Raw genomic sequence first — 144179 nt, 5'->3', positions numbered from 1 at the left:
TAGGAGACAGTTTCTCTGTTCCAATAGACCATTTTTCTCTTTCTACTATTCCACCACCTTTTCTAAAAACTATTACCTTTGTCTTATTTGTATTAATTGCCAATCCCCATTTCGTACAATACTGTTCTAAGATATCAATCTTTTTTCTGTAGGTTAAAACGCTGTCTCCAAATATAGCGACATCATCCGCAAACAGGAGAATTGACAGTACATTTATATTCTCATCTATAAAAGCTCCACTATAATCGCTATTTATGATGTCGTTAACTAATTCATCAATGTACATAATAAATAGGACTGGAGATAAGTCACTGCGTTAAATGTTTCAGACATACTGTACTTCGTACACCTAACAGCTGCTTTTGCATGACTATACATTGAACGTAAAACAGTGCTAATTTTACCATGTAGGCAATTGTTGAGAAGTATATATAGGAGCTTGTTTCTGTCGACGGTATCGAAAGCTTTTTTAAAATCAACAGGTTTTATAAAGAAATTTAGTCCTTTCTTAATGGTTAGTTTTATTTTAATGTCATACTTTCTAAATTTCATGTTCTTTTGAGACTACGGCGCTCGGCTGTATGTCATATCATTTACCATTTCTACGATATATTTTTAGTAATGTTATAAAACTTCAATTTATCATATTGCACATTAACATTTGTAAAATGCAAAACTTTATGGAAACATATACCTTTAGGATATAATAAAACCAGATGATGAATGTAATTAATCCTGCACTGAATTGCAAAACATGATGTAGAACGTTTTCTTAACAATAATAAGATAATTAGATAGAGTGTAAAATATCATTGCAACAAATCTTCATGTCTCGGTACAAGGGTCCTAGAGTGTCCTAGTATGCAAACGGCAAAAAAATAATTGTGCATAGCATAAATTGGCATAAAATAGAAGATATATATTATATATATATGTTTATCTTACCTCACACATTAATGTCGCTTTCTGATTGGCTGAACGCTCTTCTATTATTTCAATGTACCCCGCTTACAAAGTGTAACATTTCAATGTACCCCGCTGTCTGTGGCAACTCATTTGGTACTTCGTGGTAGTAATTCTTTATCTCGAATAACATTGAACCACGTTAGATGAACGGAAATTACCAATGTTTTGCGAATGCAAATCGATGGAAGGGAGATAACTCTAAATCTGTGTTTCGTGTCAGCAAAATCTAGCGAAGGCTACAAACTCATTTGTACCCGTGCTTTAAACAATTCAAAATTAACATTAAGGTTGTTCGGTAAGGTAAATACGTTGTTCAGTGGCCCATGGGTTGATGTACCCTCGGTGTTTGTTAATGTTTGTTTATTGAAAATTGATTCATCAAATAATACAGTTAATTATTTATTCCAGTTGTAAATATTAAATCTTCAGGTAATGTTTAAATCCTCAGAAAATTGGAGGATAACAAAAGATAATGAAATTATCGGAAACTTGTGGTTTGTGAAAAGGTGACTTTGGATAAAATCTTCATTGTTTTTTTATTAATTATTTTCAAATTAAGTTAAAGAGACTGTGCCAGAACCTTGAAGGTCATGTAGAAATCCTCATGAAACTCATTTGCATGTTTGCTTAACAGTATCTGACAATAAATAGCTAATTGTTTTGATTTGATTTGGTTTTCAATTTAAAAAACCTTTAGCTTTAACTGACAGTAAAGGAAGGGTTCCTGCGAAGACGTGGCCTGGGGAGACATCATGCAGTCTATTGGAAATGAGGTTTCAACATTTCTTCGATTCTATGCACTATTCAATGAACCTGACACAAAATTCACCACCTTTAAAGTCCATAAAATGATCACACCGTACATAAAACTTGCAATATGTTTGTATATCAGAAAGTGAAAACGTTGATTAAACACTAAGAGGAGTGTACGTAATGCCACAATAGAGTCTTCGAGATAAGAAACAATAAAGCTATATATTATATAGTTACCAAATGACACCAGTGTCCTTCAGCAAGAGTGTCCCAATAGATCCGAGAGCAACACAGAATCAGAAGGGCATAAGACTGCTATAATTTCTTGCAGCTATTTGATACATCTATAGGCAGTTACTTCCTTCTTGCTTACTTACTTCTGCTGGATCCACCAGTCTGACCAGGTCGACTTTCCGCATTCTATAGAACACATGATTTAATAATATAACCAAGATAATCTCAAATATACGTCAAGGTATGGCAGGACAGCGTTCTCATGATCACAGACATATCACTGTATTACTAATTACGACATTGATTGCATTTAACCATAGGCATAAGAACATGCAGCTCGATGGCATCTGTAATTGTTGCGAATGTATAGTCTGTTAACATGTACGTTTAGATGACCATAGTCATAACGCGGAAGGAGTCCTTCAGCTGGAGCATCAAAGGTGTCCTTAAGCAGGAGCGTCACAGGAGTTCTTGAGCAGGATAGTCGCAGGAATGTCTCAGGAGTTCTTCAGCAAAACCGTCGCAGGAGTCCTTCAGCAGGAGCGTCGCAGGAGTTCTTCAGCAGGAGTGTCGCAGTAGTGAGTGTGTATGTTTTACGCCGATTTGAGCAAGATTCCAGCAATATCACGGCGGGTGACACCAGAAATGGGCTTCACAGATTGTATCCATGTGGGGAGTCGTACCCGGGTCTTAGCGTGACGAGCGGACACTTTAACCATTAGGCTACCCCACCGCCCAATAATACGATTTAGTGGCTGCATAAAAATCGCACGAGGATTGAATATTGTTTTATGCCACAATAAATATTGTCGGAGCTGTATATAATGACGTTGAAATAATAAAATCTAGACCAGGTATTATTCTTAATTATGAAGAACATTTGTCCACACAATCTACACACGTTTCATTGAAATAAGTTCATGTTGAAATAACAATTGTGATTAGTTTTCCCTGTGTCGGGTGTTGGAGCTCGTCTGTGCTACCTCGCAATATCACTGAAATACAAAACACACAATGATAACCGCACCTAAAGAACGAACTTGAATCAAACAGAGGCCAAGAACGACCTAAAATGTGTTAATCAAGATCTCATCAGTCGTCTGGAAGGTGTCGTCATTTCTCTGTAGTACTGATTTTATTTCTATGTTGACAAGTCAGCGTTTGTGTCATCCAATATGTAGACACTTTCATTATGAACGCAGCCAGTTTGTCGTATCTAACCACACGAATAGCCCACACATAGAACATTCCAACACGTCTGTAGAAAGAACGTATCCGGCGACAGACGAACAACCGTATATTAATTTCTCACACACTCTTTCAGTCAGGACGAATTCAATAACAAGGTTGCTTGTGTAAAGAAGATATTACTAACGCTAGCCAAGGCTTGATAATATGTTTCGCTAATCTACATCAATTGTCTCGTTGTCCTCAGAATCATGATTCTCAAGATTGAAGTTCAAGCCCTCACGTGACTAAAATAAATAGGGTAATTTGCGTTAATTATACACAGCAGTATACATTCTGGCACAACACGACACACTTGAATATATCATTCAAAAAGTATATTACATGTTACATATTCAAAAGTTCATGAAATAAATATTTAAAATTTCTTTGATCTGTTTACGTATTTTAATATAAACTATAAGAGTTTCAATAACATGTATGCAATAGTATGCAATAACGTCCCTTGAGTAGAAACCGTTATATATGGATATAATGGCAACAGTATTAAAGTTAAAGAACAACAATAAACTACGCCTTTGTTCATAAATGATATCAACATTGGGATTTCTGTCAACAAGGCAATATTACATATTAACGACAAACCAAGCACAGGTTGTTTTGTAATGGCATTTCGATATGAATCGGTTGCAAAATGTTATCAATTCACCTTCAAAGTAACCTATGAAATGATTTATTCATACGGTTTCAGAGTTAGCGCTTTCAGCAAATGGAACAGCAAGGGTTAACTGGAATCTGGTTTTAGCTCCACCAATAGAGAAGCAGTGTCAGTATCTGCAAGGTTGTCTAAATTAGAAAACATATTAGCTGTATATATTTTATATTTATTCTAAGCCTCAAGGGAATATCAAGAAACGATTGCACTGTCGTAATGAGGCAAAAGTTAAAATGTCTGTCGTGTAGAAATTAAAGTTTGTCGTAAGTTAAGGTTTGTCGCAATGAAATGCCAGGACACTCAGAACCATACACGGAAACACCAAGGCCGGCAGTGGCTTCTGTTGAATCAAAGTTCATTTGTAATTCCATAGAGTCTAGATCATTACATCTTTGTCAGTCTTTTTTTAAATAATTTACATACACATGAAACTAAGGTAAGACAACTATTTCGCAACTGAGTATATTTCTTATAACCAAAACGTCATGGTTTTCACTTAATGAAGGTCACAGTCTCTACATACAGAATCTGTCTGAGGTATATTTAACAGTGACCTTTCACGAATATTAACTCGAAAGGTGTGAAGATATTAATTAGACATTTACACACAGCTCTTACTAATCTTTCGTCTCTTAGTACAGATATATATAATTCGGATTCGGAATAATACAAACAGAAGTCACAACCAGTAGAGTCACATTGTGGTGTATACACTCATACTGCTGGTAACATATCGTACACATGGTTCCTACATAACATATGACTGAAGATTTCCCTACTCGTAAATATTATCGTTCCCCGAAAGTCTGTCGTTTGTTAACGATGTCATGTTGAGGTGAAAGGAGAAGGGCCAAGAACCAATCTGATGAATATGGGCCTAAACTGCTTCTTACCAAACCAAATTTTGGTAATTCAGTAGTATCTTCAGTAACACCAGGGTCAGCGATCCATAACTACTACTACTGAATGTACGTTTGCCTCCTACACATCCCTTCTACTAAGGGAAAACAAGCCCTGGATCACACAAGAAATGAAATCTTTATTAAACGACAATACATAAAGAAAGATACAATAAAACTCAAATGCATACAGAAGGACTTCAATCTTAAAGCTCGTGAGTGTAAACTAGCGTACAAAGAGAAGGATGAGAGACAGTTTCAGCAAAGCAATCTGCAACAAGCCTGGCAAGGCGTGAACACGATGATTGGCATGAGCAGGCGACGACAGACAACCAACGCCAGGGATAATAAGACCTTTGCTTAGGACCTCAACACTTTCTACAGCCGCTTTGATTGTCACGACTTTACCAATGAGAGAGCTCAAGTTAGTGAAGCCGTACAGGATAGTGAAAGTCGTATCCATATATCAGAAACTGACGTCATTCAAAGCTTCTCCAGAATTAACATCAGAAAAGCAAAAGGACCTGACAACCTTGACGGCATTGTGTTGAAGGAGGGCAGACTTCAACTGTGTACAGTTTTCACTAGATTGTTTCAATTCTCAGTGAATTCACACGTTATTCCTTCGGTCTGGAAAACATCAGAAAGTGTACCAGTTCCTAAAAAGACACAAGCTAAAGAACTCAACGACTAAAGGCCAGTTGCTTTCACATCTATTGCAATGAAGTCGCTGGAACGCATCTTGTTGAGACATCTCCGACAGGAAGTTGCCGACATACTGGACCCGCTTGAGTTCGCCTACAGGTCAAGGAGAGGAGTTGTTGATGCCACACTGTCACTCTTTAATAATGTCTATAAACATCTAGAGACACCTAAGTCACACATCAGGATCCTCTTCGTTGACTTTTCATCTGCGTTCAACACCATCCAGCCACATATCATGATACAGAAACTGTTAGACATGGGCGTTAACTCATACCTCATCAAGTGGATCGAAAACTTTCTTGTGGACAGACAGCAGTACGTGAAAGTTAACGGGACTGTATCGAGTAAACGGACCACCAACACTGGTACACCACAAGGCTGTGTAATATTTCCTGTTTGTTTTGCCCTCTACACTAATGATTGTGAAAGCTCGAATTCAACCCGTTCAACTGTAAAGTTCGCAGATTATTCAGCAATTGTCGGCAAACTGAACGACACTGATTCTGAAGAACTGTATAAAGAGGACATTAATCATTTTACGAGTTGGTGTGCAGGAAACTACTTACTCTTAAATGTCACAAAAACAAAGGAACTGATGATTGACTTTCGGAGTAAACCCACAGAAATGTTTCCAGTGATAATCAACGGTGAATGTGTTAAGACAGTGTCGGAGTATAAGTATCTGGGAACCTTCATTGACTCTAAGCTGAACTGGAACTCTAACACTGAAGCCCTATACAAAAAGTGTCAACAACGTCTTCATCTCATGCGTAAACTGAATGTTAACCCGTCTGTGATGTCATCTTTTTACGTAGCATTTATTAAGAGTATTTTAACATTTTCCTTCCATTGTTGGGACGGGTCTCTGTCACTTCATCTCAAATCTAAAATAGACAAAATTGTTAACACTGCAAGTGAAATTACTGGAGTCAGATTTGAATGTTTATCATCAATATATGAGCGACAAATCGTGAATCAAGCTGTCAAAATTATATCTGACCGTACCCACTACTTAAATTCGGAATACAATCTCCTCCCTTCAGGCCGCCGCTACAAAGTTCCAATTGTGAAAACTAAGAGCGCCCGTACATCCTTTATTCCAAGCACCACATCTCTTTTAAACAAATGTGAAGATACCTAGATCAAAGAACTTATGTAAATATGCTAGGTATCCCACTAATGTGTCAGTAGCTCTGCTGACGTAACACAAATTCCTGAAAAGGCATTAAAGTATTATTCTATTCTATTCTATTCTAATTGCAGGGACTCGGTTTGGACTTTAACACTCTAATTCAAAGTTAATTATCGTCGTACCGACCGGCGACGTGTTATTCAATGTCTGTCTGACAGTCACATTGAAGCCTGAGACCAGTGTGCAGACTATTAGCATGTGCAATGGCCGCAGGAGAACCCAGACTTTCAATAAACGTTCCTGATTTGTGTGTTCGTGGTTGGACACGTGCCAATAACCTTACAGTCACCGTCAGTGTCTGCCAGTATGTTGGTGGTTCAGTGAAGGTTCAGGTTTGGATCTCTATGCTGTTTCTGCGCACGTCATCCATGGACTGGCGACACAACAGTGGTGACGTCCACAAATTGGTACCTGTGACGCTACACTTGTTACGAATCGCTGGCTTGTCCATGTTTGGTTGTCATTTCTGACAATGCCCGTGCCCGCCTTAACCCCCTGGATGCCACAGGGACATATATGTCCTTCCCCTTCAACCCTCAATTTGAAGTCGAATAAAAATCAAAATATCCCACGCACACAAATACACTTCACAGTTTCGAATTCTGCGGGAAATTTCCTGTTTCTTGATACCATCCACTATTATTTTAGACAAAGCTCAAGTGCTGAAAATGACCTTTCAAAATAGGCTTCATCGAAAATGGCGACATTTTTGACACAGTGTGAAATCGCGATTCACAGCGTTATTTGCTGTATGTTTTGAAATGTGAAAATCGGATAATTCCTGGGAGTACTGAATTTCAAAACTAACCTATTCATGATCACTGATATCAGTTTTACATGAAACCGCTAATTATAATTCTGAAACGTTGCCTATGAATCTAGAATCGGTTGGGATGTTTTCGAAAATGCACTTACACGAACGCCGTAGAGCGCTTTCCGCCATATTGGATAGTGTTTACAAAATCACGTTTCGCGAAGGCCGGTATTGAGACGCCTATTACATCACGTATATTTCATATTCAGCTTCGAAAAATGCATCACTGAATTCCCCATACATTTTAGAATCAAATTGCAACTGGTCTGTGTCACCAATACCAACTGTCTAGATAAAATGAGACGAAACATATTGGGTGTGAAAACGAACGCTGTGCTCGAAAGACTACGCTGGTTCGAAACGTAAACAAAGACAAATTCCGATTTTACACTGCGTAGCATTTTCTGAAATTTTCCAACATTCATCCGTCTATTCATAGCTTGCAATAGCTCAATACCTTTTGAATATGCATGGAAAGAGTATCGTAGTAAGAAATAGGAAATTATAAATAGATACAATGCAATGATTTGATAATTCATAAGAAATTGTCAAAGTTTCCGTGCAGCGTGACGCCATGACTGGCGCAAAATCACGCAGAACGACAACTGTAATATATCAGCATTTCTGGCTTCTTCTCTTACTTACAGTGAAAACGATAGAAACATATAACAATACACAGTTAGTCAGAATCATTCTGATTACTTACATCTCATATTTATGTACAAACGATCCCTGAATCAATGGAAGAGTCCTCGCAAAATCCTATCTATCCTTGTCAGCAAAGCCGCCATTTTGTAAGAAATAGGTCATCGGTTATGATGTCATACGTCAACATTGTTGTACATATTAGGCAATTTCTTTGAGGTGAAGGTCGGTTGAACAAGAGTAAACACAATCGCCCAATCCTTCCGATTACACTGTCAGTATTATAATGTATATTTTGCGGATAGTTCAGATACTTTTTCATGAAACTGACCTCAGTATCTACATTTAGCCTCGTCAAATATCATATCATACTTGCATATAGGGTTTACGGTGTTTTATTCTTTGAAAGGTTTTGATTGTTTGAATAATATGTACATAAGAAATTGACACATTTAGTGCAGTACACCATATTCTAAACCTTTACACAAGTGTTAGAAGATCAAACGTAGCCATAACTGCAATATTACTTTAGTTCCTATGATGTACAATATTCAATGCATTTGAACTAATATTGCAGTTTCACATGAACAGGTTAATGAATGGCGATTTGATTAAACCTTATAAGTAAAACTGATAATATTTAATGAAAATGATTTATGTATGTTATGAAATGTATATGCACACACATTTAAAGGAAATGTCTTGTTCATTGCACATTTTTGTGTCGTTTTATAGAGAAAACAATGATGTAAATTGATTGGCAAGGTGCGCGTTTGTCGGAAACGTTTTATGATTCACTATCATTGTTTTCGATAATATAATCAATTCATATTCGATTTAAAAATATTGTGATGACAGGATATCAAACTCTAACTATATTTATACGAAAATTGTTTAAAAATGTAAAAAGCATGTCATGTCTTAATTTGGACAAATCTTACATCCATATTCTAATATATAGTACGTACTAGTTCCATATATAAAAAAGCTATCTTTTTTGCATCTTCCATTGCATACGTATGAAGAGAAATAGCTGCATAATCATAAATAAAGTAAGTTCCTATCCTAAACAAAATATTCAGGTGTTGTGAATTGTTATTTTTCATTTACGTTAAATTGATGCCAAACAGGTGCACGTGTTGCTCATGATAAGATACACAGTCAAACTGTCTAATTGTTGATATATTCAGGACACTATTTAAAATGGAAAAAACAGTCATTTTATGTTTTGTCTAAAGAGTGTTAATTCTGAAAAAGAAGCCGAGACCTTTCACACAATTAATGGAAATTAGGTGAGATATATACTAATCAGAATACCAATGTCGTCACTTTCCGACGTCGCAAAATGCATAAAACAAGCAATGACGTCAACTTAAATGTTGTATTATTTTCAGCAATTTCATTACATTTGAAGATATGGCTGGTATTCTGGTAATAACGATGCACAATAAGTCAAAATACATCTACACACACAGGAGAATATGGGAATCTAAGAACTAACTTATATATCGGATAGGGCCATCCAAATCCTTTATTACGTGCTTTCACATGTAGTACGTTGTCATCTTTTCTTATAAATTGTGAAACTACCAAAGCGTATCCGCTCACATTGGGGAACTTTGAATTGGAATAGTTTGGTTCACCGTGAACAATAAATAACGAAAATATAGCGTCAGTATCCACAACAAATTCTCTCCATGTGAACTGAGTTACATTGACCTAGTGTTAAGCATAACTGAGTTATGCCCCCTTACCCTTATACGTGTATGGCCTCTCTGTCGTTGTCTGACGTCATAGAAGAAAATCCATTTTTGACATTTGTTGCGAGTCATTTTTAATGTTGAGCGTATAATGTTATGCATAAGCACATAAATCCAATTCATATACACTTATGTCGTTCAGATATCAGGCTGTATTTTCTTCGCTCACTCTTTCCTTAAAGATGCCCAAATAAAAAAATCGTAGCACAGTGCTTTTATCGGTGAGCGATAAAAAGCGGAGAAATTTACTGTTTTTTAACGCATAACAAAATTTTTGACAACATTTAGCAAGGTCTATTTCTTAAACCGCAGAGGTAGTTGCACTTATATTTATACCAACGGATAGCAAATTTAATATTCTACATTTCTGTGTAATTTTATAGCCGTACGTAGATCCAGCACCAAGCAAGCGCAATTCTCGCACAACGTTCACTTTTCAAAGGGTATGAAAATGTGCGCCTGAAAAAAACTCGGCAGCCAGGGGGTAAGGTGCCACTACGTACTTGCAGGAGCACATTAACGCTACAGTACCAGGGGCAGTACTGAGTACCGGAATTACAACACTGTAGTACCAGGAGCGGTACTGAGTACCTAAATTACACTATCCGGAGGCACAACTTGTCAACTCCAGATAAACTATGTGAGTGAGTGAGTTAAAGGTCACATGCAACGTAAAACGCAACTTTGCAGATTCTGATACCTTTCGGTATGGACTTACCGAAACAAATCGTCAAAAATGCAAATTCAACTTATAAAGTTGAAAAATAACGCGGTGAAAAAAACCGCGCGAAATCGGAGTTCAAACGTTTCACTAATTTTCCCCCGACTTTTCGGGGGAAAACGGGTTTCAACAGCTGGGCTGCGCTCATAGCACGTGCGCAGTGAAATAGGTTCGAGCAGCTTGGAAGCGGGTTGTCCGGTGAATACTCGGTGAAGGCTTTGGTGTGAGCTATTTTTCTAATGTTTTGTTGATATCTCACAGGCGCGAGCTTTTTATATGTTATGACAGTAAATTAACTGTTTATATAATTTCACCACACGTTCTTCCTACTGAGTCACTTTCTCAGTTCGATACTTAAAAGCAATGTCATTATTTAGCGTTGACAGAATTTCTAACTGTGATATAGATATATCGTTGTCACAGACAAAACTCAATGTCTTGTTTTATTGACACCTGTGTGTCTGCCTGCCTGTCTGCTAATGACAATATTTAATACACAGCTGCTATCACTGACCACATGCAATTTGAACTTAACACCAATCAGGCTATACACCATAAACAAAATGCATTGATTTATGGCCCGAGTTCGGTCTCTGTCACATTATGGAATTACACAGACAGGCAGGTGTGATAGTTGAACACTTGACATGTTATGATGTATGTTGATTGCAAAATGTTATACACAAAAAATGAGCATGTATTTACAAAACCCAACATCTCTACATATACACACACAATAAGCCGTGAGGGCATACGCAAATGTACCAGCCGTTACACTTGAGTGCACACCCACCCGCTCTGACTGGGTTCGGTATCCCGGCTGCTTCGTTTCTTGGGAAGTAAACCGAAGTACACAATATTGCACTTTTGATTTGCGATTGTACGCTTATAATTTTGTTTATATTTTTTTTCATAACCAGCAATGTATATTATATGTCACGAATAAGTGATAATTGTGTTTTAATTATGTTTGATTTTTTTGGTTGCATGTGACCTTTAATATTTAACGTCACATCGGCAATATTACAGCCATTTTGAGATGACAAAAAGCTATGTACTAAGAATAACCATTTATCATCCAAAACTGTTTTCCACAGGAGATATCGCTTGTGTGAGATCATATGATATCTCCTAGGAGCTATCGTTTTGACAGTAGATTTTGTACAATGCCCCAACAATGCTATGACGTCATCAACTTGATGACGTCACAATGCTATGACATCGCTGCACTGCAGATCTAATGGTAGTACAGAGTTGAGAGATGTGCATTTTTCATTGAAAACTAATGAAGAATGATTTTGATGATAAATAGAATCTCACCCTCGTGTCTACTGATATCAATTATATCAACACTCGTTGATAAAGGTAAAAATATCCTCGGCAAGCCTCGGATATTTGTAACTTTATCAACTCGTATTGATATAATTGATATCAGTAGACACTTGGGTGAGATTCTCTATATGTATACTTATTTAAAAAACCTGTCAGCGATGGACAGTATAACGACCAGAATATCACAAATCGAATAAAACTAGTTTGAGTTCAGTGTAAAATGTTAAACCATTTCAAAACAACACAATATAAAATCGGGCTATAGATCGCCAACAACTGAAGGTAGATCACCATACTAGGGACCATGGGGACTTACAGTACATTTGCGTCCTGCATGGGCCCTAGCTGAATTTACACCATCCCCTAGCCGCTGGCGATGTAAGGGAAATTTAGAGATAAACTATGTCTTCCTGCTTGAATAACACCGGGCATGATACAAATATAGAACACACTTGTAAACGTTTTCGAGTGTGTCTCCAAATATAAAAAAACTCGTCTGTTGTATAAAGATTCCTAGGGACACAAAGCACTCCATCAACTAAACATCAAAATATATAAACCAAACCCCAAACACCCGTGTGAGTATCATGATCTCTCCAAACACAAACCTATATTTGAATATTGAAATTGTGAATCTCGACTTTAGGGTAACAGTAAGAAAAATAATTATTCCTGTTAAGTAAGGTATGATGGATAGATGAAGGTAGGGAATAATGCTTACAAATATGATTTTTCATGCCTGGCCACACGAGTCTGGTGGGCTGGAAATGAAATTCAAATACATGAACTTTATTTTCATGTTTCAGTTTCCTATTAAGTTAATAATCGTCTTCCTTGACATTTTTTGTGGACTTTAATATTGAATCATGTAGCTATCTACCATTAGTAACAACATTTGAAACATGAGATTCCTCAAGATTACACTGATATATAATACTGTATGATTAGAAATAGAACCAACTCCAGACAATATATGTAGCGTTTTGACAGTGGCTTCCAATCATCAGTTTGAGCCAAAGACTATACGAGTTTTGAAACGAGAACTTTCTTTCTCCAAAGGTCACGACATACTGTTAGTGTATCTTTAGATGTATCTGCGCATGTCCTTATTTGTTTAATTCAAAGTAAGAGGATAAGTTTGAAATGGAAACTTATTTTTCTTGCTGTTTGTTAGGATCATCGCAAAACATAAACATCGTTGACAAATAAGATTGTCTATCTGTTCTTTACATGCAATAGTATAGCAAGATCAATTTGAGTTTCATTGTGACTTGCTCTACTGTTCCATGTGTGATCATGTGAGTATGTTAGTCTTCAAAGTGACAAACACCTAAGGGATAATAGCATGCTTTAAACTGGTAGAACTCAGTAAGGTCGTCAAAACTGTCAACGTGTCTCAGTCTGTTTCCCTTTACTTGTTTTGGGGAGTATATTTGGAACATCTGCTTATGCACGAATGACATCATATGCACACATGTTAGATTCCAGATATTTGTGCAGGTCAAAACGGTTTTGACTAGCACGAGATTTGAAGTCAGTCTACCCAGTAAATGTACCCTGGCAGATTTGCAAAGCTTTGCTAGCCTGGGCCCCGTTTCACGAAGCTCTCGTAAGCCTAAGTTCTCGTAACTTTTCTCGTAGCGTCGTACTTCCTATGTTACAGTATAGGAGGTACGAATGCTACGAGGGAAATTAAGAGATCTTAGGCTTACGAGAGCTTTGTGAAACGGGGCCCTGGTGTATATTCCAGTCGATCCCTTGTGATTGTTTCATTTTCACATTTGATGTGATATAAAGAGCCAGGAAAACTTTCTTGTGATCCTCTCGGTTGAAACAGGGGATTTCATTGCATACTTTCATTGTTCAACGTAGCATTTGATCTCTTATGTTGTATCAAATCTGATAAGTTCCAATAAAGCATTTTGGCCATGACAGTATTGCTGGATTTGTAGCTAGTGTAATATGGCGATGATTCCCAGTTGATAAGGGAAGGCTAACCAGACATCGGTTCGTGCAAAGTTAAAGTTTGAAATCAGTGAATAACCACACAAATATAATAATAATGAAAATGATAATGACTTTACATAACACCTACTTCCAAAAAGTATTTGCTCAACGACGCTGAAGAAGAAAGTCTGAAAAGCCTATGGGGGATATTGTGAACAGATGGGTTTTAGGGCTTTTTTGAAATAGTCTGTACAATAGATTTCTCTGATAGTGACAGGGAAGCTGTTCCAGAGTAGTGCGGCTGCAGCTGAGAAGGCTCTGTCACCCATAGTGGTGTTGGTGGTTGGCTGGGAGAGAAGAAAGGAGTTGCAGGAACGGAGTGATCTGCTGAGAGTGTGGAGAGTTACAAGATTCTTCAGATATTTGGGAAAGTCATTATCATAAATGCAGCTGTGTGTGAAGAGGAGAAGCTTGAAATTGGTTATGAAGGATATGGGGAGCCAGTGAAGTTGTGAATGTGAGTGGAACACGGGCAACGACCCGGGCAACGACCCGGGCAACGACTCGGGCAGCAGAGTTTTGAATTCTTTGAAGGTTGGAAAGTAGATGTCCAGGAATGTTAAAGTAGAGAGAATTGCAGTAGTCGAGTTTGGAGATTTCAAGACTTGTCATGAGTAGCTGAGCGCTGTTATGGTCCAAAAGGGGACTAATGTTGAAGATATGGAAGTAGCAGGATTTAGAAAGGGCACTGATTTGTTGTTGAGGTGACAAAGTTTCCTCGAAGACGACACCTACATTTGCTGCTGACGGTGCAGGTGTGATAACGTCGTCGACGATTGTAAGACAGAGAATCTGTGGCAGAGTCAGTTACAATGTATGTTGAAACACATTAGATTAGGCATATTATCATAAACAAAATACACAATAATACATTGGGTGAAATATATGACTGCATCAATAATTCTTAGGCGTTTGTACCTATCTTGGTGCACTCGCAAATGTGAAAGTCGAATGTCTTAAACGAAGCACGTGATCCTTTCTTGAATGCAGAAAGCACTGTTGCAGGGAAAATATTCGATGTGTCCGATAGGGGCACATAGAGACACAATTCATGGCCTCGAATCGCCCTGCTCTTGCTCTAATACACATTTAACCGGACTTGACAAAAACTGTTCAAACAGTGTATTCTGTTCCCGTTACGTCACACGAACGCAAGTACGTCTCATTTACTTTGCATTTGAATTTCCAGCCGTTAACAGTCAACAGAAATATACTTACCACTGCACCAGTGCTGAAAGGTGTTGTCTAAGCTCATATACACTGTACAAATTAGGAATCAGAAAGGTTTGCACGCTGCCATGACAGTGTAGTAGCTGGAATGGCAATGCCTCCGTCCAAAGACATCGTACATAGCAGATGTTACGTGGTATACAACTTGTGTAACCAGCTGAGAGTCACCTCCCCTACTCTTAGAGTGTGACGTAACCAGTTGTTGTGTATTGTATGTCCGCCATTAAACGAAGTCAAGTAAACTGTGCCGTCAGTGATATTTTGACAACTAATACTACATGTATTGAAGTAGGTGTCTGTAAGACACGTAACATGGTGGCAGCGGGTTCTGAACTCACACTTTGCTCGTCATGTCATTCCATCCACAGTCATAAGCGATGGTGGACCCCAATATACCGGCAATAAGTTCCAGAACTTATTTGTTCAAATCTGATATTTGTGCTCGATTCTGCGACAAACAACATCAGGAACTGAATGACATCACACTTTGCTCGTCAGGAACTGGCATTCCATCCACAGTCATAAGCGATGGTGGACCCCTGATATACCGGCAATAGAAACTGTTTGCTCGAACTTTCCACAGTCATAAGCGTATGGTTTCAAACATTCCAGAACTTTAGCAAACGTCCAGCCCTGGTAGCAGCAAAGCTAACGGTGCAGCAGAGGCAGCCGTTAAGATAGCCAAAAGAATGATGAAGAAATGCAATGCAGCAAATGAAGATCCATACCTAGGTCTTCTCAACATCCGAAACACCCCAACCGAAGGTCTTCAAACGAGCCCAGCACAACGTTTGATGGGACGCAGCACTAGAACACAAGTACCCAGTACCCTCGAACCATTACGACCATCAAAGTTCAACCATGAAAAAGAAGATCTTGAAGACAGAAGAATGTGCATCCTTGATAGACACGATACGTCTAATCCTGGCCAAACCCTCAAACCACTGTCAACAGGTGATACAGTCCGCATGCAGCCCATACAAAGTGGGAAGACAGAATGGTCTGAAGCTACAGTCACCGGGAAGCTGAAAAGTAGAACTTACACGGTGCAGACAAATGATGGGTACAAATACCGACGCAGTCGTCAACAACTCCGTCTCATGAAGAAGTCCCGACGTCCAGAACCAACCAACATCGAGATGCCAGTCTCTGACCCTCCACAGCCTGCAGTAGCAACCCAGCAGAACAACGTTCCGAGAACTCCGTCGACAACGTCTACACCTGAAACACTCCCTAAGCAACAACCTCCTGATGCTGACCACCCGCCAGCATACCACACCAGATCCGGGAGAGCAGTGAAATCCATCCGCAGACTTGACTTATAGACTCATAAATGAATATCAAGTTCAAGCAGTAAATTCCGTCCAAGACTTGACTTTTAAATCACTGAATAGTCTTTTTTTTAATTTTTTATCTTAGATTCAATGATAAATCCCTTATGTGACACATATTGGTCTTCAGCCAAATGAACTCTAATTCTCATCCAGCCAAAGTAATGACACTTCTATTCTTTCCTTTAAAGAAAGGGGGATGTTACGTGGTATACAACTTGTGTAACCAGCTGAGAGTCACCTCCCCCTACTCTTAGAGTGTGACGTCACCAGTTGTTGTGTATTGTATGTCCGCCATTAAACGAAGTCAAGTAAACTGTGCCGTCAGTGATATTTTGACAACTAATACTACATGTATTGTAGTAGGTGTCTGTAAGACACGTAACAGCAGATGTCCCACACAACAAGGTAACTGTTCACAGGTGTGATAATTTAATACCACACATCAGCCGTTGAAGCTCATATTTCATTGGTAACGTTGAATAAGATAAAGGGTTGACGTATGTACTGGTGAGGTAAGCAAAGAAGTTCGCATGACCAGTCGCCTTAAGGTACGACAAAGACATTTTATACAGAAAATCCGAGATGGTCTCCATTGTGTCATGTCGACCGCTAGTCTTTCCGTAGTTTTACGATGACTCATTTGGAATTTCAAACCATTATTGATCAGGAAATACCGAGTATTAATGCATTTCAGTGGGATAGTCTAGATATCCAGTGTTAATCTACGTGCAACTGAGGTCCAAGAGAAAACAAACGTCTTGAATGTAATAATTTGCTGTGTCAACCTCCAACAGCAATAGATATCAGCTCGACGTCTTGTTGAAACTGAATGTTCCTAAGGTTGCAGACGAAGCGTCAGTTGACTGGCAAAGAAATTCAGCCTCCCCCCCCTTTGAAATACCGAGATCACAAACTTTGTCATGAACAACATTTACTATACATGTTCTCAGTGTGTTCTACAGGAGCTTTCCTATTGCTGTGGAGGCCTCTGAGGTTTCTTTTATCTCGTCTTTCTAGGCTCGCCTATTCCGTCTCAGTTTACAAGTACGCACACGTTAGCAGTACACTGCTTGGTTTCCATCAGTTTTAGTTTACAAAAGTTAGCCTTGTACACGTGGTTGAAATGGTTTTCACGTTTGTTAGTGCTGACTAGGATCTGTTGATGTGAAAGTACAGTATTATTATCATTATTCGAAAGCTATAGAATCGTGAATCCCTGCAATTTGAGCAGTGTATCATTGTAAACAACAGTTCAGCAAAGTCGTCAACTATGTACACGGCTGATCAGGGACCTGTTATGATTTCCTAAAGACAAAAATTATTAGCCCGCACGTGTATGGTCAATACTCGATTGTACATAGATTGGAGGGTGTATTTGTGGATTTTAGTGATTTCTCTTTTGTACCTTCTCTTATTGTTTGGATCTCTTATCGTACATTCTCCCGTATATATTATTTTATGTTCTGTTCCAACACAATGTTGACTTCCTTAAACCTCCGTCACGATGATGATTGATGTCGGACTGCACATTACGGTCAACAATAGCGACTTTTGGCATTCTGATTCCTCGCTGCTCTGTGATAGTTCTGCTGTAATTTGTGCTGAAGTGTGACAGAACCCTTCATGCCTTCTACGTATATTTGAAAACCAACGCAAGAAATGGCATGAGTAATGAGAGTAATACCATACAGTTATTGTCAGTTTTGGAAAATATGCCAAAAGGTTTTCACTATTGTACCTTCAAATATTCCACTCCTGAACGCACAGGAACAAACCGTTATTCTAAATGACAATGATGGTACCTCTGATCGACCAGCACACATGCAGCATTCATGCTACGGATTCAAGGCTAATATATATTGACAGTGCTTTTTATTGCTTATATTATGAACAAACAAATAACATCGGACAACTAATGCAGAATTGTATTGTTATTGTGATAGAAATGTATGTCTGTTACAAAGATATAAGCAAATTCAGCTAATTACCAAATCATCCAAAACATTTAATTTTGGACAGTGTTAAATGTGAACAACAGTTTAACACCAACGAGAATGCCAAGCTATTTCCCGAAATATTTTCACATTTTACAAAGTTTATGTCCTTACTTCTTGCCATCCTGCTTGTTTATGTGAGAATAGTTTCTGGCGGTCGTGTTGAAGCACAAAACTAAAGTTGTTTTCAAGAAGTGAATAAGATGTTTTGGACAGTGACAATATACTGGCATATTGTGAGCGGGATGATCACGCAAGATTTCAGCTGGTCAATGGTGATGTATTTTGGCCATGGCCATCATTGCGTGTTTTTGAGTTTCCTGTCTGCATTTCATTACAAACGTTGTGAAGTTGTAAACTGTGTACGTGTGATTAGTGTTGACATCTGTGAAAAGACCTTCTCTTGCCAGAGTGTATCTCCCCGGCAGTCAGTGCGAATGTATTATATTCAGCTGTTCCCCCGGCAACCTTCTACATGTAGCAAGCCATGCATGTGCCGTGCAGAAGCTGACAGCTTCAACATTTCATTTTCACGCGAACGCTTCCGGCGCCTGATGTGTTTTGCTGTAAAATTCATTTAAATCCTTCATTTCGCAAATGAAACATTCTGCTTCTGTTTTGCTCCGACTTTTTAAGAGAGTTGTCAATAAAATCTTAGTGTGAGGAGTTTGTCAATACGAATTGACAGCATCTGCGCAGCAAACTACACGGCGTCCGCAGATAGGAACTACCCCAAACCCACTGATGACGCATGTATAAGCGTCATATGTATATATTATCATTTATCGCTCATTCTTTATATACATCGATTATTAGACGTGCACATGCTTTTTCGACAACTATTACGTAACTAATGACTTCGGAAAGCAAGGTCTTTGATCTACAAATTTGAAATATATTTTTATATTGACATAGGAACAATTTGAATTTTTGGAAAATATTTAACACAAACCAATCCCTGCGGAATCCCAACATGTGGAGGAATTGTTCACGACGACAAAACGCTGACGTTCGTAGTGAATGGCTAAAATGCATCCTACATGCACGTGCATCATGAAATTTGCTGTAGGCTTTACAAAACCACATCAATACATCAAGGGTACTCCACATGCATTGCGTTAAGCCACTATAGACGACAAAAGATTGCCCAAACTGGCAGCGGCTCAACGACACAACGCCATCGTCCGTTTACAAGGACGGGCATTGCAGCATGAGGTCGCAAGACACTTCGGCGTGTCCAGACAGCCAATTTTAAACCTATGGACCCGATACAACACTACGGGGAGTGTTAATGACAGACCCAAGACAGGTCGTCCAAGAGTTATCAAAGCCTCCCAGGATCGCTACATCCGGTTGAGACATCGTCATTAACGCATCACGACCCCGCAACATCCACAACAACCAAAATCCCTGGACTGGGTCCAATCTCCGACAAGACAATACGCAATCGGCTACGGGAAGCCGGATGTTTTGCAAGAAGACCAGTTCGACGTAACGTCTTGACACAAAGTCACCGGATTGAACGTCTACAATGGTGCAGACAACGAGTGTGATGGCCGCGGGCAAGATGGAGGACAATTTTGTTCTCAGATGAATCTCGGTTTCCTATCAGACGTGCTGTTGGACGTTCACGTGTATACAGACGTCGGGACGAACGTTACAACGATAACTGTTTACAGCAGGTGGATAGATTGGTTGTGGAAGTGTCATGGTGTGAGCAGGTATCCATCATAATGGCCGGAAAGCTCCTAAGGGCGTGGCAGGTGTACTGAATGGGGTTCGCTGTAGACACCAGATTTTTCAGCGTCACGTCGTTCCCTTCATCAACGTCAACGGTGGATCTTTCCAGCATGACAATGCTCTACCTCACGCTGCACGTGTTTGCCAGGACTTCCTCCAGCAAAAAAACGTTCAGGTGTTACCATGGCCTTCTCGATTTGTTCCCATTGAACATCTATGGGATACTCTTGTTCGACGCCACCTCAGACACTACAAGAACTGCACGCAGCGCTTCAGCAATAGTATCAAAACATTTCTCAAGACAGCATTCTTTCCTTCTTCTTTGGACCGCCGCTGCCAAGCCGTTATCGATGCTAATGGTGGTCACACCAGATACGGGCATTTTACTCTGACCAAGAGGCTTTAATAGCCCTCTGTGGGTTTACCAAACACTTTCTCGAAAATCATGTTTTGGAAGTTTGTAAAATGATGATTTTACTGTAACTGAGCAATGATGTCATGTTTTAAGCAGTTATATGCACTCACTATATAAACTCCAAAACAGCATGTCAAGTTTTTGAAGAGTATATGTATCATAAAATATCCTAAATTTATAAAACGGTATGGACAAGCATGCTTCTGAGAAAGCACTGCTCAACGTATGTTCATACAGATCAACGCCACGTGGTATAAACACAACTCCCACATTTTACTCGCAACTATTTTGTATTGCCTTCGAAATCTCGGATAAGGCCAGAACATTCACTTAAGATACTTTCGACCCTCTTCAACAATTCCTCCAAAGCGATCGTAGCGCTACGACTGTCGTAAAGGTTGTCTATGTTAAAGCGTGGGAGATACGATCACCTTAGCGCTACGATCGTTTTGTGGAACGGGGCCCAGTGTCGCAGCCCATAAAACATTCGTAGCGCTACGACATTCTTAAGCATATAGAGAGTTGCGACAGGTCGTAACGTTGCGAACGCTTTGTGGATCGGAACCCTGAACGTTTTGAAATGACAATGACCAGACAACTATTGAGGAATTTAACTGTTGTTAATAAATACATTAGTTCAGCATGTGTTTGAACACTCACATGTGCGCGTCTACAAGCATGTTTCCCAATTGTCACACTAAACTACACGCGGAGAAAATGTTGTATTAAACCTTTTCCAGAAAACGTCAAAACGTTCACAAAGATTTGCAGCACAGCATAACGACATGTTAAAATGCTGCTTAATATTTTATCTGAGGAACCAATTCTCGCAGCTGTCAGTCTTTCCGCCATTTAAAAGAAACGATCAAAGGTTGTGTTGGCAACATTTTTAATATAGTAGCTGCATATATGCCAGTTTTTAATTCATATACGACAAGCGATCAAATACAGTGACAGCCATTATTCTCCATGCAAAATGTCAGGATCTGGAAATAGTTTGCTTTCAACGTGAGTTTTTATTCTAAATGTCTTCTGTACAAAAATCTATATTTCCAATGTTGATTCGCGGAGCTCTTTTAAGCCACTTAACTAAGCTAATTAGTGTAGCCACGGAGTGAAAATCGAAAATAAAGAAACGTTGAAAATGTGAACTTTTTTCAGACCAGCTAATCCTAAGAATACAGCTCCAAGATTTGGAACCTCGAAGGAAGCAGGAAACAATCGAACATCCTATATATTTATCTATGTGATAGATAATCAATTTGCTAAACATCTGAAACATCCGTGTACAAACTGAATCAGGTTGTTTCTCGGACACGTGCTTGTTGCACTGACCTTTGTAACTAACGTAATCTTAAGGGAACTTCAAATTCTGGAGTATGCAAAAATGGAGTAAATGGAGGTTGTAGAGCCCAAATGGTCACATAATTCGAGTAATAGGCTGAATAAGACAGTTACACTACAAAATAATTTAACACTCTTGCATCAGAAAAAACACTATTCAAATCAGGAACAACGATCATTTATATTCCCCTTTTCAGCTTATTTAGTTTGATTTTCAAGCTCAACAATTAAGATGTTCAGAGATCCTCAGTGATAGTCGAAGAAGCAGATGGCGTATGGTTCCTGTTTTCGTAAATATAATCTGTGCGTGAATGAAATTATATGTTTACTTAATTTGGTGATGTGAAATTTTGCAAAATTTTCCCGTATTGTGTACATGCTGTTTTTCTTCACGTGACAAGAAACAGCTTTTGTAGGAGGCATGTGCTTATACAGAGAGACTTCTTATGGATTATGAGCTGTATTGTTCTGTCCTAGATTGCGATGGCACATTGGGTTCATGCAACCTGATAAAAGTACTGTCACCGTGAACCCATGGACAGCGAATGGTAACGAGCGTGAAGCAATTTCAACCTGTTCATGATAAGTAAATAGTCACTGTGATATGTATAACTACTGAGCCATATGCTACACAGGTAACCCGTGAAGATCAGGGCTAGAATTAGTCAAGCAACCCATGCTTGTGGTAAGAGGCAACACACGTTCATGTGGTCATGCTCGCTTATATTTGATTGACACATGCTATCGTATCACAATTACGTAAATCGAAGCTCATGCTGTTGATCACTGGATTATTGGGCCAAGACTCGATTATTTACCTACGGTCGCCATATAGTTGGACTACTGCTGAGTATGACGTTGAACAACAAAGACAGGTAAAACTTCAAAACTCCTGTTATTTGAGGAAGTTTGTTGAAGAAATATTTTAACATATTCACAACCTGTAAACCATTCTGTGGGAGAGGTCATCTTAGTTTCCAGAACAGGATTAAAAATTACATCCAAGCGATGCAACATGAAAGGCTGCCACGAATGCAAACATACACCCATGGAAAACATATCGCATGCATGATGTTCACCCCCTAATGTCCTCCTATATTCATATTATAGTTTTGTTTGTCTGCACTATTACTGCAATGAGTACTACGATCAAAAGCGAGCATCACGTGCAATACGAGTACCCATCATTAAGCAAATAACAAGTTCCAGTTAACTGTTCTCACAGCTCGGTAATTTGGAAAATCAATTTATTTCGTTGGTGATAACAAGAGGCTTCCTCAGTTTCCAACTGCTTAAAAATGGCACGTTACTGGTATGCGGAATGCTGGTATGTCACTGTGGGCTATTGCAAGAGGTGTTTGTTGTCATCCATTGCATATCAGTCGATTGGCCAGAAGACATCAGCACACTAACTACGTTAAGGACGTCGGCGTTCATGTCGACCACGAGTGCCCATGTCAAGTGTTGTATTAAAAGCAGAGCGGCTTCCACATCGTCGTTTGTCCAACAGAACGGTCCGAAGACGTCTGACATCAGACGATTATGGAGCCTGAAGACGTTTCAAACGTCCGTTTTTATCCCCAGAACACTAGCTTGGTGTCAAGCTCGATGACTGGAATTTGAAGTTATGGGGAAAGGGGCATTTCTTTTGTTCATTACTGATGGCCGAGCTCGCAGAAACACTGCGTATGCACAACGGAATATCCTGGAGCAAGTACCATTTGGCAGGAGCTCACTGATGGTGTGAGGGTGTCACTCACATCACTGTGAGCGTGACCTTGTCACGATCAGACAAATACTGACAAATCAGACAAATACTGACAAATCAGACAAATACTGAACAGTACAAAATCATGATGAATTTGAACAAGCTCACCATCAAGAATGGAACGCAATAACACCAACGTCAAAATGCAACGTCTGATACAGTCAATGAGGAGAAGGGTCAGGGATGTTATGGCGGAAGTTGAGGCAATAGTTACAAGCACTCCAAAATGGGTTACTTTTTGCCACGTTTGCTTCTAGGAACTAACTACTGTGTTTCGCTCTTTTTGCCTTTAGATTTGATATGTAGTTATTCATATAATATGTGAGATTGCTGTTGGGATAGGTTCATTTGCTACGGTTTATAGTAACATAATGACAGTATGAAAAGGTGGGTTGTTGCGAAGATGAAGTGTATATATTGTTGAAGTGACAACTTGTGCCATGCACCGTTATGATGAACTAGCCAAGACTACGGGTAAACTGTATTCTGATCTTGAACTTTATTAAGCAGATAACCCTAATTTTATGATATAAATAATATAAATTAAGAAATAAATCATCTAGTGGAACTTTATCAACTGTTTGTCTCTGTTTTGAAAAAGGTCGAAGTTTGTCCATCATTGAGATTAGGATACAATCACAATCACAACTCACAAAGGTATTACATATCAATCCACGTTTCACACACCGCTGGGGGTTTATGCCTCATTTAAATATATAAATCTGATTATGTCAGCTATCTTAGTGACGGTGACGAATGAATCTGTACGGGTACCAGTATGTTACAACTGCCTTTCAACCCAATTCAGGAATTCAGCTGCTTTCCCTTTCCAATCCTGGACTAGGACGTTAACACGCTAACTGTGGATTCGATTGCAGAGTAAGAGGGGTGGTGGATGGTGAAGGACATAGTTGCCTCTTCTCACAAACATTCCCCTGTCTAAATATGTCATGGTTTTATCCAGGCTGACAGTTTACGAGCCCTTGGTCGCTTTCCCTCCAGCTTTGATGTCTTCCCTCCCCTGGTTTATCAAATACTTCCCCTGTCTCTCTGGATGAGTAATGCCTTCTACATTCCTTAAACAACTGTTTGGAAGTACAACACTTCTGTCATGACAAGTTTCAATGCCCATTCTTTGTTGCCGTGATGCGGTGATGTGCGTCACGTACATCCAACCATGGGGACATTATATTCCGGAAGATACATCATGTACCCACATTCCTGTTATATCCTTTCATTTTCACATTTTGTTAGTGGGTGAGTGAGTGAATTTAGTTATACGCCGCACTCAGCTATATTCCAGCTATATGGCGGCGGTCTGTAAATAATCGAGTCTGGACCAGACAATCCAGTGAGCAGCATCATGAATATCGATTTACGCAATTGGGATACGATGACATGTGTTAACCAAGCCGATCCCGTTAGTCGCCTCTTACGACAAGCATGGATTACTGAAGAACAATTCTAACCCAGATCTTTACGGATACACATGTTTAGAAAACCGGAGAACAGTAGCACCACCATACCAAAATATAGCTGAATTAGTTCTCTGTCGTGTGCAATGGACACAAGAACGAGGCCTCTTAGTTATGTTGATTAATGCATTTGATCAGTGATATAGCAGATTCAGAGTGAACACATGACAACAGTTTAGGATACTACTATACTAGGATCAGGTCTCTCGAAGTGAACACTCAGAACGCAATGTTTTACAAAGACTCCGAGAGTGTTCGATCATGACTTACGATTTTGTGACCCACAACATCAGGGCTGTAAAACATGCCATGCAGCTGTATCTCAAAAGTAGGAGTTTACCCGTAATCGGAGTGATCATCTCTGAAGCTGCCGGTGACGTTGCCCTTCGTTTATATGACACTGACAGAACATGACGTACTTCGGCATTCAGACTCTTTCTTTCTACAAACGGGATGGAATTCTGAACACCCATTCTAACCCGGATAGCTGATGAGGTAGCGAGATTTGCTGTTACTGTAGATCCTGTACCATATTCAGTAAAATATAGCCAAACAAACAGAGGGATAAAGTTAAACAATATGCAATTAGACGTAAGACATGTTCATTTTTTTATTAAACAACATCTCCCTTGTGATACCACAAAGATCAATAATACGGTAAAATGACCATACATATATTGTGTTAAACATATTGTGTTAGCATTCAAATGATAATTTCCTATCACTATTGGTACTGGCTACATACAAACTGATAACAAATACAAACAGATAATCATATCATATCGTAGCTTTATGTTGGGTATTATTATTATCTTATACCTCCTTCTGGCCGTCACTGATAATGATCGCGTTCTTAGTAACACAAAAAAACAAATGTAGAAACATTTGCATTCGAGGAAAATAGTACATATAATGTAAATCTCATCTAAAGGAATTCTATCCTTTCAGCGAATCCAATATACACGGAGGTGTAAAGCAGATAATCCCTTAATTTTCTTGGGTTTCCATTTGTGAAGTTAGAATGCTTCACCATGTCCGCCTTATATAAATTATATCTTGCTTCCCTATTTTGTACCTTTAAATTTAAAATCATTAAATGTGTACCCGTAGAAAGTCCACATAACACGGTGACATGCCAGTACTAAAGCACAGTACAGTGAGTTAACGTTTTCTTTTACGATCCTATTTGAAAAGTACTAAGATATTTAGTTTTATGCATGTACAGGGTACCCGAATTTCCGAATCATGTTATTGGTTATGTTCAGTTAGGTTAATAGTACACTAATGCACTTAAAGTGTCAACCGAACTATTTGATATTGATACTGTTGGCGTTCAAAGCAAATCTAAAGACTCACTTCTTCCGAAAGGCATACGATGTTTACATGTTTTCAATTGTTAGTTCCGAGCTCAGTACAGTGCTTTTGAGTGGTTCAACCAGATCCAAGCGCTCTAGTATTGTTTACAGATAGATAGATAGATTTATAGATAGATAGATAGATAGATAGATAGATGGATGGATGGAGATAGATGGATGGATGGACGGACAGGTAGATAGATAGATAGATAGATAGACATATAGATAGATAGATAGATAGATGAATACATAAATAGATATATACTGGTATTGACTCTCTGGGGTATCATTTATGTTTTATACAACCTAGTTCAGATCACTGTTTTACGATCTGGCCCCAATTTCTCGAAACAAACTTAAGTCTGAGTTTTGACTTAAGTTAGAGTTTTTACTCAAATTTGAAAAAACACCGAAAAATGCATTTTTCAGAATAAACTGAAATCAATATTCAACTCAAACATAGTAGACAATTTGAGTTTGGTAGATAGATTTACTAAGTTGTTTGGGCTTTTTTATTTTAAAAATGCAGTTGAGTTAAATATTCAGCTGTTTCAAATTGCCAAACTCAGTTTTGAAGTTTGAGTTAAAACTTAAGTTTGTTTCGAGAAAATGCATTTTTCTGTGTTTTCTCAAATTTGAATATTAAGATACATTTACGACAAAAGAAGTAGACAGTGTACGACATGTTACCCGAAAAATGCATTTAACAAAGATATGCAACTCTTCCATTTCGTTTATATGTTTGAGATTGTTTTCACATAACCAAGGGAAATCACGCTAGTGGTTAGTGCTCGAAGCTGACGAGAAGAAATAATAATTATACCTGTTGTAGTTTTTCTGTGGTCCAGGAAGGGGACGCAAAAATGGTGTTAAAATCTACCTCCGACATGGGTAGCCGCTGTCGCCAAGCAGATGACAACTTACGGGTAACTGGTTCCCCTCAAAAATCCGACATAACCCGCTTGTTGCAGGAGTCATGTGTTGAGCCAGGCCAACGTGCTACGATGTCGATGATCCGGTCGTCGCTGTCAATCACTATCTGTGTATTAATACTGTGGTAGTGATGCCTGTTAATGAATTCATCCTCATTCACGGATGGGGCCTGAATTTGAACGTGAGTGCCATCAATTACAGCTACTACACCGGGGAAGTTTGCAGTGTGATAAAATCGACGCTGATGTCGTCTATTTTCTTGGGCTTGCGTGGGAAAGGTGACATATCTGCTGACCATACGTTGGCTTGTGAGCGATTCAAGCGTTTCTACGATGACTCTTGAGATAGTGGGTTGACTCAGTCCATGGTCATCACCATTACACATCTGAAATTTCCCAGTTGCAAGGTACCTTAAAGTGACGAACACTTTGGTAACGCAGGACACTGCACAACTCCGATGCGTCACAGATGTAAACAATAGTATTTCTGTCAAATCTGTAACAGTTCATTATCATCTAATGTATGCAGAACGTCTCTTCTTTCATTAAATACTCTTGGATTACGTGTGGCAGCCATTTCGTTTTAATCGACTTAAGTCAAAACAAATTGATTTAAGCCTAGCAAGGTGAGTCTTAATAGGTAAGTAAAAAAATGACAAAACTCATGTCTAAGTCTGTTGATAAATATGACGTAAGTTTTACCACAAAACTTAAGTCGAAAAAACTAGGAAACTAAGATTTTTAACTGACTTAAGTTTTTTTAATGACTTAAGTTGTTTGATAAATACTGCCCCAGATTAGTACCACCAAGGGATAAGTTTAACTTAATTGGTAGTACACATACTCGCGTGTGCAGATGTGTCTTTGAACGTTATGTTTTTACAATGCCTCAGTTTCACTTAATCCATTATATTTTGATGATTTCATTGTGGAAATGTATTTTATCATTTCAACATGACCGTCGTGGTAAAGACACGATATTAGACTCCATTAACGGTCGGGCGCCACAGAGTGATGCCGGCAAGGGTTATTGTTGTGTTTGACAGTAGGCTGCAATTTGGCGGGAGTTGAGGCTGTAACATTACTGGGTCATTTTCTCTGATTGATAAATATTGTGATCAGTGAGACTATTGACTCGACGTTGTCATTCATTGAAGTGAAATAAGCACTTGTACCCGTAATTTCATTACCAGCTCGAGCAGCACTTTGCCTCAGATTCATTTGTCTCGTGTAAGATTCTTCCTGTCGACTTCACCAATAACATGCTTCAAGTGACGTCCTTGTCAATTTCACGTGCTGCATTTGACGTCACGCGCCAATATTATCCTCGAGTATCTTTAGACATTAACCTGATTTTAGACGCACTGGCACATAACATACGATACATTTACATTTGCAAGGAGCATTTTACTGGCTTTAGCCATATCAGAAGCTACTGTTGCCTTTGATATCAAACATAGACACATTTCCCTACTTTTCACAAACCACATAATTTGGTACATTGCAACAATAACAAGATCAAAGTCCAATTGGCTTGCGCCACTGAAGCTAGATAACACACACAGATGAAGCACAGGTTCAGCAATGAGGAATAAGAGCATTATTAAGACCAGGACCCCGGATGGAACCTAAAGTATTACAGTTTGAACTTTACTAATAAAAGTGTAATCCGCAATATAATCATCTGAAATCTACTGATGTTGAACATTTATGGGGTACTGACATGTTGAGGTGTGAATGCCTTTGCTTGAGAATATAGCTATTAATTATCTTTATCAATAACGGTTATCAATAACTTTTAGAATTCTTGTTGTTTTTTTGTAATGAAATAATGGTGGAGTATGTACCTGTAGCCAACACGAACGATATTTCCATTTTTTGTGAAGCCAATTGGTGCAAGTGTTTTTAATGATGACATCAGGCAATACACACCACAATCTGCAGCCTGTAGGTTTTGAGCACAGCCAAATAGAATATTAAGAGTTACTGTAGACTGTTGACCTCCTACACTTGACGAAGGCAAGAAATAGCCAAGCACTTGATCATCGATTGTACTGACTGCTGACATGACGAGGGGAGAGTGAATTGGGCTTACACGAGATTGGTCTCCGATCAGGAAGCACTCCAGATACTCATTTGGGGGGTGTATGGGAGAGCAACGGCGACAAATTAGTGACGCCATACATGTATATCGCTGTCAGTATCTGGCTGTGTATCCAAATAGGAAGTGAATATAGTTTTACGCCTCTTTTAGCAATATTCCAGCAATACCACGGCGGAGGACACCAGCAATGGTCTTCACACATTGTACCAATGTGGCATATCGAGCCTGCGGAGTAAACGAGCGAACGCTTTAACCACGGGGCTACCCCTCCGACCCTATATATCCGAATAAAATGGTACCATAACAGGGGCGGATACAGCTTTATGAGAAAGGGTGGTGGGGTTGCACACTCTTAAAAAAGGGGGGTGCACACTTGATTTTCACGAGAGTTTCAATGGTCATTTAATAGTCTTTCTGGACAAAAGGGGAGGGGGTGGTTAGTGGGGGGGTCCGCCTATGTATAACATGTTTGAAGACGTCAAAAACTACGTCAAACACACATCAGAACAAGAATATACCAGAATGTCCACGTGATACTAAGCACACCATGCATGAATGTTTATATTTCCGGGATAAAAGCAGCTGGACACAGTCTAGTTCAGACTTTTTGGGCCAAATATATATTCTAATAAATGACAATATATTACTGACCACTCCATCAAAGTTGTAATCTGAACATTTGTTTTGTTTTACATACACCATCTAATGCGAGATATAAATGTCAATGACGTCGGCAGAAAAAGCGATTTTTCACGTTTTCAAACTTGATTGACCCTCAGACTGTAACAACTGTACAGGTAGTATGTTAGAGATGGTTTCACCCAATAATCGCATAGATGTATTTTCCAGCGTCCAGCGTTCAGCGTCCGTAACTTGCTCGTAACACGCTTAAAGTTTACCATGATTTAAGTAGATTCGGCAGTTTGGGGCAAAATGGGACATTTCTATGGATTTATTTGTCAAAAGATCTCGCTGCCAAAAGTGTTTGTCAACTATGAAATAGGCTAACGTGTTATTTGTGAAAACAAAGCTATTGTCGACACACGTGATGCAAGTCATGCAAAGAACGAACAGAAGTCGACTAAAGGTAGAGCCTTGTGGTACAATTCTGTTATTTAAATGACTTTCGGAGCATTAATAATTTGTCATCGGTCCATGTAACATGTGCCAGTACAAGAAGCCTCGAACGTTATACAGTTTTAGAAATCTGATTACCCGAAATGCAGATCCTACTTTATTGCCACTATCTGAGTTTTGCGGACAAAATCATGTAATTACGTTAGCTGATTTTCCATGCCATCACCTATCATAAAGCCCAACTGTCAATTCTAAGTAAATAATTACTCGCAAACAAGTAGTGAGTGAGTGAGCGAGTTTCGTTTTACGCCACACTCAGCAATATTCCAGCGTTATGACGGCGGTCTGTAAATAATCGAGTCTAGACCAGACAATCCAGTGATCAACAGCATGAGCAGATCCTACTTTATTGCCACTATCTGAGTTTTGCGGACAAAATCATGTAATTACGTTGGCTGATTTTCCATGCCATCACCTATCATAAAGCCCAACTGTCAATTCTAAGTAAATAATTACTCGCAAACAAGTAGTGAGTGAGTGAGTGAGTTTAGTTTTACGCCACACTCAGCAATATTCCAGCGTTATGACGGCGGTCTGTAAATAATCGAGCCTAGACCAGACAATCCAGTGATCAACAGCATGAGCATCGAGAGAACAATTGGGAACCGATGACATGGGTCAACCAAGTCAGCGAGCTTGACAACCCGATCCGTTAGTCGCTTCTTACGACAAGCATGTGTTACTGAAGATCAATATTCTAACCCGGACCTTCACGGGTCCGCAAACAATTAAAAATGTAATGAATATACACTAAGCGCCAAAGGAAACGTTACCCTCCTACGTTTATGTATTACTGAAAAACTATCAACGATATGTAAGGAGGTATTAGTTTACAAGAAAGCTTAACAACAGCTTAACGACCATGCCGAAATAACCAATAGCACTGATTCAGATGTCCAAAAGAAAGGATGAAATAAAATTCTGCCATTTTTCAACTATTAAAGCAAGACACAAGTGTTGTAGAGTGTGTAAAATTGTAAGAGAATCATTCCTGTGATTTCAGTCTTTAAAAACATTTTCTGCTGATTTGCATTAGTGAAAACAAATAAAACGTGTCTTTGATATTGCGAAAAAGTGTTTAGGAACATCTAAAATTATCTTTGTTAACATTTGCATCCATTTCACGTGTAGAATGATTCTATAGGGTATAAAGAGACGCTAGAATGCATGATAAGATACACAAGTACGAGAAATATGCCACGATTAACAGCTGAAGAGAGAGAATGAGCCATTGGGATGGTGCAGATGGGGTCGACATAAAATGCTGTTGCCAACGCCCTCGGATGCAATCGTATCACAGTTATGAGACTTATTCAGCGCTACAGACAGACTGGGGTCACCGTAGACAGACCAAGAAGTGGACGTCCACGCATCACAACGCCAGTTGAAGATAGGTACCTCCGTCATTAAGGAAGGAAGGTAACGTCTCTTTGAGCGTTTAGTGTACATGTTCAACTTTAGGATTTAAACTTTTGTGAATTAATAAAGCCGACGCATCTTCCAGAAATGTAGGGAAGACGGAGTGTAGAACAGTTGAATGACTGTAAATTGATAAGTACACTGCAAATGACCATTCCATCGGACCCCTTTGTCTATCCCCTTTCCCGTTTTAAACGAATTTCACATTGTCAATGTAACATTCGCTATTAAAATCGTAGATGAGGGCATTAGATTGATCGGCTGTTGCTTTATGTGTGAAAATGTATCATTTTCATCATAGTCAGTGTCGTATAGATCGTGACATTTATACAATGGGAGGGAAATAGACCAACTGCAGTTTCCCTTTTCAACCTTTTGGTCACAATATCTAGGTACCAATATTATGCTGTTTATCATATCGTCGATTACATTGAGTGAGTTAGTATTGTTTTACGTCGTTTTAAGCAATATTCCAGCAATATCACGACGAGGGACACCAGAAAGGGGCTTCACACTATGTACACATGCGTGGAATCGAACCCCGGCCTTCAGCGTGACGAAAGACGCTTTAACCACCAGGCTACCCCACCGCCCACGTCGATTATAAAAACACATCGCATCATTTCAACCTGAACACTTAATATTAACATATTTTCCAATTATAAAGTTAGACCGATGGGAGAGTGTTGCTGCTTCTAGTTATTTTAACTTCAGAATTAGTCTGTTTGTTTTATTATCAACCCAGGGCTGATCTTTAGCTTAAATTTAACGCTATTGTCTGAGAAGTGTCCATCACATATATGTCAAATTAGTCGAGTTACAACGTAAGAAATAGTACTGACATTTGCTGAAACAATTAATGGCTGACTTCTTAGTTCTGTTAGAAATCGTTCCTGGGGAATACTTTTAATTGACAATTGTGGGTATTGACTCAACTATATCAACAAGTTTATTGATGGGGTTGGGTTGTCGTAAACTTTACAATCGTGTATTTAACAGATGTGTCATCTTCACATGTTGATGGTTATCATGGGTACGGCGTGGAGACGGATGGTCACATAAAGGACACAAGCAGTTGCAGCCTCTTATGGAAAAGCATTATAAGTGAGAAAGGCATTTTTCTGTTGGCAGTTTCAGTGGCAATTTGACAAAATATTATAAAAACTATATTTGTCTATACAGTACGAAACCAACTGATACTGAATAGCAAGGCTCTCACAATGAAACAGATGCGTTCGAAGAAAACTGCATTTTGAAATGAATATTTGTGGAGATACCGCCACGCTAGCTATGGAGGCAAACGAGACTACTTCACTGCAAACATCAAAAGATTAGTATAAATAAACAATAACAAACACGCAAACAAGTCTAGAAATGTAGAACATGAAGATGAAACACAGGAACACGAAGAACATGAAGAACTGGAATGGGGAATTACACGAAAATGAGAAACATTGCATTGTGCAAGTCCTTACAGTTTATGCAGGATTCATGTAATTAGCTGCCTGTGGTTTGACGCCATGTGTTCTGCGTGTAGCACGTATTTATGACTATGTGAACCAAGGAAGGAAAACTAATGTGTGGCTTAAAGCGTCTAGCAGTTTGTTAATTGTCATTCAAAACTATGAACAATTGTAAAACTACTTGCACATATAAGCTGCCGTGTTGGTATGTATGACGAAAGTCTATCAGATGTCTTCATGAACACAGAGTGTCCATATTGGCACACTGATGCATCAAAGTCACTTCATGGACGAGCAGTTATATCAATATCATAAAAGAAAAAACTCGCTGTTGTAATGCGTTGAGGTAATGCGTAATTAAACGCAAGTGTAAATGTAACTCGATGTCATCAGCTGTTAAGATGACATGTCAATTTCTCCCGGTTATGGACTGCTGTTTCGACTAGGCACCATGCAGCCTGTGCTGGACGAAAGAGGCGACCAGTGGATCGGTTGTCTTCAAGGAGGTTGCGCGGTATCGTGCTCCCTTGTTGTGGATCGTCGCGCTACATATACTACCCATCAAAAGTTTAGACTCACTAGTATAAATGTAGCCACTTACTTCAGTCTAAACTAGATCTTGCAAAATATTCCATACTGTTTAAAGGTACTGTTTACACATGAACTGATGTATTGTAAAACAAATTCATAACGTTGAAAAGATAATTGTCATGAGTTCAATAAATGATGAAACTCAGTGAACGTTTGCGAATTCTTAACAAAACTTTACACCAAAACGCAACTGTTCACATGCTTGCTATTTGCACATGCTTTGCAGCAATTTGATGCATGATTATCATGCAATTCATCTGCAAAAGGTTTGCAGTTGGTTCCCCCAAGTTAGTGGAGAAATTCATCTTCGATGTAACCACAAATATACATGTATACATATTAACATAACGTGAGTGCTTTATGTGAGTCTAAACTTTTGAAGGGTAGTATATGTCGCACCGGTCTGGGCCAAATTCGATTACTGGCAACCGTCATAATTATGGCTTGAATATTACTGGGAGCTGTGTTAAACAAGACCACCAACCCCCTCCCCCCAAAAAAAACCAACAAAAAACATATACAAAATAAACAAAAAAAACCCAAAGAACACACACACACAAAAACACAATTGGGGAGCTTTGTACAGCCCGGCCACGAGCCGACTGAACACATGTGATATAGAGATATTGGTGAGAATAGAGCAATAGCCTTCATCTTGGACTAATGTGTTGGAGACTCGATAAACTGGTATTTAGATGCATACCATAAACTGGTATTTAGGTTGATACAATACCATTCTACATGTATAAACACAATTGAGGATACATGTAAAACGTTTATGTTGCTTTTGACGGCAAGTCGGACCGAACAGAGACCAAACACTTTTGATTGAGACAATGTTGAGAATGTGGAGGGAAATGGCTTCACTTTGACGGACCAGTTATCTTTACACGTGATGTGTTGTGACGTTACAACGTGGTACATGTATTTAGGAATTATAAGTCTATAAGGTCTATAAATATACGTGTCATGAAAGATCTTAGGTTGCTTTTGACAGCACGAGCCAAGCCTGACCAGTTTCCTTGAGAATATGAAATAAAGGGGAATCTCTTCAATAGATAGGTTCCTTAATAGTACGAAGAACAGTTACATTAAATTATGGTATTCAGATGGAGATAATATTGGTGTTTCAAAGTTTGCACAGAAAATGCCACAGCTGGAAGGTGCTGGCTGTTTGTGACAGCCCGGTCCTGGTGGAACAGGGCCCCGTTCCTCAAAGCGATCGTAGCGCTAAGATGATCGTAACTCCCATACTTTAACATAGACTTACAACTGTCGTAGCGCTACGATCGTTTTGAGGAACGGGGCCCTGAACAACACAGGCCAAATACTGGCTGTCCTGAAACCACAGGATAATTGCTCCATGTTCACTAACCTGTTGGCTATATATACGATGAACCTGGACATTATACTTTGGTATTCTGGCAGATATACTACTATAGGTGGATGTGTACACATGTAATTGTACATTTGCGATGCTTTAGTTGATTTTAACAGCCTGGGCCAAATCGTACAATACAACAAAAAGGCTTCACTTTCGATGTTAAGTTCGTTTTCAATATGATGAAGAATTACGCAGCATTGACGTAAATGTGTGAGGTTTAGGTTCATTTTGGCTGCCCGGGACTAGTCGTACCGACTACCGACAATCCAAAACAAACGTATACCGATTATACGGCATCTGTGTTTGGAGAAGGCTTCTGTCTAGTGGGTGTATTGTCAGGAGCATCCGTTGTGACATTGTCAGTGTAAGACATAATAATGATAGCACATGATGTGAGGCTTGTGTAACTCTTTATTGGATCATTTTGCAAAAACACTATACATTTGTGAAGTTAGCTTTATGTAATCGATATGTCTATAAACGCACAATACTTTATTTGTCATTTCAATAAGTTTATCAGTGCTGGAAGAGCTTAAGCATATATTAAGACATGTCGTGTCAGTCCCGTCGACATTCGCGACTGTCCGATTCCAAAACGAAATAAACATCCTGAACTGCTTTTGACATGAATCAATAAGGGCTTATCAGGGCTCTCCAACACGTTAATTAAGGAAAGAAAAGAAGTCAAAACACCCTCACTTCCTGCCCAGGAAGTCTCACTTCATAAGCTTAGGTCAATGAGAAAATGTCTAACATAGACATATCAAGGAAAACACCTAGCATCAAGACTCTGGTTCTTTTACGGGAGCACTCGGTGTGTTATGACTGTATTACATTGTTAAACATACATTATACTTTGATTCAAACTTGAGAATTTGTGAACGCTGGGGATGTATCTGCCCACGACCCGTTTTAATATTCTGCAATCCACTTTTAGTATTACCCGCTGCCCCAACCCGGTCAAGGTTTCAGGCTGTCCCCGTAAAAACACATGTTGTTTGTGAACAATGCATGAACACATTTTGTCAAGACATTACATATACATAACAAAGCAAGACAAAGCATTGGCACTGCTTTGTCATCGAGTGTCTGGGCAGTGAGGTAGGGTAGTGGTTAAAGCGTTCCGTAGTCACGCCGAAGACCCGGGTTCAATTCAGCAGATGGTTACAATGTGTGAAGCCCATTTCTGGTGTCCCCCGCCGTGATATTGCTGGAATATTTGCTAAAAGGGGCGTAAAACTAAACTCACTCATTCATTCACTCATAGAGTGTCCGAAGTGTTAAAATGGAAGATTACTGGCACGACAAATGCATGGGTTAACTGTACATCAGTTTGGACGCCGTAAGACGATTTGCTGGTTACTCACCTCAACCATGTGATAATTGGCCAGTGTCCACTTATTGGTTGTCTATGCATCATGTCGATGGTCTTGTCAGACAGTGCTTTCAGCTATCTTTGGTAATAACGGTTACACCGTTTGAGTAGCTAATCAGCTTATATATTTGCTCATGCTTTGTCCATTAGCGATCCTTGCCAGTGTTGATTATGGCGTTGATCCCTAACACTTCTTATGTCTAGTTACAGCTGGCTACAGCTAATAACATTGTGAACGTGTATCACGTTTTCTGGTCATAATTCATTCTCATTTAAAGACAGCCTAATCTAGGGAGCACCGCACCTTGACAAACATTTAGCAGAGACAGATTCACCATGATACCCTACCTTAATATGCCCTCGAAAACCCAGAACATTCATCATCATCTGACTAGCCGCCAAGATATAGGCAAAACATAGACTTTTGACAGTTTAATTCATGGCCATCTTGTAAGACCGGAGACCATATTGACTGTCCGGGATCTGAAGTTTATTGTTACACTTCTCAGCTTGTATCAACCAACAGGCTACGTTCTGTCTTTATTGGTAACTAATCTATTTTGTTTAGCTATTGTGAGTGTAGGATGTCTTTTTGATCTGATATGTTTTATCTTATTAAGTTGTACTGACATTTCGTCTTAATGAACTGACATTTCAAAGCAATCCCATAAGTAAGTTAGGATAAATATTACAAAGTCATTAATAAATGTTAAGATCGAACTCTTAATGCCCTTCAGGTAGTGCCTGTGTCCTTATATACTCAGGCTTTAGCATATTGTATGAGGCTTTATCACGTGACGATCTTCCTTAGTTTCAGGACGTATGGCTACATATTAAGAATGAATATAATCATGTCTGCTCAAGGAGCAAGCGAACAAAGGAAAATCTGAAGCTGAAACGACAATGACGTTGCACATTCTCACGCCAGAATAGAGTTGTAAGTAACTGGCAGGTGTTGGTGTGCAGCACACTGCAATTTTATACGCTAAACGACATCCTATAAATAATTCATGTAAAAACGTACTAATTATAACCATTCATTTATTAAAGATATTAAATTAAGAATATTATGTCACTGTCATCACACAATGTTATTTCTAAACAAGTGAAGATCGGTTAGACTTTATGCGTTCAAGAGAAGTCGTATTTACGTTTAAATATGAAATTTGGCAACCAGGTCTTTGTCTGCTTGCAGCTGATCGTCAAGTCAGCCTTTTGCCTGCAGATCGTTTGACTCATTAGGAACTCTAAATGTACGACAGATAGCGGAGCTTCTGCAATTCCTATTTCAGCTGAATCCAAGACAGAGAGGAGTGGACTTGACATTTCAGTAACAAGTGAGTTATGGATTCCGTCTGATTGAAGATTGGATAGTTTTTGTCACTGTGCATTTTGTGACCGAGTTTGAGGAGAGAGATGGCTCTTTCACTTTTTCTTTCGTATGTGTTAGGATGGTTTGTGCATTTGGGTCTGAATCCTTCGGATGAGGCGGGTTTAAAGATAGCTCCTCCTGTTGCCCCGAGCTCGTAGTTTTGTATGTTTTTGACAGTGTATGCTCCAGAATTCTGTCATTTTTGGGTTTAGGGTGTAATGACCAAGTTTGACAGTTTCACCGCCATTTCCGATAGTGGTTGTAGCTATGGATCCCGTTATTGATCATGGTGTTTATAGGAATCTGGGATCTGTGACTGATCGGCGGGTAGAGGGCTGGAATATACTTAGTGGTTGTAGCTATGGATCCCGTAATTGATCATGGTGTTTATAGGAATCTGGGATCTGTGACTGATCGGCGGGTAGAGGGCTGGAATATACTTAGTGGTTGTAGCTATGGATCCCGTAATTGATCATGGTGTTTATAGGAATCTGGGATCTGTGACTGATCGGCGGGTAGAGGGCTGGAATATACTTAGTGGTTGTAGCTATGGATCCCGTAATTGATCATGGTGTTTATAGGAATCTGGGATCTGTGACTGATCGGCGGGTAGAGGGCTGGAATATACTTAGTGGTTGTAGCTATGGATCCCGTAATTGATCATGGTGTTTATAGGAATCTGGGATCTGTGACTGATCGGCGGGTAGAGGGCTGGAATATACTTAGTGGTTGTAGCTATGGATCCCGTAATTGATCATGGTGTTTATAGGAATCTGGGATCTGTGACTGATCGGCGGGTAGAGGGCTGGAATATACTTAGTGGTTGTAGCTATGGATCCCGTAATTGATCATGGTGTTTATAGGAATCTGGGATCTGTGACTGATCGGCGGGTAGAGGGCTGGAATATACTTAGTGGTTGTAGCTATGGATCCCGTAATTGATCATGGTGTTTATAGGAATCTGGGATCTGTGACTGATCGGCGGGTAGAGGGCTGGAATATACTTAGTGGTTGTAGCTATGGATCCCGTAATTGATCATGGTGTTTATAGGAATCTGGGATCTGTGACTGATCGGCGGGTAGAGGGCTGGAATATACTTAGTGGTTGTAGCTATGGATCCCGTAATTGATCATGGTGTTTATAGGAATCTGGGATCTGTGACTGATCGGCGGGTAGAGGGCTGGAATATACTTAGTGGTTGTAGCTGGTGTTTATGGATCCCGTAATTGATCATGGTGTTTATAGGAATCTGGGATCTGTGACTGATCGGCGGGTAGAGGGCTGGAATATACTTAGTGGTTGTAGCTATGGATCCCGTAATTGATCATGGTGTTTATAGGAATCTGGGATCTGTGACTGATCGGCGGGTAGAGGGCTGGAATATACTTAGTGGTTGTAGCTATGGATCCCGTAATTGATCATGGTGTTTATAGGAATCTGGGATCTGTGACTGATCGGCGGGTAGAGGGCTGGAATATACTTAGTGGTTGTAGCTATGGATCCCGTAATTGATCATGGTGTTTATAGGAATCTGGGATCTGTGACTGATCGGCGGGTAGAGGGCTGGAATATACTTAGTGGTTGTAGCTATGGATCCCGTAATTGATCATGGTGTTTATAGGAATCTGGGATCTGTGACTGATCGGCGGGTAGAGGGCTGGAATATACTTAGTGGTTGTAGCTATGGATCCCGTAATTGATCATGGTGTTTATAGGGATCTGGGATTTCTGTGACTGATCGGCGGGTAGAGGGCTGGAATATACTTAGTGGTTGTAGCTATGGATCCCGTAATAGATCATGGTGTTTATAGGAATCTGGGATCTGTGACTGATCGGCGGGTAGAGGGCTGGAATATACTTAGTGGTTGTAGCTATGGATCCCGTAATTGATCATGGTGTTTATAGGAATCTGGGATCTGTGACTGATCGGCGGGTAGAGGGCTGGAATATACTTAGTGGTTGTAGCTATGGATCCCGTAATTGATCATCGTGTTTATAGGGATCTGGGATCTGTGACTGATCGGCGGGTAGAGGGCTGGAATATACTTAGTGGTTGTAGCTATGGATCCCGTAATAGATCATGGTGTTTATAGGAATCTGGGATCTGTGACTGATCGGCGGGTAGAGGGCTGGAATATACTTAGTGGTTGTAGCTATGGATCCCGTAATTGATCATGGTGTTTATAGGAATCTGGGATCTGTGACTGATCGGCGGGTAGAGGGCTGGAATATACTTAGTGGTTGTAGCTATGGATCCCGTAATTGATCATGGTGTTTATAGGAATCTGGGATCTGTGACTGATCGGCGGGTAGAGGGCTGGAATATACTTAGTGGTTGTAGCTATGGATCCCGTAATTGATCATGGTGTTTATAGGAATCTGGGATCTGTGACTGATCGGCGGGTAGAGGGCTGGAATATACTTAGTGGTTGTAGCTATGGATCCCGTAATTGATCATGGTGTTTATAGGAATCTGGGATCTGTGACTGATCGGCGGGTAGAGGGCTGGAATATACTTAGTGGTTGTAGCTATGGATCTCGTAACTGGCCATGGTGTTTATAGGAATCTGGGATCCGCCAGAGCATCTGTAATCTCAGCTGCCTCATATATATAACTTATCGGAGAAGGGTTATGGTACCAGTGAAGATCCGGGTTAGAATTGATCTTCAGTAACCCACGAGTTGGTGGACACATGTCACTGTATCTCAATTGCGCAGATCGATGCTCATGTTGTTGATCGCTGGATTGTCTGGTTCAGACTCAATTATTTACAGACCGCCGCCATATGACTGGAATATTGCGGAGTGGAGTGTAAAACTAAACTCACTCACTCCTTTCTTAATGCAGTGTCACGTGTATAACCCGTTCTTGTGTACGTTTTCTGTCTCAATGTCCTCACAACTGTGACGTCGGGTAGATCCATGTCCCCAGACGGCGTCAGTGGGGTTTTTCGCCAGCTTTCACTATATCCTGAATGATATTGTAAAGCCATATTATTTTCACTTGACGATTTGCTGTCTACCCGTACAGCAGTGACGTGACCTGTGTCAGTGTCTCACGTTCTTGTCGTGTTAATGTTGTCTTCTGTTGCTGCACCCGTACCAAGCGTTAAAGCATTGTATTTTGTTCATGGTGCTGGTGTTTGGTGCTGTGCTGGACGCCTGACAACCATAGACAAATGTTTATCTGATTCATGATTTGCAAACACCCAGCTGAGTGCCACACGAGGCACAACTTGAATAACTGTGTATGACATCTGTGACGATTACAACTACCTATACCAGGAAACTAGTAGAAAATAACTACAAAAGTAGAGTCAACGGATGTGGTTAACTTAGGTTATTAGCATTGATCCAGAGCGACTTATATTCCGCGCCAACTATCTAATCACGCTTCCTTGACTGTGACGGATACGGGAACTGGGCTGTTGTCAACCTTTGCAGAATTTCTTCAACCTAAAACAGTGGGGCAATAAGAACGGTGGCTGCCAATCGGATGCTGTTATTTGAAAATATCCCCGGTAGTTCTTGTCTGATTGTAAAAAAGGTATTCCAGCAGCGTAGGCTTTTTCGGATTTTCTGATGCGTTTATTGTCTGATAACTGAACCAGTTTGATCCTATTTCTGTCATGTAAAAATGTGATGTCTATTGACCTATAATATTAAAAACACGGATTTCATTTGGTTTAAACATATTTATTCATTTACTCATGATGGGATTGACAAACAAGCAATAAAACATGCTTATATCAATGCCGCTCCCTAACAATGATACAATAGTATTAACAATAATGATAGTGACGTACACATGAGCTGGGTGCAAAACATAATGTGAATCTTCAAAGAACAATATTGACGATATAATGTGCTACAATCTGCAAACTTTCGTTGAAGCCAAATAAAGTAGAAGCTGTTGTGATCTCAGTATAACAGCAAAGCACGACATGTACAATAAAACTAAGTTAGATAAATTGCTAGAATCTCCGGGAAGATATGATGTAGTTATGTACCGATTTTAGTAGTTCCAGGTTTAACTGTTTTGATGAGCCCGAATGACCGAATAAGATTGATGACAAATTAAATCCTCTACTAGAGAAGTATGCATTTGATCTTATGTCGTTAAATATGGGACAGATGGGGAAGAAATGAAGCGCATCTTCGGTGTGATGCCCGCAGTTACATTCAGGACTATCAGAAATATGTCTGGAAACGTATCTCCATTTAAATCGGATTTGATTTATTTGAATCGGTCAACTAAATCAACCCCCACTTTGCCATTGCTAGAAACATATGACAATTTACTTAGGTAAATAAGTATACTCATGCCAATAATGGTTGTCACCCCTTCAATTTTGTAATTGGAGAGGGGTGGGGTGTGAGGAGGGAGACAACCATTATTGGCATGAGTATATATAGATTTTTTAACTACGGCGCACAGCAAATTTCTCATGCGTACTTTCTCGTTCGTATCCTCAAAAGGTTTTTAGGCCATTATACTGGCATGATTACTTGTGAACCATGTTTGGTGGTATAAACCTGCACCTGTTTACTTGTCATTCACTTGATGGTCAGTTAATGAATTTATAACTGTATAATTAGTGGTAATACCAACCGACAAAGGTTCCCATTTGAAATTTTTCGTGTCTGGAATAAATACTGAACATTATAAGGTCTGATGTGGCAAATGTATTACATGTTATGTAACATGCTAATGGAAATGCAGCAAAAGGAATTATGTTTAAGAAAACAACATCTATCAAAGGATTAACCGATAACATGCTGATTGATTAATTACTTTTATCTAGCACAGCGGATGTGACAAAAGACAGTACTTGTGAATGCACCCACATTCTGTCATAAAATTCTTGAGTAAAAACAACGTATTTCCTTCAAAGGATTAACCGCCACTACGTTGACTGATTGCTCAGTGTTGTCTAGCTAAGTTATTGTTTAAAGAATGGCGGACATCATGTAAATAGTTGTGAGGTGTGCTATCTTGGGTGACCAATGAGACTATACACCATAGTGAAAACCCTGAAACAAAGTCGCGTGACCGGTTGAGGAACTACTACTAGTTACAATGTTATATACAACTCTTCCATATCAGACACTTGACATGAAACATGAGGAACTACTACTAGTTACAATGTTATATACAACTCTTCCATATCAGACACTTGACATGGAACATGAGGAACTACTACTAGTTACAATGTTATATACAACTCTTCCATATCAGACACTTGACATGGAACATGAGGAACTACTACTAGTTACAATGTTATATACAACTCTTCCATATCAGACACTTGACATGGAACATGAGGAACTACTACTAGTTACAATGTTATATACAACTCTTCCATATCAGACACTTGACATGGAACATGAGGAACTACTACTAGTTACAATGTTATATACAACTCTTCCATATCAGACACTTGACATGGAACATGAGGAACTACTACTAGTTACAATGTTATATACAACTCTTCCATATCAGACACTTGACATGGAACATGAGGAACTACTACTAGTTACAATGTTATATACAACTCTTCCATATCAGACACTTGACATGGAACATGAGGAACTACTACTAGTTACAATGTTATATACAACTCTTCCATATCAGACACTTGACATGGAACATGAGGAACTACTACTAGTTACAATGTTATATACAACTCTTCCATATCAGACACTTGACATGGAACATGAGGAACTACTACTAGTTACAATGTTATATACAACTCTTCCATATCAGACACTTGACATGGAACATGAGGAACTACTACTAGTTACAATGTTATATACAACTCTTCCATATCAGACACTTGACATGGAACATGAGGAACTACTACTAGTTACAATGTTATATACAACTCTTCCATATCAGACACTTGACATGGAACATGAGGAACTACTACTAGTTACAATGTTATATACAACTCTTCCATATCAGACACTTGACATGGAACATGAGGAACTACTACTAGTTACAATGTTATATACAACTCTTCCATATCAGACACTTGACATGGAACATGAGGAACTACTACTAGTTACAATGTTATATACAACTCTTCCATATCAGACACTTGACATGGAACATGAGGAACTACTACTAGTTACAATGTTATATACAACTCTTCCATATCAGACACTTGACATGGAACATGAGGAACTACTACTAGTTACAATGTTATATACAACTCTTGCATATCAGAGACTTGACATGGAACAGGTGTCTTTGTCAACTGCAAATGGACGGCATATCGTTTTTCTATGTGAATATTGATGGATACTTTCCTCGAACAAGGTAATAACCTGATATTATTGCAATAGTCGGTTTTAATTTTGATATTTGTATTATGTTTTATTCATTTATTGTAGCATTCAACAAAATCATTCCACTTCATTTTTTTCTCCGTGAAGTTCTTCTGTGCGAGACAGACAACATGCACTAGGTCGCACTAAGGGCGTGTGTGTGTGTGAAATATGATTCACTTAGGCAATCTATAAAATGTCTGGATATTACTGTCATTTTATACATTCACTGAAAAACAGACCGTGTACTTATTTTCATGAAGTTCCAAAGTGCATAAAACTATAATAGTAAATTGATTATGCTGGGATTATAAGGCCAAAATATAAACATATAACACTTCAAAGCGATTGTTCTTGTTAAGTTCATATAGGTGACATGATAAAGAAAATTAGTCGAAAATGATCAATTGTCTGAGAAGTTTGAAATATCGTTATCTCGGAAAACACGCTTAATGCAACTCCTTTATCTTACCACATTTTGATTACTGCTGTCATATATGGGACAATTGTACGACTGAATATGCGATATTACTGGAAAATTTACATTTACACGCCTTAAGAACTATAAGCGGTGCGGTTCGTGGCACCAGTCACGATAAGATATACAGGGAAACTAATTATAGCACACTGAAAGAAAGACCACATCGCTCTAAACTCATAACTTTCTATAAAATGTATCATCGTTTGATTGTACGAGTACTTGAACAAAGCAACTATAATCTTAGAAATAGTACTTCCATTCAAACTATTAATTGTAGAACGCAAAGATATTCTCAATCATTTTTACCGAGCGAGATTATGTCGTGGAATTTATTGCCCGATGGAGCTGTTAACTCATTACACCAGTTCATTTCTAAAAGTAACCGCTTCCAGTGATTATCCTCTCAACATATATATTCAGGGTAAGACAAATTTTATATAACGCGATTTTCTGCGGCAGCCCAATTTGTTGCTAGGCATAACCAACACCACAACGAACATATTTGTTACTCAGTCATATATCTGTTATTGTATTGTTCTTTTGTTGTCAAATTATTTCATTTATGTTTCCAGCTGTTTGAACAATGTACTGGAGCGGCGTTTATATAAGCCACTATAGGCTTGTTCGACTATCCAGGTTTCTGCTTTGGCGAAATAAAAATATGTTTAAACCAAATATAAAGACGTACATTGACTTTGTTTTTTTTCAATCCTGACTTTTTTACCACAGGCAGACGAAGTTAAACTTCAAAATGGTTTCATTTGTTTTGAGGAAAATGGTGATGGAAATACTAACCAAAAAGGTTACTTCATTTCCCAATCTTTTTCAAGACGAAACTGTATTTCATCTTTGTTGATCAATGTGAGGATACGCCTTTATACTACTAATTGCGCTTGCGGGTGGCGCAGCAGAGATCGCAACCCAATCAGGAATTCTGAGATATCATCCGGGTAGTCGCGGGGGAAAAACAATAACAAAAGCAACAACCAGTCCCGGGAATTGCTCTGCATCATTGTCCCTTTAACCTTGCCAGTGTCAATTAATTGTCAGGGTAATTAGGGCCTAGTTGCAATTCATTCACAGGATGTTAAAAAGACCAATAAACTATCACCACTTAGATGAATACAAATACACTAATCCGATAATTTGCTCACAGATTTAAGGCACACTTAATATGACTGGGTGAGTGAGTACACGATGAACGTATGACGACGTTAGCTTACTATGCAGAACCGTAGGCTCTTTGCCAGAGATTGCTTCTTGGTAAATAGATGAAAGCACGATTAATATTGGCCCACTTTACAAAGACAAACACAGGCACTTGGCAATAACATCAGCAGTACAGAAAACAGAAACTATTTGACACAAATAAGCATCTAAGTTTCGAGGTGGAGACTTCAGTGGTGATCATCGGGAGACAAACAGTAGCAGGCCGACCACGCATGTCCTAACACTCCCTAAGTATTGACCCCTACTCATCCCGTCGTATCTGAGAAGCGCGTGCGGACTTCGGAGAAGAAAACTGTGGTAATTATAATGACCATTGTCAACATATTGTAAATGTTAGCTTTGGTAGGTGGCTGGTCAAGGAACTGTCCTGTGAATAGAACATTTGATACATTTGCCTTCTCATCACAGCATCACCCAACCCCGCTCAGACAGGTGTTTGATCAATGATCGTTCAACAAAAATCTCCATTTCGCTGCACTGAGTTTATTTACAAGCATTCACCAAATATTACGAGGACAATTCCTCGATAGTCCTCTCACTGCTACAGCTGCTGATTATTCCAACCTAACCAGTTTACAAGTCATTGACAAAAACAAAGCAAGGACCTTTACAATATTACTGAAATCCCTATCTGATCAAGAACCTGGACAACACTGCCAAATCTAGTCAAGTGTTTCCCACCTCTGCCAACTTTAGTGTCAAGGAAGTCACCGCTTCAGAGAGCTTTATATGCTTTCATCTCTTTCAACTCCTCGACATCCTTACGTTCGTCATTCACGGAAAAAGAAACCCAACTGTCTTGAAGCTTGAATAAAGAATGTATTATTGGAAGATCGAATGATAAGTTCCATCAAAGATCTTGACAGTTTACATCAAAATACACAGTAGCAGTCTTTGTTTGTAATGGGAAGTGTCACATTTGTGTGTAAAGAATAGTCTTTAGTGACAACTGAATAGCAAACCTGATGGGGAAAGTTTGTCAGAAGCGATATTTTTATCAACAAAATAGGTTCTACATGCCAAGTGCTAGCATAACATACTGCTCCGTAAGCATAATGTATAATTAAAGATCGTGTATTGCACTGAGGAGGATACTCCGACAACATGAACGAACGTTGTATGTCGTGACTGCTGACCTTAATGCATCTGTAGGTAGTCAAATAACATATAACTTTCATGTATATTTCATCAATGCGAGGAAATGTAGTAAGAACCAATAACACCAATATTCAACAATTAACCAACATGTTACAGTCATATGCAAGTACAACGCTTGCCACAGCAGCCAGGCCAGCTGTGACAGCAAGTTGCACATGGAGGACCCGGTAATCTCTGTGGTAATCGGCAAGCTTGAACCAGGAAGTGTCCAGCCCCTCAGTAATCACAGGTTGTGAAAATGTGTGGTGTTTCTCAGGTAAGTATCGCTGTTGAAATTGTGCCTCTTTTCATCCGGCTGTGATTGGGTTCCTTGCAGATGGTAATGGTAAAGTGACCTTCTAGTGCTTCCCTGACATCTTTGTCTCCCTACTCCCTTGGGCGCAGTGAATGCAATATGAATGTCCGGTCACCGAGCTACAATGATTAGCATGCTTGTATGGGAAACCAAGGAGACTTTGTATTATGACGCATAACGTTGAAGACAGCTGTCGCATGAGCCACTCATGTACACGCTCTAACGTTATTTGTCCTTATTCGCAAAGTGAGACCAAAATAACTCGTTAAAAGTTAATTAGTCAAACATTGGAAGTATCCTAGCTTGCATGTGAGTTTACTAATATTAGTAAGAGCTGGTACACTGTCATTGACCTCATGATCATCTCGCTCATCTGAAAACTGAATTCTATGTTCCTCAATGTTAAAATACCAACACAAAAGAATATGCGGCTACCGGAATTGGTATGGCATTACAATGCATTACAATATCTCAGATCAATTCTTTCTTATCTATTCCTTGTCAAAACGCTGTGACCTGGAAGATTGTAAATTCACATCCATCAATATGCGATCAGTCTGTACAATACATGGACGTGGCGACAAATATCGACACGCACCAGATTGCTTGATAACACCTATCACTTGTAAGCCACGGTACCTATGAAATTGTCGGCTCCGCTAACTGGAGTCCGTATCATTGATCAACTGTCATTCACGACAACGACTGCTGCAGTCATCCTCCGATCGAACACTCACTGACAATTTTCTTTTCCCGACCATGTAGGAATTCACTTCCTGGGCTTTTTAGCCAATAATTCATATCGGAAATTTAGTTGGTTTTTCATATCCTTAGTGAAATGCTTCTTGCACATGTGTCACTCTGTCGATCAGAAGTAGAAGTCCAGCGAGCAGTATGAAGGCTATGCCATTTAACACATGGTTCTCTTCCCCAGAGGGGCAAAGGATATTCCATAATTCTTATTATTTTCTACGTACTGAGCTTGAGACGCTCCCGAGGATTGAGTTAGGATTCGGTAACACTTAAATGTCATTAGTGTGTGGCAGTGCCCCTATTTTCGACAAAATCAGATAGAAATAATTAGAGAATCTGTGGCAGCGCCCGTGGCGAGGTATTGGATGTAACCTCTCATTATACGTTCATTAGTCTTTGTCGTAATCTTTTACTCACCGTTACTAGGAAGGCTGCGGTTCACCAGCAAGGCTACAGTAGGTTAACCTGCAGTGGCGGTCCGGTAGTCAGTGGTTTTTACAAGGCGGCTGTACTTGTAGTATTATTAGAAGGAAAGATGCTGCTGATACGGCCTGTCGTGTAAAACAGTAGCACTCGGTATGTTTCTATCTCACCATTGTCACTCACACATGTGAACAATAGTTGGAATTTACTGCACAAAGTTCTGTACACAATTTAGAAGAACAAACATTACCAACGCTTGTACTTCCAGTAAATAACATTTGCTCACAGAGACTAATGTCAAGATACAAAGAGTTTCAAAATTGTGTGGTTGATATCATGGTCACCAGTTATGGCGTGGAGCTGAAAAGGTTCCAGTTATGGCCGTGGGCAACAGAATATCCTTCTTGTGGTGTAAACTGTAACATCTTTTTGTCATGCACTTAGTAATGAACTTCTTGTCACGTACAACGTACGTGATATCCTTCTTGCCATGGTGATCTACCTTCAGATGCTGGCGATCTTTAGCCCCTGTTTTATATTGTATTGTCTTCTTTAATTACACTCTTTTAGTTTTACATGCTAGTTTTATGTTCACATCTGTTTTTTAAAGAAAAATGATATTTTTTGCAAAAAGCACGTTATTTGCGCGTGTAGAAATTGCACATGTACAAACGGTGTAAAAACTGTTCAGTTCACATATTAGGGATGCAGTATTAAGAAAATAAAACACGAAAACAATGCCCAGGTAAACATAAGAACAGCGTTGCAAGAACATTGAACTGCTCCCGTAATACTGTGGGCAACATGGTCCACCGTTCAGAATAACAGGTGGGACAAAGGGCAGCCAAGAACAGGCAAACCAAGGGTGACCTTGCTTCTGCGTAACAGATTCTTGCCTGCGACGTCATCGAAGTCGAATGAGTCGGGTCGTGTGGTCAACAGACAACAGACAGTAGCAAGACGACGAAGGGCAGTCGGTATCAGAGCCTATTGACCTTACAGAGGCCCGCTGTTGATCAATGGACATCGTCGTCGACGACTGAGATGGGCAAGAACAGCGAAGCGTGGGCAACATCATAATTGACTTCACTTCACCGACGAGAGCAGGTTCTGCATGTTTCATTCTGATGGCAGACAGCATGTGGTGTAGTGGTTAGCATGCTGGCCTCTCACGCTAAATGCCCGGGTTCGAATCCCGGCGGAGACACCAAAATTTGTGACCTGGGTCTCATAGTGTATTGTGTTTCTGGGCAAGGCACTTCGACCACACTGCACTCAGTCCACCCAGCTGTTCAAAATGGATGTACGGTCGCGCGAAGCGCTTAGTTGCGGCTTTGAAAGTACAATTCCGTCAGGGTAATAATGTAACGCCAGAGAGCAGCATCGTGTTGGATTCTAGACGCAAAAATTAGCATTATTATGTATATCGTCGAAGAGGGGACCGTACTGCCCGTTGTTGCGGACAACAGGTTGTACCCTTTCGGGGTAGGAGTGCCATGGTGTGGGGAGGCATTTGTGGTGACGAGAGTACGTCATCTGTCATCACTGATGGTAACTTGAATGTCATACGCTACAGAAATGAGGTCTTACGCCATGTCTTGCGTCCATTCCTTCATCAACAGCCACAGGACATCATGCTTCAACACGACAATACCTGGACTGCTTACGTCGTGCAAAACTTCCATAACGTCAACATCGTTCATGCAGTACCCTGGCCAGCTCGCTCGCTCCGACAGCTAATCGACTGAGCTACGTCCACACTGTTACACAATGTGCAAATTTATCGAGTTATTCCTGTGATGTCATGGAAATGAACGGAAAGAGTCGAATAGGTCACGAACAATTACGAAGGTTTACGGGTAGACTTGGTGTCTCGTGATTATATTCTATAGACAATTGCCTAATGGACCCGATGCCATTTGGCACACTCGTGCCATTTCGTAATCAACAAGATACCATGTGGCATGGAATGAGCCGATATGCCTCAGACTGAAAAGGGTTGTTGACGTCAGGCGTCAGACGTAGATTTCACGGTGCATGCATGAATGACGCGCTTTTATATAAACCGGGTGATTTTGTGACAGAAAAGTGATGTAGGGAACACTGTAAGGACATGAGCATGTCTAGTGACGGCACGAGGGTGAGTTAGCCTTCGAATCATTACTGAACAAATGGTGAGTGTGAAAGAGGCTTGAGTGCAAATTCCAGGCCAATTTCCATTAGCCCAAAATTTCGACATTGAACCATTTCATAGTGTACTTTCGACGTTTTTCGTTTCCTGTTTTTGTGTGAAAAAAAGTATTCAAATGCAAAAGGAAAAAAACAACAAATGGTACTCATGTATTACACCGGACATGTACCTACTATATTGGATTATGTCTCTAACCCTAAACCCTAAACCCTAACCCTAACCCCTTGAAATAATCCTAATAAATAGAATACATTGTCCGAACCGGCATAAACATGACTGACGTGTCCAGTGTAATGCATTATTACCGCTTCGAAAAATAAAATACTAATAAAAAAACTTTTCTATGTAATGGAGCAAATTACTGAATGAAAAATATATATATATGTATGTCAGTTCACACTGGTAAATCATTTAGACCTAATAGTTACGTAGAAACCGAAATATAAAATATATTTACATAATTTAAATAATTACATTGACCAAAATTGCGAATAATAGAATATATATAATATAGACCGGTGTAACGCATTCTCGCTAAATTTAAAAAATACAAAATACAAAATTCACAACATATAACACCTCAGCACCCCGTAATACAAATAAATATGAGCGTATCAGTGAAAAAGGGAAAAATATTTCAAACTGGTGCTTGCAAATAAATGCGCATCCGACGGTATACAACTTCTGGAAACTCTCAACATCGTTGGGCTTATGCAATGACATAGCTAGTATAGATGAAACACGCACTGTCTGAGCTAGACAACCGTGTATCTATGCAGGCGTCATAGGGCATTGTTTCGAGAACGTGCTTGGGAACAAAATCACATAAATTTACGTAAAAGGGTATTTTGACGTATTTTAAAGTTTGTGGTGCTGTATTCTACAGGTAGGCCCTCATTGCGATATTCCATGAAAATAGCGACGCATTCCACGTGACAACTGACGAATTCAGAGGAGGTCACACACGCTACTAGGGTGACACATGTTGTGCCAAGCTGACCATGTGGACGTGTATTGGGAAACTGTTTTGTGTACCCCACATGGACATTACCAGTCATATTCATTTCATTGTGCCTTGTATGGTTGTGACTGTTTGCTCTGAGTTCAGCACATTTTGATGTTAAATTAGCGTTTATGATGTTTTGTTGTTGTTTCGCTATGGAGCATCAAATCGGCTACCAAGTTTTTTTTGGACGTTAATTCAGTACTTAACGTGATATTCTTCTTGCCATATGTTATGGAATGATTATGTGTATATTGTCCCCTTGTAGATAGTAGAATCTTGTTGTGTAAAATTGGCGATTGCTTACCGTGTAGTTTCTAGAATTTTTAGCATACAGAAATTAATGTGTCAGTATGGTGGAAATTCTCCCTTAAAATTCAGATGAGACAAAGATCAACAGGTCAAATGAAAAGGTCACAGTCCAAATCTAGTAGCGTTCCGTTATCAGAGTCTTACAAAACCGCTATATCCTTCCCAAAAGTGTCCATATATTCATTTTCTCGTATGCAATATGATAACGACTTACTTAAATATACATCATACATTAATATACAAATGTATGCATGTGGTGTATAATTTAAGATAAGACCACGAAAGTCAAACCGAAGTGTGGTGATAAAAGGTAGTACTCATCGCACAAAACCCTGTCAAAACACATGGAAGTCCTACACCGCCTGCTGATGTGAAGGCATTACCGTCCTCTCCTCCTGCGGGTCACATGGCCAATGTTCGTGTCTTGTCAGTCAAACTCGGACCATAATACTAATCGAAGTTGCGCAAATGCTATTTGGAAAAATGTTCGATATTTCTAAAATCTGCAAAGCTCTGATATTTCGTTGCTAAGGAACCGCGCTCAAAGATATGAGAAGAAATTAGTCTCCGATCGTGTGTATTGTGTTTTCAGATGGTGACAGGTCCGTACGTCGTGGATGTAATCGCCTAACCTTATCGAGTCCTAAAGATCGAAATAACAATTTAACTCTCTTTTGCCACCTTGCGTTATGAGGCGCACATATGGACAGAATGTCCTGGTAGCATCAGTGTTGTTAGTGATTCATAAACACAGGCTCAGATAAAGTCACAATCGTTCAACCACCTTTGCTTTTAGCAGACATTTCTTATGATTATGGGAAGGGCTTTGACGCCTTTGTTTCGATAATTGCACAGAAAAGAAACACAACTGTTTTATAGCTTTCAAAAGCTCATTAAATGGTGATGGCTTTAAGCTTGTGTGGCTCTAGTTAACATGGATTACTCTCTATTAAGTTTGGAAGAATGGGCGTGTTTGTGTGTCAAGACTACAGTGACGATCGTTCAGCGAAAGGAGCAATTAAAAATACTCTAGTATGTGGAGTGTCAACGAGAGATGGAGAAAATAAGGTTCAAAATAATGTTTTGTTACAATATCTGTCGAAGTTTATCCTTATAACATCCTAAGTCCATTCGTAAGAACATAAAGAAAAGATCAATGCATACGATACAGCGGCTCAAGGAATTATCAGTTTGTGCAAAGACATATCATTTATAGTATGACCAGAAATTATTGAAAATTTTAGGAATATGTTTAATTGGATTTCTAGTATAAACAACCTTGACCAGCTATCAAGTGCTTGGTTTCATTCAAGAGAGACAACTCCGTTAATCCTTTTTCATTAGTTTGTGAAGAGTTATCCCCCTTTGTTTACTTGCTAGCAGACGACATTTTCAGTGATCCTCAGTATGGATGAATTAGAGAAAAGGAAGTTGATTTTAGAGTATTATAACAAGGATATCAGATCAGCTAAAGTGATTTCAAGTAGAACAGGCATCCCTTTGTCCACTGTTTATCGTGTTTTGAAAAATATTGCAAATGGATATGGCATTGAGCACAAGGGAGGCGCAGGTAGGCCCAGAAAATCGACTGTCGGTGACAGGAGGCGGCTTGGTATTCTTGATTCTAAAAACAAACGAAGGAGTTTAGAAAACTTAATGCTGGATATGATTGATAGAGGAACTGTGGCTGTTTGTAAGGAGACAATTAGAACTGAGCTGCATGCAATGGGTTGGCAGAAAAGTCGAGGAGTTCCGTCACCGATCATGAAACCTGAACAAAAGGAGCGAAGGTTGAACTGGTGCTTACAGCATATAAATTTTAACTGGGACAATGTGATTTTCTCAGCTGAAAGTTCTGTGTGGCTGTTTCCTAATACACTGAAATTCTGGACCAAACAAACTGAAAAACTTTTGTATCAGCGCCCAAAGTACAGTCTGAAATTTAACGTGTGGGGTGGCATATCTGTGTTAGGGGCAAGCTCCTCTGTGTATTTGAAGGGAATATGAAAATTGAGCGGTACACAGATATTCTCGAGGGACATTTACTTCCATTTGCTCACGTGTTGTATGGACATTTTTGGATTTTCCAGCAGGACAACGATCCAAAACATCGTTCAAAGCATTCACAGGCCCGGTTTCGGACCCAAAATATGACATTATTAGATTGGCCAAGCTATATCCCTGACCTAAACCCAATAGAAAATGTTTGGTGACTTATGAAGGAAAGTGTCAATAAGAAAAATCTGACAAATATTGCTGAAATGAAAGAAGAGGTGGTCCGATATTGGGACAGCATGGACCACGACTTCTAACTTCTTTGATCAGTAGTATGCCCCGCCGCATTGAAGCCTGCATTGCTGCCCATGGTGACTTGACAAAATACTAACTGTTCACCTGTCTTTGAATCTGGAGTTATGTTCTGCTAATATTCACATTTAATACATGAGTAATGAGTGGAATTTTTTTTTTACTATCTTTAAATTCTCCATAATTTCTGGTTGTACTATGTTCTTTTATAACATTTTTGGCAAAGGTGACGATATATGAGTATAGTCATTTAATTTTCAGTTTGTACTAATAAAGGTCACACGTATTCAATACATATATGCATTTATTCGTAATGTTCTGTGAAAGACGCGTCATGTGTGTTCAATAAAGAAACTTACTCTGTTATGAAATTAATGTAATTAACTCATAAAGTTCTAAGTTTGACAAAATGAAGATAAGAGTTAATTCACGAATTTCAGTCTGAGTGAAGACAGGCTCATGTTCATATTCATAATATATTATGTGTGTTTATTGGTCCTTAACTTGGGCGAAGACACGATGTATATGTCTGTTCATGAGTCTGTTGTTAGGGAGAAGACACGATGTATATGTAAATTCATGAATCTGTTGTTAGGGCGAAGAAACGATGTATATGTCTGTTCATGAGTCTGTTGTTGGGGCGAAAACAGGCTGTATATGTCTGTTCATGAATCTGTTGTTAGTGAGAAGACACGATGTATATGTCTGTTCATGAGTCTGTTGTTAGGGAGAAGACACGATGTATATGTCTGTTCATGAGTCTGTTGTTAGGGCGAAGACAGGCTGTATATGTAAATTCATGAGTCTGTTGTTAGGGAGAAGACACGATGTATATGTCTGTTAATGAGTCTGTTGTTAGGGAGAAGACACGATGTATATGTCTGTTCATGAGTCTGTTGTTAGGGCGAAGACAGGCTGTATATGTCTGTTCATGAGTCTGTTGTTAGGGAGAAGACACGATGTATATGTCTGTTCATGAGTCTGTTGTTAGTGAGAAGACACGATGTATATTTCTGTTCATGAATCTTTTGTTAGGGCGAAGAAACGACGTATATTTCTGTTCATGAATCTGTTGTTAGGGCGAAGACAGGCTGTATATGTCTGTTCATGAGTCTGTTGTTAGGGAGAAGACACGATGTATATGTCTGTTCATGAGTCTGTTGTTAGGAGAAGGGTGAAGACACGATACACGATGTATATGTCTGTTCATGAGTCTGTTGTTAGGGCGAAGACATGATGTATATGTAAATTCATGAGTCTGTTGTTAGGGAGAAGACACGATGTATATGTCTGTTCATTGTTAGTTAGAGAAGACATGATGTATATGTCTGTTTATGAGTCTGTTGTTAGTGAGAAGACATGATGTATATGTCTATTCATGAGTCTGTTGTTAGGGAGAAGACACGATGTATATGTCTGTTCATGAGTCTGTTGTTAGGGAGAAGACACGATGTACATGTCTGTTCATGAATCTGTTGTTAGGGAGAAGACATGATGTATATGTCTGTTTATGAGTCTGTTGTTAGTGAGAAGACATGATGTATATGTCTGTTCATGAGTCTGTTGTTAGTGAGAAGACACGATGTATATGTCTGTTCATGAGTCTGTTGTTAGTGAGAAGACATGATGTATATGTCTGTTTATGAGTCTGTTGTTAGTGAGAAGACACGATGTATATGTCTGTTTATGAGTCTGTTGTTAGTGAGAAGACATGATGTATATGTCTGTTTATGAGTCTGTTGTTAGGGTGAAGACATGATGTGTATGTCTGTTTATGAGTCTGTTGTTAGGGAGAAGACACGATGTATATGTCTGTTCATGAGTCTGTTGTTAGGAGAAGACACGATGTATATGTCTGTTCATGAGTCTGTTGTTAGTGAGAAGACACGATGTATATGTCTGTTTATGAATCTGTTGTTAGGGTGAAGACATGATGTATATGTCTGTTTATGAGTCTGTTGTTAGGGAGAAGACACGATGTATATGTGTGTTTATGAGTCTGTTGTTAGGGTGAAGACACGATGTATATGTCTGTTCATGAGTCTGTTGTTAGGGTGAAGACACGATGTATATGTCTGTTTATGAGTCTGTTGTTAGGGAGAAGACATGATGTATATGTCTGTTCATGAGTCTGTTGTTAGGGAGAAGACATGATGTATATGTCTGTTCATGAATCTCTTGTTAGGGAGAAGACATGATGTATATGTCTGTTCATGAGTCTGTTGTTAGTGAGAAGACATGATGTATATGTCTGTTTATGAGTCTGTTGTTAGGGTGAAGACATGATGTACATGTCTGTTCATGAGTCTGTTGTTAGGGAGAAGACATGATGTATATGTCTGTTTATGAGTCTGTTGTTAGGGAGAAGACACGATGTACATGTCTGTTCATGAGTCTGTTGTTAGTGAGAAGACATGATGTATATGTTTGTTTATGAGTCTGTTGTTAGGGTGAAGACATGATGTATATGTCTGTTTATGAGTCTGTTGTTAGGGAGAAGACATGATGTATATGTTTGTTTATGAGTCTGTTGTTAGGGTGAAGACATGATGTATATGTCTGTTTATGAGTCTGTTGTTAGGGAGAAGACACGATGTATATGTCTGTTCATGAGTCTGTTGTTAGTGAGAAGACACGATGTATATGTCTGTTCATGAGTCTGTTGTTAGTGAGAAGACACGATGCAGAAGATATGATGTATATGTCTGTTCATGAATCTGTTGTTAGGGTGAAGACATGATGTATATGTCTGTTTATGAGTCTGTTGTTAGGGAGAAGACACGATGTATATGTGTGTTTATGAGTCTGTTGTTAGGGTGAAGACACGATGTATATGTCTGTTCATGAGTCTGTTGTTAGGGTGAAGACACGATGTATATGTCTGTTCATGAGTCTGTTGTTAGGGAGGAGACCGTCTATGTGTGCTTGTTCATGAGTGTTTAGCTAGGGGGAAGACAGGTTGTATGGATCTCATATCATGGAACCTTGGGTAATGCGAATGATGTATCTCTTTAGTCATGATATAATCAATATTATACATGTGTTGGTAAGGCAACTGGCTATGTACGTATGTTTTTCATTTGTGAGAAGATATACGTCTATGCTTTTAACAGGAGATTAGCTGTATGTATTTATTCATAATGTTTTCAGTCTGACTGAAGACTTGTTACATGTGTGTATTCATTCAGTCAGTGTAACGACACATATAAACTAACTGTCATCTGATTATCGATCCCGTACAAATGGAGTAGCTGTTTTTGAGTCAGGGGACGTTCATAATGCTGCTTTAGTACTGATGTTGGTGTTTGGATAAGGTTGCCTGGAGCATCAAACTGCTGGATCTCAACATCCACGCATTGGAGTTGTCAACGCCATTGTGGCTCGCACACGGAAACAATAACATATAACATCAGCTCATATTATTACACTTCGTTTCATATTGCAACATATAACTTTATGTTGTTAAAGAGACATTTAACATCGAGGTATGAGGTGAAGGTTTATGATCATAATTTGACCACGATTTATTCTGTGCTATCAAACCTAATTAGGTTCACGCCATGCGAGGCACCACGTACATCATGACCCGGTTGTCCGGCGCCGCCAGTAAATGTCTTCTCAGACCATCTACAGGAACACTGAATCTAGATGTTGGCATGCATGATCACACTCATGGAGCAACAGGAAAACTAGATTAGCAATATGGCCACCCTCTAGCCTCGACCCGTTGTATTCCGATGTCACATTCCAGGCTAAATGCAGGTCTCAGTTGGATTAGTAGGCAACGTATTTTGCACTTTATGAGAAACACATAAAATATGTAAATGTTTTCACTGTAATTTAAAAAACCCATATCCACTTAGTCTATGAAAATAGATTGTGGGCGGACAACACCTTCTCCGAAACACCACACTACGGATACCTGAAACGTGTTGCACATGTTTCCACATTAGCGTCACACCTGGAAAATAACCACTTGGCGAGAGAACTTTTTCTTTTTTTTCTTTTTATAAAAACCCTGTGAAAATTGTTCATGCCTAGCTTGCTCACAAAGTACCAGTTGTCAGACTTTCAATTTGTGGTGGCCGCGGTGAGTGGGTAAAATAGGTGAATTTAGGTGCTGGTGATTAGGTTCCTGACTCTAAGCGTGGATTCCACTCCTGGATGGCACTAGAGATACTGTTTCCCAGACGTCATATTTAGCACTTTCTTAAAAGTATTGTGTATTCATTTCGACAATGTATGTGGTGTCACATCACACATGTCAGCGGAGTATATACAATACGCGAACGGGACTCACTACGTGTTCTGAAAATACGTTTTAAGGAAGCCTCATCATCTTGTGAACTTTATTTTTAAAAGCAATGAAGCTGTTGAACTCGCGTCCTTCCACAACGTCAGTGTCTCATCAAAGCTACATTTTTCTTTATGAATAACTGAACATGGATTTGGCATTTAATATCAGTTGGCCGTAACTACCAGCAGGGAAGGTATGTCGTCACCAGAGATTTCTTATGGACGTGGAACGGGTTTTGTCGCTTCTATATATATATGTGTACAAGAGAAAACCCGCACCATGGTAACTTCCATATTGAAAGACCGAGTGCAACCCAGAAGTCGGTTTGCACTGAACATTAGGTCAACAAACAGTCGTTCAGTCGATACGTAGAGTGTCAATATAGAACAGCCATGGCCATGCAAAACGACCAGTGCAAAACACCTTGTGTAACAAGAAATGCATAACACTGAAGCTAGTATTACGAACACATAATGCAATCGAGCTGTGTATACCTAAGTCCTAGCAATTCCCAACGAGATGAATAACTGGGAGAAAAACGTAGTATATAGGTGTCTCTCCCTGTCCATCTGGTAAAACTTGCCATTAAAGACACTACACTACAATCCTCAACTACTGCTGGCACTGTGTGGACGGTCAGAGTCGTTGTTGAGTTATCATGCACGTGGTACAGAGGTTAGCGGTGGCAATTCGTAGATCACTTAATGATATTCCCTGTATCCTATGATTGTTCGAATTATACAGAGAGACATTCTGTATTTATCTGTATTTGAAGTGCACACGTGTTTATGTCATCAACTTAAACTCATTTAAACAACATGCACAAAGAATTCAATATATTTCAATTGATGTATAATTGCAACAAAACCTTGTACGTAATCAAAATCATTCCACTGTCCGATTCCAGCTGTATCGTAATCACGTGTGTCCTAAATTCTCAAACATAAAGAGGTAAACTAAAACTATATACAGTTACATATACAATTAACAATAACGAAATACATTACATCTATCAAATTCGATGAGCACAGTGTTTTGTCTAATGGCTAGGATGCAGAATATTTGTGTTCATGATTTCGAGCATATCTAAATGTGACGCTATTTATCAATCACTAATTGTATGATTCTGATAGTTGCAGTTTCCCTGTAATACCCAGTTACTCGTGACAAATTTGTCGCTTTTTCCAATGTGCATGTTGAATAGATTGCAAATGCCATATGTTTGATATTAGTATAACAAAGTAGCGCTGTGATCCGTGTTTGGAGCCAGTGTAATCCCTACCAGTGACTGCAGGGAGTTATGATCTATATGCCACCATCTGCAGCACTGTCACGAACTCAAGGTCTGTATTCTTCAGGACTTGTCTACCAGAAATGTAAATTAATCTTTACTGGCCATCACGGGATAAACATTACTCGGTTAACAGCAAACTCGATATCATTAATACAGTAAATATTTCATAGGTAATATTACCGTTGCAACGAAATAATTGGCTATGTCCATAAATTGCCTTAAAACAGTGTCTGTAAGACTAGACAAGCGAGACATGCGTATTAATATGCTGTAATGTAAACGTAGGGACATATAGTCGGTAACTGTGACAGACAACATCGACAGGGCGGATCAAGTGTTGGAGACAAGGGAGACTGTTATGTTCTCAGTGTGCATGATTGGATTTTATAAGGATTTCTGATTCTCGTATATTGTGTATCGGAGGTTGAGGAACTAAATCCGCACGTTACAAGGCCCACATCTTGATTGGTCTGCGATTCGTTGTTGCTACACAATTACGAGCTACTGTTGTTTTAGAACACAAACATATGTGACCTATGTATATTTAATAACAGATGAAAAGGAAATTGTCTCTACATACCACCATTATTACATGACCTTCAACACAGTTGGTATGGAAACGTGTGATGTGTCCAAGTTAAACATACAATAACATTCATTGTAAACGTTGTAAGGAAAATTATTGGCATTCGATCTGTCAACGTGTATAGGTGTCGACAGGGGAAGTAACTCAGAATTAAGACGAACAATACGTTGAATCCAAACGTGTTTAGTTGGTTATACAATAAACAAATACACAAGACAGCAATCAGGGGAGTTGCCAGCTCAGACACAAATGAGGTGAGCGGAGTTCCAGTTCAACCTCAGGGCGTTTCATACGAGCGGACTGTCCTGCCCTCAATCAGTCGGAATACCGGACTGCTGTAAAGTAAAATGTAGACATATATATTCGATAACTCTAGTGAGTTGAAGAGACAATAAACATATAAAGGGACAAAGACATTGCCTTGGACATGTTGATGTGACATCCACGGTCAAGGGTATAACCAATTAGGGTTATAAATGACATAATATATATTGATATAAAATCCAGTGGTGATTAGGACAGGACACAAGATTAGCGTTAAGTTATTTATTGCAATCAAGTCATACACGTCTTGGCAACATAGTAGAGGGCATTTGGAAATATATGTGTATCGCACAATGGCTGTCCTGAATCAGCGGCTTTGACAGATCGTATCTTGCAGATACAACGAAGAACAATTTGATATCATCTGCAATAGCCACACCTTATATTCCGCATCTGAACATTTACCTACAGAACGCATTCTGAATATTCTGAAGGACAAGCGGGTTTCGTTAGTCCAGTTATATCAATATGTATTTATCTTCGCTACCAATATTTCACCTGAGACCCACACCCAGAACACCGGCGATATCTATCTGAATCCTGTGTTTGTTATGAGTATGTAGCTGTGTTGTATTTCCTATTAGGTAAAGAACCCGATGCAATTCTGGTCTCGCCGACTTAGTTCATTCGATGACAAGAAGTATATTCCACTCCTGTCAGATTCCTTCACTCGTACCAGATAACATCCGTGGTAATTTCTCATCCTCGAAGAAAGTTCAAAGAATCTTCTCTATTTGACTCTGTCAGGTACAAAAGATCAACATCTCCATCCAAGATTGCACCACAGGGGTCAATCTCTGATCTTCAGAAAACAGCGTATTCTTATAAATATAGCCATGCTTTGATATGTAACTTGTAAGAATTTAATGATCCTGAAAATCATGCACCGCTGTTTCAATAGTTAAGGCAAAATATAATTTCATCACATGATTTCAGTACATGCTGAATTGGTGTTGATATGTAGCATAAGTACAGATGTCTGACAGTTATATATAATATTGAAAATAGTGGGTGATATTCCATGTTGGGCTTATATTACTTTGCAACCAAGTTGTATGATTGTATATGATTTTGAAAATGATCATTACATTCACGTGTTATGGATTTCATGTAAACACGCTAATTTTGTCATGTGCACGTGAACATGGTTGAGGTAAAAGTCGAAATTTACTGTCAGTGTGTTGCGTTACATTTCATTGATTAAAAACTCAAAAACGTTTTCGACCTGCGCCGTCTGTGTGAGGGACGTCAATTGGCATGCTGGAACCTGAAACAAGACAGAGCAATATGACACGAGCTCCTAACCTTTCACAGTCAGTAATTTGCAGATTACATTTACGATACCGACAGACAAATAACGCTGATGAAAGACGTCCATGTGGTCGACCAAGGGCGGCAACAGAATGTCTATTTTACGAAACAGTGGAGAAAGTGTCTCCTGCATTGGAGGAAGATTTACAGAGCTACAGGTGTTAGAGTAAGAGGATACACCAACAAAGGTGGAACCTGCATGCCCGACGTCAACATGTCCAAATAATGGTCCACGTAGATCTGATATACTGATGCATCGATAGACTGAAACATTAATACAAAAATACACCAAGACAATGAAGAATCATTACACAGATAAACTGATACAGTGATACCTTGTTTGTTGTTTAACGCAGCACTCAGCAATATTCCAGCTACATGACGGCAGAGTGTAAATAATCGGTCTGGACCAGACAATCTAGTCATCAACAACACGAGCATATATCTACACAAATGGATACAATATCAGCTAAGTCAGCGAACCTGACCACTCTTATTTTCACGGGTCGATACAGTGACTGACTTAACATACAAGGATACACTGATATCCAAAAGCCTTCCATGGATATCCACTTGAGTATGTCAGTTTGTTCCTGAAACACACGTTTGTGTTTTTGAAAGCCATTACAATGTACATCAAAGCATAACATGCTTACTATCAACATCTTTGTTGCATCTTTAATGCATGTTGGGTTGTATCTACATGGTATCTGCTGTTCTGCACCCCAACACACGCCTGTATATATCAGATGAAAACAGGAATGTATATTTACGTCATTGCCCGAAAGTGCGGCTATGTCCTTGTCTGACCATCGTGAACCTCTCTCAATACAATACCACCCTATTGACATAGTTATCAGCACTCGGCAAATTTATGTCAGTTGTAGGAATATTCTGCAATACTTTGTTGAGTAGACTGGATTCACGTCAGTCATATGCAAAGGTAACAACGTTTGAATTATGAAATCTGATGAGATCCATATGACGCTTGTATGATTTTGATGTGATCTGTGAATGGTTGACCATTTGGGGTACTTAGATGCAAATAAACAGGGCTGTGTGGACATCTCATAATACTCTCCACCCAGGCGCCACGCTCTCTGTTATGACTGAGCGATGTTTTTATATTGATTAACTTTACTTTGAAATTCCAGGTTCGAGACTGAAACGTTTACCACCTCTGAGTCAACGATTACCCTTATGACATCCATGTCAACAGCGTACCGCCTCACGCTTTCGGTCAAAAGCAGCCCAAGGCCCATTTTCCACTTGCCAAACACGTAGGATCCGTATAATGGAATAGCTGATGAAATGTATTGCATCAGCAGCAAACTGGCCCACAGCTCGCATATCACAGCGCAAAGAAGACACATTGTTCATTAACTTAATGACAGTTGGTTTTCTCCCATCACGCGAAGATAAGGACTCATAATGTGCACGGCAGAAACAATTGTCCAAAATGTTTATGCAAGTCAACAGTGGTTAAAAGATGGTCATTTCATCATATGGACGTGGATGTCGTCTTTCCACGCTATAATGAAGCCGACATGGGTATGAACGTGGCTGGCAATATGTCTCACACGATCACCAAGGTCAGTGTCATGGCGAGGGCAATCGTTTCAAAACAACCGCGGTTCTTCAGACCCCACCAGTTCGATGTCTTCATTTTCAAAGACGCGTGACCTTTTCCCCACTGTTTTTCAATCAAGTAACATTTGTGGGTGTTCATAGTTCACGTCAAAGTGAACAACTATCTAGCAACTAACACGTGTCACAGATCAGCCATCGACATTTTCCATATGACACTGAAAGTATTCCTTCCAATATCTTTTCCAACTGTAAAATAGCATGAACTTGAACATAAACTAAAGATTGCTAATGACTACAGTTTTGCTAATATTCATAAATGGCAAATGTCTGCCATATGTCTTTGACATTGTAGATATTTTAAAGTTGTCTTCACTTATAATCTGACAATACAGTATCACTTATGTTATCGGCTTTGCTAAAATCTTAAGACAGCTTGTGGTTAGTAGTGAAGGTGTCATCGGATGATAAGTATTGGATATGAAATATATCAGCTCTCGTACAGAAACTACTCTACTGAAATCTACGCAAATATTTGACAGGAATGAGCACTCAGGGTAAATGTCTCTGCTACGACTTTCAGTTCAATTCTAATTGTGCTGATACAAGGCAAGCAGGGGTGGAATTGGGCGACATTAATTAAACTTTGCACTAAAATATATAAGTCAGCGAAAATAATTATGTGCGGAGGAAACCAGAATTTAGCATTTCAAAGGTATGTGAGAATGACATTGACAGAGTACGATCAAATGGACTTGGAAGGTGGTCTGAACGTGACCTCCGATTGAAGCTGGAAACTTCATGTAACTTTCATGTGTTACACGTCTATTTGCAAGCCCAATGTTTACACAGACTTCTCGTGAAGTAATTAAAGGCTGAGCACTTGGCGGAAGCGCGATGGAAGCCATTAAACACCACTTGAATCCGGAGGCTTCAATAACAATATGAAGGATCGGGTTGTTGTGCCCACAAGTACCAACTACCATGGCAGGGCATATTGCATCATTGGAGCTGACATCAACTGTTCAATCCACAGGTCTGTTCGACGCAGTCACGAAGTGCTTCCAAACGCAATCTGTCCACCTGAGTAGAAAGTCAATATAGTTCTGTGTGGTCAGCAAAAAGTTCAAACTAACACGGCCGCTTATGTAGGACATGTATGGACATGGCAAAGTCTGACGAATGAGAATATGTTCGCGTTGGCTCTGGGTGTTTTGAGAGTTACATTTCGAATTCAATTTGATACTCAAACCACCAAACAAAACCTCAATGCAATCATTCATGCACATGTAATACGTTGCCTTAAATTGGAAATATATCATTACCGGGCAAACATGATGCGCTTGTTGACATTATCAGTATTTGTCGAGAATACACACATAAGTCTTTGTTTGTCTATCTAGAATCTCATATTTATTATTGTCCTCTGACCACAGAATATTGTTTACTGCTTAGTGTTGCTCTAAAGATGCTTCTCTAAAGATCCAAGTACAATCTGATCATGTTGACATGGTTTCAATTATTTCATTCTCAGATATGTTTGTATACATGCTACATAATTATTGAAGTCTTAATGAATCAGCGGTTCCTAATACTGAACATCATTGAAAACGCACCACTTATAACAATTCAGATTATTAAAAGCACGTGTAAGGAATTGATATTTTTTGAGTGGATAATAACAGATGGTCGACTGACAAAAACAACAACACAAAAAAAGACGCTCATTCATTGAAATGTTCAACAGTCAGAAAGGATCAAACACACGTGGGATCAAATAGAAAAGTCAATATCGCGTGTGACCGCCATTTATATTGACACATGCAGTTCAACGTCTCGTCATCGAGTCAATAAGTGTCCGAATAGAGTTCTTGAGGATGGCATTCCACTTCTGCAGTAGTGCAGCCTCAAGTTCCTGGATGTTTCGCTTTGACCAATTTCGTCCCACAAATGCTCCATGGGGGGATACATCTGGCGACTGTGCTGGCCAATGAATAACCTGGATGTGTTGCTGGACCAGATACTGCATGGAAAGTCTTGTTGTGTGTGCCCGTGCGTTGTCCTATTGAAACGTATGGACATCTTGGTGGTGATTGAAGACAGATACGATGTGATTCTCAAGAATCTGCTCACGGTAATAAAGGTCATTAACTCTCCCTTGGCAGACATGAAGGCAGTCCTGTGATTGTGATTTACTCCACCCCAGAACATGACACTCCAACCACCCAAAGGTATGTCTGAACCTCACACTCATCAGCATAACGTTCACCACGTCTACGCCAAACACGTAATCGGCTGCAGCATTACATAGATGAAGACGTGACTCGTCAGTGACTACCACACCATGTCATTGTTGGCACATTTACTGAAAATGCCTGCTAGCCCATTGTATACGCTCATTACGGTGTCTGTCAGTCAGAATTGGTCCAACGTAAGGACGTCGAGCATGACGCCCTGTAGCGTGTAGACGGCGTCGCATGGAGTCAGCGCTGATAACCCCACGTCAACCTTGAACTAGTACAGCAGTCCTGGCAGTCGGCAGTGTTCAATCACTGATATGGACAAGGTCAATATGGCGATCCTGACTGAGCGTCGTAACACGTTGTTGCCAAGGTCATTGAAGGTCACGGGTGCTGCCTGTCTACTGATGTCGTCTATGAAGCCTAACGATGGTGGAGTGGCCAAGTCCAACTTGTCGAGCAATATCACTGCTGCTGGTGCCAACCTGAATCATGCCTAGTGCACGTTCTCTTTCGTGAGGTTTTAACCTCGGCATCTCTGTCCTCGTTTCACAATCGTTAGTAAAGCAATGAGAATCGGTGCTCATACACCTGCTTTTAATGTCATAGTCAGTATGATTTCAGAATGAGACTCGCGCTTTTTTCTTGGCGTGGCTGCATGTTGATGCATTTTTGAATTAAGAGTCATACTGTGGACAGGAATTTGTTTCTAAAGCATTTTTTTCAACTGCACATGCCCTTCGACTTCATGTTAGTTATATTCATTGATCATTGTCATGCTGAAATCCATCTTGATGAAAATATGGACAATTTTAGACTGGTGCGTTTTCAGTGATGTTCAGTATATAAACGACATGACTACAAGCACAGGACAACATGTACAATTCAAACTGCGTTGATGCTGCAGGAAGTGTAAACAACTATTCAGGATGTTCAAGGACTGACCTCAGTCAGATGCAGTCAGATGCACTGTCACACCGTTAAACTATTAAGGATATAAAGCGTCTATAGCTGAGACAACTTTTACGACATTCCTTCGTGATCACGTTCTATGTCAAACAGCACGTTATCCCTTTGCAATGTGAGGGGGTTTATCTTGTACTAATGACATTGTATATGTAAATGAATAGGCATTGAGACTATTACGTCATGAAACCAAAAACAACTAATAACTAATTTTCTAAAATCATGTATTTATACAATGTGTTTACAGTATAATTGTACCCTTGAATAATACGTGTGTCAATAAAACATCTGCCCTCTATCTAATATATGAGATTGGAGGATACGTCTGAAATTGACGACGGTTTCTATATATTACATACAAGTCGCCTTGCAGCTTGGCTAATTACATATTTTTGTATTCTCGTAGGCGTAGGCAATATTAAGTCTCGCCTTTTCGATTACCTGTAAACTAATATACAATGTGGACACGTTTTGCTTAAAGGGCAATGATTTATCATTAAGAATTCGAAGGAAGTATCTTCTCACTGGCAACTTCTTTGAGTGGCATTTTAGAAGTTGTGAAGTACAATATAGACAAACTTTATGAAAAACAGGAAAGGGCAAGATATGATAAGGGAATATTGTCCCTACACAGTAAGATGCTTGTCAACACTGTGGTTATCAAACTGACAAATAGTATGATGTTGGTCAACACTGTGGTTATAGAACTGACACATAGTATGATGTTGGTCAACACTGTGGTTATAGGACTGACACATATTATGACGTTGGTCAACACTGTGGTTATAGGACTGACACATAGTATGATGTTGGTCAACACTGTGGTTATAGAACTGACACATAGTATGATGTTGGTCAACACTGTGGTTATAGGACTGACACATAGTATGATGTTGGTCAACACTGTGGTTATGAAACTGACACATATTATGATGTTGGTCAACACTGTGGTTATAAAACTGACACATAGTATGATGTTGGTCAACCCTGTGGTTAACTGACACATGATGTTGTTATGAAACTGACACATAGTATGATGTTGGTCAACACTGTGGTTATGAAACTGACACATAGTAAGATGTTGGTCAACACTGTGGTTATGAAACTGACACATAGTATGATGTTGGTCAACCCTGTGATTCTAAAAGTAACACATATTATGATGTTGGTCAACACTGTGGTTATGAAACTGACACATATTATGATGTTGGTCAACACTGTGGTTATAACACAAAGTAACATGTGGGAAACAGTTGGTTATAACGCTTGACACTTAGTGACATGCTGCCCAAGCAGTGTCGTTGTAAAACTGAGACATAGTAACGTATTGGACAACAATCACCACAGTAGTAATAGAACTGAAACATGGTAACATGTTAGACAACAGTGTGGTAATAGAACTGACACATGGTAACATGTTAGACAACAGTGTGGTAATAGAACTGACACATGGTAACATGTTAGACAACAGTGTGGTTATAGAACTGACACATGGTAACATGTTAGACAACAGTGTGGTTATAGAACTGACACATGGTAACATGTTAGACAACAGACTGGTCATCGAACTGCCACATTAGAATATGTTTGAGATTCTTGTGGCAATATGATTTTCATATTTAACAGGTGGGGGGCATAATGTGGCAAAATGACTAACAAATGGTGAGAGACTGACACAGCGTGCTACCAAGACTGGCGAATGATCCTAGGCTGAAAAATAGTGTGGCATTGGAACTGATATACAGTAAAATGCTGAACAACTATATTTAATGTATCCCCAAGACAGATTCGTTGTGAGTTATATGTGACCCGGGATGGTTTCATTCTGACTTTGAAAATATTTGCAACTCAGTTGACTGCCACTTTAGGCTGTGTTTCTTTAGGTTGGAATTCAGCGATTTGTCAAAACATTTTACAAATCACAACACATGAATACAACAAAGAGGAAACTCTCAAGCTGTTTTGACTGACTAGCCTCACCATCAGCTACGCGCACACTTGATAGCAACTTGAAAAGTCATTCTGCTGGGTGGTACCAAACCTAAGGCACCGGGAACAATGACGAGTCGGATGACTTTGTAGGTGGTATTCAAGTAGGCATTTCGTAGGAAAGATCAGCATATTTGCATATATTTCTTCTGAATCATGTCAATTACAATTGAGGCACAATTGACAAAGAATTAAGTGATTTCACTGGCTTTAAAAAAATAAACATTTTGAGTTGTGTATTGTTATCCGCTGAAGTGCGAGATCAAGTTAATAGTAGACCCCGATTAATGTCCGTGTAACCCACAGACCGTTGTGAAAATCGTTCGAAAATTGAGTGAACACTTTCCTTGTTCACTCCAAAGAAGGCTGTGTAGCAATATCGACACAGTGCCTACATAAATATGCACATTGGTCCAAAAACGAAGACATAAGGTAATAGCATGGCGCACGTTTGGTACAAATGTACTAACAATGTTCGGGTACTTATAAACGTCAACATGCTCTACTCAAAACAAGTTAAGAATCATCCGAATATAAATCAGATTATATTGTAACTAAACTGTCATGGCATGGCATGAGTGGTATATTTGAGATTAATAATAGCAAATAATTACCTAAATATTATTTACACGTATGAAAGAGCTTTCTATTTCATGTCAAGTTTAGTCTGTGAGGAATAGTTTCTACCTGTCCCGAAACTATGCGAGGGGTGGAGAAAAACATCTTTAACTGAGACACCAACTACATAAAAAATGGGAGCGAGTATATTGTTATTACCAACAGTGATTTGTTCATAAATTATCGACAGCATATCTCCACGTTATGTCTACTGATGGTATGGAGAATTATGAAGAATATAAACAAACAGCCACATCATTTTTCGCAAGGATGTCATAAATATCCCTCACCAAGCAGTATCTCCTCCGAATGAACATGGTGGCGCCGACGCACACACACGCACATTCATGTACATGATATTCTTCTATGTGCTACGTTTCTTTTTGCGGTAGGTATATTATAGATGGCTTTCACAAAAACAACAACATTATATTCATTGTATCAAATATCGGTATCTATCCTGCCAATCCTAACTGCAAGGAACTGATCTCCACATGAAAGGTTTCTTCTCTCTCTTCTTGCGCATCCACTTGTTAGTGTTTATCAAGATTTTAGATCTACAGCATTAAGAAGCGTCTGTCGTTGGATCAGTGAAGACCTCTCCAATGCGCAGGATAATGGCGATTTTGTGCGATGCAGCACATCAATCTTGCCCTTTGCTGTTTTGCGGCGGAAAGGCCACATATTGAACTTCTGACTCACTATACAGAAGCTCCTCGTAGACAGACTTCGTTCTCGAATTCTAATCCGTGCAAGTAGCGTGAGTGTATTATGTCAGTGAAATCACTTTGAATCTCCCATTTCTAGATGCACATAAACTCGGTGTAAGATGACGTCTTTCAGGCAGCATACCAGCGCAGTAGCGTACGTAATAAACAGAATTGGTAACTAATATGTTAGTGATGCTATTCAGGTAGCCTACATATTCACTACATATAGTATATCATATTCACCAATATGACTGTGTAGTATCTTATGTTGTATGTAATCTTCACTAATATGTTAGTGATGTTGTTCAGGTAGCCTACCTGTGTAGTATCGCATATAGTATATAATAGTCACCAATATGACTGTGTAGTATCTTATGTTGTATGTAATCTTCACTAATATGTTAGTGATGTTGTTCAGGTAGCCTACCTGTGTAGTATCGCATATAGTATATAATAGTCACCAATATGACTGTGTAGTATCTTATGTTGTATGTAATCTTCACTAATATGTTAGTGATGTTGTTCAGGTAGCCTACCTGTGTAGTATCGCATATAGTATATAATAGTCACCAATATGACTGTGTAGTATCTTATGTTGTATGTAATCTTCACTAATATGTTATGATGTTGTTCAGGTAGCCTACCTGTATATAGTATATAATAGTCTGACTGTGTAGTATCTTATGTTGTATGTAATCTTCACTAATATGTTAGTGATGTTGTTCAGGTAGCCTACCTGTGTAGTATCGCATATAGTATATAATAGTCACCAATATGACTGTGTAGTATCTTATGTTGTATGTAATCTTCACTAATATGTTAGTGATGTTGTTCAGGTAGCCTACCTGTGTAGTATCATATAGTATATAATAGTCACCTATATGACTGTGTAGTATCTTATGTTGTATGTAATCTTCACTAATATGTTAGTGATGTTGTTCAGGTAGCCTACCTGTGTAGTATCGCATATAGTATATAATAGTCACCTATATGACTGTGTAGTATCTTATGTTGTATGTAATCTTCACTAATATGTTAGTGATGTTGTTCAGGTAGCCTACCTGTGTAGTATCGCATATAGTATATAATAGTCACCAATATGACTGTGTAGTATCTTATGTTGTATGTAATCTTCACTAATATGTTAGTGATGTTGTTCAGGTAGCCTACCTGTGTAGTATCGCATATAGTATATAATAGTCACCAATATGACTGTGTAGTATCTTATGTTGTATGTAATCTTCACTAATATGTTAGTGATGTTGTTCAGGTAGCCTACCTGTGTAGTATCGCATATAGTATATAATAGTCACCTATATGACTGTGTAGTATCTTATGTTGTATGTAATCTTCACTAATATGTTAGTGATGTTGTTCAGGTAGCCTACCTGTGTAGTATCGCATATAGTATATAATAGTCACCTATATGACTGTGTAGTATCTTATGTTGTATGTAATCTTCACTAATATGTTAGTGATGTTGTTCAGGTAGCCTACCTGTGTAGTATCGCATATAGTATATAATAGTCACCAATATGACTGTGTAGTATCTTATGTTGTATGTAATCTTCACTAATATGTTAGTGATGTTGTTCAGGTAGCCTACCTGTGTAGTATCGCATATAGTATATAATAGTCACCAATATGACTGTGTAGTATCTTATGTTGTATGTAATCTTCACTAATATGTTAGTGATGTTGTTCAGGTAGCCTACCTGTGTAGTATCGCATATAGTATATAATAGTCACCTATATGACTGTGTAGTATCTTATGTTGTATGTAATCTTCACTAATATGTTAGTGATGTTGTTCAGGTAGCCTACCTGTGTAGTATCGCATATAGTATATAATAATAGTCACCAATATGACTGTGTAGTATCTTATGTTGTATGTAATCTTCACTAATATGTTAGTGATGTTGTTCAGGTAGCCTACCTGTGTAGTATCGCATATAGTATATAATAGTCACCTATATGACTGTGTAGTATCTTATGTTGTATGTAATCTTCACTAATATGTTAGTGATGTTGTTCAGGTAGCCTACCTGTGTAGTATCGCATATAGTATATAATAGTCACCAATATGACTGTGTAGTATCTTATGTTGTATGTAATCTTCACTAATATGTTAGTGATGTTGTTCAGGTAGCCTACCTGTGTAGTATCGCATATAGTATATAATAGTCACCAATATGACTGTGTAGTATCTTATGTTGTATGTAATCTTCACTAATATGTTAGTGATGTTGTTCAGGTAGCCTACCTGTGTAGTATCGCATATAGTATATAATAGTCACCAATATGACTGTGTAGTATCTTATGTTGTATGTAATCTTCACTAATATGTTAGTGATGCTATTCAGGTACCCCACCAGAGTAATATTGTACATAGTACGTAATAGTCAGTAATATATCCAACATGTTATTCAGGCGGCTTGTTTGTGTCTGTTGGAGTGAATTGTAGCCACTTGTATTGTTCGTGCACCGTTGGGTGTAATTGCTTTTCTATTTACTTCTCCACAAGCACCACATGGTGGTGCCATGCTTTCATTGACATCAACTTTCTATGACAGAAAACTATTGCTTGTTGGCACCTGGGTTGTAAGCATACTGACATTATGGCTGAGACAAACGGACATCGTGCCACGCTGAAAACCACACAATGACGTCTTATATAAATGTTCAATTATGTAACAAGCACAGCACAATTACCACTTCTCCTGATATTCTGATCAAGTGTTTATTAACAATACCTTGCTTTATATAATCGCATCGACACAAACTTTGTTTGCTCACTATGGAAGTTTTTTTTGCCTCGAAATACCTAACAGGCTTTCCTTATTCTTTGCACAATAGTTTTCCAGGTAAAATATATAATAAAATACATAATGAGTAAACCTTCCTCATCTTTTGTATAAGGATTACGTATGCCTGAGTTCCCCGGCCGTGTCACACCTAAAGACGTTAAAATATGGTACTTGTTGTTTCCTGCCTGGCGCTCGTCTTCAGTGGGAACAACAAGGACTGGTCGGCTCGGAGTCAGTATAATATGTCAGAATGGGGTATTCAAGCTTCACTGCGGCATGGTATCTTAGTGAGCTGGCACTATAAAACAAGCTTAAGTCTGGGCTAGTACAAGCAGCCACGCATACACACGCATGCACGTCGTCATATGAGCGAAATATTCTCAAGTACGACGTTAAACCTCATTTCACCTCACCTCACCTCACCTCACCTCGTATGCCTGAGCTGATATTTGAACTATCCATATGATGGTCCAAAATGCCTATATATCCAACACAACAGAGTGCCGTATGCATGTGATAACAGACACACATACCTTGTGAACACATGTACAAAATAATCACAACATTAACGTGTTTGTACTAGTGTGTATAGCATCACCCCTGTGTGTGTGTTTCGCCACTGACGTGTCCCTACCGTGGTGACGTGTGACCAGGCCGCACATACAAGACTGGTTCACCATTATAGATACGCCGAGAACTCCACCAGTTGAGCTTATCAACGCTCCAGTGTGGACGTACACAGCCGCGCGTTTCACATCGCCAATTGATCGTTTGCAAGTTTGACCATCTGCAAGAAGAAGTGTTATTCCTTAATTTGGACTTCATTATACCTTTGACATTTGTCCGTGTAAACACAGCTATCGTTGACTAGCTTTCATCTTTTATGCACTCTGGTAGTCGTTTGGAAGATTTTCCCAAAAGTTTTCACTGGAATCACATGAAGAAAGATATATTGGATGAACTTGTGTCTCTGTTCCAGCAGCGGCAAGTAGAACAGTATGGGCGTCCTTAGTACTCACATGAACATTGCCTTACAAGACTGATGGACACCGCATTCGGGAACTAGAAGGTACGAATTTGTAATTTGAATAAGGTTGAGACTCTTCAGAAAAAATACTAAGGGCTTCATAATCTATCAAATGGCAGTGGAAAGTGAGGGTGTAAAAAAGTGAAAGAGACAAAAATTAAATAATTATGAAGATTAGGGTATTATATTGTTTCACAAAAGGGTTAAGCACACCCAAAACAGACAGAGATTTCAACCAAAGATAAATATATAATCATCTATCTCAACATCGAACCAATCTCATTAACATTGTGGATAATACATGATTGAATATGGTGCGAGTATATTTGTACTGTACACCAGGTTATCTGTGTAAATGTCGTGTGCTACGCACCCTCACGTGTGTTCCTGTACACACTACTGAGAAGTGGTATATGAACATTTGTATATGCAAGACATAATATATGTTTGAATGTGGTGTAATACATATACGTATTTAGGAGTGTTCATGTACAAAAGAAAGTCTGGCTCTCTAAACTGCTTGTAATGACATTGCACTACGCCAAATATTTACACAACATACTGCGGTCTATCTGATCAAATGTCGTTTAGTCGTGTACTTACATAGGAATCACGTCAACACTATTGCTCACATTGAGGCATTTCCAATTCCATTGCCTACAAGTTTTACCGAAAATCGGTGTACTACAGAACATTTAATGTGCTTTAATTGTACAAACTGAAAACCCGATACGAATTTTCAAGTATTCCTAAAATGTATGTAAGTATGTCCTAAATTGTAAATAAAAGGACGCATGCGTTAAAAATATAAACATCATCGCGAATTGTTTATCACACATCCACATAACTTCTAAACTTGGGGAAAGATACTGTACGGAGAGGTTTTACTGATTTGCAGCTTTGCTCCTGGGTAAAAACACATTACAATCCGCATTAGGTGACACCATCATAAACGTTTATTACCTCGCGAGAATATCAGCCTGGGTAAACCGAACTGATCGTTGACAACAATAGACACGTGAATGTTTTGAAAATCGATGGAAATATTGTGAACAGAGATCCCATGGGCAAACATGTCGTCCATTCAATGGGAGAACTGAAATACCACATCGATTACAGGTTTGAAATAATCTTAAGATGTTGCATGCTTGTAGTGATGTGGCTATATGTGGGTAAGGGTTCGTATGGGTAATGCTAACAGTTGTGGTGCTGATGCCGGGTCGGATGCGTGTATGCGTGTATGTTTGTGCCTGTGTGCCTGCTTTAAGTTTTTATCATAATGCAATTGTTTTTATAAAATTCCAAACGGACTATAGCAGCATTTTAATGAATAATCACATGAGCAATAGCCTAACTAGACCTATATACAACAATTTGTACAAACTGTATGGAATATTCTGTAATGACACATTCCTAAGAATAATAAACGTCAAAACAGACCTCTGTGGAATGGACTTGGAATGTAAGAAACATATGTTAGTCTATATACAATTTTTCGGATTTTCACGTTTTCAAAGATTTGGAGGCGAGTGAATCACGATCAAAGTAACCAGTATCACAGTGATGTCAGCCTTAGAATATCCCCAAAAAAACACATCAGCTGTGTGATAATGGAAAGTAGCCTAATATTGATTAGCAATGCTCTATGAAAGGTACCCATTCCAAGCAGTCACACCAATGAAGGTCATGAATATAAATAACCCATCGGCCCTAACGAGTGAAAACATACATTGTTTGGTTTAGTACCGAAACACATGTTCTATTATTTGTGGAGCTCCTAAATGCTAATAGATGTATTAACAATTAAGAAAAGGCCACTACAATGTATCATCGTTATGCACTGTCGTTCAATGTCGTTGCACAAAATATTATCCAGTAGGTATGATCGATAAACAGTCAATAATATAATATCCATTAATAATCATAACGCAACCTAAAGATGATATACGAGCAAATGATAGGAAGGAATGTAGCAAATATCCTCATGATGATATTATTCCAGTTAATTTTCACAAAAAACGTTATTTCACAAAATCTGATGTTTACGATTAACTTGAAGTATAGTACATATTCATTACTTTTATACGCTATTCCTCATTCGATACTGACGACATTACACGTAGGATCTTCAGAAATCGTTCCACAGTATATAGAAAATACTGAAACGCTAGACGCTCCCTGGACAAACTCCATCTTCAAAGACAATCCTCGGACAAAACTGGAGGAAATCTTGTCGATAGTGTTAACTAAGTCGTGTTGGTGATGAGGGTTTTGACGCGCTTTCAACTGGAGGTAAAGTAATGGGTATTTCGAAAATATGACCCAAAGAAAATATTGATGGTGTTATCGTGTTTGGTTTTAGATCGCTTTGACATTATTAAAGGCGCGGGTCGGGACTCCAGGCAAAGGTGCAAAGGTGTTGATCTGGTTTGAACAATGTAGCTATATAAAAAAGACACACGTTTGTCTATAAACGCACAATAATAAATATATATGTGTATATTTTGGCGCATGCAGTATGCATTTTGGAGATATGAATTGTTTTGTGTGACTTTGTTTATCATCGACAAAGAAACAAAACTTTTAAGTAACCCTACGTTTGCTACATCCAATGGCCATGCGACGCAAGACGAACTAACAGTACTTCACCCTTAAACTAATAATGTCGGTGATACTTAAATAATCCCACATGCCCCGCTGCCATCACCATTCAGAGTAAACATGCTTATGGCGCTGCCGTCACCATTCGGTGTGAAGATGTTTATAGTCACACATACGGCGATGCCCTTATCATTAAGAGTAAACATGCTTATGGCGCGGCTGTCACCATTCAGAGTAAACATGCTTATGGCGCTGCCGTCACCATTCGGTGTGAAGATGTTTATAGTCACACATACGGCGATGCCCTTATCATTAAGAGTAAACATGTTTATGGCGCTGCTCTCACCATTCAGAGTAAACATGTTTATGGCGTGGCTGTCACCATTCAGGATAAATATGTTAATGGCGCGGCTGTCACCATTCGGTGTGAAGATGCATATGGTCACACTCTCTGCCGTCACCATTCAGAGTAAACATGTTTATGGCGCTGCCTTCACCATTCAGAGTAAACATGTTTAAGGCGCCGCCGTCACCATTCAGAGTAAATATGTCTAAGTGCACACATACGGCGATGCCCTTATCATTAAGAGTAAACATGTTTAAGGCGCTGCCGTCTCCATTCGGTGTAAAGATGTTTATGGTCACACATACGGCGATGCCCTTATCATTAAGAGTAAACATGTTTATGGCGCTGCAATCACCATTCGGTGTAAACACGCTTATGGCGCTGCCGTCACCATTCAGAGTAAACATGTTTATGGTTTCACATACGGCGATGCCCTTATCATTAAGAGTAAACAAAAAAATAGTCAAGTTTCATTAAGAGTAAACAAAAAAATAGTCAAGTTTAAGGCGCTGCCGTCACATTCGGTGTAAAGATGTTTATGGTCACACATAAGGCGATGCCCTTATCATTAAGAGTAAAGATGTTTAAGGCGCTGCCGTCACCATTCGGTGTAAAGATGTTTATGGTCACACATACGGCGATGCCCTAATCATTAAGAGTAAACATGCTTATGGCGCGGCTGTCACCATTCAGAGTAAACATGCTTATTGCGCGGCTGTCACCATTCGGTGTGAAGATGTCTATAGTCACACACACGGCGATGCCCTTATCATTAAGAGTAAACATGTTTATGGCGCTGGCGTCACCATTCAGAGTAAAGCTGTTTATGGTTTCACATACGGCACTGCCCTCAAGATTCTGAGTAAACATCCTATGGTCACACATAATGCGCGTCCCTTAAAATTCTGAGTAAACATGTTTATAGTCATACATATGGCTCTCCCGTCACCATTCAGCGTAAACAAGTAACAGTGTTGTTGTCGGTACTGGTGTCATACATGTCGTGAATACCATTTGAGCTTATTTGCCACATATAAACACAAAGTAATAACAAATGATTGGAAATATAATCAATATAGTAAATACGCCGCTTTATCGGATTTGTCAAAAAGTATTTTGGGGAGTATGATGGACACTTGATTGCTTGCTGTCGGCTATGATGCTACTTCATAACTGTATTATCATCCAATATACGATGATTAGATATCGGAATATATTTATTCTTAAAACATGTCCAGTATATGTTTTGAGTCCTAGCATGTTCGGAAGTAGGACACTTAATTGCAGCTTTTCGGGGTTAATGTTCCGATTTTGACGAAAGAATATGAAAATTAATGTATATCACGTTTCATAACACTGTCAGAACTGTTACATTATCAAGACACAATCGAAATGATAATTGTCGGTATTAGACTAGGCTTCAATCATTAACAGAATCTGCAACCAAATGCGTCGTAGAGGTATTGGGCTTTGCCCACAGACGCGCGCGTTCACGGTTTATACCGATAAATCCGCCAATAATAGGACTCAAGCGAATACGTTCACCTCACAGGAACTCTATAGAAACTCAATCTTGTCGAACATGGATTTCGGATATTAGAAGATTACCACGTGTATTGAAAGTCCTTCGTGGAATTGAGTCTGATTCTCATCATTGCCAACGCAAACGTTTATACAACAATTTATTGATTAAATCAGATGTTTCTAAAACTTTCTGAAAAGAATGTCGACAGCTACACGACGTCTCACTTAGTTCTAGAATTCGTGTCCAATTCGGCAGTGGTGTTGGAAGAGAGTCATGCAAGCAATTTAATACATTTCGTTTCTGAGAATATTATCATACATATGGTGTATCTTCGGAACGGAATTATATATATACTATTAAAAAGTACGGGATATTCAATAGAAAGATGTCACGGCTAATGATATTTTGTATGTTTAATGAGATCAATAGTTTAAGAGAAACATAGGATTGAGATTTGACCACAGCTATTGTCAGGCATTGGCGAAGGCAGCCTGCTGCCTAGTCTGTCTCACAGTCCCTGAACCATAATTAGTATTTTCCCTACAGCCTAGCCCTCCCTGCAATGCTAAAGCCCTAAATGAAGCAACTCTAGATTTCCCCAGGTTCAGGAATCTCTGGTCTCCCTTGGGTTCCTTTTCAATTTATATGGGATTATTTGTTACAATCAAAATTATATATATTCAGAGACTAAGCGTTCGTCAACCTGCTGCCCATCACGCAATTTACCATGAAAAATCAATCTCACGAACATTGCGTGAATTCATCAAGGAAAACGACCAATGACAACTGGGTTCATTCCGCCTCTTTCTCCTTACAGCAGTCCCAAGTTTGTTCGGAGTGGTAGGTGGTTGTTGACGGTGACGTACTGACTTATCTTACCTCACACATAATGTCGTTTTCTGATTGGCTGAGCACTCTTCTATTATTGTTAATGTACCCCGTTTTCAAGCGAGTGACATTTCCTATGTTACCCGCTGGGAATGCCGAACTGTGGGAATTCATTTGGTACTTCGTGTTAGTTATTCTTTATCTGGAATAATTGAGTCACGTATGATGTACGGCAGTTACCGATGTTGAGCGAATGCGAATCGATGAAAGGGAGATAACTGTAAATTTGTTTTCATTGTCTACTGGATTCCATGGTGTCGGTATTGCATATTTGCCTAATTCTGGTACTCCTTATTATGGCTTCAAACAGTTCAAAATTAACATTGAGGCTCAGGGAAAATAACCAAACATAGCAGGTACATCAACCCATGTCCACCTCCCCCTCGTTACCAGTGAACAACTTATGATGTTCGATAGGTGACAAATCTGGACTGAGTGCTGGCCTTGGTAAGGTGGTTACGCCACTGTCTTTTGCGCCTGTCAAAGAAGACCGAAGTATGTCTTAATTCAACCGAAAACGTTTGCCCGTCGACGATTGGTCCAGCGCTGCTACTCATGACTGTAAAGACGTCTTGCAATGTGAGATAACACGTGGCCGTCAAGATGCATGTTCCACCCATGCTGCCGATTAAGAATCGACCGCCCGCCCACTTTATGGAATACTTTGACCAGGGTTTCGTTACACAGTTTATCCCATGACACGCAGTTATCGGCCTTGGTGTTGTTTTGTCTGTCTGTTTGTCTTTCGAGAGGGAGGGAGGGAGAGTGTGTGTGTGTGAGGGAGAGAGAGAACGGGGGAGGGGGTTTGGTGTGTGTGTGTTATTGTGATGATTTTAGAAGGGGAGGGAAGTCACCCATTTTGTTCATAGATGCTTCTCCATAAATATCACTATCGCCCCTCCCTTCCCCCAGCTAAATTTATGAGCGGTCGCTAATTACCGGAAACTTTAAGAGCTTGTGTCTTAAGTACGAAGTATAAATCCCATGAGATACCAGTTCCATGTAACATTCAAATGAATAGTGATGAAACTGCATTTGAGGAAATGTTACAGGTGTTAAATTGTAAGGGAAACCCTTGCATATTTGTGTCAACAAGTCCACTCTGTTCCCGCGAAAAGAGATACCAACATCTCTTTGTAGGAAACACGATCTTACTGGTAAGATACGAACGACCACCAAGCTCAGACACAAACACACTGCTCAGACATCAACACATTTCTCAGACACCAACACACTGCTCAGACACCAACACTCTGCTCAGACACCAACACACTGCTCAGACATCAACACACTGCTCAGACATCAACACACTGCTCAGACATCAGCACACTGCTCAAACACCAACACACTGCTCAGACATCAACACACTGGTCAGACATCAACACACTGGTCAGACATCAACACACTGCTAGGACATCAACACACTGTTCAGACACCAACACACTGCTAAGACACAAGAACTCTGCTCAGACACCAACACACTGCTCAGACATCAACACACTGCTCAGACATCAGCACACTGCTCAGACACCAACACACTGCTCAGACATCAACACACTGCTCAGACATCAGCATAGCACTAAGACACCAGCAGACTGATGGAACACGTGAAAACAACTGATACCCCAAATATTGTTGGTGTTCGAACACAACCGCTGTGACACGAGCGCTCTATTCAGTTATAACCCTTCTTAGACACCATCATTCTGTCTCTTACTGGGGATTACCATCCACATCATATGGCAAATCCGTCCAGTCTGAGGTATGCCTATTGTATGCTGTGGTTCATGTTCATGCTAATAGAGAACAACACCATTGGTTACTGCAGCTATTATGACAAGGTGTATGTATACAAGGTGCAATTTGTGACACCAACGGCAAATACGTATAGCAACTGGTGTTTCGTAGTTGCATTTCGATGATATGAAAATGAGAAAATGAATTACGTTAGCATTTTCTGTGTTCGTTACATATGCTTTCTATGACATGTATATTTGAGTGTCTTCATTAACACACCTGAACTGGAATTCTCTTTTCATGTAGAGGAAGAGTTGTAAATCTCACTCATGAGAAAGGAGATTCAGTTTGTGAACTGCAGGTTTGAAGTTTGACATGTCAAACAGACATTTGTAGCACACGGCTGGAGGGTATTGGAGCCATCAGTACCAATATCGTACAGAATGCGTGTCAACAGTATTCCTTTTGACTTCCGGGTTTCACAAACCTTGAAAACAAATTGTGCCCATGAGAACAGTCTCACAGTTGCAATATCATCTGGCTCATCTGGTGCAGCTGGATGAGTGTATTATTGCGCCCACGTGGCTACAGCGGAAGTACAGACCGCGAATACCACCCCTTATTCATAACAACCAGCTTTTAAATCCCAGCTTTTGAGTTAACACCATCTTCTCTGTTACAATCTGCTCAACACATACTGTCGCTTTCAGTCTAATTTTTAAACATTACATTGCTAATCTTGCCACAGCTGACCGGTCCGCGGCCACCATGCCTACAGGTCCATTACAGTCGATTTGTTGTTAATGTCACATATCCCTATATTGAATTCAGTATTTCAAAATGTGATGACAGCTTTTCAGCGTGAGGCTCAATACCAGCGTGCTATTGATGTGACCAGGGTGGCACAAGTGACGACATGTCAGTCACGCCAGGGCCAGACGACAGACCACGCACTTGCATGTTTAATTTAGCTGTGCGCCCTAACGTGCCGGGAACTATGTTTTTGCGATCCATTCATGTAATTGTACCAGCTGTTTTTCCCTTTGGCACCAAATGAAATTTGTTTCTGATTCTGAGAATAGTCAAGAATGGTATTGTTTTGCACTGATATTCAGTATTCTGTCACTTTATCGTTTAAATTGTGAAAATTAGCGCATGTAGGAGATGATGTTCATTGTAATTTTCAACAAATACATAACTTTCGAATTATTTTACAAATTGTTTTATCAGCAAGACAAGAGTCAAATATTGTTGTATACACATAAAATGTAGTCTTCTTTGCATTATTCTACTAACTGCGAAAGTGAACGTAAACATTTTCCCCTTCTTTAAAAGGGCGGTACATGACCTTCACCGCCACTATTGTTACCGCTACCTTGCCATTTTCTGGTAAAAGGACCACAACGTTTTTCATCGTCCTTCAGAAAGCACACGTCGGATGTTTTGTAACACAAGCAAACTCACTACTAGTAATGAAAAAGCTTTGCTGAGCCTAATGGCCAAAGATTAAGTGTCTGGCCCAGAACCGATATTTTTGGCTTAACAAGAGAAATAATAGACTGACCCGAGTCATCAACTACAGTGTGTTACAAGGGTTTTGTAACCAGGCAACAATCTCTGAGGTCATGTTGTTTTTCTTCATCTGTGAGCTCGTAACCAAATTACTGCCAGTATCCTTTTTTCAAACCAGGAACTAATTAATCTAATTCCTGTCAGCTTTAACTGAATGGGGGAGATTGGCGTCTAAGTAAAATTAGGAACGTTGGTCCATTTTGTTAATATCAGCCTATCACTAAATACTTAAGGCCATTTATTGCATCAGGGATTCCTTGGAATGTGTGAGATAACGTCAAGTCGATCGTATGTTTATTAATATCTATAAGTAGTAGAGATGCGCTGTCACTACAGTACAATTCACACGATTATCATCAAGTACGGTAACGGATGCAGATATAAAGCCGGTGTCACTTGGGAAACAATGTGTGATATAAGTAAGATCCAAAATAACACTGTTTGCTGATCTATTTAATGTCCTACCACGTGTACTTGGAAGCCACAGGGTCAGACACAGAAATCCTCAGTGACGTATGTTGCTATAAACAAACACTGCCACATACTGAGGAACGGTTGATACTGCACCAGCTGACGAAAGCCACGAGGAGCTCCACTCTAGCAGCAAAGGGTACTTTCTTTGAAGCATATTTACGCCTAAGTTGATGCATGTCTCTTTAGGAACATGGTGTAGCAAGCACTTAGGTGTAGGCATGTTTCATAGAACGTTGCCCATTTCACACGAACTACAGTTGCCGAACACCAGGACGTTGCAGATGAAGTTTAGATTTTGATGCAAACCGCAAGAAAAGTGTTAAAGAAACAAAGGACCTTCTGACAACAGTTGTCACATACTTGTGTTCCCAATATTCATCATCTTACATATTATGATATTAGTCGGCTGTTGGTTTGATCAAATATTAATCATCAGTTAAGGGCACATATTTATGAAACATATTGTGATGTATTGTGTTGAATGTCAAAGACAATTTCGTTTCTACGGAAGGCTGAATTATGAAACTATTTGTAAACAATGCTGTGTTTTTATCACCATGGAAGTACTGATTGAGCCACCTCTCCTACATGCTTAGTTGCTGACTATTTTTGACAAATTAGAAAAAAACAATTTTCAAAACCTGTTTTGTGATGTTGCATGTTGCCAAAGGGAAGCTAGTTATTTGTTTTCCAGCTGTGCACTTTACCCAGAAGATATATTGACGCAGACACGAAAGACCATTAATACACTGCTACGAGCTACAAATGAGATATCTAATCAGCGAGGTCTTTATTTGCTGTCTTTATGTTCCACGAATAAGTCAACGGTTATTTCTTTATTCACCGCCTGGAGAACAGCTCCATTTTTCTGACACATTGGTCCATATTAACGTCATCCATTACTCGGTGATTAGATTTATGATAATATACCTAAACGTCTTTCGTTTGCCACTCCAACTACATAGTGTGGCAAAACGGATGATGAATATATCACAGTCGCTGACTGGAAGCACAATCCTATCAGAGTTCAGCTCTGTCATATGCACAAGAGTTGAAAGATGCTGCTGTTTTCAAAATCTAGTTTTCAAGATCTAGCAGCGCAATAATTAAGAACAAACGGTCCGTTCTCATTAAAGAGATCATTCAAATAATCAGCAAGTGTTTGCGACACTAACGTGTTTAAATTACGTTACAATCCAAATATATCTGATGAAGGTTTCTTAACTGATTGAAAGAGTATTCTCTTTTAGATTTATTGATTGGCCTGTACGTTATAAGTGCTGCAGGTTAAATACCATTTGTCTGTAATGAAGGAAGGTACACCCACCGATCTCTGTAAATGATCTCTAATGGAACTAGCCCAGGGAAGAGCAATGTCAGCCCGACTATAACTACACCGACAATTTTCTAAAGACAACTTTACACTCTAGTGGTTTAGATCGACAGTTTTAAACACTTGGGGCGAAATGAGTTCTTTCATTGGACGGTGGTTACAGTTGTGGAGAGAGCACTTTGGGCAAATGTAGTCTTTGAAAAAGAGCCCACTTAATAAATATACTGGCGCGTTTCATAATTGGAGGAATAATGAATGTGATCTCTTTGAAAACTAAACATTTCTTTCAGTAACATATTAAGCGTAACATCCAAACGTATTAAGATATTTTATGTGCATGCCAAGAAATCAAACCTGAAAACGTGTTGAGCGAAAATATATCACGTTTTTCGTCATTTGCAACACTGTAGTTGAGATAGATGTGCGGCTACATTGCTTACTGACAGAATACTGCCGGCTCTCTGGAAATATATAACCAGTTACACGAGTATAACATGTGTCCGTCCCTTTGTATCACATATGTAACACGATAGCCACAACAGGGACGAAGACAATGCCCAAACTTGGCGTTTAGTGAAAGATAGGGGACTCGAAATCTGTACAGGTACACAGTCTAGCAGCCAATGTTCTGGGGTTGGTCCTCCGCATGCACAGAGCCTATGATCGATACCACAAAACGAAGTCAAACTAGGTTCGTGACTGTATCTATTGGATTTGGTATGTGCAAATAATGTCAGCAAAATTAAGCTTCTGCATCTTCATTTGAAACGCTTTGAGGTTTATAGTGCTGTTCTGAGACATATTTGTTTCCATATGATACGTTTATGGGCAGTATCGGTTACGGTTACATTGCCTTTTGTCTGTTCATGCAATGATGTAACAAACACCAGTAATAACTGGAACTGATTGCAGTCAGGGATGACTGTCAGTATGAAAGCAGCTCTTCAACGTCATGTGTTAATGGAATCTCAACTTATATGCAAAAAACCTGTCGCAGCATACCATCTTTATTACATAGCCTCATGTGTATTGGTAGTGTTGCTTGTAGGGATTGCAAAAGACTGTATCTTAGGTGATTAATGAACCATTGTCACAGGTAGGCAACTTACAGAATCTATTATGTTCATCAGTAAACGTATCCTGTTTCTTCATCTGTCAGGTGGCTACAGTAATGATGTCGTCGTGGATAACTGTAATGGCGCTGTCAGTATTACGTCACTGTCATAGATGCTCCTGTCATGGATTTGACTGTCATATTTTTGTTATGTGTCGACTGTAATGTTACAGTCATGCGTCGACTGTAACGTACCGTCAGGGTATTAAGTGTAACATTAAGAAATAGATGCCATGTCACAGTATTGTGAATGCACCACGACACAGACGTGCAGATAAACCCACAACTTGGACAGGCAGCAGCACCCCCTCAACTCGTGCCCTCATGTCCTTTTTTTGAATAATGAATGATAAGATAGAACATACGAAATAAAATGTATGTAAGCTTGAAAAAGTATAGCGATCACAGGGAAGGTCAGTTTTCCACGCGCTTCCCTTCCACCACAGTCAGTATCTGTGAAACATATTCAGTTGTTTGTTAAGTTCACCATTTGTGTAGCTATACGCAAATAGTTTGAACATAGCACATTACATCTAATATTAGCATATTAGAAAATCATATCAATGGATAGTTTTGTCAGAGAAAGGAAAAAGACGACTAAAAACTCAACCTTGTTTCAAGTCAAGTGGACGTTCAAAGACATCAGTTCGTCATTACTAGGAACAAATCCAATGATGCAGAATACAATGAGTTGAGTATTTCCTTTGTGTCAACATCAAGGCTTTATTGTCAGAACAGACACAAATGAAATAAATACACATTGGTTAAAATCGACTGCGAGAACCCGTTTCACGAATCTTTGCAGAGTTGTTTTTGTGTCTTCGACATGTTTTTGTATTTTTCCAAGTCGATCCAGCCTTCTGCTGTAATCATTTCCATGTGTTGTATAACTTGTGATATGGCTCCTCCAGCTCGGTCACTACACGCCCGTCATGACCAGACTACCTGAGGTCACGACGTTCTGGACCAATGTAGATTTCCTCTCAGTAGGTGAAGTAACATCAACAAGGTTCTAAGAAGATTTCTCTACATCAGCTTCCGCATCAGTTCACAAACAATCTAGATTAATGTTATTTTGGGACAAAGAAACATGCAGCTCAGAATTATTTCTTTCCTGAGTATTATCTGCTTCCTCCAAAGATAATTCCAGATGAAAGTGATCAGATTGTGATATGTCACTAACATGCGTCACGAAAAGATGGGGAAAAGTCCATTGATAATTTTTAAAATTAGTCTTTTACACTGAATGTGCTACCTCTGTCCTTCCATTCACAGTGCACATGTTAAAGTAAATCACATTGCCCAGGTGTGTTACAGAATATAGTGACCTCCTAATGTCGATGGTTGTGTTATCTTCAGGAAGGAGACGGTTAAATCGTAGATATTGTCGGAAATATAGTCGGTCAAATTATTCCCAGGGCTGAACTTCTCCCCAGCATCAGCGAGGGATACCCAGTGAAGATCGCGGATGCCTGAGACGAAGACAGATGAATATGTTTCAGGTATATCAAAATATAGAACACTGATCCTGTTGTAGGCTTTTAAGTTCTTAAAGCTTACTGTCTCAGAATTACATCTTAGTGTCGTATGTTTTTGGTTTTTTTTGTCACAATTAGGAAGGTATAAAAACAACCACATCTATTCTTGTAATAGTACATGAATGTGAAGACATACCCACCAGTTGTACCGTAGTCTTATGCCAATCGAGAACAAACATGGAATACACAGAAACGCTTGAACTGGGAAGGCACTGTCTCAGTTTTTTATCAAGGGTAACGAATCATGAATTTAGACGAAACAATTAACACTACGCCTACTGAGCTGATGGTTACAACAGAAGTACACAGTTTAAGAAAGATGAAGCTGCACGCGGTTATGCGTGAGTGGCCTAACCATGCAGAAAATCCTAGGAAATGATTGTTATGAAAACTTGATAGCTTGCGTTTAAATGGTACTTTGAATGATTCGTCATGAAAGAAGATGTGGATAGATGATTGAGTAAATTTTAAAAAAAATAGCCGGACTTAGAGATGCGTCTTACATACCACTGCATACATATGCATTCTGACTTACTATGTGCGTGTGCGTGGGTGTGTGTATGTGTTTTCCCCACCAGTTTGATGTGATATGAAAAGTCCAAACTCCACGGTTATGTTAAGGTTCACAGTTATCGCGACACAGACACCTCAAGCTGCAAACTACCTACAGATGGCACGCGCTGACGTTCATGCGGACTTGAGAGAGAAACTGAATGTATTGACTTGCAACCCGTCATTCCGTCCACATGATGGAGGTCAAACAGGCTCAGAACGTTTAGCGTTATACGCCAAGTGAGACGTTTACTTACCACACAATGAGCAATTCCATGATGAGCAGGGTACGCACCGTGTCATTCAGAGAGTGTTCCGTCCAGTTAACTGAATGTCCAAGTATCCTAGTACGGTGAGCAGCTGCCATTGTTCCACAGGCGGTGCTGTCCACACAGACGTACGTGTCTTCGCAAGCACTGTCCCAGACATATACATATATATAGGAAGTAACTGAACATATAGAACTTAGTTAAAAACTATATATTCAGGAAATTATAATCATGTATTGGTAGTGTATTTATCTTTAAGTGAACGCAATTTATCATCAAAAGTTGCTTTGTATGCCTGCTCTACAGACAACTTCCACTTTTATCAAACTTGCACTTTAATTCAGGCAAACACAGCCAGTCATAAGTTTACAATACATTAGGAAAAGAATTGATTATAATGTTTGTGCTTTCGGGTAAACATCAGACGAGGGAATATAGGATGAAAGCAACTGCAACCCGTTTCCGAGCAGCATCATAGGAAGGCTGACCGTTGGCGACATATACCTGTATTATTCCCGTCTATCTATCTATTTATCTATCTATCTATCTATCTATCTATCTATCTATCTCTATCTATCTATCTATCTATCTATTTCTATCTGTCTGTCTGTCTGTCTGTCTGTCTAACTATCTATCTATCTATCAATCTGTCTGTCGGTCTATCTATCTATCTATCTATCTATGCAGACTGTACACCTGTTAACGTTAAACATAGGAAGCGATTGTTTAGTCAGTGTGTCTGCGCATGTTTTTTTCAGTATATAGCTCCTCACTCCGTTACATATTTCATTGTCTTCACATAATTGTTGCCCAAATATCGATATTGGTTGTTTCATGAACATATTTGAGTAGAATTATACTTGGACGCTTTGCTAACCATCTGACGACTACTCCGCATTTGATTTGTTGAATAAATGGTGGGGACATGGATAATAATCAGTACAACCACCTTGATAGTTAAAACATAGTCAACAGATCCATTAATATCATTGCTACTATGTACTACTCAGTGGACTGTTATTGCTGGATACTTTCATTGTCCGGACATTGATCCAGTTTGAATAGAATTAATGCACTTACGTCAACAGATTTAAAGATGTGTAGTTGTTGCTTGGCAAAACTCTGAATTCATGCACTCACAAAATACATATAAAAACATTTTCTATTGTCATGAAGCGCAGTATGCAGTTTATATTTTGACACAGCACCAACATATTTCATTCTGGCGAGACTACTAGTTGTCAACCAAAACGACATATCCAAAACACCGCAAGTACGCTGCAGCAATCATCAATCAAGTTAAAGTTTCTATCGACAACATATTTCACAACGATATGCATATTAAAGATTATCAATTGCATGCATGTTTCCTCTATCAAACACTTTTCCTTGTCGGTCAAGCATATTTGCACAGCAAAACTTTATATACGACTTGATGAATACAGGGAGAATATGCACAATATACCTTACGACATGTCACTCAAACTATGGCAAGATGCCACAAGAAGCCACACGAAGCCTGGATTCCCTTAGCCCTGTGGACTTACATTTCCAGTTGACGTTTAACGGTATCTTCAGTCTTCTACTTTCAAAGCATTTCTACCTCATTCTGTTACCAGCCATCATATTAACATCACTGTCATGTACCGCGGCTTTGATGCAGTAAATGGATCGGAGTCCAGCATTGAGTGTGGAGATGAAAGGCAAAGTGTATAAAGACACCAAGGGCTGAATGTATTGTGCTAATTTGCACCGGATGACACGTTTTTACATTCCAACAATGTTAACATCGTAATGATAAAACTATAATGTGCTGAACCCCGCGACTGAGCTGTAGCGAAGGGCAATTCATGAGACCAGCTAGTTGTAGACGCGTGTCAGCGTAATGACAAGGTATAGCGCAAATACTAAAATTGTTTTTGCAGGTTAGCTGCTAACACTGTACCCCAAAGGTGACCAGCCTTTGCCAGCGTTAGGAAGATGTTGTCTGATATACGCTAGCAGTTCCTTGCATCGTATTTGCTGCATGAACTAACATTGTGGAACATATCCAAAGCACCAGCCAGAGCGAGGTATATATCTGCCATATCCAGTTGCATAATACTGATTATTACACGGTGAAATAAAACACGATCATTGTGAGAACATGAAACATAGGTCCTTGTTTTTCCTGATTAATACATGGTGAAATAAAACACGAACATTGTGAGAACATGAAACATTGGTCCTTGTTTTGTGAAATGTTGACACTCAGAACATTTTCCGTTTTTACGATGTATACATAAACTGGTTTTCAAACGACTTTTATACTGCGCATATATACTGGCAACTATTTAATTTTCAACACTGAACAAATAAATCTTATCTTACCTCACACATAAATGTCGCTTTCTGATTGGCTGAGCGTTCTTCTGTTATTTTCAATGTACCCCGCTTATTCTGTACTTCGTGGTAGTAATTCCTTATCTCGAATAACATTGAATCACGTATGATGTACGGATGTAAATCTGTTTTTCTTGTCGGCAAAATCTAGCGATGGTTACAAAAAGATTTGTACCCGTGCTTCAAACAATTCAAAATTAACATTAAGGTGTTCCGTAAGATTAATACGTCAACAACTTATAATGTTGCTAGCTGTTCACGTTAAGCGCATTTGTTAGATTTTGACAGATACTCAGTTCTGATAATGCTATTACAAATGTACTGTGAACGTGTAGAGATGTTACACCGACCTACGATACGACTGATGTAATATTAAAATAGATATAGTGGAGAGCGAAGGGCCCTAACAGAATCAATGTGATAGAGAAAACCTACCTCCACATACTCGTGTATGCACGTGGAGCTTCCAGTTTTCATGCACGTACAAATGAAATTGATAGCATTTACTGCACTTACTCAGAGTGAGATCGTTTATATCAATTGCCTAAGTACTTATTAATATTATCAGTCTACATAACATTCACCTATTAATCTTATAATGTGGCCGAGGTTTTCGAAATATTTAATCACTCGATCAGTAAAATATTAAGCAGCGACTGCCAACACTGCTCTTTTGTGCCAGCTGACCGACATCCTCCTTCAATATGTTCTACACGCTGAAAATATCGGGATTTCCTTGCTACGTTTTAAATGCAATTAGTTCCTCTGCCGATAACAAGGGCGTTCGATATTTTAATCACAGAGAAGTCGAGATTTGTCGAGCACATTTAGGGTCTTGTGCTACGATCAAGATTTGATGAAAACTACTAACACGACGTGAATACAGATGCATTGTGATTTCCAGACGAAGAGAAACATGTTTTCATTACTAGATGCTACAAATTCAATTAAATTCGCGAGGGTTCTTCTTAATTTGTGGCCGCAGTTTATATCGTTAAAGGGTTCCGGTGCTACAAGAGAGTTCTTCAGTGAGGCTACAAACACTGCTCCAGTCGTGTGTCCAGCAAATCTCGGGCAAATCATGAAGTATAATATTGTATCGACTGTGGGACAAGCACCGTTAAACGGATGGGGTTGCGATGAGATCTGGGATTGTACGTCTTAAGAACCAACACTCAGGCACGTTTCTCGCTACATGCAACGCACGTCATAAAAGTTTCAAATCTGCTAGATTTATGATTAGATAATGTCTATATAACAACATGAAGCTATAGTTCAAAATCCACCGTGAAAACCGGCTCTTGTTAGCCCGTCTGTAAGCAGTGTGTCATATCGGGGTGGGGACAGCAACCCCAAGGGACGGGCTACTTGCTGTGTGAGTGACCATGTTTTCAGACGAATCAAAGTTTTGCCTCGGATTCACAGACGGCACCAAACGATATCGGCGAGCGTTGAGCTCTTCGCGAGAAGTATCGACAGAAATTTGAACTGAAAGATAACATTGCCAGACCAGATGACGACCCAGGTCGTCAGCACCTATCTCTAAGAGAGACATATGTACATTGTACTGCCCCCCGTTAAGGCCCCTGACATATCACCATGCAGACATCCTTGAGGTGTTCTTGAGCGCAGAGTGTGCGGTCGTGTCGCCGAGCCAAGGGTAGCTCTGTAGGCTAAATGGCGGAAATACCACTGCCAAACATATGCAAGGTAATCAACACTATGCCATCAGCATGTCTAGGATGTCTCGCCCAACACTGGGGACACAACCGAAGTCAAGCGTACACACATGTTTCACCATCACTTCAGTACCTCCTTTGTTTTCGGAAGTAACAGCCAAATATTATTTCATTTATTGTACATGTCTGTGAACATACAGGTTCCCTGTCAATATAGCCAAGAGAATAACAATAGTTTGCATTAGTTCAATATCAGATTTATATTTGTGTTAATTCGAAACCTATACCTCCTGTTATGTAATTATTGGTTGCTTTATCGATGTATAGATATAAACCTAAAGACGACATTCTTGGTGATCACGGAGAGCCATCGCTGGGATAATTCACGACTTGGGTTGCGTTAGTGGCCATTTGGCCGTTCTGTTAATTTGATTTACAGTTGGTGTCAATAAATCTGTTCATATTCTGTTCATGGCAACAACATTTACTCTGTCCCTAGTGTCGTTACCACATCTACAATGGAGGGAAGCATACTGCTATTACATGTTCGGATCATTCCATGCGGAAACAGAAAGGAACAATAGTGTTTGAACAAACCATGTAACCGTATTTGCTCTTCACACAGAAGACAATTTGACAGTGACGCAATATTTCACTTGGAACATATTGAAGCTGGTGTATGGGTATGCAAGTCGGTTCAATGTTGGAACGTACACGATTAACCGCTTAATATAAGCCTCGCTTATTGTAACAAAAGATGTGCCGGCCATATCATCTCTGCAGTTATATGGATATTGTCAAGATTCCATATCGATTTCTTTTTGCGCATAACATCTATACACGTCATGGAAGCAGATTAAAGAGAATGAATAAATTCTTCATGAAATGGCCCTGCGGCGGTTTTACTTCAAAGCGTTTAAACAAAGCAAAAGTTAATGTTATCACGGACATGAAATAAAATAGCTTGAACATGTTTTCTTCTCTGTCAATCTTTTTACTCAGATTGCATTTTGCTTTCAAGTCTTTTTATACATGCTTGAGTAGGCCGATCTTTTTGAGGTGAAAATATTGTTTAGTGAACTTCTAGTGTGTTGCTAATGCTTATGGATCGTGATTATGTTTAATAAGCAGAAACTAACATACCTCGTCACCGGTCTCTGTGTTTCATCACTTGGCACATGGTTTGTATGTAGTTTTGAAATATAGAACATGTACACCACGACGGGTTGATACTATGTTCAAAAACTGATTCTAAAATGTGTGTTCGTAAAAAACGTGATAAATTCATTGTTACACAGTAATAGCATGCGCCTTTCCATCACAATGGGCTGACGAAAGGCTGTGGGAAAGTTCGATTCTTGCATGAAGAAAACATCAAGAAGAGGGTTTTGGTGCCTTACTGATGCAGACCTGCCACTGAATGTCGTCTCCACAGATGTTGCATTAATGTACATAGTGAGGATTCCAGTATATAACGGATAGCTGGCTCAGCAAACAGTCTGATGACAGTTACCTTGATTTTTACAAATTCTCTTGAAGCTATGCGGGATCGGGTGGTCAGGCTCGCTGACTTGGTTGACCTATGTCATCCTCTCTCAGTTGCGAAGTTCGATGTTCATGCTGTTAATCACTGGATTATCTGGTCTAGACTCGATTATTTACAGACTGCGGCCACACAGCTGGAATATTGCTGAGTGCGGCGTAAACCTAACCCCACTCGCTCTTGGAGCTATGACGATTGTTAAGTCACTCCATCTATAGTCACTATTCATTGTCACAAATGCTCAATAGGCTAAAGATTGAAGCTTTTCCATAAATCTGTTCTGTGGAATGGTGGTATACAAAGTGGTATATACTCATGTTTTGATATAATTTCAAATGTTTTTTTTACTAAAGTTGGAGACATTCCCGCAAGTCATTACATTTTGCAGAATCCACTAGGTATCAATTCCATTCGACTGAACTGCCTTCGAATAAAGAAATAGATATTCGATTTATTACGGTAATCCAAACTTGGTTGTATTAAGGATTAATATAATCTTTCAGATAACGGATTTGCGATAAATCCCGGTGAGTAATCCAAGTTTCTTTGGTAAATTTGGGTTTTGATAGTAAAACGAAGGTCTTTTCACTGTCACAAAAGCAACCATATTTCTGGCTTCGAGTACTTTTTAGTTAGCGCGAAATACATGCCTAATTAGGCAATGTATGCAATGATAAAAAAGAGAAGTTAAATGATCTCCTCTTGATAAGGGCATTATGACCATTGCGGTGTGTATGATAACCTACCTGATACTACCTGATAGTCATATACGAGTACTGATACGACTGATGTAACACATGAACATGTCACTACATGCTTGTATTCCCTTCAACAACATGCGCTAATTGGAATTAGCATACACCGCACGTCACACCGGAATGCAGCAATCTCTTGTGACCGAACAATATATACCCTTCAAAACAAAAGCAAGGGAACTTCAATTTTATTTCAAGAATGAAAACATTGGGAGATATATCGGAGTCAACCAATGTTGATATGATAATAATGAATGTTTTGAGAGTGCATCACCACTTGCACTTCCTTGTGGCCATAGTTGTTTGTACAGTGATCGCTCTTGAAAGATGATTGGTGTATGACTTGAAATGTATATGTGTACGATTTGCATTTTCAACAAAAAAAAATAACCGGGTAGAAACAAACACTAACACCTGTTTGATACAAGATCATTGTCAAAATTAATGGTCTACAGTGATGTATCGATCTTCTTGAAAACCGACAAAATCAAGAATGACACCCCCATGAACGTGTATGGGGCTACTGCGTTGTGCACGTGCATCCCATGCGTTGTGTGTAGGGGTGGTGATAAAGAGAAATGGTGGTGCGTTCATAAGATGTCTGTCTTTGAAAAGTTTGTTAATGCTTATATACTTCCTATCTAAACTGAAAGTTCAGGTTCCCCTAATTTTTAAGAGTATAATCTACAACATCATTGTCTAATTTTCAACGCTGGTATAATTAAAAAACATTCAATAGCTGATCTACTACAGGACGCTGCTATATGTGACACAAACACGATGAACATCAGTCAATGCAAACATTTAATATCTCCTGCGGCCCCAACTGTGGACATGGGTGTCTTGGCATCTGATCGCTGCTACGTCCTATGCCTGTTTAATCAGACACTTGTGATGGTCATTGTTATACTTCACTAACACTACAGACAGCATGGCGAGATCTAAATCGGGCTATTTATAACCCGTCTATAAATCCACAGATATTGAGGTTGCAAACAGACTCCAGTCCGCCGCCAAGCTGGGGTAGATACTACACAGATAGCTATTATTACGGTCCTTCATTTGTCCGAAGCCAGCCTGATCCCCTTCCTTGTCTGGGGGATTAGGGACAGAGGACAAGTTATCTGGCTACTGATCACGTAATTTGATAAGAACTTTAAGTGGCTCATTGAGACTTGGAGCTGCTGCACGTGCTGTATGATGGTACCCAGGGATGAGGGGACCATGGATCAGAAGACATGTACACGTAATACCATAATGTAAAGAGAGGGCTTTGGGTCTAGAGAACAAACATCAGTGTAGCATGTTGATTAAAGTACTCGTATGATGATAAGGCCACAGTGCAATTACCATTCCCCCCAGTAATCTCTTAGTAATTAGTAATTTGGCTTCACTGCCCTTGCTCCGTGTATTGTAGCATTCTTTCTTTAACAGCTCAATAAAGATAGGAATTCATGTACATGACATATTTATGCTAAGACATATATTTACAAGGTCCCTGTAATAAGATTTATAATAATCGATACTGATTGAGCGCGTCCTGTTTATAACACCATGATGTTTTGCAGCCATTTTGTTTGAGGTGGTTGAAAATAACATTGAATGTTGAAGACCATGTTACCACAAACAGACTCATGAAACCATAGTATATAAGGGATAAATAAGCTGCTCGTGTTTTGTATAAATTTAGAAGTTTAAATAGTTCCACTTTTGGCTTGATAACGGTGTAAGTATCTGCACCGAAACGCGACTCTATGCAATAAACAAGACGTTGTATGCTTCATTATAGATAATTCAGGTCTGAGATTCGGTCCTACTTCTCAGGAGCAGGCTAAATGCGAGGTAACTTCGAAATTCCTTTTCGATACACACTTCGCATAATACGAACTTGAAACAGTGGTAGGGGTTCTGTAAATTGTGTATCTATTAGTTTCAGTATATATAATTTGCAAAGGGAAATAACTGATATAGAGTTCTGTATGGATTCATATACACAGTTCATACACTGAATTGATCATAGCTAATCGATTGGTCACGACGCCCGTTGGTGAGTAAACGAATAATTCTACATTCTAAATAATTGCAATATGGTGCTGGATAAAGTCACCATGGAAATATAGAGCTTCGAAACACGTGAAAATCCAAAACGATGATATGATTAGTCAGAATCCTGGCTTCTCTGTGAGCTCAAAAAGAATTGCACATCAAACGTTGGCGCTTTCAAAGGAATTTCTATTTCAGTGTTCTGAAGGCTGTGTTTTGCTTCTCAGCAAAGCAGCTGATGAAATTGGTTGTCTATCGTTCTTGAACTGACTGTTCCACTACATTTGCTTCATACAGACTAGAATATATCGTTACCTTAATAAATGAACCACTCTTAGACATAAACCATGAAATGTTTCCCCGAAGATAGCATAAATATGTTTTTGAAAATACTCACTGGTATTTTTACTGAAGGTAGTACACATAGCTGTCTCTGCCCATCTAACTGTTTATACTGCCAGGGTCGACCCGAACTGATGAGTGTGTTTAATATATAATTATGATATAACTTGATTTCAAGTTGGGAGCAGTGTTACAAATGCGTGAACGCCACACGGGAAGCAGAGAAGCGATGTGTGGGTGGTTGTTTTAGATGTAGCATTCATGACATCGTGATTGCAGCAGTATGCACTGATCTATTGTAGTCTCGGACTTGTGTGTTATATCCATATATTATACAGCACATGACCAACTGCCCTTTTGTGTTTTACCTCGATATTAAAATATATTCAGTATCTGCGATATCATGCTTGTTTCATGTCTATGTTTTACATCGGAATGATGGTGTCCTTCTCATAGTTGTCAATGAAGACTGCAGTCACCACATCCCCAGTCACTGTTAACGGTAATCAACTTACGTGGCCTGCTTGACATTTCCAACACGTCGCAAGATGACACAGTCATAATGGTTGTTTTACGACAGTTTTCGTTCATCATTTTACTCTTCCTAGTCTGCAACATTCATAAAGAATGTATCACTTATTTCTACCATGTCATGCTGAACCCATTCAGAGTTTGTCCTATTTACGCAGCGGCTGTCACTAACATATTCGTCTCACTTGCTTCATATGCGTGAATAGATTGCGTTGAACCTGGCAGCCTATGCTGGGCGTACATCGTTGACTGTATCACCAGATGTATTAGATGTATGTAGGTTTATACAGACGCCAATACAATAGCGTCACGATGCTAGGACAACGTGACAGGACCAACTGAATGTATGTCACATCAGTGAAAATTAGTGGAATAACATTCAACAAGTAGTATTGTTGACTTCCAGGATCCACACCAGCTTTTCAACCTTTGAATTACGCAGATGTTATGATAAGATTGAGTTATAATAAGATTGAGATAGATGTTTCAAACTAAACGAACTCAGCGAGAGCAAGGTAATGTAGCCAGTATGTCTGAGTCTGTGATTTGAACTAGAAATCGTCTACCTGCAACTACTCTACTTGCTTGGCGGCCACATGTTGTACTACATTTAACAATTCGATACATCCTTGTCACAATACTGGTTTGAGCATACAAAATGGGGGAATCGCCGATTGTCTCGTGTAATGCCTGCAGATTGAGTTTAGATTTTCTCGGGGCTCTCTGGGTACGGGCGATGAGCTGTACAAACAACAACGTAAGGCAGCATGATGGCCAACGTCACCTGATGTGCGTTTGAACACGTTGGTTCACGTTTGTCTTTCAAGACAATAACACTCGTGCCGACCGTGCATGCATCGTACCTCATCATGGGTACCCCCAGCAGCATAACATAGCACCACTGCAATGGGTATCCATGAGTACCGACCGTTCCAACAGAGGTCACCTCTTGACCTTGGTCCAGGTAACGACCCCATGTATCAGTGACCACTTCATACATATTCATCTTTGCGGCAAGGGTGTGACATTACATAATCTATTGATGCCAGAACTGTGACGAATATTATCAAGCAGTGTGGACCAGCCTTCGTCAACCAGGTCTGAAAGTGAGACGGCCTGTAAGGATATGCTATGACGCATCCACATCCCCATCCATGATATCAGTCCTGTCACGAATATAGAAATTGGCCAACTCCGAAGGTAATAAGGCAACAGTTTTCTGCATCAAGCTCACAAGTGAGCCAGGATGTACATACGTCGCCATAAACGTTTTGTAGCCGGGCGCTAGACTTATATGTTAGCTGCATATTACTGAATTGGGTTCCATATTCAGCTAAGACGTGGGTCCAATGTACTGGTTGAAACGTTCGTCCATTAGATTTCGCATACGATAAAGAAAATAGGTCTACATTTGGTTCAACACAGAATAAATAGGTTGCAAAAGATAATATTTCCTACGACCACAATGAAAATGCACATAACTGGTTGAATGGAGAAAATCAACCCATTGTAATCATTCATTATTGAATTAATCAAAGTCATCAACAGGCACAGAAAGAAAGTAATCAACAGGTAATAATTTGACAAATATGCTTGAGAGATACAAACAGGTAAGATGGTAGCCAGATATAAAATGTCACGTTTTTTCAAACAACTTGTATGAGTCTTGGGAGTGCCGATTGCGGCGAGGAGGATGTCACATTCTCCGAGGGACTGTCATTGTTCCAGGGCGAAACATGGACATTCCAAGCTCTGTCAGGTGCCAACTAGACGGTAAGGTTGCCATTAATGGTGTTTCTTGCCATGGGCTTACTAAGAAGTTCCTTGAATGAGACGTAGTAAAGGATGGATAGGACATATGCCATGTATGTTCGTGTTATTTAGTCAGAAGAGCGCATTTACAGATGATTTGGATTCGGATCTGATATATTTTCCTTACTAAATTGTCAGTAAATGTTTGAATATCGTGTTCACATTCACATTGTGACCTGTGGACATAGAATCTATAAAATAATCTTTCACGCTCTATTATTTAAACAGTGACAATGCAAACACACCAGTTCTTTTACTTTAGCCCATGGATTTTGCTGTTTAAGATAATCTTATGTAGGTATTTTATGACATTGTAAGTCCATGATTGCATCGACGGGCCTTATTCCTCTATTCAACTAAATCCACAGCACATTGTGGTCTTATTTTGCTGTAGAGCTAGATCCACAGTTCAATGTGGCCTTATTCTTCTGTACAACTAGATCCACAGCACATTGTGGCCTTGTTCTTCGGCAGAGCTAGATCCACAGCACCATGTGGCCTTATTCTGTGTTCCCCTAGATACACAGCACCATGTGGCCTTGTTCTTCTGCAGAGCTAGATCCACAGCACCATGTGGCCTTATTCTGTGTACAACTAGATCCACAGCACATTGTGGCCTTGTTCTTCTGCATAGCTAGATCCACAGCACCATGTAGCCTTATTCTGTGTACAACTAGATCCACAGCACATTGTGGCCTTGTTCTTCTACAGAGCTAGATCCACAGCACCATGTGGCCTTATTCTGTGTACAATTAGATCCACCGCACATTGTGGCCTTGTTCATCTGCAGAGCTAGATCCACAGCACCATGTGGCCTTATTCTGTGTACAACTAGATCCACAGCACCATGTGACCTTATTCTTCTGCAGAGCTAGATCCACAGCACCATGTGGCCTTATTCTGTGTACAACTAGATCCAGAGCACCATGTGGCCTTATTCTGTTGTACAGCCAGATCAACAGCACCATGTGGCCTTATTCTGTGTACAATGAGATCAACAGCACCATGTGGCCTTATTCTGTTGTGCAGCCAGATCAACAGCACCATGTGGCATTATTCTGTGTACAATGAGATCAACAGCACCATGTGGCATTATTCTGTGTACAATGAGATCCACATCATCACATAACCCAACAGTGCTTGTTTTGGTCTTTGAAGAATGTTGTAAAGGAGATGCTCCACTGTCCAAGTTTGTTCTGTTTTCGGTTGAGGTCAAGACTGTGTCTTTCCTGTTAAAATGTGATGTTCAAATAAGCCCAATGTGTCCAAGACTATCAGTGTTGTATTTCATGAATGTGTTGCCATGACTTATAATGTGCTTCTGTTTATGCTGATGTCCTCTTGGAATATGCCTGCAGAAATAGGTATCCATGCATTTAGTTTCATGCCCACAGATATGGTTGACCAATATGCTCTCTGTTTCATGTACCTGTTACTTGAAAAGATAAAGCATCTGAGAGAAAACGATACGTAGTCACTCCCGTCTTCATACTTCACTGCCAGATTGAATTGTCATTGTTCATTTCATCGACAGGTATATCCCCTGGACATGTTGTCTCATCCCCGTGGAGCAGGAAATCACGGAACACTTTTATGTCTTCAGTTGTCTTACTCCGTTCTTAATTTTCTTTTGATCAAGGAACTCAGAAAACATCAGTTGGTGGTGTGGCCGCAAACTTCTCCGATGTATTCGTGATTTAAGATCAAAGTTCAGTTTATGAAATGAATACTATTTTTCTTTTTTATTACGTAGTAGGTACCACCATTTTACAAGCAACAACGACTCAACGTGGAGGTGGCATGTTTAAATTGTGAAACAGCCAGCTCAATGGCATTTTCTCAAAAAGTCTTCAGCATCTTTACCAAATATACTTTTAACGTCATCATGAAGCTTTATTACTTTTTGGAGATGGTTAAGATTTTATTCTGTGAGCATGATTATCATTTGTAAATGTACTTTATGATAGTGAATGTGTTATTGACAAGAATAATTTCATTGGGGTCACCCAGAAGAAATGAAGAGAGACTGAAATCAATATTACTGGTTTCATTTTCGAACCAACTCAGAAAACTATCAATTAGAAGCTGCACTTTACAGCAGTTGTGAAATGTGTTCACATTTTTTATTTTCATGTTCACAAAAAGAACAAGGTTGATCATCACTTTGCTCGATCTTATAAAGAAAGTTTTTAGTTGGAATTATTCGGTGAAGCAATATGTATGAAAGATTCGGCTGTGGTTGCCTATAGATGATTTCTGATTGACTTAAAAGCATTTTGACATAGACTCTTGCGAAATAGCGTGATCTATGTTGCTGTCCCACTTGTTACATAACTTTTCGAAAGAGATCTGTTTTTTAATAAATAAATACAACTGTGACGCCCGGGAATATGTCCTGTCTTTCCTGGCTCTCCACGTACACGGAAAGATGTGTTTGCTCTTAATTTACACATTGGTTTTGATATATTGTCGTACCAAATATCAGTACACCATGGATATATGCATCTATAAAGGTTGTACTATATCAAGCATTATTCTGTAACAAGAGTTCTGTAACAAGACGAGTTCCAAGTTGAAACAACAAGAAAACCCATAATTCTATGTGTAACGTATTGAGCGAAAGCCCAAACAACGCTGAGAAATGCTTTACAATGAACCGCCGTAGAGCAACTAATACTTTACAGATGTAAGTTTACAAATCAAAACAAATAACTGTAAAAATGATAGTACACAACAGAATAGCAATACAATAACGTCAGTGGTGACAATATTTCCAAAACTGCATCAATGATAGGGCTTGGCTGGATTTCCAGAGTAAACGTAACGGGATGATTGAAGGTCGTGCCGTCACCCCACTCATACACACTTCCATACTAAGATGGACAGGTATATGCTGTTTGCTGATCTCAAATAATATGCTCATCACTGCCCTGTACAAAATATCACTGAAACAATGAATTGCTAATACAGCAATGTCCAGTGGTACACGGCTCCATAATAAAAGCTTTACGTGAAACTTTTAGTTATTGATGTGTTTTATTCACTGAGGAGGTTGAATAACGGATAAAAGAAAGTGTGCCCTTGTCCTTATTTTGCGACGTTTGGTATGATTGCTCCTCATTATACATTTCGATGGCCTTTCTTACAGAACAGAATGGTTAATAGCCGCTCCAAAATGACGATTACCAATGTTATTTATTGCATTTGACTATTCACCTTCTTATATCAAATGAAAGCAATATGTGTCAAATACAGGAAAACAGTTTTACTGATCACTGCATCTCGCCAAAATAATACCTTTCAAACAATGCTATTGTTGGGCGCGTTAATGACTTTTCTATGTTCACTTTATAATGCAACACAATACAGTATTCAGTATTGAAGTTGATCAAGCGGAAATATCAATTGTTGTGCAGGAGTTCCAAAAGACAGTGATTTGCTTTCAGTTGGTGTTGCTCGTTTTGAGCAGCAGGAATTGATCTCTGTTTGTTGTTGACAACCTGTGGTGTTTTTCTACCATAGCAGCAATACCTGTAAGAAGTTGCGGCACGCAACACATAACGTCTTCAAAGAGAACTGCAAGCCGGGATTGATGAAACTTTCACTATCGCATGACGATTAACGGTTTTCACATGACAAAGGTCTTTTTAAGACGAAAACGTACATTCCTAAAGTGTGAGATGGGTTCTAAAAGCTCGCGAAATCTGCAAACAGGACAAATTACTTTCACATCAATATTTAGTAATTAATAAACGTGTGAAAGATACATACATAAAGTCTGATTATCGACACTGTTTAAGCTAAAGGCTTTTACACCGCAAACTGAGACTTTCAATAGATGTACAAATTCATCGCATCATTGGGAATGACAGATTATTAATTAATCAACTTCTCCGGGCGATTATGCGCGGAGTTTAGAGGTTTAGCTTGACCGACTCAATACCTCCACACATCCTATCTTGTTTGTGGCAAACGTGTCATTCGGGGATGGTCTGGTTCCGACAGATTGAAATTAGTGATTATCTTGAAGCAACAACCCGTGCCAACATATAATAGAATCACTTCACCAGCAATCACGAACTATCCATTTTCATTGGAAACAGCAAAATTGGTAGAAATGCATCGATTCGTTAGTAATCACGAGAAACCAATACTTCCTACTTGTGACCCTCCGGTACATGAGACACGTTAACTGAGAAACAAACAAATTCAGTTTGGTATTTTAAATGAATGGGTAAGAGGTACCCATGACAATGTGAAGGCTAAGTCGACGAAACGGCTTTCAAGACCAGGAAATCTAAACACATATTCACATAACGTCGACTTCCAAATGCACTGCACATCTATTACAGCCAGGGCGATGTACGAGAAAGAAACAATATTGTAAACAAAGGTCATCAAACACAAACGGACATTAATCATAAAGCAACTGAAAGGTCACATGGCCTCTGCGTGTCGCACTTGTTTGATCTGATGGACATTTCGAATTAGTTGGTGAAGGTAAAGGGTTATAGACAAACGGAAACACAAAACGCTGAAACAAAACTAACATTTGACAATACAAGTTTGAAAATATCTATGTGTACTCTGAGCAATAAGGCCACATTTTAAACTGGTAGTTTCTAAATCAGTCGGTTTTTAATACAAGTAGTTTTCAAAACAGGTACCATGGTCACTTTGTTATACTGGTAATATGTATTAAAGGTAGCACGGTCGATTTGTAATACGGGTAATCAGTAAATCAGGTAGCACGGTCGGTTTGTAATACAGGTAATCAGTAATACAGAAAGTCCTCTCTCCTCTTGTATCCCTTGGGCACGGAATTCGAAAACAATTGAACATGCATAACGCACACAAATACACGTTACAGTTTTGACGTCCTAGTTTTCATTCCATCCACTGCACTCCATTTTAGACAAAAGAAAACTGCTGAAAATCGCCAGTCACGACGGTAGTTTGTATTTGTTTGAAATGTAATATCGGATATTTACTCGGATTTTGAATTCAAAAAATAACATTTAACGGATCACTGATATCGAACCGGTTGATGTTAATTTTGAAACGTCGCTGATAACCCAAGAGTCTGTTGAGAATATTTTGGAAAACACACTTATAAGAGCGACGAAGTGAGCTTTCCTCCATTCTGGATTGTGCCTACAAAATAGGGTTTAAAGTGGGCCAGTCATGATGCACCTATTATATCACAAATATTCCACATTCAGCTACGACACATGCTTCCTTGAAATCCTCATGTATTTTAGAATCAACTGACAATTGGCCTTTGTCACCAGTATAGTGTGTCTGCATTACAGTACAACCAGAAATTATTTAAGATTGTAACATTTTAAAAAAAAATCACTCCTTACTCACGTATTAAATATGAATATTAGCAGATTCAAAGACAGTTAGTATTTTGTCAAGTCACCAAGGGCAGCAATGCAGACTTCAATGCGGCGGGGCATACTACTGATCAAAGAAGTTAGAAAGTCGTGGTCCATGCTGTCCCAATATCGGACCACCTCTTCTTTCATCTCAGCAATATTTGTCAGATTTTTCTTATTGACACTTTCCTTCATAAGTCTCTAAACATTTTCTATTGGATTTAGGTCAGGGCTATAGCTTGGCTAATCTAATAATGTCATATTTTGGGTCCGAAACCAGGCCTGTGAATGCTTTGAACGATGTTCTCGGTCATTGTCCTGCTGGAAAATCCAAAAATTTCCAGAGAACACGTGAGCAGATGGAAGTAAATGTCCCTCGAGAATATCTGTGTACCGCTCACTGTTCATATTCCCTTCAAATACACAGAGGGGCCTTGGCCCTAACACAGATGTGCCACCCCACACGTTTAATTTCGGACTGTACTTTGGGCGCTGATACAAAGGTTTTTCAGTTTGTTTGGTCCAGAATTTCAGTGTATTAGGAAACAGCCACGCAGAACTTTCATCTGAGAAAATCACATTGTCCCAGTTAACATTTTTATGCTGTAAACACCAGTTCAACCTTCGCTCCTTTTGTTCAGGTTTCATGATCGGTGATGGAATTCCTCGACTTCTCTGCCAACCCATTGCATGCAGCTCAGTTCTAATTGTTTCCTTACAGACAGCCACAGTTCCTCTATCAATAATATCCAGCCTTAATTTTTCTAAACTCCTTCGTTTGTTTTTAGAAACAAGAATACCAAGCCGCCTCGTGTCACCAACAGTCAATTGTCTGGGCCTACCTGCGCCTCCCTGGTGCTCAATGCCATATCCATTTGCAATATTGTTCAAAACACCATACACAGTGGACAAAGGGATGCCTGTTCTACTTGAAATCACTTTAGCTGATCTGATGTCCTTGTTATAATACTCTAAAATCAACTTCCTCTTCTCTAAATCATCCATACTGAGGATCACTGAAAATGTCTGCTAGCAAGTAAACAAAGGGGGAAAACTCTTCACAAACTAATGAAAAAGGATTAACAGAGTTGTCACTCTTGAATGAAACCAAGCACTTGATAAAGGTTGTTTATACTAGAAATCCAGTTAAACATATTCCTACAATTCTCAATAATTTCTGGTCATACTATCAATCAAGCAAAATAATTAGGTGTGAAAACGATTGCTGTGCTCAGAGGACAACGCTTGTTTAAAATCTAAACAAGGCAAATTTCATGTTTCCACTATGTAGCATTTTCTCCTATCCGTCTATTTGTGCATACACTGGCTCAGTGTGTTTTAGAATATACATTGGAAGAGTATCGTAACAAGATTTACGGAATCAAAATCAGCTGTACTGCAAAGCTTTGGTAAATTATTGACAGATATTTTCAAACCACAACCATGCACAGCAATAGCATTAATGGTAGTTCTGGCCATTTCCCCTAATAGCAATAAAAACCATTGAAACAAATATTAAAACGCATATTATCAGAATGTCTCTTATCACTTAACATCACACATGTATATACATACATGAAAAAAGTATCTCAACACCCCAATAGTTTCATAGTATGAATATGCTACCACTAACCATAGCAGGGGACTTATCCAAACCTCAAGTGAACTTACTATCTGAATAGACTGGCCCCTAAGGAATAATCAAATCTCAAATCTAAACAGAACTCAGATCTTAGGAATGATAACCATAATAATAAATATGGTTATATACATGTGTATAGCTTATAACTGCACACTTGGAGATTGTCGTCACTTGATCGGAGTTTACGTGCTGGAGAGTGTGGAGTTCAGCTAGATAGTCAGGGCTGATGTTATAGAGGCATCGGTAGGTGATACAGAGAACCTTGAACTCTATGCTAGCTTTTACTGGCAACCAGTGGAGGTCTCTGAGCACTGGTGTCATGTGCGTATATTTTCCTGTTCTTGTGATGACCCGTGCTGCAGAATTTTGCAACACCTGTAGCTTAGATAGCAGTTTCTACTGATGCCCTGAAGCAAAATGTTGCAACAATCTAGTCTTGATGTTATTAGACCATGGGCAAGTACTTCTGCAGCTTCTGTGGTTCTTAAGTTTCGGATGCTGCTGATGGATCGGTGATGATAGTAACAGGTTCGACTGATGTGGGAAACCTGATTCTCCATGGAGAGGTTTGAGGCCAGGTATACTCTCAGATCTTTAAGGTGGTCACTGAGAACTATTTCCGTAAAGAGAGGTTGCCTACCTTGGTCACAACATGACAACACACGTATAACGAGCTCTAAGAAAATGTCCTCGTAGTCTTGAAAGAGTCAGAGCTACAACTACATTTATGACAGTCAGTGTGAGTTGACATTCTTGTGATTCATCCCATGTGTTAACATACGCGCTAGTTTAACTCTGTGACTAACTTTGGGGAAAAAATCTCACAAACCGAAGTGTCAGGTCAAAGGTCAAGACTGCGACCACGTTGTTATTGAGACACCCTGTCACTGAACAACTCTCTCATACTTCCCTTTAGTCAACATGCCTCCCAAAAAGCCTGACTTGTCGCTTGAGATATAAGGAACACACTATCTGAAATGCCCAAAACAAGTGAATTAAAAGCCTTGATCACATCTACAGTTGATACGGCAGTAAAATCTCTTCATGAATCTCTGAAGCATGAGATTAAGGACCAAGTCTTGAAAGAGATAGGTTTTGAGCAACTACAAAATGATTTCTCAAATCTAGAGACTGAAAACAAGAAACTGAGAGCTGATTTGAATGATAAATGCAAGCAAACTGAGGAGCTTTCCCTAAATCTTGATTGTGTCTCAGACAAGGTCAACCAGGCATTCCGCCTGTCGAACCAAAATGAGCAGTTTTCTAGAAAATGCAATATAAAAGTCTTCAATATGGAACAGTCTGAACATGAAGACCTGATAGATAAGTTTTCTGAACTTATGAAGACAAAAACAGGCATACGAATCAACGCAGACGAGATTTCAGCAATCCATAGGATTGATCATGCTAGCAAGTCCATTGTGAATTCAGTTTTGGTCAAGTTTTTATCCCTGGAGCCAAGTCAAAGGTAATAAGGGTACGGAAACAGATTAAAGAAACATCTTTTGATTGCCTTGCAGATGACGTCACTAAGGCAAACGTGATGTTGATAAACCGACTAAAAAGTCACCATGACATTGAGAATGCATGGTATTTTAATGGCAGGGTCTACGCAGAAACATGCAACGGGAAGAAGTTTAATGATGACATCGATGCCATCATCAATAAAAACTAGACAAAGCATCAGTCGTTCTATGCTATCTAATGAAGCAATGTGATGACAAACATATGTGATTTTATGAACGTCTCATTGTCTTCTGATTGACCCGACAGTGGACCATCCTCTGTGGTGTACCAGTCGTTGACATTTAATAAACATTGAGAAATATCTACATCAAATACAGGCTCTATTAGCTCATAATGGTTTCATCTCTTCCTTTGACAAATACAAGGCGTATTTAGTCACCATACGGTATGTTGTTGTTTTTTATGCATATTAATGCAGTTGTCTCATTTGTCTTGAATAGTGAATACTACTTTTAATCGTCTCTCCAAACAAGATCTTTTATTTCCTCTTATCCTTCTTCTTATGTTCAGACATGATTGTACTGATGATGCTGTACGACTGTCTATATTTTTGTAAAGGAAAAGCTCTGACTTTATTTGTTCTGTCCTCTGTTTATTACATGGACACTGTAGCTCAAGGAAGCATTACCATACCTTTTATATTTTTCATTTCTTTTTACGCTCTATTTCAAATTTCTTCCACTCTCTTTTGTTTCTATCCCTATTCTACTCGTTCTCTTCTTCATCTCTCCTTGTCAAACATTGGTTTCCGCCACACAAGCAGGTATATTTTTTTACCATATCATCATGTATGCCGATGTATATAAACAATGCGTCAATTATATTCCTTCAAGAAACTCATAGCACAGTAGATGATGAACTAATGGGGGCGGCAGAATGGGGTTATAGATGTCATTATTCACACGGTACAAGTAAAAGCTCAGGAGTTATGGTCCTAATAAATATTAACTTCGAGTATCATATGCATGAAATAATTGTACATGATAATGGCCGTTTCATAATTCTTGACATTACTATAGAAGAAATTAGTTTTTCGCTTATAGATATTTATGGACCAAGTATCGATTCGCCACAAGTTTTCGAAGATCTTGCTAATGAACTGAGTAAACTTTCAGGATCAATAGTTTGGGGTGGAGACAGGAACGTGGTGCAAGATTATTACAATGATGCGTATAATTATAAACACAAAAATAACCAAAAGGCACATGACAAAATACTTGATATCAAAGAGCAATTAGAGCTGGTCGAACCTTCGACAATACTTAATCCTGACACTAGGCAATACACATGGCGTCAACTCATTTCTTTAAAGCAGAGTAGACTTGACTACTTCTTAATTTCTGAGGATATTCTCTCTCTAGTAAAAACTGTATCTGTAGGAATAAGTTACAAATCTGATCACTCATATATTACGCTCGATTTAGACCTTAAACCAATTGAAAGAGGCCCTGGATATTGGAAATTCAATTCTAACTTGCTGCATGATAAAGATTACGTAAATCTGGTAAAGGAAACTATACAAAATACTTTGAATGAAGTCAAAGCATGGGAACTACTGATGATATTGCCAATATGGCTTTCAAAATGAATGACCAGTTTGTAGTTGAAATGTTAAAAATGAGAATAAGAAGTGAAACAATAGCATATACAATAAAACAAAAAAAGTCCATTGACAAAGAAGAAAAAACACTTGAAAATGAGATTAATAAGCTAGAATCAAATTATGGCATCCTTTCAAATGATGCCTTAAATGAATTAAATAAAAAAAAGGAAACTTTGGAAACCATTCTAACAGAAAAAATAAAAGGAATTATATTTAGAAGTAAGGCAAAATGGTATGAAGATGGTGAAAAGAACACATAATATTTCCCGAATCTAGAAAAAAGAAATTATATCAATAAGCATATGAAAGAAATAATTGATACTAATGACAAGAGTGTAACTAGCATTGGTGATATAGCTGTTGATACTTCAAAATATTACAAAACTTATATAGTAGCCCGCATGATACCAACTGGGAATACTATGCACGCCTGTTTACCAATATTGATGTCAAATTAAATCAGAATGAGAGAAACAGCTGTGAGGGTCCTATTACACTAAATGAATGTGCCTCTGTTAAAATCTATGAAAAATCGAAAGAGTCTAGGATCAGACGGTTTTACAGCAGAATTCTACAAGTTTCTCTGGAAATATATCGGAATTACTCTCCTTAGATCTATAACACATGCTTTCTATATTGGAACTTTGTCAAATTTTCAAAACCAGGGTATAATAACCTGCATTCCTAAAGAAAACGGAGACAGGCGTTACCTAAAAAACTGGTGCCCAATAACTTTATTAAATGTAGACTATAAAATAGCTTCTAGAGTAATAGCAAATAGAATCAAGAATGTTCTACCAAATACCATTAGCGAAACGCAAACGGGCTTTCTTAAGGACCGATTCATCGGGGAAAATACTAGAATATTATATGATATCATGAATTACTGTGAAATACACAAAAAGCCAGGGCTTCTTATAACAGTAGATTTTGAAAAAGCCTTTGACGCTGTAGAGTGGCAATTTATAGATAAAGCACTGGAAGCATTCAATTTTGGACCTTCTCTCAGACAATGGATTAAATTGTTTCAATATAATAGTAACAGTGCAATAATAAGCACAGGGCACATTTCACATTATTTTAATTTTGAAAGAGGCTGTAGACAAGGCGATCCTATCTCCCCCTATCTATTTCATCATTTGTGCAGAATTATTATCTATATCTATTAAGAATAATACTTGGATAAAAGGTATAGATGTTACTGGTGTTGAATATCTTACCTTCCAATATGCTGATGATGCAAATTTCACCTTAGAAGAATCACAGGAGGGACTCTTGGAACTTATTGGAACATTACAAGATTTTGCTAACGCGTCCGGTTTAAAGATTAATTGTGACAAGACCAATGCTATTGGGATTGGTTCAAAAAAGAATTCAAATGAAAAGCTTTGTCCCCATTTGCCTTTGCAATGGTCAAAAGAACCTTTTAAAATTTTAGGGATACATTTTTCGACAGACTTGAATTCCAAGCGTTACATTCAAAATTGTCATTACAATAAGACTATTCCCATTTTACCCAATTATTACCGCTAATAAAATATAATCACAACATAGAGAAATTCATTTCTGGAGGCCAGACCAAATTTGCAGAAAAATGGGCCCCTATACTAATATAGATGGACGCAAACCAATGCTTGATAATACCATCCTTTCTCTCCTCTATTTTCTTACTTTCCCACATCCCTATACCTCTTTCTTTAAGTACTTTATTCATACACCCATAAATCATGTCGTCTCCCACTTATCCCGCAGCTGGAATATATGTGTTGTGTGTATTATCCAGCTGTATGAATATTGTATCACTTGCTATCACAATAAAAAAATAAATAAATAAATAAAAAAAATATATGTATATTTCCGTAAAGATCCTGGTATACAGTCGTCCCGAAATCACAAAAGTATCAACAACTGTATAATTTGGCATGAAGTGCATGTGGACCCGTTTTTTTGTAAATATCTCTTCATCCAATGACCCAATCGATCTCAAACTGTGCAATCGGATGTTTTGTATGACAACCTAATCACATTGTAAATCACCGATTTTATGCATTTGTATTAAAGAATCTGTCTATGTAACTGTCAACAAAATAAACAGCAGAACGCAGACTGCTTGCAGAGGGAGGGAGCCAATGACCTGTAACAGCGGCAGTGTTGGGTCATAAAGGTCAATGCACGTGCAGTTCATGATAGTTACCTGTGCACTGCACAGTGATAGACCGTTTGGATCATTCACATTGACTACTTCTAGCTGTCATCATGAAAGCTTATTCAGATGATGCTAAACGTTTGATTTGAAATGTGTTGAATTTTTTTTAAAAAGAGAGCAAACGTAGCAAACCGATTTATAAGGTGCCTTTAATCGTAGTACGTGCAGTCTAAACTCAGTATTTGGTGCACCCGAAGGGTCAAAATATTAATACAAACAATTATATGACATGAATATAAATGACTATATGGAAGTTAAAAATCATAGGTTTTGAGCTTTTTTTTCCATGTGTATGGAAACATCGCGAAATCGCAAAATCCCTCGTACCGATGTCAGTGAATACATTTTGTGAAAGTTGGTCACCGGTATGTCACCGCTGTTAAAAATGGTTTGCAATTTCCGGAGGTGAACGTTGGTTGAATAAAAGTAGACAAGATCAATTTTGGTGTATATTTATCTTTTTCATATTTTTCATGAAATCATTTTCATTATCTACATTTATCCATTTTCAATATCACTTTGAACATTATGTTCAACGCTTTTCATGAACTTTTGGCAAACTCCGGTAGTTTCAAACATTATTTACGTAAGAAATTGATATTATCCGAGTGGTACATCTCAATACCCCAACCTCAGGGATTCATTAATAGCAATTTTATTTCATGAGTAAAACTTACTATATTACTGTGAGAAAATGGTCAAAACCTATTCTCATTGTTCTTTATTTCAGTACAGATGTGGGCCAACGGACCCTGGTACAACATGGATTGGTCCATTACACACGAGTATATACATATAGGTATTACAGAGATGTACATGAGGTATGAGGTAGTTCACTTACTAATACCATAAGCTGCGAGGCATTGTAAATAAAACAGGCTAAATTTCTAACAACAGATGTTTGGTTAGAAGACATGTGTATATTCAATTTTGTCATAGTAGGATATTCGTAATATTTCTTGGCAATGTATCGTTGGTGTAGATTATCAAAAACTTTACAGATCAATAAGAAATGATATTCTGTCTCAATATAGCCACAATACTGTACAAATTATTTCATATCTTGGTACACTGATATATCTACCTTCTTCAATGGCAAAAGAATGTGAGCTACAACGAAATTTTGCAAGTGCCAGTCGAAACTTATGGACTGTAATTACTGAAAGATAAAATTCTTATTAAAAAAATTGTCTGTAGAGCACATATCAGTTAGACTTAGAAAATATTAACCAAACATGTACGACATTCTTGTTCATGTGAACATTTCAAACGGAAAACAAACTCTGAAAGAAAAACTTTAGCACAATCTACTTTTTGTCTTTCACAAATATATCCAAACCATATTCATACAAAAGGGATCCTATTCCTGAGGTCCAGTTACATTTACTTTTAACTGACGATTGCAACAACATATCATAGTTCTTTTGGGGGAAATTGCTAATCTGGCATAGTCAATACCTATTAATAAACGTGTGTTAATCCACACTAAAAGGGGAATTTCTACGTCATGGCATTTTTTATGCCCTTTAATCGACATAACGGCAATGTCTCCAGGTGCGTGTTAATCGCAAACCGTTTACGATTTTGTAGTTTGTGTCGTATCGTTTTGTATAATATTATCTATTTATTTAAGAAATTAAGAAAAACTAAACCTTATGATAACATAATTCAAACAATTAACTTATTTTCAAAGTGTAAGATATGGATTTCATCAATACCATGTACTCCTTTCGTCAATACTTATACCACTATCTCGATAGCTCCACACTGAAAGAGCTTCCTGCATCTTTGATAGTCAGCATGCACATGAAACAGATTGGTGTCAAAGCTTTACAAATGCCATGGCATTGGAAGATAACGCTTGTATTTCTTAAACAATATTAATTTAAAGTGTATCTATATAGTCAAGTGAATGTGGGAATCTGAAGCCTCATTTACATGTTAGATTGCGTCATCCATTTATCGTTACTTCCCCTTTATATAGTTATGTTTGAGACTCTGTACTTGATCTTTAATTACTCCCAATATACATTTACAAATAAACAGTTTATATGTTTACAAGCCTATACATTTACATTGTCCTAGTGTGCGCATTCAAATCTCTGTACTTGTCAGAAAACCGTATCAATACTTTTCTGATGTCTATGTCTGGCACACTGTTCGTCCTTCGTATGTGTATAATGTCTTGTCGCAACCGCATTCTGAAATGTTGACGCCTTTGTTTCGGTGATGGTTGCTGCAAATCTAGTGCAGGTTTATAACTATATTCTTCCATCTCTGAACGCTAAAATAACTAAAACAGCGGAAAGGTGCTCAACTCGAAAATGAAACAAGGCCGGAAAGGGAAATCTGTTCAATGTTAGCAAGGCGTTTTATGGCGTAGTGGTGAGGTATTTAGACAATATCTAACGAGTGACGGGGAATGATAATCTATCTGTCATTCTCCGTCACGAGTTGGTTATTGTTATATCAGTTTTTGATCTAAAAAACCGTTAAAATGAAAACAGGAAAACACGTGATGTGGGGAATCCCCATTTCCAAGAATTTCATCGCATTATACCGCTGCCTTAAACAGGTGCATTACTCGAGAATAAATAGTCCCTTTGAATAATGTGTTTTTCTCAACTAACTCAACATTATAGTTTGTAAAGTAGTAATACATATGTGTTTTCTGTAAAAGAAGTATTTTATCAAATATGTGTGTGAGCAGTTAATTCAGTCGCATGGCATGGCGAACTCACCCAGACAGAAACAACATTAGGCCTTGTTCAGTTCTCGCAACAAATACATTGAACGTGTTCAATGGCTGACCAATATGTACAACTCTACTGCCATCAACCTTCACTTTTATCGGAGATAGGGATGATGCCATGTTTCTTTATATCGACAACACAACAGCAGACATATTGTATTACCTTTTGCAACATTGTATTTTTTGTGTGTTTCTACAACTTCTATTGCCAAATGTTTCCATGAAATAGTGATGTATCTGTAAAGAAACAAAATTGAATGTTTATCGAGTAATTATTTTTCGTATTCTCGTGTTCAAGAGAGTTTGAGTGTAAAACAGTGAATGAACTTAATAGATGAATGAAATTAAAAGATGAATGAAGTAGTTCCGGCATATTGTTTTTTACCAATGAAATAGCTTATTTTCGGAAACAGCCAATCAACGTTACAAGAAAATTACTACCCTATGTCCTCCTTACAAAATGGGTAATAAATCGAATAGAACACACGTTAATTTACATATTACAGTCCTGATTCCTGGACAAAGGACTTATATTATTTCCTTCTGCTGTCCTGATGAATTCAGTCGATGAACCTGTATGTCATGAGTTCGCGTGAGAAAATGAAAGTTGAAAATAAAGTACAATTTGATATCATTCCAATCTGAGAAAGTTTAATCATCCATGAATTGAAAGGCACTGTGCGTCAATCTAACCTTTTAACTTTTTCTAATAATATTTTTTCTAATTCATTTCAGGGGGTGGCGTTTAACCTCGACCGAAGCTTATTAACAACCAGCGATGTCAGGCGCGGTGGACAACACGTCTGGTTACAACGCCAGCAGCACGGATGACAGTGCATTCCCCCAACCATCACACATCGTGGTCACCGTCATGCTGGTCACCTACAGTATAGTGGGAGTATTCGGAAATGCTATAGCATTTTACATTTTCTTTCGTCGGCGAGACAAGTCGACATCAGTGATATTCATACTTGCCCTGGCGGGATGTGACTTCTTCACGTGTCTGGTTATAATCCCCTACACAATCGCGTTTGAGATGTTGCGAACTGTTGTTGTGTACGACGTCTTCTGTAAACTCTTCGTGTTTTTCCAAACATCAAACATACCGTTCTCTGCATGTATAATGGTAGCCATAGCCTTTGACAGATATTTCTGTATTTGCCATCCTTTCTTACACGTATTTACAATTGCAAGAGCTAAAATAACTGTTGTGTGTCTTGCACTGATGTCGGTAACTTTCGGCACACTCACGTCCCTGTCATTCGGGGTGTATGGGAATGAATACATTAATATGACCGCATATGCAAATATAACGTTGAACCTGACGGAGACAGAAGTGATCCACTATTCGGCCCTGGAGGCGCCAGTCAAAGACCCCGGTACGTACGTCGTAGCGGACACGCCAGCACGGTATGAAAACATTACACATTATGAAATCTCTGAAATTAGAGTGGTTTACTCAGGAGCATGTGGAATCAACGAGTTCATTGTAAGCGAAGAGTTCACCAACGGTTATCAAATGGTATACACTGCTGTGTACATGATTTCCTTCATAGCAGTGACCGTACTCTATACTCTCATCTACAAGTCAATTCTTATGAGAAGAGCCAAAAAGGCCAAGCGTAAGAAGAGAAGTCACTACCACAGCGTGGCTGGAGCTGAAGGTGCTCCTGGGGAGACACAAATGACATCTCTCAATGGCAATGCAAGAGCAGAAAAGAATGATATTCCAGTAGAAAACCAAACCCAGGCTACGTCAAAGGGATCGGTTAAACGACAAAGCACTTTGCGCGAGACTAACGTATATGCCAACATTAAGACGGCAGCCATGTTGTTTGTTGTTACATTGGTGTTCATCATTGCGTTTCTGCCCTCATGGCTGATGGCACATGGACTTCTGACCTTCAGACTTGTCGTATTCTACATGTATTTTACATATAATGTAGTTAATCCTGTAATTTACGCCTTCATGAACCAAACATTTAGAGAAGATTTAAAACGACTTATACCGTTTTTTAAATGAGATACGTCAATGAGCCGTATTCATCGTCTTGTTTGTGTGACGCTTTGCTGTCGTTCATGCTTCATATTGAAATTGATTGATGTCCACAAATTAGGATCTCAATAGTCCTATTTTGACTCACATGATGGTTTAATGAAGCCTATCTTAAAGGTCGTAATACGTTTTCTTTGCAATAAAAGCCATTGATATTTCACCGAGCCTGCTTGTCTGCCAACGCAATGATTTACACTTGAAGTATTCAGTGTGATTCTTTATTACAACATTAATATGTCTGAGAGCTGATTGTTCTTCTAATAACCATGTGTCATGGCTTGGTAGTTGTCGAGGAGAAGAGAACTCATTAACATCAGCACCGGTCACACGATACCATTCTGCTGCCACATAACACACTGCCTTTGATCTTTATTTTGATCTTGGTGGAATTCCATTAACTGTAAACATTATAGAGAATCGCCCAAAGTAACATAAAAGTATAATGTCTGTTATTTGATAAAGTTGAAGTTATCTAATATCAAATAGGAATACTAAACTTTTCATCAAATGTAAGTTAGAAAACATCCATGATGCATGCAACGACCTTTACCAAGTACAATAAATAGGATTCGCGATGTAGAACCACAATATATGGAGGATGGTGCAAGGCAAGACAAACGTTTGAAGATTATTCATAATGTATGTTCTTACCGATATTCATAATCACACCCTTAAACCAATTGTGTCTTTTAGAGAAACTGAAACGTACTTCAAGCACAAGTGGTGATTCTATAATTATGAGTTACATAATTTCCAATATATCTGAATCACCTACAAAACCTGCATTCATGAGGAAAAGGTCTCACTACAAATTATCTATAAAGGATACAAAATGTATCCTGATACATTTCTAAAGCCATTATCATTGTTGACAAGTTTCTGTCACCAAACTGCCAAGACGGTGACATTCGCTTGAACACCAGTTCCACTTTCCCAATGTGTTGGCCATGCATAATGCATTTGCTAGATAGTAAGATGTATAAACTATATCATTCCCACCACCACACACTACAGTCCACAAGGCTTACCGCTCTTACCATGTGGAATACATTTCAGCTGCATAGAAAACTTGATTTCTTGTCTAACTGGACTGTATTTCAGATGGGTTCCATCAAAGTTGGAAATTCTTCCAGGAAATCAGTTGCTAATGCCAAGTTATTCTTGAGTTGGCTGATTCAGTGCTGTGACATTTTCAGTACGACTATCAATTTCTTACCGTAACTCGTGCTTGTTAACATCTGTTGATTTGAGTGACGGTACAATTTCTATCAGGAAGTACAGCCAACACGACGCCAGCTATACCTTATTACTGAAATTTAATGAAATGATTTCTTCATGTTGCCCCTGGACACTAGATATATCAAATTATGTGCTTTATGACACAATACAAGTATTATAAATGACGTATATGTAAAAGTTATTTGAGTGACACACCCTTACATATTAGTCGCGCGCTGTATGGAATTTGATTTCATAGACATGAATGTTTGTGTTCCTACATAGACTATTTACAGACATAGTAACATGCTTGATTCAATTTACAACCAACACACTTTGCCTTCCAGTGCCTAACATTTGTTATGCTTGGGATTACACTTTCTTAGCACAGTGCAGATTCTGGTACATTTGTTGGGTTAAGTCCAATCCGGGAATCGAACCCACACCATCAGAGTCAGGCACCTAATCGTCAGGTCACTAAGGCAGCCGCCTAACCCGCTCAGTCATCGCGGCTTCCAGTGATTGTTTTAAAAAAAACCCTTTATTCCATGGACAGAAACAAGAATTGCATATGTCAATCAAATTGTGCATAATTGAATCAGTTTCCGTCAGCTGATACTGCAAATGCACTGGGACTTCAGCTGAATGTACACCATCATCATCATACTTATACCACAGTTATTATATTAAATAATTGCTGCTGTGGCCAGGAGACGCTGCAGGCTGCAGGTGCAGCGTTAATGACGCATGCGTAGCTGAGATAACATCAGCTGAAAGAGGGTATTATGAATAAATAACAAGACACAAAATGTGTGATACCGTCTGAGGTGTGTATGCGCGTTAATGAGTGAGTGCGTGCGTGCGTTACTACTGCTTGTCCGAATCCGTTACAGTTCTAGTACATGTAACATGCGCATGCAGGCTTTACGTGGTCACTGGGTAAATCAACATAGGAAAATAAGATAAAATAATTACCTCCCTGCGAAGTGTATATAGCTCCTAGACGCTGCTGTCCAACACAGGTATATTTCGCTTACAGAATACATCGTATAGAATACATGGGTATCAACATCTAGTAGATATTGGGAAACACCGAGTTCCGGTGACGAGAGGGTAGCGTGAAGAAACAGGTAATGTTATAGTTGTACGTGCAGACAAAGCGACACGTCATTTAAACAGGATCAAAAGCTCCAAGTACTAACCGACTGATTCCGTGCCTCTATCGACTTGTGAATGTTCATCATTACAAGAGATACACGTACGCCACAAGGGAATGATCACTATATTCTGCAAAAGAAGCCACCGTTTAATAAACTGATACGGATAAAATACCTTAATGATGCTGTTTTTTTAGGTCGGCTCTGCGGCATCCTCTGTCCAAAGTTAGGTGAGATTTTGTAAAACCATGCAGCTGAGGCAAGAGTGTCCACCTTCCGATATCAAAGTGTAGTTTTCGAGCCTGCCAGTTTGAGTCCACTTTCTTGGCTCGCTCGCTACGTCAGTAGAACATGGCTTGTGATGAAAACTGTTCATATTTTTAACCCTGCCTTGGAAGACCACGAAATAATTCGAGATTACATCCCTGACACACACAAAAAACTGACATATGACCACAGTAAATATACTTATTACTGCAGTATTTTGCTCTTACATGCACGGGTGGTGGGATAGCCTGGCTCGTTGGCTCGTTGGTGGGAAAGCGTTGGCTCGTCACGCCGAAGGCACGGATTCGATTCCCCTAAGGGCACAATGTGTGATGCCCATTTCTGGGGTCCCCAGCTCTGATATTGCTTGAATATTGCTAAAAGCAGCGTAAAACCCAACCCACTCACTCACTCACTCTTATATGCACACAGTCTAGTGAGACTACTTAGTCTAATACCTGAGATAACATTATCTGAAAAAGGATTTTATAAATAAATAGCCAAAGAAAAACAAACAAAGAAAATCTGATATAACATTATCTGAAAGAGGATTTTATCAATAAATAGCCAAAGAAAAACAAACAAAGAAAATCTGAGATAACATTACCTGAAAGAGGATTTTATAAATAAATAGCCAAAGAAAAACAAACAAAGAAAACCTGAGATAACATTACCTGAAAGAGGATTTTATAAATAAATAGCCAAAGAAAAACAAACAAAGAAAATCTGATATAACATTACCTGAAAGAGGATTTTATAAATAAATAGCCAAAGAAAAACAAACAAAGAAAATCTGAGATAACATTACCTGAAAGAGGATTCTATAAATAAATAGCCAAAGAAAAACAAACAAAGAAAACCTGAGATAACATTACCTGAAAGAGGATTTTATAAATAAATAGCCAAAGAAAAACAAACAAAGAAAACCTGAGATAACATTACCTGAAAGAGGATTTTATAAATAAATAGCCAAAGAAAAACAAACAAAGAAAACCTGAGATAACATTACCTGAAAGAGGATTGTATAAATAAATAGCCAAAGAAAAACAAACAAAGAAAACCTGATATAACATTATCTGAAAAAGGATTTTATAAATAAATAGCCAAAGAAAAACAAACAAAGAAAACCTGAGATAACATTACCTGAAAGAGGATTGTATAAATAAATAGCCAAAGAAAAACAAACAAACAAAATCTGAGATAACATTACCTGAAAGAGGATTCTATAAATAAATAGCCAAAGAAAAACAAACAAAGAAAACCTGAGATAACATTACATGAAAGAGGATTTTATAAATAAATAGCCAAAGAAAAACAAACAAAGAAAACCTGAGATAACATTACCTGAAAGAGGATTTTATAAATAAATAGCCAAAGAAAAACAAACAAAGAAAACTTGATATAACATTATCTGAAAGAGGATTTTATAAATAAATAGCCAAAGAAAAACAAACAAAGAAACCTGAGATAACATTACCTGAAAGAGGATTTTATAAATAAAGAGCCAAAGAAAAACAAACAAAGAAAATCTGATATAACATTATCTGAAAGAGGATTTTATAAATAAATAGCCAAAGAAAAACAAACAAAGAAAACCTGAGATAACATTACCTGAAAGAGGATTGTATAAATAAATAGCCAAAGAAAAACAAACAAAGAAAATCTGAGATAACATTACCTGAAAGAGGATTGTATAGATAAATAGCCAAAGAAAAACAAACAAAGAAAACCTGAGATAACATTACCTGAAAGAGGATTTTATAAATAAATAGCCAAAGAAAAACAAACAAAGAAAATCTGATATAACATTACCTGAAAGAGGATTTTATAAATAAATAGCCAAAGAAAAACAAACAAAGAAAATCTGAGATAACATTACCTGAAAGAGGATTCTATAAATAAAAAGCCAAAGAAAAACAAACAAAGAAAACCTGAGATAACATTACCTGAAAGAGGATTTTATAAATAAATAGCCAAAGAAAAACAAACAAAGAAAACCTGAGATAACATTACCTGAAAGAGGATTTTATAAATAAATAGCCAAAGAAAAACAAACAAAGAAAACCTGAGATAACATTACCTGAAAGAGGATTTTATAAATAAATAGCCAAAAAAAAAAAAACAAACAAAGAAAAACCTGATATAACATTATCTGAAAAAGGATTTTATAAATAAATAGCCAAAGAAAAACAAACAAAGAAAACCTGATATAACATTACCTGAAAGAGGATTGTATAAATAAATAGCCAAAGAAAAACAAACAAACAAAATCTGAGATAACATTACCTGAAAGAGGATTCTATAAATAAATAGCCAAAGAAAAACAAACAAAGAAAACCTGAGATAACATTACCTGAAAGAGGATTTTATAAATAAATAGCCAAAGAAAAACAAACAAAGAAAACCTGAGATAACATTACATGAAAGAGGATTTTATAAATAAATAGCCAAAGAAAAACAAACAAAGAAACTCTGAGATAACATTACCTGAAAGAGGATTGTATAAATAAATAGCCAAAGAAAGACAAACAAAATCTGAGATAACATTACCTGAAAGAGGATTTTATAAATAAATAGCCAAAGAAAAACAAACAAAGAAAACCTGAGATAACATTACCTGAAAGAGGATTTTATAAATAAATAGCCAAAGAAAAACAAACAAAGAAAATCTGATATAACATTACCTGAAAGAGGATTTTATAAATAAATAGCCAAAGAAAAACAAACAAAGAAAACCTGAGATAACATTACCTGAAAGAGGATTCTATAAATAAATAGCCAAAGAAAAACAAACAAAGAAAACCTGAGATAACATTATCTGAAAAAGGATTTTATAAATAAATAGCCAAAGAAAAACAAACAAAGAAAACCTGAGATAACATTACCTGAAAGAGGATTGTATAAATAAATAGCCAAAGAAAAACAAACAAACAAAATCTGAGATAACATTACCTGAAAGAGGATTCTATAAATAAATAGCCAAAGAAAAACAAACAAAGAAAACCTGAAATAACATTACTTGAAAGAGGATTGTATAAATAAATAGCCAAAGAAAAACAAACAAAGAAAACCTGAGATAACATTACCTGAAAGAGGATTTTATAAATAAATAGCCAAAGAAAAACAAACAAAGAAAACCTGAGATAACATTACATGAAAGAGGATTTTATAAATAAATAGCCAAAGAAAAACAAACAAAGAAAATCTGAGAGAACATTACATGAAAGAGGATTTTTATAAATAAATAGCCAAAGAAAAACAAACAAAGAAAATCTGAGATAACATTACATGAAAGAGGATTTTATAAATAAATAGCCAAGGAAAAACAAACAAAGAAAACCTGAGATAACATTACCTGAAAGAGGATTTTATGAATAAATAGAAAAAAACCAAAAAAACACACAAACAAACAAATATGTGAGGTGTATATGTGCATGAATGACATCATCATACATACATTTGGGGTCGTACAGTAGCACCCACTCTTTGTCACTAGTGTAGGTTCACTTGTTGGAGTTAGAAACCAATCAATTATAAAGTACTTGGGAAAGTTCATTACAAAATTTGATTCACCTCGAATATATTTGTAATTGCTACTGGTTTGGATTATATTCAGAGCAAAATTCGACAGCTGATGGTTGTGGCTATAGCTGCGACCACGAATAGGGTGAGTGAGTGAGTTTAGTTTTACGTCACGTTTAGCAATAATCCAGCAATATCACGGCGGGTGAAACCAGAAATGGGCTTCACACATTGTACCCATGTGGGGAATCGAACCCGGGTCTTCGGCGTGAGGAGCGAACACTGTAACCACTAGGCTACTCCACCGCCCTTCACGTCTTTGGAGCATGGGTGTATGACCCGAGTTCCATAAAAAAGTTGAAATTCTTGCTACTTTTAACGGTACCTTTCCTGTCTCATGATTCCAAAGTACATTCATCCAAAACCTGAATCGCATATTCTGCAAGAATATTTTTGATCCTGTATATAGTAGATAAGCGTGTATATTGTGTTGCTCAATGTGGGCATAAAATAGCCAGTTATTCACAGCATAGCCCGTCAAATTGGTCATTTTATGAAAATGAGTCGTCGCCGGTAATAGCACTTATCTACGTCTTCGATTAGGTATCAGCATAATATTCCCGATATCACAATGTGGGGTGAATGAATATTGTTTGACACCGCATCCAAAATTTGCAGCTCTATGCTGAGAGAAATTACATATTCTGTACTGCATATTGAACATAATACAAGTGATGTGTTACTAAAATCTCGGGGGCGATGGGGTAGCCTAGTGGTTAAAGCGTTCGCTCGTCACGGCGTTGATGCGGGTTCGATTCCCCACAACGTGTGAAGTCCATTTCTGGTTTACCGCGTCGTAATGTTGCTGTTATAATGCTAAAGGCGGCTAAGCTGATCTCACTCACTAAAATCCCGGTCAAATGACATCCTGATGTGTGTTTTATGAATACAAACGACAGTATGTAATGTCAATCAGTCTTGGCTGCAGCCCGGATTCAAGGTGTGTCCATGCCAGTCAGCATAGCAGAGGCATTCTTTCGACACACAAACCACATGAAAAACAATGTTCAAACGTTCTATTGTATGTCTGATAAACGTTTAATGAATGTCTGATGAATGTGTTAATCGTATCGGAAAAGGGAACATCTGTGAGCATACTCCATAAGACCTAAGGCACCTTTTTTGTCAGCTCCTTAGGAGACTTGAATGACGAGTATTTTAACGTTTTTGACACTAATGCCCTCATCCTGAGTACTGAAAAATCGGGATGCGCAATTATATGCCAAGAGGGAAATCCAAATTTATTTCTGTCAATAACTGTCACTACACGTGCACATCATGTCCGGTTGGTAGTTTATCGTTTGATTTGAGTCAGTGGCACAGGCAAATCATGAAACATAATTACTGACGAGTTCTTATTTCATTTCACCATTGTTCATGCTCGAAGTACTGTTTGTCACGTTCCACCATTGTTCATGCTCGAAGTACTGTTTGTCACGTTTCACCATTGTTCATGCTCGAAGTACTGTTTGTCACGTTTCACCATTGTTCATGCTCGAAGTACTGTTTGTCTGGTGTTCTACATCCTTCAAACTGTAACTACTGATTGTCTGAGAACAATGGCTAAACCTAATAAGCAGTACTTACAGCGCGAACAATGTTAAACACCAGACAAAAGTATTTATAGCTTGAACAATTGAAGACAGCAGACAAAAAGTACCTACAGCTTGAGCAATGGAGACAGCAGACAAAAAGTACCTACAGTTTGAGCAATGGAGACAGCAGACAAACATTACCTACAGCTTGAGCAATGGAGACAGCAGACAAAAAGTACCTACAGCTTGAGCAATGGAGACAGCAGACAAAAAGTACCTACAGCTTGAACAATGGAAGACAGCAGACAAACAGTACCTACAGCTTGAGCAATGGAGACAGCAGACAAAAAGTACCTACAGCTTGAACAATGGAAGACAACAGACAAACAGTACCTACAGCTTGAACAATGGAAGACAACAGACAAACAGTACCTACAGCGTGAACAATGGAAGACAACAGACAAACAGTACCTACAGCTTGAACAATGGAAGACAACAGACAAACAGTATTTACAGCGTGAACAATGGAAGACAGCAGACAAACAGTATTTACAGCGTGAACAATGGAAGACAGCAGACAAACAGTACCTACAGCTTATGCAATGGAGACAGCAGACAAACAGTCCTCACAAAGTGAGGAACAGATACTACTAGACAAACAGTACTTACAGCTTCAACAATGGTTAACACCAGCCAATGAATACCTGCAACATGAACAATGGAGACGATTAAACAAGCAATACCTACAACATGAACACTGAAGAACACCAGTCAAAATAACATCACTCAACAGAAGCAACGTGAATGACAACAGGAAAACCGGAGAACCACTTTTGAAAAGTACGTGGATCATGAGCCATGGAGAAGCACAGCAATAGAGTACTTTCAAAGTGAAGAAACACTTATGAAACCAAGTATATATACATTAATAAATAAACAAAGAACTATGTGGAGATTTGAACATTAATACACGAAATACATTAGTTTCTTTAATTGATGCTTATGTATGTTTAATGACCCCGTCGAACTAATGCCATTTAAAAGACTGCCAGAGCATGTATTGACGACCGACGCCTATAACAACACGTTTACGTATAAACTGGAAGCAAAGAAAATACTGTACTTCACAGACATCAAGCATGACCTTTCACAACTGAAACACAAACACGTGACCATGATCACCAACATGAGCACAAGGTGAGGTGAAATTGGGTTTAACGTCGTGCTTGAGAATATTTCACTCATATGACGACGTGCATGCGTCTGTATGTGTATGTGCGGCTGCTTGTTTTATAGTGCTAGCCCACTGAGATACCATGCCGCAGTGAAGCATGAATACCCCGCTCAGACACATTATACTGAGTCCGAGCGAACCAGTCCTTGATGTACCCATTAATGCCGAGCGCCAGGCAGGGACCAACACGTACCATATTTTAACGTCTTTTGGTATACGCGGTCGGGGATCGAGCCCGCGACCTTCCGCTCTCCGGGCGGACGCTCTAACCACTACACCACGGAGGCGGTGACATGAGCACAAAATGGGATGCACTGTTTGTATTCAATACTGGACAATTTACACCGATGTAAGCCGAATGCATTACACAGCTAAGGCACTAATACTATTTTTTTCCGTGCGCCAAATCATTGTCTTTTTGTCTCCCAGATCCTGTGTTATGCTAAGAATGATTTACAGTGCTCGTAAACATGGGGCAGTCTTTCTGAGAAAGCAATTATCGTAATGTTTCTTTGCTGCTTACGCGAGTGAAGAATGATTGTAGCACAGATCCTCTGTGTTGAGTTGACACCGTGAGAGTGCCATTCTGGAACAAAGTTTCAGACATTATAAAAACAGGAGAAAAAGCCGTCGATATCCAGCGGGTTAGATCATACTAACATTTATAAGTAACAAAGCCGCGATAAACCTTCCCGCGATGAATCATACCCTGGAATCTCTACTGATCGCAATCCGGTAAACCAACAGTAACTCATGGATCCAGTCCCGTGCTTCCTGCGATCTAAAAATGTCCGCCATTCATTTCCGTTAGCCTTCCGGATTTTGCTACGCAACACAGCCAAACGGACCAATCAGAATGCGAGTTACAAACCAGTCGCAATGTTATTATGGCGACATGACAATCTGGGTTCCAGTACCACTGAAAACGATAGAGTATGCGTGAAATTCAAGATTGAAAATAACAGATTGACAAAGGAATGCCGTCAGTATTTTGCTATGTTTTTAAATGGACAGAATGTCTTCATGTCCATTACAACATGCTACCAAGCAGATCCTGTTATATCCGATAAGGATTCTGCCAGCAGAGGAGTTTCTCTCTTGATGCCTATAAGGAACAATGTCGTGAACTTGTTGTCGGCGACGTACTTGGGGAAAAGTTTTCTAGGTAATGCGAGATACACCCCTAAACAATTTCGACGTTTGATTGGCAGGTAAAACATTAATGAATGAAAACCGAGGGCGGGGACTGCGAGATCGCATGAAACACGGGGAAGAATCCCACGGTTAGTGAAGGTATATTAAATTAAAGGTGACCTTGGAAATATAAAGTATGGAGGAACTAGTGCTAGCGACAAGCTCAATTCAAGGGATATATACATTAACATATTGAATTAAATCGCGTTAAAGAATATCAGAGGAAATACCTTGAAGAAGAGTGTTCGCGTAAGTCAATATTTCCAGTAAAATATGTTAAAAACTACTTGTCAAGCGTGAATACAACAAGTCAGGGATTTCTTTCCACCACAAGAATCCTCTTTACGTCGTCCAGGAAAATTTGACTGGTATCAGATTCAGGGACGAAAGTTTGTGTCGGTTTGTTGTTTCTACTCGCCAAATTGGAGCTGGTTCTCTTCTTCACATCGAGCCAGGCTTGTGAATGATTTTCTCTATCAAAATGGCACTGTGAAAATGGACTGGCCTCCATACTCGCCTAATATGGCACCGATTGAACATCAACCATTATCAACCTGGTAATCTTCAAGAATTGTTTCAGTTTCTCCAGGCAGAGTGGCAGGCTATCCCACAGATGTTTTTGTCGGTCTGATTGACGGCATGCCAAAACGATGTGCTGCCTGTTTAGGAGCACGTGGTGGTTTCACCCGTTATTGACATACCCATTATTTCTGCAAGTGATGACTTTTCTAAGGATCCTTACAATCATTGAGTTTGCATAGAGCATATGATTTGCAGACAGTGAATTGGTCCTTACCTTCTTTCGAGAAGTATACATATGGTGCATCAGGGGATAGTGTGGTGTCATAAGTCTATATAGGACACGACGTGTGTGTGATGGATACCGGCAAGGGAGGCAGACAGACAGTCACACAGATACTTCTGTAAAGTATCACCCTGTGTATAGCAATATACTGTTATCGAAAGATGTGTTTGTTGTTCTTTAAGTAGCTTCTACGAGAGTTCACCTTCTAACATTATATATGGACATGCATAGGCACTGCGAATATAGCAAACTTTACTTTGAGGCAACTTGTGATGAAGGCTCTCAGTGGACTTAACAGTTATGTTGGAAATTCAAAATCAGACCTTCGTTCACCAAAATGATCATTAGGGCGTCTGTAATTAATTTTGTGTTTCTCATTGCCTGACTGTTCCCAGATTGGGGCGGGCAGGCGGGCTAAAAAAAGTATACAAAAATACTATTCAATATTCAAATATGAATGTATACTCACCAAATGCACTGGGAATCACGGTAAAGACAAAAAAGTTTGCCCCTTGCAATTCCAACAATCTGAGAGGCTGGTAGAGCAGCGCTTCCACCGGTTCTGATTATGTGAATGGTCCTTAAGTTAACAACTGAACCTTAGTTCCATCATGAAGCGTATGAATTTTGCGTGAATTACTTACAATAGAATTGTGCAGAATCGGTTCACTTTGGTTGAAAATCTCCTGGCATAAATATTGCTGTAAGGTGGACCTGTCATACCTCTATCCTTAAATTTACATCAATATTCCGGAAATATGTTGTTCAGTAAAGCACAATCAAATGAATCCACTTATGGGATTAAAATAGCCATGAACAGGGATGTAAAACTACAGCCTATTCCTCAGGCCTGTAGTGTTTATTCACATATTGTGTTACAAGAGACAACACTTTACATTTTGAAGTCTATTTATTATTGACAGTCATCTTTATCTACAACAATGTGTAGATTACAATCATCATCAAAATCATCTTCTGAAAATAACTGCTTTTGTACAGACTATGTGAGTTACGCATTGTGAATGAATGAATGAATCAGTAAAAACTGAAGAACTGTCATGATGCACACCAAATTTCCCTTGGGATAATATTGAAATCATTTCATTTTAGGACTTGTTGATTTGGGCGACTTGAAATTTCATGACACACGCCAGTTATTGGCCAAGGAAATGTTTGTGTACAACATAACAACTTATTGCCTTATACTGAATGAACACAAAGTAACAGGAATTTTCCGCTATCATCATTTATCAATCTCAAATTCTCGTTAACAGTGGTAAAGACTCTGTGACATTTCTAAAATATTACTTTAGTGAAATTGATGTTGAAATAATGATATATATGACACAATCACATATGGAAAACTAGACAGAAATCGTTCTGAATATTTTGTCCTTCGTGGGTTGTTAATCTTGGTGTTTTACTCATATATATCATCAAAATGACTTGCATTGGAAATTATGATAAAAATGACATGCTATTGCTAGGTTTACCAAAGTAAATCATAGAGTTGCAAGATGATATCATTTGTTGCGAAGGAAAATAAAAGTCTTTAATACCAGAAACTAAAGTTACAATTACCATTTGATCTTATTATAACACGAATCACTGCCAAGACTGTCACAAATCATAAAGTTTCTGTCGCAAAAACAAAAAGACTCCTCTCTTACTGTAACCAAGTTCCCTACAAGTGAACATACACGATACTGTGGAGTTGACTGCCATCTTTGCACGTGAAAATCGCGAACTGCTAACATTGCCGGATCGTAAGTATTAGCGGATGCGAATCCAAAATCGTGACAGGGAGTCAAGGTGCAAGAGTTGCTTTCATTTAAATACGTGCTGAAGATTCGTTTTTCGTTTTCGTTTTTCAGTGAAATTTAATACATTTTAAACTCAATTTGTATTTTTCTTGTGGTGAAACATTTTTTATTCAACGGGCGGTGTACAATTGAGAATGGTCGGCGCAAACTTTAGAAATAAAAATATTTTGTTATTGTATGGGCGGGTGGGATTTTTACGGGCGGCGGGATATGAGAAACACCGAATTATATACGGACGCCCTTACGTGTATTTCTAAACAACACGCGTTGAGAACAGCGTACATTAACGTTCCCGCCTGTACGTGTGCTAGCCTTGATGTATGGGGTTTGAACGCGCTACATTCGCATCTTGCCTTAGGGATTTGTTACATTGCGTGTCTGTCTTCATCTGAATTGTTCATCATATACACTCGATCCTTTCCCGTTATGACAGCACGCAATTTGGTGGATGGTGTTCATATATCTGACATGCCCCTCGACAGCCGACGGAATATATATACATAAATAATGAAGTCCGATATCCAATGTGTTAGTAGTTTCCTTTCTCAAGTTTTTAACTTGAACGTCAATTGAACATCCTTGTTGACAATCGAAGAAGAAGAAGAATATGTATACCTCTCTCACTCGGCAAGGTTGACATACTTACAATTCCACTTTCTTTTTTGTGCCTAATGGGTATGCGCCCACGTACTTCATCATGCACACTTTGTGTCAGAACTGGATGAGGCTAGCTGCAACTTGAGATGGATGCATCAGAGAGTAGGGACAGAAATGTAGTATTTATGTGTTGAAAATTATCAAGTGTGTTTGAAACCCATCTTACCTATCCATCTGTGAGAGAGATTAACATGGAGAACAGCTTGTGGAAAATGTCTTGCGACGGACACCATGGAGTCACGAAAACTGAGCACCTAGTTGGACCCTACATGTATTTGTACACTCACTGACCACTTCCCGACAGATATATCGTAACTAGCTGCGTCTCCACGCTGTTAGCATTTGACAGTCTCCCCTCTCAAGTGGTCGAATGGACGGTACTTACCAGCACGAGACCACTAGTTGCGGGACACGTGACCTGCACGGACGACTACGTCGGTGTAGGGATTCTCGTTGTGTGGCATGTTACTCCCGGTAACTGTCGCTCACAGTGCAGAGCTCGTATTATTTTCCAGACTTCACTTCGCCCAGTCACTGTCACATAAATGCATTTTTAGAGGAAGTTCGTCGTTGTAGACCACTTCTGAAACTGACTCAAGCGGTAGTATAATGACTGTGAATCTGTGGGCAACATAATATTCAATACCATCTGCGGTGCTTTGACAGCAGTTAATGACAATCCCAGGAATATAGAAATAAGCCATAACACGTTTACATGTGCGCAAATATATCACTGTGGTTGATATATATATAGTATGACCAGAAATTATTGAGAATTTTAGGAATATGTTTACTACTACTACTACTACTACTACTACTACTACTGCTGCTGCTGCTGCTGCTGGTGCTACTGCTACTAATAGTATTATTATTATTAGTAGTAGTACTAGCAATGGTAGTAGTATGGTAGTGTAAGCAGTAGTATTAGCAGTAGTGATAATATAAAAATGACACTAAATACAGTATGACCAGAAATTATTGAGAATTTTAGGAATATGTTTAATTGGATTTCTAGTATAAACAACCTTGACCAGCTATCAAGTGCTTGGTTTCATTCAAGAGAGAGAACTCTGTTAATCCTTTTTCATTAGTTTGTGAAGAGTTATCCCCCTTTGTTTACTTGCTAGCAGACGACATTTTCAGTGATCCTCAATATGGATGATTTAGAGAAGAGAAGTTGATTTTAGAGTATTATAACAAGGACATCAGATCAGCTAAAGTGATTTCAAGTAGAACAGGCATCCCTTTGTCCACTGTTTATCGTGTTTTGAACAATATTGCAAATGGATATGGCATTGAGCACCAGGGAGGCGCAGGTAGGCCCAGACAATTGACTGTTGGTGACAGGAGGCGGCTTGGTATTCTTGTTTCTAAAAACAAACGAAGGAGTTTAGAAAACTGGTATTTACAGCATAAAAATGTTAACTGGGACAATGTGATTTTCTCAGATGAAAGTCCTGTGTGGCTGTTTCCTAATACACTGAAATTCTGGACCAAACAAACTGAAAAACCTTTGTATCAGCGCCCAAAGTACAGTCTGAAATTTAACGTGTGGGGTGGCATATCTGTGTTAGGGGCAACACCTCTCTGTGTATTTGAAGGGAATATGAACAGTGAGCGGTACACAGATATTCTCGAGGGACATTTACTTCCATCTGCTCACGTGTTCTCTGGAAATGTTTGGATTTTCCAGCAGGACAACGACCCAAAACATCGTTCAAAGCATTCACAGGCCTGGTTTCGGACCCAAAATATGACATTATTAGATTAGCCAAACTATAGCCCTGACCTAAACCCAATAGAAATTGTTTGGGGTCTTATGAAGGAAAGTGTCAATAAGAAAAATCTGACAAATATTGCTGAAATGAAAGAAGAGGTGGTCCGATATTGGGACAGCATGGACCACGACTTCTAACTTCTTTGATCAGTAGTATGCCCCGCCGCATTGAAGCCTGCATTGCTGCCCATGGTGACTTGACAAAATACTAACTGTTCACCTGTCTTTGAATCTGAAAATATGTTCTGCTAATATTCATATTTAATACGTGAGTAATAAGTGAAAAAAAATTAGCAAAATTACAATCTTAAATTCTCAATAATTTCTGGTTGTACTGTATACGGATGGAAAGTAAAATTAATTCTAATTTTGACAAATTGTTGATCTTTCAAAAACTGTATATTTTACCTCGTGCTAGGCCATGCCAGCTAGTCTACGTAAGAGTCCGAATACTACTTTCAACGGATACCAAATTGAAAGAGATATGCCTACTTCCCCATTCGCTGAAACATACGGGGTATATTTCCATACACCTCCCAATATCTGAGGATTTTCACACCTGACTGGTTATTTTCCTCATTCTGCAGCACCCTGAACTATAACCTAGACAGACGGACGTTGCTAAATGACTTGTACAACACACCCGATGACTTGCGTTTACTAAAGCGAATCTAACCAAATCAACTAAACAACATCAAGCACGCAATGCTTCAATGCCAAACTTTCGTCCATAGTGTAGTTCACGTGTGTCAAATGAAGCTTTTCTAGAGTGAAATGTCCGATTAGCTTAAATCCTGCCAAATCTTACACAACGGTACGAAATGGAGCAACAAAGAGAAACAAGATAAACTATGTCTGCCAAATCTTAATGAAAGCATCAATAAATATTGGATAATGAGTTACTTTCAGGAGCAATTATATAATCATCAACTATTGATGCAAATTCTCATGTCGTCAAACGTGAAACACTCCTCCAACATTAGTGTATTTGTGGGGAAATGTGTGACCCCTATTTCTGGCCTGAAGGAGTGTGAGAAGATTAATAAAAGCGGCGTAAAATCATACTAACCCAATTACAATTATTTCACTGGGAAGCAGATCTGGACCGCGATTTGGGTGAGCTGCTTTTGGCAGAACCCGTCAAAGTGCGTCGAGATTTTGGAATACATCAAGTCCTGCATACCTTAGATATAAGACAACGTCTTTACAGTGTAGCAAGGTGGCAATGTTTAGGGCCTGGCACAGTACGAAGTATGCTCTCGAGTAGAGACCATATTCCGTCTTTTGTATGAGGGCATTTCATCGGTAGAACATTCGAAGCGTTCGTAAAATAACATTCCGTAGACCAGGAATGTTAATTTCACGGATCGTTGTTGTCTGTTGTATCTGTTGTTTGGTGGTATCGGTCAGTGCCACATCTCAATAAGTGTTAACAGTGTGATACCCTGCTATGTGTGGTGGTCAGTTACATACCCTGATATGTGTGGTGGTCAGTGCCATACCCTGATATGTGTGGTGGTCAGTTTCATACCGGGATATGTGTGGTGGTCAGTGTGATACCCTTCTGTGTGTGGTGGTCAGTTCCCTACGCTGAAATGTGTGTCCGTCAGTTCCCTACCCCGGTATGTGTGGTGGTCAGTTCCCTACCCCGGTATGTGTGGTGGTCAGTTCAATACCGTGATATGTGTGGTGGTCAGTTTCATACCTCGGTATGTGTGGTGGTCAGTTCCATACCTCGGTATGTTTGGTGGTCAGTTCCATACCCCGGTATGTGTGGTGGTAAGTTCAATACCGTGATATGTGTGGTGGTCAGTTTCATACCTCGGTATGTGTGGTGGTCAGTTCCATACCTCGGTATGTTTGGTGGTCAGTTCCATACCCTGATATGTGTGGTGGTCAGTTTCATACCGTGATAAGTGTGGTGGCCACTGTGATACCCTGCTGTGTGTGGTGGTCAGTTCCATAACCCGGTATGTGAGGTGGTCAGTTCCATACCCTGATATGTGTGACGGTAAGTTCCATACCGTGATTTATGTGGCGGTCAGTTCCGTTCCGTGATATGTGTGGTGGTCAGTTCCATACCACGGTATGTGTGGTGGTCAGTTCCATACCCTGATATGTGTGGTGGTCAGCTCCGTACAGTGATATGTGTGGTGGTCAGTGTGATACCGTGACATGTGTGGTGGTCAGTTCCATGCCCTGATATGTGTGGTAAGCAGTGTTATACCCTGGTATGTGTGTCGGTCAATCAGTATCATACCCTTGATATGTGTGGTAAGCAGTGCTATACCATGGTATGTGTGTCGGTCAATCAGTATCATACCCTTGATATGTGTGGTAAGCAGTGCTATGCCCTGGTATGTGTGTCAGTCAATCAGTATCATACCCTTGATATGTGTGGTAAGCAGTGTTATACCCTGGTATGTGTGTCAGTCAATCAATATCATACCCTTGATATGTGTGTAAAGCAGTGTTATACCCTGGTATGTGTGTCAGTCAATCAGTGTCATATACCCCTTGATATGTGTGGTAAGCAGTGTTATACCCTGGTATGTGTGTCAGTCAATCAGTATCATACCCTTGATATGTGTGGTAAGCAGTGTTATACCCTGGTATGTGTGTCAGTCAATCAGTGTCATACCCTTGATATGTGTGGTAAGCAGTGCTATACCCTGGTATGTGTGTCAGTCAATCAGTATCATACCCTTGATATGTGTGGTAAGCAGTGTTATACCCTGGTATGTGTGTCAGTCAATCAGTATCATACCCTTGATATGTGTGGTAAGCAGTGCTATGCCCTGGTATGTGTGTCAGTCAATCAGTATCATACCCTTGATATGTGTGGTAAGCAGTGCTATACCCTGGTATGTGTACGTCAGTCAATCAGTATCATACCCTTGATATGTGTGGTAAGCAGTGTGGCTATACCCTGGTATGTGTGTCAGTCAATCAGTATCATACCCTTGATATGTATGTGTGGTAAGCAGTGTTATACCCTGGTATGTGTGTCAGTCAATCAGTGTCATACCCTTGATATGTGTGGTAAGCAGTGCTATACCCTGGTATGGTGGTCAGTCAATCAGTATCATACCCTTGATATGTGTGTGGTAAGCAGTGCTATACCCTGGTATGTGTGTCCAATCAATCAGTATCATACCCTTGATATGTGTGGTAAACAGTGTCACACCCTGCTATGTATGGTGGTCAGTGTCATACCCTGCTGTGTGTGGTGGTCAGTGTCATACCCTGCTATGTGTGGTGGTCAGTGTCATACCCTGCTATGTATGGTGGTCAGTTTCATACCCTGCTATGTGTGGTGGTCAGTTTCATACCATGATATGTATGGTGGTCAGTGTCATACCCTGCTATGTGTGGTGGTCAGTTTCATACCATGATATGTATGGTGGTCAGTGTGATACCCTGCTGTGTGTGGTGGTCAGTTCCCTACCATCGATATGTGTGGTAAGCAGTGTTATACCCTGGTATGTGTGTCGGTCAATCAGTATCATACCCTGCTATGTGTGGTTGTCAGTGTCATACCCTGCTATGTGTGGTGGTCAGTGTCATACCCTGCTATGTATGGTGGTCAGTTTCATACCATGATATGTATGGTGGTCAGTTTCATACCCTGCTATGTGTGGTGGTCAGTTCCATACCATGATATGTGTGGTGGTCAGTGTCATACCCTGCTATGTGTGTGGTCAGTTCCATACCCCTGTGTGTGGTGGTCAGTGTCATACCCTTCCATACCCTGCTATGTGTGGTGGTCAGTGTCCCATACCCTGCTATGTGGTGCCGGTGGTCAGTGTCATATGTGTGGTGGTCAGTTGATGATATGTATGGTGGTCAGTGTGATACCCTGCTATGTGTGGTGGTCAGTTTCATACCATGATATGTATGGTGGTCAGTGTCATACCCTGCTATGTGTGGTGGTCAGTTCCATACCGTGAAATGTGTGTCGGTCAGTTCCGTACCGTGAAATGTGTGTCGGTCAGTTCCCTACCCTGATATGTGTGGTGGTCAGTTCCATACCGTGATATGTGTGGTGGTCAGCTCCGTACTCCGGTATGTGTGATGGTCAGTTCCATACCGTGATATGTGTGGTGGTCAGTTCCATACCCCGATATGTGTGGTGGTGAGTCCGTACCGTGATATGTGGGGTGGTTAGTTCCCTACCCTGGTATGTGTGGTGGTCAGTTCCATACCGTGATATGTGTGGTGGTCAGTGTGATACCCTGCTGTGTGTTGTTGCCAGTTCTACCCTGAAATGTGTGTCCGTCAGTTCCATACCCTGATATGTGTGGTGGTCAGTTCCATAGCCCTGCTGTGTGTGGTGGTCAGTTCCATACCTCGGTATGTATGTGGTGGTCAGTTCCATACCCTGATATGTGTGGTGGTCAGTTCCATACCCCTGCTATGTGTGGTGGTCAGTTCCATACCCTGGTGAATGATTCATGATATGTATGGTGGTCAGTGCGTACCCTGCTATGTGTGGTGGTCAGTGTCATACCATGATATGTGTGGTGGTCAGTGTACTATACCCTGCTATGTGTGTCAGTCAGTGGTCAGTTCATACCCTTGATACCGTGGTGCAAATGTGTGTCGGTCAGTTCCCTACCCTGATATGTGTGGTGGTCAGTTCCATACCGTGATATGTGTGTGGTCAAAGTCAGTGTGTATCCCATATCTATGGTATGTGTGATGGTCAGTTCCATACCGTGATATGTGTGGTGGTCAGTTACCATACCCCGATATGTGTGGTGAGTCCGTACCGTGATATGTGGGGTGGTTAGTTCCCTACCCTGGTATGTGTGGTGGTCAGTTCCATACCGTGATATGTGTGGTGGTCAGTGTGATACCCTGCTGTGTGTTGTTGCCAGTTCTACCCTGAAATGTGTGTCCGTCAGTTCCATACCCTGATATGTGTGGTGGTCAGTTCCATAGCCCGCTATGTGTGGTGGTCAGTTCCATACCTCGGTATGTGTGGTGTTCAGTTCCGTACCGTGATATGTGTGATGGTCAGTTCCATACCCCTGTATGTGTGGTGGTCAGTTCCATACCCCGGTATGTGTGGTGGTCAGTTCCATACCCTGATATGTGTGGTGGTCAGCTCCGTACAGTGATATGTGTGGTGGTCAGTGTGATACCGTGACATGTGTGGTGGTCAGTTCCATGCCCTGATATGTGTGGTAAGCAGTGTTATACCCTGGTATGTGTGTCGGTCAATCAGTATCATACCCTTGATATGTGTGGTAAGCAGTGCTATACCATGGTATGTGTGTCGGTCAATCAGTATCATACCCTTGATATGTGTGGTAAGCAGTGCTATGCCCTGGTATGTGTGTCAGTCAATCAGTATCATACCCTTGATATGTGTGGTAAGCAGTGTTATACCCTGGTATGTGTGTCAGTCAATCAATATCATACCCTTGATATGTGTGGTAAGCAGTGTTATACCCTGGTATGTGTGTCAGTCAATCAGTGTCATACCCTTGATATGTGTGGTAAGCAGTGTTATACCCTGGTATGTGTGTCAGTCAATCAGTATCATACCCTTGATATGTGTGGTAAGCAGTGTTATACCCTGGTATGTGTGTCAGTCAATCAGTGTCATACCCTTGATATGTGTGGTAAGCAGTGCTATACCCTGGTATGTGTGTCAGTCAATCAGTATCATACCCTTGATATGAGTGGTAAGCAGTGTTATACCCTGGTATGTGTGTCAGTCAATCAGTATCATACCCTTGATATGTGTGGTAAGCAGTGCTATGCCCTGGTATGTGTGTCAGTCAATCAGTATCATACCCTTGATATGTGTGGTAAGCAGTGTTATACCCTGGTATGTGTGTCAGTCAATCAATATCATACCCTTGATATGTGTGGTAAGCAGTGTTATACCCTGGTATGTGTGTCAGTCAATCAGTGTCATACCCTTGATATGTGTGGTAAGCAGTGCTATACCCTGGTATGTGTGTCAGTCAATCAGTATCATACCCTTGATATGTGTGGTAAGCAGTGCTATACCCTGGTATGTGTGTCAGTCAATCAGTATCATACCCTTGATATGTGTGATAAGCAGTGCTATACCCTGGTATGTGTGTCAGTCAATCAGTATCATACCCTTGATATGTGTGGTAAACAGTGTCACACCCTGCTATGTATGGTGGTCAGTGTCATACCCTGCTGTGTGTGGTGGTCAGTGTCATACCCTGCTATGTGTGGTGGTCAGTGTCATACCCTGCTATGTATGGTGGTCAGTTTCATACCCTGCTATGTGTGGTGGTCAGTTTCATACCATGATATGTATGGTGGTCAGTGTCATACCCTGCTATGTGTGGTGGTCAGTTTCATACCATGATATGTATGGTGGTCAGTGTGATACCCTGCTGTGTGTGGTGGTCAGTTCCCTACCATGATATGTGTGGTAAGCAGTGTTATACCCTGGTATGTGTGTCGGTCAATCAGTATCATACCCTGCTATGTGTGGTTGTCAGTGTCATACCCTGCTATGTGTGGTGGTCAGTGTCATACCCTGCTATGTATGGTGGTCAGTTTCATACCATGATATGTATGGTGGTCAGTTTCATACCCTGCTATGTGTGGTGGTCAGTTCCATACCCTGCTATGTGTGGTGGTCAGTGTCATACCCTGCTATGTGTGGCGGTCAGTGTCATACCCTGCTATGTATGGTGGTCAGTTTCATACCATGATATGTATGGTGGTCAGTGTGATACCCTGCTATGTGTGGTGGTCAGTTGTGTGGTGGTCAGTTTCATACCATGATATGTATGGTGGTCAGTGTCATACCCTGCTATGTGTGGTGGTCAGTTCCGTACCGTGAAATGTGTGTCGGTCAGTTCCCTACCCTGATATGTGTGGTGGTCAGTTCCATACCGTGATATGTGTGGTGGTCAGCTCCGTACTCCGGTATGTGTGATGGTCAGTTCCATACCGTGATATGTGTGGTGGTCAGTTCCATACCCCGATATGTGTGGTGGTGAGTCCGTACCGTGATATGTGGGGTGGTTAGTTCCCTACCCTGGTATGTGTGGTGGTCAGTTCCATACCGTGATATGTGTGGTGGTCAGTGTGATACCCTGCTGTGTGTTGTTGCCAGTTCTACCCTGAAATGTGTGTCCGTCAGTTCCATACCCTGATATGTGTGGTGGTCAGTTCCATAGCCCGCTATGTGTGGTGGTCAGTTCCATACCTCGGTATGTGTGGTGTTCAGTTCCGTACCGTGATATATATGTGTGATGGTCAGTTCCATACCCCTGTATGTGTGGTGGTCAGTTCCATACCCCGGTATGTGTAACGGTCAGTTCCATACCGTGATATGTGTGGTAGTCAGTATGATACCCTGCTGTGTGTGGTGGTCTGTGTGATACCCTGCTGTGTGTGGTGGTCAGTGTGATACCCTGCTGTGTGTGGTGGTCAGTGTGATACCCTGCTGTGTGTGGTGGTCAGTGTGATACCCTGCTGTGTGTGGTGGTCTGTGTGATACCCTGCTGTGTGTGGTGGTCTGTGATACCCTTCTGTGTGTGGTGGTCAGTGTGATACCCTGCTGTGTGTGGTGGTCAGTGTGATACCCTGCTGTGTGTGGTGGTCTGTGTGATACCCTGCTGTGTGTGGTGGTCAGTGTGATACCCTGCTGTGTGTGGTGGTCTGTGTGATACCCTGCTGTGTGTGGTGGTCAGTGTGATACCCTGCTGTGTGTGGTGGTCTGTGTGATACCCTGCTGTGTCTGGTGGTCAGTGTGATACCCTGCTGTGTGTGGTGGTCAGTGTGATACCCTGCTGTGTGTGGTGGTCAGTTCCGTACCGTGATATGTGTGGTGGTCAGTGTGATACCCTGCTGTGTGTGGTGGTCAGTTCCGTACCGTGATATGTGTGGTGGTCAGTGTGATACCCTGCTGTGTGTGGTGGTCAGTGTGATACCCTGCTGTGTGTGGTGGTCAGTGTGATACCCTGCTGTGTGTGGTGGTCAGTTCCGTACCGTGATATGTGTGGTGGTCAGTGTGATATCGTGATATGTGTGGTGGTCAGTGCCATACCCTGATATGTTTGGTAGTCAGTTCCGTACCCTGAAATGTGTGTCGGTCAGTTCCCTACCCTGATATGTGTGGTGGTCAGTTCCATACCCAGATATGTGTGATGGTCACTTCCATACCCGTATATGTGTGGTGGTCAGTTCCATACCCTGATATGTTTGGTGGTCATTTCCATACCCTGATATGTGTGGTGGTCGGCTCCCTACCCTGATATGTGTGGTGGTCAGTTCCATACCCTGATATGTTTGGTGGTCAGTTCAATACCTTGAAATGTGTCTTGGTCAGTTCCCTACCCTGATAAGTGTGGTGGTCAGTTCAATACCTTGAAATGTGTGTCGGTCAGTTCCCTACCCTGATATGTGTGGTGGTCAGTTCCATAACCTGATATGTGTGGTGATCAGGCTGAAGGTCCGAGTTCGACTCTCCACATAGGTACAATGTGTGAAGCCCATTTCTGGTGTTTCCCCCCGTGATATTGCTGGAATAATGCTAACAGCGGCGCAAGACTACACATCCTCCTCTGCATATTAATGCCATTATAACGAGAAATCTTCTACTCGTGTCTGTATTCCGAATTTCATATAACGCATACAAAGTCAACAATATGCCAGTGTCACAGTGTTTTACTAAGGATTCCTGCACGAGAGTTGCCCAGAACTTGTATATGGAAACGTATTCGAGTAGCCAACACGACAGAAGGATCGCATTGAGACTCTTTGACAACGATTTGAGGATTTATTAACACTGGAAGATAATTGTAATGCTAGGTGAGTCATTCGTGTCAAGTCGTGAGCAATGGGACCCGGCAAAGCGTCACAGATTGTGTGAGTTCGCAACACACCTTAAGAGAGCGTGGTGTTTGTCTTGTCGACGATTGATTCCGATCACCACGATTTGGAAGCACGATCAGATGCGATATGTTGCGCTTTGGCACGATGCAATACGATCTGATGCGATGATCACGATTGACAATCAATCGTGTTGATCGTAGAAAAATTTTGAACCGTCCAAAATGTTTCTCGAAAAGTACGATCAACACGATTGCCACGACTAACCTCAAGATCTGATAGGATCACCGCGATTGCCACGACTAACCTCAAGATCTGATAGGACCAACACGATTGCCACAACTAACCTCAAGATCTGATAGGATCACCACGATTGCCACAACTAACCTCAAGATCTGATAGGATCACCACGATTGCCACAACTAACCTCAAGATCTGATAGGATCACCACGATTGCCACGACTAACCTCAAGATCTGATAGGATCACCACGATTGCCACGACTAACCTCAAGATCTGATAGGATCACCACGATTAGTAAGACCACGATCTCAATCGTGGCGCGAATCGTGATAGTGTGAACATAGCATAAAAGGAAAGCAGTACGGTTTTAACATTGCAATAGACAAACATCGAGTCAGTCATACTCTATCACGCGGTTATCACTCTATCACGCGGTAATTATAATGCTATCTCATATCAACATTTGACATGAATTTTAATAGAATCAATACTTTATATATAGATATATAGATACATTTATGCGTATACAAATTGTACAGAGTGAGAATGCTCCTATCCGAAATTGACTGTCGGCAGTAAGTCTTAAAAGGCCCGTTTGTAACGTATATTCTGAGATCTCTGAGGTTTGATGTCCTCACGAAACTGATTTCCCCTTTGTTGATGTGAAGAATTATATGCCCCACATTTAAGATCATACATATATTGTCGATGTGAGAATCCATCTCAGATCACATTATATTTGCTTGTGTGGATGTGATATTGGAAGGCGTCGTACTGTAGTTTTTGTCACTTGTGCTGCTTTCATACTGACTCCTCTTACAGCTTACTAGTGCAGCAGCCATTAATTTCCTAATATTCCAAAATGTCTACTGACTGACTGACTGAGTTTGGTTTTACGCCGCTTTTAGCAATATTCCAGCAACATCACGGCGGGGGAAACCAGAAATGGGCTTCACACATTGTGTCAATGTGGGGATTCCAAAATGTCTAACCAACACATTTCTGATCAAAGCCATTTTACTTAACACTTTTCCAACCGTATCGCATACATTTGTCAAATGTAGATCTTATGGATTGACTAGCTAGCTGAATCACATTGGGATATTGAAGAGTGTGCGGTTAACCGTTCGGCGGATACCTGGTGTCATCAAAGATTTACAGTGATGCATTCATATAATCTTCATAGATATTTTGCCTTTCACGGCAATCTTGCGGATAATCAATACTGGACAGTGTCTCGTGTTGAAATTTCATTTTGTATGTAGCCAGGGAATTGTATCTAATTTGTTAGCCTATTTTCATAATTTCTTTGGTTTATGGCGGATCATTATCATTACAAATAACATCTCTGTTTATTGTAAGAATATATAGGGTGTTTCACGAAGCGCCTTTATGACGATGTCGGACGGAATGGCCGACTGGTTCCCACGATCATGTGATTAACAGGGGAATGCTTGGACGGATTTATGACTTGAACGTTCACAGTAGAAGCTGACAGTGTGTACTGAACTGGGGGCTAAGGAAACACCGAGGACGTCACTGGGATTGGCCTCCTTGTACTCCTGCGCTCCACCCTGACGTGCCGTCATGAAATTCACACCCACGCTACATCAAGGCAATATATGTTTGATCATCAGCTGTCCCGTGTGGGGCCTCAACCTCTGTATCAGAACAATGTGTGTTCGTGTAATCTTCACTTTTAATGTAATTATAACATTCATTGTCTATTTATTGTTTGAGAGAGACGCTGTGAAAGGCAAGATAAGTAGTGAAACCAAGAAGAGGCCGCCGTGATGTTGTGCAAGTAGACTTGGACATGTCAGACAACAGTTACAGAGATAAAACATTAAGACGAATCAAACAAAACCTTACGTTGTCACTTCCTCTTCAACTACTACTACAACTACTTCTACTAAAAATATTGCAAATGGATATATGGCATTGAGCACCAGGGGAGGCGCAGGTAGGCCCAGAAAATTGACTGTCGGTGACAGGAGGCGGCTTTGGTATTCTTGTTTCTAAAACAAACGAAGGAGTTTAGAAACTTAAGGCTGGATATGATTGATGGAGGAACTGTGGCTGTCTGTAAGGAGACAATTAGAACTGAGCTGCATGCAATGGGTTGGCAGAAAAGTCGAGGAATTCCATCACCGATCATGAAACCTGAACAAAAGGAGCGAAGGTTGAACTAGTGCTAACAGCATATAAATTTTAACTGGGACAATGTGATTTTCTCAGCTGAAAGTTCTGTGTGGCTGTTTCCTAAGACACTGAAATTCTGGACCAAACAAACTGAAAAACCTTTGTATCAGCGCCCAAAGTACAGTCTGAAATTTAATGTGTGGGGTGGCATATCTGTGTTAGGGGCAACGCCTCTCTGTGTATTTGAAGGGAATATGAACAGTGAGCGGTACACAGATATTCTCGAGGGACATTTACTTCCATCTGCTCACGTGTTCTCTGGAAATGTTTGGATTTTCCAGCAGGACAACGACCCAAAATATGACATTATTAGATTAGCCAAGCTATAGCCCTGACCTAAACCCAATAGAAATTGTTTGGGGTCTTATGAAGGAAAGTGTCAATAAGAAAAATCTGACAAATATTGCTGAAATGAAAGAAGAGGTGGTCCGATATTGGGACAGCATGGACCACGACTTCTAACTTCTTTGATCAGTAGTATGCCCCGCCGCATTGAAGCCTGCATTGCTGCCCTGGTGCCTTGACAAAATATTAACTGTTCACCTGTCTTTGAATCTGAAGTTATGTTCTTGCTTAATATTTATATTTAATACGTGAGTAATGAGTGAAAAATATAAAAATTTATAATCTTTAAATTCTCAATAATTTCTGGTTGTACTGTATGTACTCACTAAATCAACTCATAGCCATATCTCTGTCATGAGGTGTGACTTAATTAACCCAAATGAATAACCAACAATTGAGTTTGTAAGTCAGTGATTACAATTTGTGAGGGAATGCTTGGATGGATTTATGACTTGAACGTTCACAGTAGAAGCTGACAGTGTGTACTGAACTGGGGG

General features: G+C 39.4%; 1 protein-coding gene and 1 long non-coding RNA gene across 2 annotated transcripts; one reads left to right on the top strand and one right to left on the bottom strand.

Annotated features, from left to right (window-relative positions):
* The first annotated feature begins 74295 nt into the window (after positions 1 to 74295).
* Positions 74296 to 116966, top strand: LOC124273330 (neuropeptide Y receptor type 4-like). The gene is made up of 2 exons (XM_046708569.1): positions 74296 to 74645; positions 115486 to 116966. Exon 2 carries the CDS (start codon positions 115529 to 115531, stop codon positions 116771 to 116773), a length of 1245 nt encoding a protein of 414 aa, XP_046564525.1. The 5' UTR covers positions 74296 to 74645; positions 115486 to 115528; the 3' UTR covers positions 116774 to 116966.
* LOC124273331 lies at positions 112715 to 116403 on the bottom strand. The gene is made up of 3 exons (XR_006897613.1): positions 116393 to 116403; positions 114213 to 114214; positions 112715 to 112838 (listed from the first exon to the last, which is right to left on the bottom strand). It is a non-coding gene; the product is annotated as an uncharacterized LOC124273331 (long non-coding RNA).
* Positions 116967 to 144179: the final 27213 nt, after the last annotated feature.

Source organism: Haliotis rubra, unplaced genomic scaffold (genome assembly GCF_003918875.1).
Source record: "Haliotis rubra isolate DU_JTF1 unplaced genomic scaffold, ASM391887v1 Scf18, whole genome shotgun sequence".
Classification (NCBI taxonomy): domain Eukaryota; kingdom Metazoa; phylum Mollusca; class Gastropoda; order Lepetellida; family Haliotidae; genus Haliotis; species Haliotis rubra.
Note: the sequence above shows the minus strand (reverse complement) of the source record. Positions and strands in the feature narration are given on the sequence as shown.

Coding starts and splice junctions, on each gene's coding strand:
- LOC124273330 (XM_046708569.1), top strand. CDS start 115,529: ATGTCAGGCGCGGTGGACAACACGTCTGGTTACAACGCCAGCAGCACG.